This window comes from Martes martes, assembly GCF_963455335.1.
Source record: "Martes martes genome assembly, chromosome: 3".
Taxonomy (NCBI): Eukaryota; Metazoa; Chordata; class Mammalia; order Carnivora; family Mustelidae; genus Martes; species Martes martes.
The window spans coordinates 56,052,479-56,196,657 of record NC_137890.1 but is presented as its reverse complement, the minus strand read 5'-3'; the positions used below and the strand labels follow the sequence as shown (position 1 = coordinate 56,196,657).

General features: G+C 45.9%; 1 protein-coding gene across 1 annotated transcript; it reads left to right on the top strand.

Annotated features, from left to right (window-relative positions):
• Positions 1-67,384: 67,384 nt before the first annotated feature.
• On the top strand, positions 67,385-134,632 carry SIAH3 (siah E3 ubiquitin protein ligase family member 3; the record flags this gene model as incomplete). The annotated part of the gene is made up of 2 exons (XM_080798833.1): positions 67,385-67,628; positions 133,964-134,632. The coding sequence occupies exons 1-2, from the start codon at positions 67,494-67,496 to the stop codon at positions 134,630-134,632; spliced, it is 804 nt and encodes a 267-aa protein (XP_080654959.1). The 5' UTR covers positions 67,385-67,493.
• Between the last annotated feature and the right edge of the window lie 9,547 nt (positions 134,633-144,179).

Genomic DNA, 144,179 nt, shown 5'->3' with positions numbered 1-144,179 from the left:
GCTGCACAGCCGAGGGCTCTCCTGTTGAAGGTTCCACTCTGTACCAGCGATGTTTGCTGGGGTTCACCCAAGCCTGGTGTGTGGCCTCTCATCCCCCCTTACTTTGAGATGGCACTTTACAGTCTACTTTCCCATAGATTTCTTACTTCATCTGCTAAATCAGGAGCTGGCAAACTATTGCCAGGGGGCCAAATCCCGCTTACTGCCAGTTTTTCCTACTGGAACATACCCAAACCCATGCTTTCACGGTGTGTCTAGGGCCGCTTTTCCTCATAGTGGCGGCAGAGACCATTATGGTCCACATAGCCTAGAATATTTACTATCTGTCTCTTAACAAAAATTTTGCCAGCCTGCTCTAAACAACCCCAGGAGGTAAATGCAATTACTATCATTTCCTAATTTTAGGTTAAGAAAATAGATAAAACCAACTTGCTTAGAAAACCTAAATGGTTTCTTAAGGACACAGAACCCACTGGCAAATTCAAACCGAAAGCCAAAGTCATATTTAAGAGATGGGCGTACAGCAAAGGTTTGCACTAGGGAGGGATTCTCTTAAGATGCCTTCTGGGTCCAGGGACCTTGTCTTGGTGAAAAGAAAAGGAGAGGCAAGTTTCTGTTCTTTAAAACATGGTAGACAGTCAATACCTTCTTAGCCCATGGATCAAGAAAGCCAGACTTGAGCTTGAGGCTGCAGAGTCTGAAATGCCAGCCAAAAGGGCCTGGAATATTCAAAGTTGATATTTTGTTTACTTTTAGTATCCTATTTCAAACAGCAAACAAAACCCATACAACCCCTAGGTGTACAAGAAATAAATGTGAGAAAGGTTCGTGAGGGAAGGACGGCATGAGTTCTTCTGGTGTGGCCAGGGAAGCAAATTTCTGGGGGTGGCTTTTCTCACACGTGATTCTCTCCTTCCTCTGGCCCAGCCCCTCAGCACACGCAGAATTTAAATGGCATCCCTGCTCAAAGTCCACATTTCCCCACACTGTCTAGAACCGAGATGTGTCTCAAGGGCTGTTTTCGTGCTGATTCATGTTTATCACACAGAGACTTGGAGCCTTTTGTCTCCGAAAAGAATTTCTTTTCTAATGACATTTAATAACAGCCACACACCGTCTCCTTATAGCTCCCACCAGGATGGTCTCCTTGTCGCCAGTCATCCTGGTGAGTTTAGAATGGTCTGGGAATGGATGGCAAAGAGCCCACGGGAGACTTTGTTCTCAGTCTTGGACACCAGGGGCCTGCGGAGCTTTAAGCAGGTGGGCCCAACTTGTATAGACAGAGGGGCCCTTGCTGGGGAGCAAGTCCTAGTCTTGCAGCAAACAGATGAAGGAGGAGTACAAAAACAAACAAACAAACAAAAAAACAGAAAGCAAGGCCTGGGCTAATGAGCAAAGCTAACCAGGAAGGGAGAAGAGAAGAGGCTGCCCACAGGAGTCATCCCTCCTGGGCTAGGTGAATCTGCAAAAGACTCCTTCTGAATAGTGCAGTGTGCAGACTGTGCAACCATACATAGCAACCCTGAGAAGTACCACCTTGGCTCAAAAACTTCCAGAAATAGATTTTGGAAAGATAAGATTGAATCAAGCTTAATCCACATAAATATACATGTCTTTGTGTATAAGAAAGAAGCAGAATAAAAATAAAAGAAGCACCTCTGGGCTCTTTGTGCTGAGCTACATTATTAATGATCATGGCCTTGCCTGGGAGACAGCCATCTAATAGGGGTTTTAAGGAGTCATTTTGCACAAGCAGGTCAAAGGTGAAGAGCAGCAGAGGGGACGAATGGAGAGGCCGGTTTCTCCCCGGCGCCGGTGGTTCCTCTCCTCTCAACCAGAACCTGGAAACAGGGCTGTGTTTTCCCAGCCAGTCCCATTCTTTACCTCCACGTCAATATTTTCCAAAAATTTCTTTCTAATGCCCTTAAAAGCCAGCTGTTATTTGCTATAGCCAATTTCTTGCAGAATTTAAGGAATTGTACACAGGGCTTGCTGGGAGGCAGGAGGGCAATGATTCTTAAACTTGCTTGTGCTCCGAGTGCCCCAGAGGGCTGGGGAGCTCCCGGATGACTGGACCCCAACCCGAGTTTCAGATTCAGTAGTTCTGTGCATGGGGCCAAAAGAATTTGCATTTCTAATACATTCCCAGCCCTTGTTGATGCTGCCAGTCCTGGGACCACACCCTGAGAAGGAACTGGATGATAAACCAGAAAACTTAAAAGCAAGGGCTTTGGAGGCAGAGTGCCTGGGAGTGGGTCCTGGCCCTGTCCTTTACCACCTCTACCTCTGTGACCATGAGCAGATGACTTGAACTCTCTGGGCCTATTCCAGCAGTTATAAAATGGTGTCCTGACAGGGATTAAACTAGTCAGTCATACACACAGAGCCCAGCCCAGAGACTGCAGGAGAAGCCGTCGCCTACTTAGCCTCCTTTGAAAAGAGAAAAGGATAAGGAGGCAGCAGCACAATCAGGGGAGGGAAAGGGAAGGGAGGGGAGACAGGCAGACAGGCAGGGACAGGGACGCCTCTGCCCTGCCTCTCAGGGCAGGCACAACCCTCTCACCAAATGCCCACTGAGGGTCATGTTGCTGCCTTCCCCCCACCAAAGGGAACAGGAAGTAGAGGGAGGCGACCGCTAACGTGACTTCCTACCTGCAAGGCACTGCCCCATCTGCTGTCTCCTTTGGTCTTCCGCACACCCCTGTGAATTAGGTCTTACAGATACAGAGCCCCAGGGCCCAGAAAGGTCAAGGGACTCCCCTGCCAGCACGGTCAGGAAGCCAAGGCACCCACTGGGTCCAGACCAGCCGCACCATCAGGCACCTTATTTGCACAACTGGCCAACAGCTCAGCTAGCGCCTCTTCCCCTTTCTTCTTCTAGAGTCAAGAGTCAGGTCCATGTTTGCAGGCGCTTTCTGGGAAAGTGGCCCCGGCAGAAGGTGGCTGAGGGTGACCCCTCTCCATTGAAGAGGTCTGGGGACATCCCAACCCAGAAGCTTCTCCAGCATCCTGAAAAGGCCTAAGGGGGACCGCACAGGGTGGGCTCCTGTCCATGCACTTGGCCTCGAGTGGCAGGGCTCTGCTCACCGAGAGTTCGTGGAACAGGGTAGCGCGGCGAGCCCAGAAGCTCTCAGGCACATCCACAGGCCGCTGCTCAGAGGCTCAAGGTTGGTGTCAGGAGGGATGGGGGTGGAGGGGAGAGCTGTGGGGCTGGGGAGGCTGGAGAGACTGTCTCAGGTTCACCTTGTGTTATCCCCTGGCCACCACACGTTATGGAAGCCTGCCTCTAGTAAGGGGTGCTTGCGTGTGAGGGACAAGGTGGCAGAATCCAGAACCTTCTCACTCCAGGCCACCCTCACCAGTCTCCTTTCTTCCTGTCTTGCCAGTGCTTGGACTGATGACTACCCTCCATTTGACCTCCCTCCCGTGAACTGCTCCAAGACCCACTGCACAGTGGGCTGGAGGTCCTACAGGCTGGGCCCCTTCCTCCCGGGGACAATCTCATACCCTCCTCAATTTTCTTTGGTGCACCCAGTGTGGGTAAGACCATCAGAACACTGGGGAAGCCCTGTGGATGTGCCCACACCCATGGGGGCATCCTGCCTGTTCAGGCAAAGTGTCTTCTTGTTCCCGTTTTCCTTCTGATCTGATTTCAAACCAAGTAACATCATCAGAGGGACTTGCAATGCCCACAGCCCAAAGGCTGTCATCGTGAATCACTTTCTGCCCCACTCAACACGAAGTGTGATTCCAAGAAACATTGTAAATTGCAGATGGGTGACTAAATACCACACAAACATGTCACAAACCTCATAAACTCCATTAGAGTGATGGAAACAAGACTGAAAAATTAATATGTCATATACACACCTCTGGCTAGTCCGATTTTCTGGTTTAACCACATTTATGCTTTTTTATCAGCATGAGATAATCTCCAGCCACCACATGGTCCTTCTGGGACTGTAAAGGTCTTTGAAATGAACGTTTACCCTGCACAAATCCTCCACGTATCAGAAGAGCTGGAAGGTAATTCGTGATGGGATTTGAAAGGTGCTAAAAGGCACTCCCTGTCCCCAAACTTCGTCCTTGCCTGCAAGTCCCACCACCATCAGAGAAAGACCATTATCATATGATCTCACTGACACGCGAAATTTAAGAAACAAAACAGAGGATCCTAGGGGAAAAGAGGGATAACTAAAACAAGACAAAACCAGAGAGGGAGACAAACCAAAAGAGACCTAATCATAGCGGCTGCTGGAGGGGAGGGGGGCGGGGGGATGGGGTAACTGGGGGATGAGCATCAGGGAGGGCGTGTGAGGCCATGAGCACTGGGTGTTATATAAGACTGATGAATCACAAACCTGCACCTCTGAAACCATTAATATATGCTAATTAATTGAATTTAAATTGAAAAAACTGTTTAAAAATAAAGACACTTATTTGGGATAGGATATTGAATTTAAAAGGCATCTTCTAAAATAAATTCAATGACATCACTCAAAATAGGGAGCAAGCTGACCGACTAGCACACAGCCCTCCCTGTATCTCCCTTCTCATTCTTCCTTCTTAAATTTTGAGTGACCACCATGGATTACCTTGGACATTCTTAAATGAAGGGCCCAGATATGGGCTTCAGGGGTTCCATGACATGGGCTGCCCGTTTAGTGCATGTATTATGTGCACATAGATCTCTAGAGAGAAGCCTCTAACTCTCATTGTATTTCAAGGAGGTCTAGGACTCGCCAAAGGGTGAGTCTCGTTAAATTTACCGTATTAATGTGACCAATTTAGAAGGTGAACCCAGGGACTCCACAAAGAGACAAGGACCAGGTGACTTGGGAGGAAGAGGCTCTACACTGTTGCCTGGAGAAAGGGGCCAAGGTCACACGTGAACTTCTTTGATTACACCTAAGATGACCGTTTCTCACCCCTCACCCTCGCCTTCCCCCCCAACAACTATATATACTCTGCAGAGCAATATATAATTTATTAAACATACGACACAACCATGCTTGGTACTACATACTTTCTCTTATTTAATCCACACAGCATTTTGAGATCCATTCTATTATTGCTTCATTTTACAGACAGTAAAACTGAGGCTTGAGTAATTGGGTAATTTGCCAAGGTCTCCAGCAAACAAGCAAACTGCAAAACCAGGCTCAGGCTGCCTTATTCCAGAATCCATGCTTTTAACCATGATGTCAGTGGTTCTTAAATTTAAGTAGGCATCAAAATCACCTGGAGGGCTTGTGAGAACTCTGATTTCTGGACTCCACTGAACAGGTCTGGAGTAAGGCCCAAGAATTGCCATTTCCAACAAACCCCTCCATCCCTGCCATCATACGGCAAAGCCCTCTCCTTGCACAGGCTCTTTGCACAGACTTCTCCCAAAGCCCCTGGAGGGATCCTAAAAATGTACCCATAAGATCATATAATTTTGAAAAATTTACTTGTATTTTATTTTCTTAAGGTAGATCCTTAAAACTGTATTTGCTTTGGGCCCTCCCCCCGACCAAAGCCTGGATTTGCCCCAGACCCTGGGGTCTTCCTTCAGTTATATTTCTTTTATTTTTTATTTTTTTTAAAGATTTTATTTATTTATTTGACAGAGAGATCACAAGCAGGCAGAGAGGCAGGCAGAGAGAGAGGAGGAAGCAGGCTCCCTGCCGAGCAGAGAGCCCGATGCGGGGCTCGATCCCAGGACGCTGGGATCATGACCTGAGCCGAAGGCAGAGGCCCAACCCACTGAGCCACCCAGGCACCCCTATTTCTTTTATTTTTATCTCAGAACCTGGATCAAGTTACAGGCCACACTAGGAGCCACAGTTACCCCAACCGGCTAGGGTTTCATGAAGTTCCTCAGTCCGTAGGGATATGTCCACAGACACCATCTGAGGGTTTTAGATAAAGACAGATCTAACAAAACTTCATGCATTGAAGAGACTATCTCAGACTTCCACCAGGGTGTCTTGATGGCCAAGTTGGGATCTAAGGGATGTCACACACACCCCTGAGGGAAGGGAAGAAAGACAGGGAGGCCCCTTCTGATGCCTGGGCCAGCGGTAGTGAGGGCACCCCTCTCTTTAGTACAGGATAAGGCCAGAGGGAATGAATGTCCCTCACATCTGTTGCTTCAAATCTTATACCTGGAGAGAACTCAACACCACCTTGAAAGCCTGTGAGCGTAGTGTTGGGAAACAGGAAACAGACAAAGAAATAAAAGCTTGACCAGACCTTTCTATGGGGACTAGAAGATCCTGTAGGAGCTTGGGTTACTCCCTCCCCATTCCCACCACTTTGAGGCAGACTGGTGCTGTCCAATATAGAAACACACCTGGAGCCACAGATGTAAGGGTTTCATTTTCTAGCGGCCACATTAAAAGGGCCAGAGACAGGTAAAATGTCAACATATTTAATCTAATACAGTCAACATTTTATCACAACACATAATCAATATAAAAACTATTAATGAGCTCTTTCGTGTTCTTCTCTTCTCCATAGTAAGTTCTAGAAACCTGGTGCATCTTTATACTTACTGTGCATCTCAGTTCAGAGGCTGAATTTTCAACGGGGTCCTAACAATACCTTTGTGTTTAATGGAAAAATATTTTCTATTACTTCCATTTTTAAATTTATATGAAATTAAAACTTCAGATCCTCAGTTGATCTAACTCTATTCCAAGGGCTTGGCTAGCATTGGAAGTACAGCTCAAGGATAAAACAAACTGATCTAGGCCTCCTAGAATGAGCATATCTATGTCGCTAAGACAGTGGTAGTAAGAGTAGTTGTCTGGAGACATCCCAGGGAAGAGGAGGAGGGATTTAGAATTTGGAGAAAATCAAATTGGTGAGGATTCCTAGAAGAATTGCATCTCTCTACAAGAACTCATTTGTTAGTAATTACCATGTTGATATGTTGTATGATTGGTTGTTTAGAATGGGACTCCTCTAGTAAACTATAAGCTCTGTGAGGGCAGGAAACGGGTCTCATATTAAGTATTACAGCTCTTGAGTCCAGCACAGTGCCTGCTGTCATAGCTCTCAACATGTTGAAAGAGTAAGTGAGTAAATGACACCAAATCTTTGAAAGACACGTGGTATATATAGGGTTGCCTGTGCATAAACAAATCGGCCCCCAAAGAGTTATCATCATAGCAGGACTGGCAAAATCTACACACAGCCTATAGTTCAGCTAGAATCAGGGAACTACCAAGTTGGGCTGAATATCTCCATTTTGTAAATTAAGTAATTTGAGTTATTGGTACTAATGGTGACTTTATAAGTCCTAAATACCCACAGAACCTAATGGGTTTCCATTACCCACAACCCTGAGGCCACTCTCCTTCCCTCTCAGGCCCTGTTTTTTGGGTCTTTCGTCTCTTATTTCCTTCAGCTACAGGGAAATCATGGCTAAGCAGGTCAGATTTTTAGTGAACACTGGGGAAGGGCCACTTATCAATGGTAGGTTTTGCCCGCAATCTGGGGGGCAAAGGACAGAAACTGAACCTGACATCAAGGGGGATTCACTTCAGAAGGCAGGCCAGGGAACCCCGGACAAGAATAGAACTAGGGTCACACACAGCCAGAACCTGGTCGGCCATCTTGGCTTTTCTTTCTATCCACACAGTCTGGCTTCCTCTCCATTCTGAACCATGCATCAGTGAACTCCCTGCACCACCATAACCGAGCTTTTGGGCTTCAGTTTTCAACCACCAGAGATCCCTCCTAGAGGCTGGCACAACTTTCTTAGGTCCAAAGATTCCAGAATCCCTCAGTGGGGTCTCTTTGGTCCAGTTTGCCCAGGGGCCCTGCCCTGGATAAATCAATGTGGCCAGGCCTGGAAAAGGATACGCTAGTACAAAGGATGTTGAGGAGACTCTCCTCTTGCTCTAGATTTGTTGAGTCCAGCTCTAGGGAAAATACGAGGTATTCGTATGCCCACTTGGTCACCTCCAGAGCATATCCAAGGGACTGCCAAGCTGGCCAACCATCACTCCAGGAGGGCCCTTACCAGCCCATTTAACAAGGGAGAGAGAGAAGTAGTCATCTGAGTTTTAGTCCTTGAGTGGAGTGAGAGGATTCAGGGGATAAGAGGGGGGTGCTTTCTTACCCTCAAGCCAAGAGAGGAGGAGAAGCACTCTGTAGTAGTACACTGGCAAGGAGGGGAGCTTGGCAGGCCGGGCCAGCTTCGTGGGGCTGAGGGCCATGCAGTCACTTAGGAAGATTCTACACTTGGAGACAGGACAAGCTAGGCTATGAAAATGCCTGTGAGACTGGAAATTTCAAAGGGGGCTGGAATGATCTTTAAGATCTAAAGTGACCTGAAAGTTGTAAGATCTGGCCTAGATGCTCTAAAGGCATCTTCAATGCCGTTGGGGTGCAGTGAGCATTCCATAGGCCAGCTGGAGCAGGGCTTTCCATATACAGAGGGCTGAGTTGAGGTCATTGCCTTGACATTGCAGCACCATGGCATCCATGATGGGGGGGTCCTGGCAGACCCGCCAGACATGCCCACACTAGGAGAGGGTGTACTTCAGCCCCATGTCCCATACTTGGGTTCAGGGGGCACTCAGCCCAAGTTCCAGTGCCCTGCTGCCCTGGGGTCCTAGTTCCACAGGGGAAGTGTTCTAAGACCCATCTACCCTCCCCCTAATCACTCTCTAGCCTTATATTCTGCACATTGCAGTCTAAAAGTATCTTCCTCATTTCTCTGTTTATTCTCTGTCTTCTCCAAACAAATGTGAGGGCAGGTTCAGGTTATCCCTGCTTTTTTGAAAGTTTGCACTATATTATGCTTTTACAGAGGACTTATATTACTCCCTGTCTCCACTAACTGATATCCAAAAGATTCTCACTTTTGGGAGAAAAGGCACAAAGTAAGAATAACATTCAGCATTCGTTGTGCAGCAAGCCATTATAGAGGCAGCACACATCCTGAGCAGTAATAATGGCCCCCCCAAACTCCTTCTCCAGGAACTACACTCCAGCCGCCACAGTTTTGAACTATGTTTGTGAGTATATGTGCTTTATCCCAATTTATTGTGTACGTTCATTGGCAAGACATGTCCGAAGATTTCAGAAAAGCCTAAGAGGTTATTTTTTGGGTCTGGGAATACTTAAAATTTTTTCCATATAAATCAATGATAATTGTTTCTTTATGCCATTGGTTTACAAAAGATTTCATAGGAACACTATGCTTTTGGATAGCGGGGGAATCCTGTGCCTTTTCTGTCTTAATCACAGCAAACCCACAGTATCTACAATTGTGCGTGGCATGTTGTAAGCACTCAAGTATTTCCACTGAATGAATGAAACATAAATATCTTAATAAAATGTATGTATAACTGATATTTGCAAGAGAAATATTCTGAGACATTCATATTTCTCTCAAGTATATACTCTCTCTCAAAAAAGACATCCAGTTCAAAAAAAAAAAAAAAAAAGACAAAACCACACTGAGTTACTCCTCCTAAGTGACTGACTCCAGCTCGTCAGTTCTTACAAGAAGTCTAGAGCTCAAACGTTAATTCCACAGATGCGAGGTCTCTACTCTTTCCACAGACCTGAGATGGATAGGAAAGGACTAATATTCCATTAGGGAGTCAAGGTCTTTGTGATCACACTGATAATTTTCTTTCCATTAAGATGTTGAAGCATCGTGGCTGTTCTAAGGAGGACAGTAACACTTTCTTAAGTAATGGTCTTTCCCGGTATAAAAATGCTGTAGGTAATAAGACTGGGGGGAGGGGGTTGGGGGGGCTGGGAAGAGGAGAGGGGCTTGGCCTCTCACTCCATCTGTGTATGCAATTGGTGTTGCTGTTGCTGGTTCTGAAGTTTTCATAGGACTACCCCATGGATCACAGAATTTCCAGGAATGCTAGACGTTGTTTTATTATTTTTAGATCTACTGACTGGAAACTGAACAGAGTAAGGTGATAACTTGTCCTGAGCCTGAATCAGAGCCAGTTAGGGTGGGCAGGGAGGTGAGACCATGAGCCATATAACACAGACCACTAGGTTCAAGACAAATTTTCTGATTGTGGTTTGGTGCTTCCCTCCCCTTCCCTGTAGTTCCCATAGCCTATACATGACATACACTGCCTGGCCTTTCTCTGAGCTGCTTTTCTTCTACCAGACTCAGCTCTCTGCCTTTCCTGTGGTGACAGTGAGATTAAATGGGAAGAGGAAGGGGCAAGAGACCCAGCCCAGAGGAAGTCTGGGACTTCCAGGTGTGGCCTTATAGGAGTTCTACTTAGTTCTACTTAGTGCCACTAGGTCCCACCTATCATACCTCCTTCTTCACTCAGGTCTGTCCTCTCAACTCTTCTTCACCAAGCTGAATTCCCCCCACCTTCTCCTCCTAATGAATCTCTCTACCTGACCTATATCATTATCTTCCCTCTGAGATTCACTGACTTCTGTCAGGGCTCTAAGAACCGATATATCCATCTAAGAGGGGCCTAACTTCTTTGAGAACAGCTTCTGCCTCTAAGAAGCCTAAAGCCCTTCTTGTATTTAATAAAGACGATGGGTGAAGACTAGGGGATGGGGGCCCATGAGGAACAGCAGCAGAGGAGCTTCAGGAGGAGAGAAACAACCAGAGAAGATGGGTGATCAGAGCAATGGAGAGCTAAGGATGTTGGATGGAGAAGGAAAGATGAGACAGATGATGAAACTATGCAGAGACAGGGAAAGAGAGGAGAAGTCACCAAAAGGGAACTTTTGGATTCAAGAATTAAGAGATCACCAGAGAACTTGGAGAAAAGCAATTTCGGCATAGTGGCAAGGAAAGCTAGATTAAAGACACGAAGAAGTAAATGAAGGGCCGTACTCAATGTTGATAAGATGCCCTTTCACGCACTGCTCAAATATAAATTGATGTGATGGCGTAGTGAGGGCTTTAAAAGTTATTCTAGGCGTGGCATATAGACAAATTTTATTTCTAGGCATAGCATATAGACAAGATGTAAGCCTAAGAATTTTAACAGAACACTACTTATAATCATAAAGTGAAAGAAGAAATTATATTACATTTACAAAGTATAATCACCTAGGATTACAATATCAGGTTTAATCAAACTTCAGAATATAAAGTGCTATATTCAGTAGGAGTTAAATTTTATAAAATAAAAAATTGGGTTAGATCTATCCATCTATCCATTCATCCATCCACCTACTATTTTTGTATCTAGCCCCAAAAGACTAAAAAGGAAACCTGCTAGAACATTGGTAGTCAGTGGATATATCTGCACTGTGGGCTTATGGGTAATTTTCCTTTTCTTTTTTAATATTTTATGTATTTTCCAAATTTCTGTAGTAAGTATGAGTCATGCTTATAATCAGGGAAACAGAAAAGGTTGCTTTTAAAATAGAATGAGCCTGTGGTGAGGAAGTAGAACCAAGGATTAAAGATGGTCTTTTAAAAAGTTCAGAAGATGCGAGAGGGTTTTGGTTCAAGATAGTAACATGGGAATCTTCTGAATTCACCTCCTCCCAAGGACACACTGAATCTATAGCTACATATGGGACAATTTCCTCTGAAAGAAATCCAGAAACTAGGTGAGAGACTCCTACACATCAGGCAAATGAGGAAAATCCCTTGTCTCAAGGAAACGGGTAGGAGAGGCTGAGAAACAATCTCACCGTAAAGCCCATGCCCAACATGGTAACCAGCAACTAGGAAGGAACTCACAATTCCCAGCTTCTTCCTGAGGAGTAAAGAGTCTGGACACTGGAGCGCCTGGGTGGCTCAGTGGGTTAAAGCCTCTGCCTTCTGCTCAGGTCACGATCCCGGGGTCCTGGGATCAAGCCCCGCATCGTGCTCTCTGCTCAGTGGGGACCCTGCTTCCCGCCCTCTCTCTGCCTGTCTCTGTGCCTACTTCTGATCTCTGTCAAACTAATAAATAAAATCTTAAAAAAAAAAAAAGTCTGGACATCATATCTGGTGTGCAAACTTTTAAGACTCCCACCTAGACTCCCACCTAAGACTCTTTCTTATCCAGAAGACCCACTAGGCTATCGGGAACTAAGAGACAGCTCTGAAAGGGGTCACATGGGCTCCCACACATTCATCATTGCTAACCCCTCAGGGCCTAGTGGAAAGGCAGGAGACTGAAACAAATCCAGTCTTTCCATGAAAGAGATCTATTGGCTTATCTTAAAAGCTCTGGACTGAGAATAAGGCTACTACTTTAACACATAATTAAGGGATGACTACTACACTTTCCAGAGACTAGGGATGCTAGAAGGCACTATCTTTGGGTTCTCCCTCTGCCTGGCTCTGTGTTATTATCTTTGAGAAAGGAGTTTATGCACATGTCTGGCATTCTGGGTTTTGCAGCTACTACCCAAGGGACACTCTGATTGCCTGGCTCTGGTGGCTAATGAGGCTTATGTTCATGGGTCCCACAGGGTTAGAACAGAGAAACAGTACTTAACCAGTGATTCTCCCAGGACACAGCTCAGAGGCAGCAAACAAAAATACCCACCTCACACTCTTTCCTTGAAAGAGGTATATTTGTATACTTTACAAGCTGCTGCTTGAGGATCTAGCTTATAGACAGTCTGCATCAATGTGCTGAGTGAGATTCTTCCCTGTAGGACACTACCAGATCTTGGCATACCCTCAACTACTGGGTCCACTAAGAACAAAGAAGGTTGTTTAGTTATTCACAAAGATTTAAGAGACTACCAGGAGGTTGCCACACTATGGCTCGGGGGGAGGGGGACTCAAAACCACAAATGAAAGATGACAAATAACAGAGTCATCACCTAGTAATTGCTCTACTGGGTATATAATTCCAAGATGCAAAAATGCTAATTCAAAAGAATACACACACCCCTATGTTTATAGCAGCATTATTTACAATAGCCAAACATGGAAGCAGCCCAAATGTCCATCCATAGATGAATAAAGATGTGATACACACACACACACACACACACACACACACACACACACACACAAATATTATTCAGCCATAAAAAGGAAGGAAATCTTGCCATTTGCAGTGACGTGGATGGAACTAGACAGTATTATGCTAAGTGAAACCAGTCAGAGAAAAAGAAATACCATATTTCACTCATGTGGAATTTAAGAAACGAAATGAATCAAAACAAAAAGAGCAAAGGGAGGAAAAAAAGAGAGAGACAAACCAAGAAATATACCCTTAACTATAGAGAACAAACTGATGGTTACTAGAGGGAGGTGGTTGACAAATTGAGTAAAATAGGACATGGGGATGAAGGAGTGCACTTGTTGTGATGAGCACTGGATGATATATGGAATTTTTGAATCACTATATTGTACATCTGAAACTAATATTACCTAAAGAACAGGGGTAATGGAACAGCTATTGAACAACCAAAGACTGAGAGAACAGCAAAAGAACAGGAAGAAACAGACATAGTAACAAAGGGAACCCCCACCCCTGACTCTGAATGGCTGTGGGGAGGAAAAGATACTGGGAACAGATTCCTTTGTCCCTTTGCACAGAAAAAAATCCAGGTTTAAAAGAGTGACTAACATGTAAAAGAGAATGCTAGAAAACTCTGCCAAGTGGTGGAGGAGCCATGAGAAAGTGCTCCAGTTCCAAGTGACCAGAGAATGCCATGCTTTATGTTCCTACTCTGCCTTAAAAGACTAAACTGGAGCAGAGCCTAGACACCATAACAAGTGTGTCTGGTTGCTGCTGTTGAGCTTGTGACCCAGGATTAGCAAATCAGACCAGTCCCAGTCATGCTGGAAGACAGAGAAAAAGCCAGGATTTAAACAGGCTGAGGAACTGTGGGAATGCTCTCTCCTCCTCTACCCTAAAAGCTTAGGCTAGAACAAGGTCCTGCTCATAGTGAGTTTGTGACGTCAGTGAGCCCATAGCCCTTAAGTCCATACCAGCCTTTGTAGTGCTGGAGCTCAGAAAACAAGCCATGGGTTTTTTAGGTTTATTTGTTTTTTTGTTTAACTAAATTTTTAAATTATTTTATTTCAATCTTTTTTATTTTTCTAATTTGTCTTTTCTTCTTTTGCTTTAATGTTTGCTCTTTTGGGTTTTGATTTTTTTAGCTTTATTATTTTCATTATTTTTTTTTCCTATAAAAAGCCATGGTTTAAAAGAGTAACTAGCATGTATAGCCACAGCTCCAGCCAACCAGCAAAAGTCACCAAACACACACAGTCAACACAAAGGACACTAGGCACAGATCACTCCTTCAAGTGTAGAAGTAGCCATTCTACCTAATCCATAGAAATAAGCACAGAAAATCAAGCAAAATGGGGAGACAGAGAAATATGTTCCAAAAGAAAGAATAAGGGGAAAAAACTCAAAAAAACTAAACTAAGTGAAATAGAGATAAGTAATATACCCGATAAAGAAATTAAGTAATGATTGTAAAGATGCTCACTGGACTAGAGAAAAGGGTGGAAGATCTCAGTGAGACCTTCAATAAGGAGGCAGAAAATATTAAGAGCCAATCAGAATTAAAGAATGTAGTAACAAATAAAAAACACTAGAGGGAATAAACAGTAGATTAGAGGATGCAGAAAAGTTGTATCAATGATTTGGAAGACAGGAAAATGAAAAGCACACAAGCTGAACAGCAAAAAGAGAAAAAAAATTAAAAACCTGAGGATACATTAAGAGTTCTCTTAGACAACACCAAGTGACCAAACATTCTCATTCTAGGGGTTCCAAGAAGAAGAGAGAGAATGGTATAGAAAACTTATTTGCAGAAATAATAACTGAAAACTTCCCTAACCTAGGGAAGGAAATAGACATCCAGATCCAAGAATCACAGAGTTCCAAACAATAAAAATTGCAAGGAGAGCCACACCATGGCACATAATAATTAAAATGTCAAAGGTTTAAAATAAAGAAAATCTTCAAGACAGCAAGAGAGAAATAAAAAGTTACCTACAATGGAAGACCTATAGGCCATCAGCTTATTTTCAACAGAAACATCACAGGCAAGGAGGGAGTAGTGCTGAAAGGAAAAAAAGGAAAAGGAAAAAAAGGAAAGGAAAAAAAAATCTATAACCAAGAATTCTTTACCCAGCAAGGTAGATTAAAAGTAATATCAAGAGTTTCCTAGACAAACAAAAGATAAAGCAGTTTATCACTATTAAACCAGCCTTACAAGAACTATTAAAGGTACTTACTTAAGTAGAAAAGAAATGGCCATAAATAGCATAAAAATTATGAATAAAAAGATGTAAAATAGGACAACATACACACAAATATAGAGAAGGGAAGAAAAAGGGAAGAAAAGAGGGAAGTTTCTTTTCCTTTCTTCTTCTTTTTTTACGTGTAATTTTTACTGTGAGGGTTGTGGGAGGGTGGGCAAAATGGGTGGACAGGAAAGGGGGATATAGGCTTCCAGTTATGGAATGAATAAGTCATGGGAATGAAAGTCATGGCATAAGGAATACAGTCAATGATATTGTAATAACAGTGTAACAGGAGAGAGGAGTGAGGCAAAGCATAATTTATGAACTTGTCAAATCAGTAAGTTTTACACCTAAAACTAATGTAACATTGTGTGTCAATTATACTATAAGAAAAGCAGTGATAGCTTGAGAGACTTATGGGACAACATAAAGAGATAAATGGTCCCAGAAGGGGAAGTGAGCTTATTTGAAGAAATAATGGCTGAAAACTTTCTTTACAGGGAGAGGAAAACAGACATCCTGATCCAGGAATCCCAGAGAGTTCCAAACAAGATAAATCCAACAAACCCTTGAGACACATTATAATTAAGTTGCCAAAATTTAAAGAGGAAAGAATCTTAAAAACAACAAGAGAAAAACTATTTGTTGGATATAAAGAAACTACCATAAGACTATCAGATTTTTCAACAGAAACTTTGCAGACCAGAAATGAGTGGCATGATGTATTCAACGTTCTGAAAATAAAAGAATAGTCTACCCAGCAAAACTGTCCTTCAGAATTGGAGACCAAAAGTTTTCCAAAGAGGCAAAAGGTAAAGGAGCTAACACTGGACCAGCCTTACACAAAATGTTAAAAGGACTTAAAGGGACGTCTTTAAGCTCAAATGAATAGGTGATAATTAGCAACCAGAAAACATATAAAAGTATAAATATCATTGGTTTTAAATGATAATTAAAATTCTGAATTCTTAAATTCAGAATAACCTAGGTGGACAAGTCACTTATAAATTTAGTATGAAGGTTAAGACAAAAATAGTAAAAATGACTACAGTAATTTATTAATGGATACCCATGATAAAATGACATAAATTGTGACATCAAAGGCAAAGGGGGGGGGAATAAAAATGTTGAGCTTTAGAATGCATTCAAACTTAATTTATTATTAAGTTTAAATAGACCGTTATACCTCTAAGATGTTTTATATAAGCCTCATGGTAACCACAAAACAAAAATCTGTAGCAGATATATGAAAGAGAAAGAAATCTAAGCATACCACTACAGCAAATCATCAAATTACAAAGGAAGAAAATAGAGGAAAACAAAAGAATTACAAACAAGACAGAAAACAACAAAATGACGGTAGTAAGTCCTTACCTATCAATAATTACTTTAAATGTAAATAGACACAATTCTCCAATCGAAAGACAGCAAGTTGCTGAATGGATAAAAGAGGATCTAACTATATGCCATCTAGAGGAGACTCACCTCAGCTTTAAAGTACGTGCTGTCTACAAGAGACACACACAGACAAAAAGTGAAGGGATAGAAAAAGATATTTCAAGCAAATAGAAACCAAAAGAAAGCAGACACAGCCCTTCTTCCATCTGATAAAAGAGACATTTAGACAAAGAAAGTCATTATGTTAGGGTAAGGTGGTTAATCCAACAAGAGAATATAACATTTCTAAATATTTATGCAACCAACATAGAAGCACCTAAATAATAACAGACTGAAAGGAAGAAATGGACAGCGATGTAATAATAGAAGGGGACTTTAACACCCCACTTTCATCAATGGATAAATCATCCAGACAGAAAAAAATCAATGAGCAAGCTCTAGAATTAAACAACATGTTAGATGGATTTAATCGACATTTACAGATCTTTCTGTCCAAAGAGAGCAGAACACACATTCTTCTCAAGTACCTATGGAACATTCCTCAGGACAGATCATATATTAGGTCACAAAACAAGTCAATAAATTTAAGAAGGCTAGAATCACATCAAGCATCTTTTCCAGACACAATGGTATGAGTCTAGTAATCAATTACAAGAGAAGCTGGAATATTTGCAAATATATAGAGATTAAATAACATTACTAAACAACCAAAGGGTCAAAGAAAAAAAGAAAAAAATATCTTGAGACAAATGAAAATAGAAATACAATATTCCAAATCCTACGGGACGCAGAAAAAGCAATTCTTAAAGGGAAATAAACAGTGATAAAAGCCTACATTAAGAAACAAGAAGGGGAGCACCTGTGTGGCTCAGTAGGTTAAGCATCCAAGTCTTTCAGCTCAGGTCATGATCTTAGGGTCCTGGGCTCCCCACTCACCAAGGAGTCTGCTGGTCTCCCTTTCTCTTTGTCCCTCCTCCTGCTTGTACTTTTTCTCTGTCTTAAATGAATCTTAAAAGAAAGAAAGAAAGACAGACAGACAGACAGAAAGAAAGAAAGAAACAGGAATGATGTCAAATAAAAAAACCTAACTTTACACCTCTAGGAACTAGAAAAAGGAGAACAAGTCCAAATTTAGAAGAAGTAGGTAAAGAAAGATTAGAGTGGAAATAAAGGATATAGAGAGTAAGAAGGCAATAGAAAAGATCAGTGAGACTAAGGGCTGTCTTAAAAGATAAACAAATTAGTCAAAATTTTACCTCAGCTCAAAAAGAACAGAAGATGGACGACTCGAAATTAGAGATGTTACACCTGATACTACAGAAGTATCAGAAGAGACTACTATGAACAGTTATGCCAACAAACTAGATAATCTAGACGAAATGGGCAAATTCCTAGAAACTGTAACCTACCAGGACTGAATCATGAAGAATAGAAAATCTGAACAGAGCAATACTAGTAAGGAAATTGAAACAGAAAAACAAAAACAAAACAAAATACCCAACACCCACAAGTCCAGGAGCAGATGGCTTCACTGGTGAATTCTACCACACATATAAAGAAGAATTAATACAAACTCTTCGAGTTCTCCCAAAAAAATAGAGAATGAAACATTCAAACTCATTTATGAGGCCAGCATTAACCTGATACCAAAACCAGACAAAGACACTAACAAAACAAACAAACAAAAACAAAAACTCAAACTTCCCCCCAAACCAAAAATCATTACAGGTAAATATCCATGATGAACACAGATGCAAAAATTCTCACAGTATTAGCAAACTGAACTCAATATATTAAAAAGATCATATACTATGATTAATTGGGATTTATTCCAGGGTATAAGGATGGTTCAACATCTGTAAATCAATGTGATATATTAACAAAGCGAAGGATAAAAAGCATGTCTTGATAGATGCAGAAAAAGCATTGGCAAATTTAACATCCATTTAGGATAAAAAAAACTTTCAAGAAACTGTATAGAGGGAAAGTACTTCAACATAATAAATCCATATATAAGCCAGAGACAACATCGTACTCTATGGTAAAAAATTGAAAGCTTTTCCACCACGATCAGGAGGGAGATAATGATGCCCATTTGTGCCATGTTTATTCAACATAGTTTTGGAAGTCCAAACCAGAGCAATTAGGTGAGAAAAAATATAAAGACATCCAAATTTAAACAGAAGTGAAATTATCTCTATTTGTAAAGGACATGATATTATACATAGAAAACCTTAAAGATACCACCAAAAAAACTGTTAGAACAAATAAAGTTGCAGGGTACAAAATCAATATACAAAAATCTGTTGTACTTCTTTACACTGATAATGAATTCTCAGAGATATTAAGAAAATAATTCCATTTATAATTACATCAAAAAAGAATGAAATACATAATAAATTTAACAAAGGAGATGAAAATTTGTACCCTGAAAACTTTAAGACACCAATAAAAAAATTGAAGAGAACACAATTAAAAGATATTCTGTGCTCATGAATTTGAAGAACATTGTTATAATGTCCCTGCTCTCTAAGACTACCTACAGACTCAATGCAATCCTTATCAAAGTTCCAATGGCATTTTTTCACACAGAGTCAACAATCCTAAAATTCTTTGGAACCACAAATGACTCAACAGCTAAAGTAATCTTGAGGGAAAAAAAGAACAAAGTTGGAGGTGTTGTATTTCCTGATTTCAAAGTATATTACAACACTATGGTAGTCAAAACAATATGGTATTAGCATAAAAACAGACACATCCATCAATGGAAGAGAACAGAGAACCCAGAAATAAGCTCATATATATATATTTTTTTCCATTAATTTATTACAAAGGAGCCAAGATTATACAATAAGGAAAGGATTTTTTTCAATAAATGATTTTGGGGAAACTAAACAGCCACAACTCAAAATGAATTACAGACAAACAAACATAAATCCTGAAATTATAAAACTCCTACAATGAAAAATGGAGGTAAGCTCCTTGACATAAATCTTGGTGGTAATATTTCAGATTTCATACCAAAAGCAAAGGCAACAAAAGCAACAACAAATGAGTGGGCTATATCAAATTAACAAGCTTCTGTATAACAAAGAAAACTATGAATAAAATGAAAAACAGCCTACCAATGGAAGGAACTATTTGCAAATCCTATATCTGATACAGAGTTAATTTCAAAATATATAAGGAATTCCTAGAACTCAATAGCAAAACAAACAAAAAACCCCTGATTTTAAAATGGAGAGAGAACTGAATAGACATGTCTCCAAAGATATCCAAATGGCAAACAGGTACATGAAAATATGCTCAACATTACTCATCATCAGGAAATGCAAATCAAAGCCACGATGAGATATCACTTCACAGCTGTTAGTAAGAAGGAGTATTATCAAAACCACAAGTGTTAATAAGAATGTGGAGAAAAGGAATCCTTGCACACTTTTGGTGGGAATGTAAATTGGTGTAGCCAATATGGAAAACCGTATGGAAGTTCCTCCAAAAATTTATAAGATAGGACTACCATATTACTCAGCAATTCCACTTCTAGGTATTTATCTGAAGGAAGTGAAATCACTACCTCAAAAAGGTATCTGCACTCTCATGTTCATATCAACATTATTCACAACAGCCAAGACATGGAAACAACTTAAGTGTCCACTGATGGGTTGAATGGATAAAGAAAATGTGGTACATTTAGAGGATGAAATATTATTGGCCATAAAAAGGAAGGAAATACTGCCATTTGTGACAATGTAGATGGCCCTTGAAGGCTAAGTGAAATAAGTCAGACAAATAGTGTATGATATTACTTATATGTGGAATCTTAAAAGAGCCTGACCCATAGATGCAGGGAACAGATTGGTAGTTGCCAGAGGCAGAGGGTGGGGTGGTTGAAACATGTGAAGGTGGTCAAAAGGTACAAAGTTTCAGTTAAAAGATGAGTAAGTCCTGGGGATAAAATGTACAGCGTGGTGACTTTTGAATATATATATATATATCTTTTAAGATTTTATTTGGGGGGGGGGGTGGGAGGGGGAAAGAAGGAAAAGCAGACTCCCTTCTGAGCAGAGAGCTCATCTCGGGACTCGATCCCAGGACTCTTGAGATCATGACCTGAGCCGAAGGCAGACACCTAAACAAATGAGCCACCCAGGCACCCCTATATTTTTTTCAATTAAAAAAAAAAAAGTTCACTGGGTGTAGTGCATAAGTAATGAATTTTGGAACACTGAAAAAAAATTTTAAAAATTTCCAAAAAAAGTTCAGTTGAAGGGATGGGGAGGAAAAAAAATGGTAATTCAAAGGGTAGCAAGGTTAGGGAAGGATTGATTAAATTTTTTCTTAAGGCAAGGTACAACAGAGCATCCTTTTAGGCAAAGAAGAATACAATAGGGACGGCGAAACCAAAGACTCAAAGGGCAAGAGTAGTTAATGAGAATGACCATGGCTACAGGAGCAGATCAGTAGCTGGAGAAGAGACGATCTTAGAAGGATGAGGGACCCTCCACTCCTGAAATGTTCCGAAATCAAGAGGAAGGGAGGGGAGAGGAGCCCAGAGTAGTCTCAGTAAGGACTGTGTTTTTGTTTTTTTTTATTTATTTTTAAGATTTTATTTATTTGAGAGAGAGAGAAAAAAAAAAAACCATGAGCAGTGGGAGGGGCAGAGGGAGAAGTCCCGATGTGGGACTCGATCCCAGGACTCTCGGGCCATGACGGGAGCTGAAGGCAGCCACTTAACCAGCTGAGCCACCCAGGATCCCCAGGACCTGTTCTCCGGTGCAGAGCATGGGGTCCATGACTGATGTTAGGCTTGGCTTTAGTAGAACAAGAAGCACCTCACTTTGTCCTTGAGTCACACCTGAGATCAGGGTCCTTCTTACCTTATTAAAATACATTCCAGGAACCCAGAGCTCTGTGTTCCTGCTTTTCTCCCCTCCACAAAATGTTGCATAAGCCACCGACATATGGATGTAGTATGTTACTGCCTGTAGGCATATTGCATGTGGCAATATGCATCTTGGGGGAACACAGAGGAATGGCATTTCCTCCTGGAAGACACTGCAAACTCAGCTGGTCTAAAGCTGAGGCCATCACCACCTGCCCAAGCCAGCTCCCCTCACAAATTGCTATTCTTCTGTTAAAAGGCATTGATGACTGGACATGGGGCTGAAAACCAGAGCCATCTTTGACACCTTCCTCCTTAAGGGTCCTTTCAACTCTCCCTTGTGGTGTTTTCTGTGCCAATCTCAGTGATATCCTCACTTCCACTGTTGGCCTCAAGTCCTGATCACCTCTCAAAGAGATGATAAAATTACCTATCACTTGGTCTGTCTGCTTCTAACTTATTGCCGCTGTCCTCTCTCTGTAATGCCTTGCTCTCCTTGGCTTGGGGACCTTGGACAATGCCATTCTCTCCCAGTGAAATGCCCTGTCTTTTCTTGGCCAACTCCTAGTCATCTTCCAGATTCAGCTCTGACCCTCCCACCTTGGGTCCAGCCTCTTCCTGACCCCAAGTGGACTGTTGTTAACCATTGACTTCTCTATATAACCTTCAAAGCGGTGCGAGTACAGGAATGCAGTTCCACTTGTTATCCCTGCATCTAACCTGGTATCTGGCACTTAGTAAGCACTTGGTAACTGTCTGTTGAAGAGTGAGCTGAAGAAGTGGGTACTGTTCACAGTTTCATCTACTCAAATGACCAAGGGATGGCAAACAACATAGCACTAGGTCTACTCCAGGCATTACACCAAATACAGTATCCTAAGTGCTTTGGATATACAGTTTCAGTAAGTCTCAAATCAACGCAGGGAAGTAGAGGTTATTATTTCTCCACTGCAGAGGAGGAAGCAGGCTGAGAGGGAACGAGTTTATTCAAAGGCACCCAGTTTGCCCTACTGGCTCCAGAGTCCCTGTGGTCATGGTCTGTGTATCATTACATTCCATCTCCCTCCTCAATTAGACACTCTCATAATTGCAAAGCTTGAGGAGCTAGAAAGCTACTCCTTTGCACTGCTTAGGGCTTCTAACAAATAACTTACATCATTTGTGCATCTTTAAGTATCTATTTCTTAACTTTACATCAAGCTGCGAGGTCCCCAGAGGCAGGAACTATGTCTTATTCATCTTTGTACAACCTACGGTTCTTGGCAACTTGTAGGTATTTTGTAAATATTTACGGACTTGACTATCAATCAAATTATTTGTTGATTTATTAAGTGAAACTATGACGCTGAATTTTCTGGAGTCAGGGCAGGAAGTGGTTTTGAGCAGATGGCCCATTCCAGCACCCATCAAATTATACTAGATGGGTCATTTTTGAAACATGGGGCCAGCCCTGGGGATGCAGCTAAAACAAATTTAAATTCATGATGAATTCATTAAAATTCCCAGGGCAAGGTATCTTTCAGGAACACTAATGACATCCGCATTCAAGACTACATTAATTCCGTATGGTTTAAATGTTATTAAAATGAAGTGCAAACAAACATAATTGTGACAAGGCCCTGCTTCTGAAAAGGAATCCATTAAGAGACTAAATCACAGTGCTTAGCTATTCTTTAATACTACTTGATGCCTTCTATGTTGCATCATTTTTCTTTGCTAAGTTATCCAACATTCCACTTATGGAACACTTGTTTGAACAACACAGGGGACTTGGGGAATGCAACACACAAAAAAGTTGTGGTCTCTGTGCTGTAGGTTTTGGCTGTGCCAAGGGTGGTCTGAGAACCAGCATGTAGAGAGTTCAGCCCAACTACTCCAGGATTTACCAGCCTCAGCATCCATCTGGTGTGGCCAATCAGTCTGCTGGTACGAGGAACAGCCATTAGTTCCTCAGGTGGACGCATGCCCAGGATAACAGCCCAGAGAGTCACAGGTAAATTTAAGTTCTTGATAGGACTTCTCCAACAGCCCTTGTGATAAACATTCTCCCCTGCCTCCCGGGTCTTCCTCTTGGCTACCCTGAAGACAAAATTCCCAAAAAGCTTACCAAAATTCCACTCTTTTCATTTGCGTGGACTCATCTCCTCTTGCCCCAGGAAGCCCAAAGCACTCCACCCACCAATCCTAAAGGCATGTGCCCAAGCTCCTGCGACTCTCTCTGCCTGCACCCCGCCTTGACCTCCCCAGGGGTCCCCTCAAAGCATGCTGTGTACCTCCTCCCGGACCCGTGAGTAATAAACCTAGGTCAGTTTCCTTTGTGGTCTTCTGTTGAACTTCTGTTCACCATCCCACACCCCAGTGCTGTACTAAACAAATATTTACCTGACAAGGGCACAACACAGCAATAGCAGCAATACCTGGGAGCTCTTACTGGCCCTTACTGGGTTCTCTTACTGGCCCCCAGACCTCTGGAATCGGAAACCCTGGGTTAACGAGACCCTTAGGTGATTGGAAGGGGCACGAAGTTTGAGAAGCACAGTGGAAATCTAGGATTCAGCTGGTCATGTAGGTCTGTCAAAGGATATAATTTCTTAATAACGTAAAACCTTCTCAATAAGGTTTACATATATATAATATGTATATTTATTTTATATATAGGTCATTTTGTTGGGCACCTTAAAGTAATTGACGTATAATTGACATAATATTGTATAAAGCTGGAGGAAAAAAGGCCTAACCCAACTCTATTTACTTCTACAACCGAAATCCCCAAACCTACCACACTCAGAATCTCCATACCCTGACCTCTTTTTTCCCGCAGGACATTTATCACCTTCTAGTAGGTTCTATGACACGTTGATCATATATATAGTTCACTCTGCCTCCTGCTAGAATTGAAGTTCACAGGGGAAGGGAACTTGGTCTGCTTTGCTCACTGATCTGCCCCCAAGCATTACAGATTCGAACTCTGCAAGAGCAAGGAGAGTTTTGATGCTCTTCTAGCCCCCAGCTCAGCCAGAGGCTAAGTACAGAATTGATGTTTCTTAGTAATTGAGGAAGAAATGGCTGATGCTTCCAGGGCTCAAAGACCCTTTCTCTAGTGCAGGACTTCCAGCCTTTTTGTTCTAAGTCTGGGAAGAGTAACCTAGGGTCTACACACCTCATGTGCAGTGGGATCAGCTCATTCAAACTGGATTGCCTTTGAGATTAACAACAGGGTGGGTGGGAGACTTAATTCTGCGGATAGAACAGGTGTGCCTGAGGATAGTCTCAAGGAGCAAGGACCTTACTTTGGGGCCCACTTTGTTATCCTCTACAGTCCAGTTCCAGGAAGATGGACTAGAAAGTTGTCTCCATATAAGTTCTCAAATACACTCAGATATTAATAATTTGGGGCAAAATAGTGCCACATTTCCCACTGACATTCCCCTATGAGATAAAGTAGGTCAGCGAGGTTGTAAACTTGTATTTTTTGTCTATGGAATCCAATAATGCTGGGTTTTATTTGAAAGAGGGAAAATGTAAACACAAGTAATTTTTCCAAAACTGGCTTTTATGCAGAGAGCTCTGTGTATCCCAATGCTAAGAGAATACAGCAAGCACAAAAATGCAAAGGGGTTTGTGGTGGGAGGTGGGACCCCAGATTTCCCTTTTGCTTCCTGCCCAAACACAGCTTGGGCCTCAGTCTCAAAACAAAATCAAAATAAACAATTCTCCCCCCTCACCTTCCTTTCCTCACAACTCCCAAATATATAAACGTAGCTTTTCTTTTGAGGGAAGCACATTTGATTTTTGTCATGAATATTTAACAAACTGCTGTGAGGGAGATACCATATTATGTTCCCTTCAGTAAAACAAAAGGCGCACCAAGAATCCCGTCACTGGAACACACCATCTGCCTCAATAAAGGTATTACATAATGCTTTGTGTTGTTAAGGTACCCAGTCCTGGCTCTTAACAGAGTTCTAAGCTCTTGAGGGAGGGAATCAGGTCATAGATTTCTGCGTCAGTGTGGAATCATTTGGTTAAAAAAAAAAATCTAATCGAAATGAGGTCAAGTTAAAAAGTGTCTTATTGAGAGTTTATGGGACCACCTCACAGAATCCCGTATAGGAATTCTAGTCAGGCCTGAGTACGATGGGAAAGGTAGAAGGCATGAAGCCATCTTGCCATCCCTCAGGGCCAGTGGTCCCCTTCATCACTGGGTTTCTGTCTCCTTTCACAACACTGGCTTGCCATCCATGCCTGTGCCCCCAATACCCTAACCAATTCTTTCTTAGAGATCATGTTTTTCCAGGGAGAACACCACTGGCAGCTCAGGTGGGGCAGTTCTTCACTGAGCTAATGGTCCAGCATAACTAGAGTTTTAGCATGCCCTGCCCCTGCCCAGTGAATGCTAGTAATGTCTCCTTACAAATTCATTGTAACAACCAAAAATACCTCCATGCCTTTCCCAGCACCCCGAACTCTGTAATAGAGGTAAGCTTCCAACACAGGGTCTTAGCTCCTGTTGCCAGAAGAGAAATTGATTGATCATTCGGAGCCATTAAATCGGACCCGAGTCCGCTCTAGCCATGACTGCAAGTGCGAATTTGAGTCAAGCACAATCACAGGATACACCCAAGGCTTCCAAGACCTGCCTCTTCCATGGGAGCTAAGGGTGGGGATGGTCCCAGAGAGGGGATGACGCCTAAGGGACGAAGAGTCTGAACGGACTAAAGCACAGGACTAGTGGAAGGAATGCTCGGGGATCATTTCCTTTGCTCAGCGAGTCCCACTGCAATGTTCAATATCTCGCCATACTTTTGGAATTGATGCCCACAGGTCATCTAATTTCCCTTTCCTTCTCCTTTGAATGCCAACTTTACTCCAACTTTCTATTCTATTTCCACTAGCTCTCATCCCCATTCCACTAGATCTCCCCCCAGTGTTTAGGTCCATAAACATGGGATCCTAGTGGTCCTGGCTCCCCTTGCATACCAGACAACATAGCATTCACTTACGGAGACTTGGATGAACTATTCTGTTGTCCTAAGAACATAGGATAAAGCCCTAATTTAGCCCCCAAATTAACATAGTTTTAGCTTATGCATTTGCCTTGCACAGCTGTTCACCATTTGAAGAGGCCATCACAGTGCTCAAAAGATAATCAAAGGAGCTACTTAAGAATAACAGGCTGCCTTTCTAAAAAACCAATGCCCAAGCTGAACTCGGAATGCTAATGAGCTCAGGCAGGAACCCAACTGAGACCTCCTCGGCCAACCCACCCAGCTGGGATATTTGCATTTTATACAAACCATTTTATGATGCTATAAATTTCCCAATTTTACAGTTACAGGTCTTAATCATCACAAATATCATTTCTGCACGTATCTGTGGTAGATGGAATTAAAATTTCCACATGATCTGAAAATGCTAAATTGTTAATAGCTTCTCTAGGGCTTTGTGACTTGTTCTGACCTCTTTGATGGTTTCATCATTGTTTATGCATATAAAAAAATCACAATTTAGGCTCATGAGCCTAATATGAATCTCCAGGCATTTTTCAGTCCATTTTTGCTGCTTTTTTATATTCTTCAAGACAGAGAACGGAGGTTTGAAGGGCAGGGAGCGTATTGGTTGAGATTTAGAAATCCCTTTCTCATACCAAGTTATGTTATAAGCAATCAGAGTACAAAATAATGGAGACACCAGTTTTTAACCCCAGCATATATTATGAACACTATCACCTAATGCCACACTTTTAAGCATTTGTTTGTAACATGCATTCACAGTGGGTAATCCATTTTTGGTCTTCTCGTTCAGTATTTGGCTCTTGAATAAATCTGCTTTTCCACTTAGAACCTCTTTCCTAGAGACTGCTTTAACTGCACTCATTTGTGATTTTCAAACTGTTCTATCTACATTTGCCTACTTTTTAAGGTCACAAAGCTTTTTGGAACAGACTCAAATTTAACTCTAGATAAGCACCAGATTTAAAGATTATCTTTGAGCTGCTTAATAACTATTCGTGTGCATTACAGGCTATTCGATGGGAATTCTTCTGAGTTTTTCATTCTCTTGGGTTTTCTTCAACAGTTCTGTGTGTTTGGGGAACACAGAGAATATATTCACAAGACAATAAATTTAATAAGCTGTTTTCTATTTAACCATGAAATGAAAGCTTGTGCTTCCTTGAAAAACATCTTTTGCATGCATGGAGTCAAGGCGTGAAATCTTCATGTCGCTATCACCTGCCGGGGTTGGTCAAGGAATACTTGGTAGATTCTATGCGGGCGAGCTCAGGACCCAGACCTTCAGCCACCACGTGACCTTGAGGAGGCGGGGCTTGAAAAGCCATCAGTGTGTTAACTGAGGCTTATAAACCCCTTCTCACACCAGGTGGGTGTGGATGATGGAACAATGGGGCAAGGAAGAGCACGATACAGACTCCCATGGGAATAAATGGGAACTAACTGAAGAATCTGGACACATTTGTAAAGGGTCTGAGGAGTCTTGCCTGTGCATCCGACAAAGCCATCTTGTCCTTACAGTACTGGGCCTTCAGAGATGCTGAGTTTGTCTTTTTTTAAATTAATGGAAGAAGAAGAGGAGAAACTCTAGCTCATCTCGCAGGCTGCAGCCTCCCAACCATGCCCCTAGTTTATGCTTCTCAAATGGAAATGGAATTTTATTACATCCCCTCTGAAACTCTGAAGAGTTTCCCTACGGCTTTAAGGGAAAACCTGCAAAGGAGTTGGCAAGACCTCTCAAGCTAGCAGCATTTGGCCTCGGGCCACCCCTCTGGCCACATGTCAAAGCGCTTCCCACTGGTCCACTCCATTCCAGCTGCGTGAAACCATGTGGAGCTCCTGCAATGAGCCATTTTTCCTTCCAGGGTACATATTCATCCTACCCCCTCCAGCCTTGACCGGTCCCAGTAACCTCCTAGCAGACTCCTTTTCCACCCTTTGAGACCCAGTCCAAAAAAAATTTTTTTTTAATTATTAGAGACAGAGAGTGAGAGAGAGAGAGAGGGAGAGAACAAGCAGGGGGAGGGGCAGAGGCAGAAGGAGAAGCCAGCTCCCTGCTGAGCAGGAAGCCCCATGTGGGGCTTGATCGCAGGACCCCAGGATCATGTCCTGAGCCAAAGGCAGCCTCTTAACCAATTGAACCACCCCGGTCCCCGCTTTGAGGCCCAGTTTCAGCATCACCTCAGTCAGTCTTTCCCCGACCACCAACCCCCTCCCAGCAACTGAATTCTGAGACCCTTCCCTGCTGACACAGCCCCGTGTCCAGGCCTCTATTCCAGCCCTTACCATGTAGTGTGGCAACTATTTTTTTTTCCCCAACAGGCCAGTAGTTCTCTCCTTGATTATGTAAACATCAACTGGAAAGATTTCCACACCCACAACACCCATCGTTAGGCTGCATCCTTGAAGATTCTAATTTAGTAGCTGGGGAAGGCCCAGGAAATTTTTTTAAGGGTTCCAAGTGATTCTGATGTGCACTCCAGTTTGAGAATCACCATACTGAACTAGGAGTTCTGAGCAGGTCAGGACTGGGGACTGGGTCTTAATCATTTTTTTTTTTATTTGAGAGAGTGAGAGCATGCATGCCAGCAGGGGAAGAGGCAGAGGGAGAGAATCTCAAGCAGATGCCCCACTGAGCATGGAGCCCCATGCAGGACTCTATCCCAGGACCCGGAGATCATGACCTGAACTGGAACCAAGAGTCAGACACCCTCCATGTCTTGTTCATTTTTGACCTGTGGCAAAATGGCACTTAGACTTCCAGTCACTATGCAATGGCAAAAAGAAAAAAGAAGGGGGAGGAGGAGTAAAGCAGGGAGTGTTCTAGGATTATTAGAAGAATGCTACCCTCCGGGGGAAAGTATTGCAAGTTAATACAGGAGGTTTGTGAAAAAGAAACTTCCTGGTTTAATTATAAGGAGCAGATCTACTCCTCAAGAATTTAGGAGCCAGAAGATAGATCCATTGAGAAAGGCATGCTGGGGTCTGGTGTGTGGGCACAGCCAAACCATGGAAGCTATTCCTGGTCTTCTAAGCACCGCTCTAAACCAACCACAGAACACACATCAACCAGTTTCTAGAACTCGGCCTGCAGTCCCTCACTTCTCTCAGAATCTGGCATCTAGCTTAAGCATCTTCTACCTCTGTGACACACAAATTATTTCCAGGCCTTGGCAGGTGTTCCTACACTCAAGCCACTATCTTTGGCGACTGGGTTGCCCCCCACACCACTCTGCAGAATGCAGGGATCAGCCTCTGGGCTCCACGGACCGCCCCTGCCCTGCCCCCGTCCTAGTCCCCGTCCCCAGCCCCCCAGCCAGGGTGATTTGCTCTGCTGTCAGAGATCTGTACTTGGAGGGAATTGTGTAGAAGAGGATTAGACAGGCAAGAGGAGACTCTGGAGTGGAATGGGAGAGAAAGCTTTCCCCCTCTTGAGGAGTTTTCCAGCTGCAAGGAATGCCACCATTATTGCCTCACACCAGGATTAGAGCTAAGGGCCAGGCCCTTAGTGCCCCCCCGGGGCTGCCAGACTCGGGCAAAAGCAGAGCTTTCTCAACTTCCAGGACCACTCTGCCTCCTGGTTTTCATGATCACTGGAAAACAGACCCCAGGACTTCAGCAGCCAAGAGGCCCAGCATAGCAAGTCTGGTCGGAGCTGACTGGAATTGCTAACCACCGTGGGTTTTTTGTTTTTAAATACTCGTCCTGGTTAGGGAAGGAAAGCTCACTGTGCGGGGTGCAGCATTCCAAGCACAGGACGTGATAGGAGGAAGAGTTATGACTGCAGCAAGCACAGTGCAACTCCACTCTGGGGCTCTGCCAGCGTTCCCATAAAACCCTCCTTCTTCTTGAGTCTACACCACGCGCTCTTATGTGATCAATTTAAGAGGCTTTTATGGGATGCCAGAGCACGTTACTTAAAGCAGTCCCATTTATTTTGCTTTACTTTATGTTTTTATTACACAGAATTTGAATTAAACCCATTTGGCAACGTTTTCCCATGGGGGGAGGTGGGGTCCTTCTGGAGAGGAAAAGAAGTGTGTTGTTGAGGGAAGAACTCCCTTGGACCTCAGGGAAGTGAACAGAGGAAAGGGGCCTCCGGGAGGAAGGCACACCCTCCCCCCAACGTGGTGAGATCTGGGGAGTTCCTTAAGGGTCACCAGGGCTTCCCTCCCTCCTACAATCTGTGGTCATTTTTCTAAAGTTCTGCCCATGATTGTCCTGTTCAAAAACGTCCAAAGACGAGACTATCATCAGAATAAAGCCCAGATTCCACAGGGAGGACAGACCTTCCATGACGAACATTACAATCTGCCTCCACAATTTGATTCAGGATTTTTCCCTCTCCTCCCTCTTGCTCTCCAGCTAAACATGAGCTACTTCCTGTTGATGCCTCCTACTCAGTCAGTCTTCAAATCCTACCCGATGATCAGGGCCCAGACAAAATGTCATCTCAGCCTCCACATTTCATCTAATCCTTCTGGAAGGAAGTAGCTGCTTCCTGCTTGGAATGACTGTGGCATTTTATTCGTACTTCTGCAGGACAATGATCACTTTTTACCTGGGTTCCTACGGTGCTGCATTTTATTTTCCAAACTTGTAAATCTAGAGCAAGAGTTGCCTGAACGTTTTCTCTTTGAAGCATGCTCAGCCCCTCATACGACTTGAGCATCAGAGGGACCCAGTAAATATCTGTTCAATAGTTATGTAGATGCTGACTCCAAAAAGCAATTTTAGAATTAGGAGGCATTTGCCACTTAACTATAAATGGGCCACAAGTGCTTGTTTTAGAGGCTTCTACCAAGGTCGCATCTACTCACCTACCACCCCAAGAGCAGGCCTGGCAATGACAGAGATTGAGCCCGGCGTTCCACTGACCAGCCCAGAGCCACAGTCAGGCTGACTCGGCTCAACATCAGAGGGCCACCCTCGAGGACATCTTATACAAGAGGACTGATGAGCGGGATTGGGATCATTTGGTTGCAAGAAAGAGAATCTTGTTTGGCCAGAATTATTGAAACAGGGCTCACCTTGAGGAGTCACACAGAGCTGTAATTCGGCCAAGCTTTGGAAGACGCTCCTGGAGTCTGGATCTGGGGAAACTTCCCTTTGGCCCTCCACTCTGGTCAGGCCTGGCCACACCCCTCACATCTGCTTCTTCTGGCAGGACCACCAGCAGCCCCTCCATGCAGGCGAGGTCTCCCTGTATCCGCCTCCACTCCATGACCATCGAGCGGTAGCTCTTAAAACCAGTGGGTGGGGACGCCTGGGTGGCTCAGATGGTTAAGCCTCTGCCTTGGTCCTGGGTTATGACCCCAGGGTCCTGGGATGGAGCCCGTGTCATCGGTCTCCTTGCTCAGCAGGGAGCCTGCTTCTCCCTCTCCCTCTGCCTCCTGCTCCCCCTGCTTGTGTGCTCTGTGTCTGTCAAATAAATAAATAAATCTTAAAAAAAAAAAAAAACACAAAAACACAGTGGGTAAATGAATGTGCTACCTCTATTTTCCTTTAGTTTGAATTTCTGAACGAAGGAATTTGATCAGCCAGCCTGGAAGCCAGAGAACTACAGTCCTTAGGTCAGGCGCCTCCCTTGGGGTCCAGTAGGCAGAGGCCAGGGTGCAGGGGGCATACGTGCACACACAGGTGTGTGCACTAGACAATGATGGGCAGCAACCACTACACACCTGTGGAGTATCGCTGCCTGCTCTGCATGGGGTCCCTTCGGCCAGGGAGACCGGGAGGTGGGCTCTGCTCCCCACGGCAGCAGCAAGAGAAACACAGTCATCAAAAGATGGGGTGGCTAGTTCACCCAGGTGTCCAGGCTCTGATGCCCTGCATGAGGGCTGAGGGCAGAAATGAAATGACTGTAGGTGACCCCAGTTTTGCTTGAAGCTCAATACTGAAAACACACACAAAGGAGAAAGAAGGGAGAAAACAAAGTACTTTAAGCCCCTAATTAGCAGCTGAAGTCCGAGGACAGTCTTCTGAACTGAGTGATACACTCAACACCTTATTAAAACCTTCGAGTTCATTTGGTCCTGGGTATTTTCGACTCATAGTCTGCCCCGGGTCCTCATTTTTAAGACATTTGAGATCTGTTGAGATTTGGCTTTGGCTATTTTAAAAGAAAAAAAAATCGTCATAAGCCATTGCCTGATTAATGCCTAAGACACAGCAGTTTCTGATGTTCATTGCAAGTTTTGCTTCTAGAAGTGGCTAATGCTGGTTCCGTTCTTAACAAGCTCCCTGTGCTCACGTCTCTCGCGACTTTATAATCACAGATGGAGAGCCGTGATTAGCTGCTCAATCTGGTGACCACAAGCACGAGTTATTTCCCTTGGCAGGTTCAGGCAATTGCCCTCCTGTATCTCTGAGGAAAAAAAGAGTCTGCTAAGATCTGATTGCGGGGCACTAATGATCTTGGGGGAGGGGGGCACGGCCCCTCCCCTGTGCTCCAGGACCTTCCTTCTCTTTCTCCCTTCAGGAATGCTCCGGCTGAGAGGACAAATCCAATCATGATCATAAGAGCCCACGTCCACTGAATGCTTAATATGTCCCAGGCACCCTTGTAAGCACTCTCATAATTACCCCGTTGAATCCTCACGACAGCGCTTCAAGGAGGGCACCGTGCATATCTCTAATTTAGAGGTCTGTTCTGTTTTCAGAGGGGGCTTCTGGAGCAGAAAGCAGGTGAGTAGCCTGTTCAAAGTCCCAGCCCTGGCAGGAGGATGCCACCCACGCAGGCCGACCCCAGAGCAACTCCAGGTCCCCAGAAGCTCCTCCACTTAAGGTCTGTGCTCCTCCCCGTCTGGGCTGGGAATGGAGTCGGGAGAGGGAGGTTGGGGGGGTACAGAAAAGTAAAGGCAGGGCACGCACCACACGCAGCAGACTTGGAAAAACTGACAAGATTTGTGACATGAAGCAAGTTACCCTCTCTGTGCCTCATTTTCCTTGTGTGCAAAAGGAGAAGAGAAACAAGACCTACTTACTTCGTAAGGCTGTTGGCAGGATTAACTCACACCTGGAACAGATGTTGCCATTCACGGAAGTTTCAAATATTGCCATGACGTTATCGTGTTCTCGTTCCTCATCCTGGTGCCATCTATGGCCCATCCCGGGACGGCCGTGCGTCCTGGGGCAGTGACAGTAGTAGGAAGCAGTCTACACCATTGGGTTCCAAAGAGATGCCCGGAAGGGATGCTTTCTATGGGCACAACTTCTGGATCTACAACCAGGTGATGGGACAGGTTGGGCAGGGAATATTAGTTTATTTAATCTGCGCCACAGCTGCCGAGATAATCGATGCTCGTATCCGCCTATAACAAGTGGGAAAAGGGAGACACGGTGAGATTCATCAACTCGCCCAAACTGGGTAAGTGGACGAGCCGGCATTCCAACCCGGGTGCTGAACCAGTCGCTACCCATCTCAGCTCCCTGGATGGCAGGGCAGGGTGGGGAGCATGGGAATATATCCTAAGGGATCTGCATTTAATCAAAGGGCCCTCTGTCTTTTTTGGTTTGGTTTGGTTTGGTTTTCCAACAAGCAAATCTGCTGCCTCCTGCTCCTGAAACTGGCCCGTCCTCAGGGTCCTCGGTCCTCCACGGTGAAGACCAGCCCAGCTGCTCTGTGGACGCACCTCCTGCTCGGGGTGGGGGGGTCCTTTTCTCCTTTCTCCTTCCCCATCATCACCCCCACACCACACACAGGACACAAAATGACAGGGAAAGAAAAATACCTTTTGTGTGCTGGAAGATTAGATTCAGGCATTAATCCCATGTTGGCACCAAGACAACAGAAATACGGGATGATTACAGGATATTTTTGTCAATGGATTTTAATTTCACCTTACTTGTCATTTACGATCTCGGGAAGACTTTTACAATCTCCTCCTCTGTCCCGTGGGTGGGTATCTTGAGATCTCTCTCCTGTCCCTCTTATTATTTTTACTTTCATCCTCCTTGAAAAAAACATCTTTTCCACTCTGTCATTTCTTGGGGCTTGCACAAAACCCATAGCCCCAGTTAGAACCTCAGCGGCATTGAAATTGACACCTGCGTTGCAAGTCTCACCTGCTACCTGCCAGGCATTTCTCATCTCCTCACAGCCCAGGCTGGGAAGACCTCCTCGTTCTTTTCTTTTCCCAAATCTGCTGACTGAACTCTGCTTCCTTTTGAGGTCCAGTCATAATCTGAGTGCAGGGCAACGGCTCAGCTGAGAGGAGTTCCAACATTTGCTGCCTTTTTGTCAGACAGCTGAGGTGATTTTCCAGCAAAAACCTGACCAGTTATTTCCATCTCCTGAAAAAGAATTAAGGGGAGCCTGGCTGGCTCGGTGGGTTAAAGCCTCTGCCTTCGGCTTGGGTCGTGATCTCAGGGTCCTGGGATCGAGCCCCACATGGGGCTCTCTGCTCAGCGGGGAGCCTGCTTCCCTTCCTCTCTTTCTGCCTGCCTCTCTCCTTACTTGTGATCTCTGTCTGTCAAATAGATAAATTAAAAAACAAAAAACAAAACTGAATTAGTTTAAAAAAAAAAAAAGAATTAAACTCCATCAAATTCACATTGTTTTTGTTCTTCCAGGAGAAAGATCCCTAGGGGTATTGCCCTGGGTATTTCAAACTGAGGAGAATTCCATTTCATAAATAACTCTCTCAAAGATAGGAGACCCTCAGCCAATCAAATTTGGGGGCTTCACCCATGGCCCGAGACCATGGCGTCCTTTGCACTTTTCCTGTCTTGAGGGAGGAAAAGCAGAGGCCTCCTAGCCCAGAATCTTTGGGGAATTCATTGTTTAACATGGAGAGCACCTCCTCTGTCCCAGGCAGTGTGCTAGGCACAGGGAGAGAAAACAGACACTCCTATGGCTCTAGGAAAGAAAGAAATTCTACTTCCTTTTCCATCTTCGAAGTCCAGAACCCATGGAGAGACACATTCGCACGTGAGACAGATGGAGATGAAAACATTCGCTTTATTATTGGTAAAAGCAGATGGAGGAACCGGTGTGGATCTGCAGCCTTCTATTATCTTCCACACCTGTCCAACCCCCTGCCGCAGAGCCAGACTCTTGCAGGCTTCCCGAAGGGGTGGAGCGTGCCCCAGGAGCTCACTGCCAGGCCCCGAGCAGGCAGGCTCCTCCCCAGGTCTGAGACACGGAAGAGAAAGGAAGGGGACAGCCCAGCAGACCAGGCACGTTACGAAGCACCCTGGGTTCCACACACTGCAAAGAAGGAACGAATGAGGATGGCAGTGGGTCAGGAAGGTTGTGCCCCTCCGCCTAGAAGCATGGGACAGGGGACTAGAGATGTCCCTTAACACACACACTGCCTCCGCTCATGGACAGGACACCCCTGCGACAGGGAGACCAGAAAGGAATTCTAGAACAATCAGATAATTGCTTTACGGAGCAGGTGGTCTCTGGGCTCAGGCCAGGATGAGCGGGGCCCTTGCCAGCTGGACAAAGTTGCAGAAGGACGAGGATGGGCCAGGGCTTGGGGCCCGACATAAAGAGGGTGAGCGCAAGGCTGGGGGACATGGAGGAAGCCACCAAGGTGGACGTTGTCCCTCTGGCCCTCTGAGGACCAGCTTCCTCCACATCCATCTCGTTTGCAGTCAAGGAATAAGGAAGTGAGCATAGGAGCCTGGAGGCAGACGCTCCAGGGGGCAAAGACTGGTGCCTGTCGCACGTGGGCGCACAGCAAATATTTGTTCTTCAGACTTCTGTCTTATCCCTCTGCACGCCTGGAATAGACCACGCTGCCTTTATGCCTCTTGCTCAAACTGCAGAGACCCCACTCCAAGTCACCTTCTCACTTCCCTGAGCCTCTGCAATGATCCTTCCAGAAGTTATGTTTGCACAAGCCTGATGCTCTCAGAAGCACGGTTCTCTGTAAATACAGAGTTTTATTATTAGAAGATGATGAATTTTTAAAATGCCAGTTCTGGCCTTTTCACCGTGACAGAGTGTAACTCAAGTCTGCATACACTTTGCTCCTTCTTTGAAGAAACCTCACAGGTCTCTGCTCCATGCTGAGGACATGACTTTGTGTACCTATCCAGGCTATGACGCCCAGGGGAATCAGGGACATCTTGTGAGTGATGGAGCCCGCCCAGCCACCCAAACCGTGGGAATACCTGGGATATTCGTTTTCCTTTTTTAAGGAAAAGCAGAAAACTCTATATTTTATGTAACATTTCCTGAATGTTAGTGACCTCAAACTCAAAAATTAAAAAAGAACACTGTGAGGCCCTAACACAACACATCTGAGGGCCGGGTTTCCTCCCCTCCTCAACCCCTTACCTCCACCCCCCCTCCCCATCCCATACCTCCCACCCTCCTTGCCAGCTGGTTTCTGATCTACGCAACTTTGTCCTAGTGCGCAGTTCAGTCATTGGACCCCATGGCCAGAAGGTCTCAAGGAAGTGAGCCTTGGTCACCAGGGGAGGGCAAGGTCTGTGCTGTGCATATTTTAAACGACTAGTTCTTAATATTTTCAGCTTTCTGCTAATGTTCCCTTTAATGTTTTCAGTTGGAGGCCTTGTCCTAATTCAGGTTTAGGCTCTGTAGCACTGATTCTTAGCCAGACAGGAAGGCTGTGGGGTGAAGTCCACTCAAAGAGCCTGTGCAGGGCCCCAGGTCTTGGGTCGAATCCTGCCTCCATCGCTTCTTGACTTTGTGATTTAGGCAAATCTCTTCATCTTTCTGGGCCTTGTCGGCAAAAGAGGGATGGTTACGATGCCTGTTTCAAAGGACAACTATGAGGAATACCGACAAGGAAAGCACCGAGCCCCCTCTTGGGCAGAGTGAACCCCCCGGCTGGAGGATCTCCTTCTCCTCAACACCTCAGGCCCCTAACAGATCACCCCAGGGCGTGGAAAGCCAGGCAGACAACTTCTGGAGACAGAAAAGTAAGAGACCAGAATCAGCCCGCAGTTGGAGCACAGCCCTCATTCTCAGCAGGTTGCTGATCTAACCCGGACACAACGTGCCAGGTGCCTAACTGGCCTCTTCTACTGATGGAATCAAATACAAAGACAAAGTTTGAGGCATGGCGTCCTCATAACCATGGGGCCCTGGGTGGGTATAAAGTGATTCCTTCTCCTGGATGGAGATTCTTTCCTTTCCACCTCCTGGGCTTGCACCAGAGAGTTCGACGGGACCCTCTCCCAGGGCACACACTGTTCTACCTCACTCCACAGTTGTCTGTGGGCATTAGAATGTAAGCTGGCTGGACGGCAGGCAGAGTCTTCATCTCATTCATCCTTGTAACTCCTTCCTCCTCAGTCAGCTTGCCTGGCTGCCAAGTGGTTGTGCTAAAAACAAAAACAAAAACAAAAAAAACCTCCAAACAATTCTATTAATTAAGGATGGGGCCATGGAGCATTAGCACCAAAGGAACTAAATTCTCTGCCAGTCCACTCTAGTTCTTGTCCATTGGTGGCTTCCTCATCCTTCTCCACTTTAAAGCTCTTGTTGATATAAATTATTGCCTCTACCATAAGATTATTGTCTGTCCCCCTCATTACATGATAGATTCTTTGGATGCCCATAAAACTTTTTTAAAAAGATTTCAGTTATTTATTTGAGAGAGAGAGAGAATGGCAGGGAGAGGCAGTGGAAGAGGCAGAGAGAGAGAATCTCAAGTAGACTCCCCACTGAATGTGGAGCCCAATGCAGGACTCTGTCGCAGGACCCTGAGATCGTGACCTGAGTCAAAACAGAGTCGGCCACTTAACCGAAGGAGCCACCCAGGCATCCCTTGGGTGCCCATAAAGCTTGAGACATGAAACTCTGGAAATAATGGACTGTGAGGAGTAGGAACTGGTTCTTTTTTTTAAAAACTTCTTTACTGAGGCAAAATTCACATAACGTAAAATTAACCATTTTAAAGTACACATTTCAAGGCTGTTAGCACAGTCACATTGTTATGCAACCTGACCTGCCTCTAGTTCCAAAGCGTTTTCATCATCCCGGAGTAAATCCTATACCCATTCAGCGGTCACTTCCTGTAGCCCTCCCCCAGCCCCTGGCAACCACCTATCTGGGTTTGGTCTTCATAGATTTACCTGGATATTTCATGTAAATGGTATCATATTATATATGGCCCTTTGCATCCGGCTTCTCTCATTTAGCATAAATGTTTTTAAGGTTCAACTGCATTGTTATATGTATCACTACTTCATTCCTTTTTACAGTCAAGTAATATTCTATCGTATATGCCATCTCTTATTTATCCATTTCCTGTTGAAGGGCATTTTAGTTGTTTCCGCCTTTGGGGATGATGAATAACGTTGCTCTAAACATTTGCGAGGAACTGGGTCTTTTCCAACACTGTACTCTCAGTGCAATAAGCTTGCCGTAAATATTTGTGGCTGGATGTTCAAAAACTGGTCGTGAAAAAAAAAATATGCCAGTGTCATAGAGGTATGTTTCCTTATAAGCTTAAAGGGTCCTGCTACCTCATCTCCAGCTCCAAAGAAAACTGCTCACAGTGTTCAGGACTTGGCAGATGTTGTGGGTACTGACCATGGGGATAATCATCGCAATAATAACAAAGAAGAATGATGTAACACTGGGCTTCACAGAATCATAGATGATGGCAAGATTCTTTTGGTCACTTCTTTTATTTACTATCTTTAAAAAAAAAAAGACTTATTTATTTATGGAGGGGGAGGGGCAGAGGGAGAGAATCCCAAGTCGACTCCGCACTGAGCGGAGTCTGAGGAGGGCTCCATCTCACGACCCTGAGATCATGACCTGAGCTGAAACCAAGAGTCAGCTGCTTAACCGACTGTGTAACCCAAGATTGGGTCATTTAAAGATAGGCTGCCTGTGTTGTAGATGTTCCTCAGCTCCTGCAGAAGTCCAGAGAAAGGAAACAAAAGGTCTGAGATAGGAAAAGACCTTCGCATTTGCCCCACAGCTGCACCAAGAGCCCAGAGAGAGGAGCTGGAACATGGTGGGATGTGAGCCCACTGGAGTCAGGCCTCTGGAAGTGATTGGTGGTGGGCACTGGGCTAGCTGGGGGCTGACAATAAGATGACCTTCAAAGAGAAGAAGCTGTGGACGGAACCCCAACAGGCCCTGGGACAAGAGCAGCGTAGCTGTGAACCAAAGAACAGTCACCACGGGGAGAAAAGCGTGGCATGCGTTGGTCTTTTCAGTGGAACCTGAACAAATGGTCAGTAACTATTCTCAAGGTATCTGTGGGAATATAAAGTGTGTCCTGGTTTATGTCACATTTCAAGGTGCAATGAATTGCGCAGTTCTGTTTTTAGCCTGCCCTTTTCCAGTGGGGAGAGCTTGAAACAACCAATGATCCCACATTCATGTATTCACTCATCAAACATTTATGGGCCAACAATGATGTGTGAGGCACTGTGCTCCGTAGTACGGGATGACTAAGAGGAGCTCCAAGCGTAGGGAGGCAGGCAGTTTATTCTCAAAGACTGAATCAGAATTTACCAGATGGACATGAGTTGAGGAGAGGCAGGCGCAGGACTAAAAGTCAAACTTCGAGGAGGTGGGAAGATAGGACATACACACAAAGTTTTTTGAAGTTCAGATAATACAGTGATTAATTTTAAAACCTTTGAGATAATCTGTAATTGGACAATATTTGAAGAAAGTGGTTTTGGAGTAAGATATCTTTCTTACTTATAATTTATTATATACTAGTTATCTGCCAATGTTCAAAAAATAATCGAAGTGATTTATAGTAAGAATTCTCTGTTCTCGGTATAAGAGAAGGCTCCATGACCTGATGTTATAGCAAGGCTGCTGACAGTCAACCTATGGCCCTCACCATCCCTGCACTCAGCCGTTTCTGACTGCCACGTCTACGGCTCTGCCAGAGGGCTCTTAGCCCATGAAAGAAGACAGGGGATAAATCCCTCAACTTCCCCAGGTGGGACAACTCTGAGATGCATTTGACACTGTCTCCTGGAGAACCCCCAAAGAGGACTGAGCCCCAACTGCCCACAAGAGCATCTTGCTCATCAATGCACTCCATTGGCTTCCTTCCCTTCTCTTTCTCACTTCTCCACTGACTCACTAGTACTTCCTGGGGTCCCCTCAAAAATACACCATTTGCATTCAAATCTTTGTCTCAGGGTCTGGTTCAGGAGGAACTCAGCTGTTGTGGATTGAACAGTGTCTCCCAAAAAGATAGGTTGAAGTTCCGATCTCTGCTCCCCCATCTGTGCACGAGATCTGATTTGGAAATGGGATCTTTGCAAACAAAACCAAATTAGGATGAAATCACCCTGGATGAAGGTAGGCCCTAATGACTGGCATAAGAGGAGGAGAAGGGACACAGACACACACGGGGAGAAGGTCATAGAGATGGGAGTGAGGCATCTGTGTGCCCAGGAAGGCCAAAGATTGCCAGCAGCCATCCGAAGCTACAAGAACACATACATGCAAAGGATTCTGAGAATTTCCCCAAGGAACCAATTCTACCAATACCCAGAGTTTGGGCTTCTGGCCTCAACAACTATGAGAAAATCAATTCCTATTCCTTTAATACATCCAGTTTGGGGTCTTTTGTTATCATTTCCCTAGGAAACTAATACACCAATCTATGACAAAAGTGAATGCTTCATTCTTCTGGATTTTCTCAATCTGGGGCTCTTTGGTTATTTGCTTCATAGTCCCTTATAGCAGGAGTCCCCCCTTGTTCCTGCATGGGGGGTCAGACTGTGATATCAGGAGGGATCAGGCAGATAGAAAGGGAGATAGTGGTGAATGGACACTTCTGGGGTCCTCCTGGGTGATTACAGCCATGAAAATAACAATGTGACCATATTTTACAAACAGAAAGGACTGGAAGTGGCTGATGTTTCTATAATATTTGTAGATCTCTTCTATGCACTCACATGCCTCAACTTCATAAAATCCATCTATGAAAAGCCCACAGCAAATATCATTCTCAACGAGGAAAAGCTGAGAGCCTTTCCCTTGAGATCAGGAACACGACAAGGATGCTCACTCTCGCCACTCTTATTCAACATAGTAATAGAAGTCCTACCAACAGCAATCAGACAACAAAAAGAAATAAAAGGTATTCAAATTGGCAAAAAAGAAGTCAAACTCTCTCTCTTCGCAGATGACATGATACTCTATGTGGAAAACCCAAAAGTCTCCACGCCTAAATTACTAGAGCTCATACAGCAGTTCAATAATGCGGCAGGATACAAAATCAATGCATGATTCCATATTTCAAATATTTTGGCTGTGTGTATTTCTATTTCATCTCAAGAAGGAAGGGAGGAAGGGAAGGAGGGAGGGAGGGAAGAAAGAGAAAGAAAGGAAGGAAGAAAGACAGTCATTGAGCTCTGTTGAAAATTATCTTAATCTTTTATCCAAACCCAATTCCAGTTTTCAAACCTTCAAATGTTTCTATCTTCTTTTTTCTCCCTTTATTGAGCTGGCTACCTCTTCTCTAACTTGCATGTCAGTGTTTTTCTATAAGAAATGCATCTCCTTTTAAGTGTTTGACCTCGAGTCTGGAAGATGAAGGAAGGACAGAGGAAAAGCAGCACAGCCTGACGGAGACATTGCAGGAGGAGGGCGGTGCGGGGGAGAAGTAGGGGAAGTGCGCGTCCTATGTTTTGGTAGCACTGACTTTTCCTCCCGGACTCCCCTCCTCCCCTAGACCAGAGTCATCGGCCAGGGACCCAAAGCAAAACGCTGCGTGGGCCTGTGGCTGAAAGTGGCCACACCAGTTTGGAAGTCTCTTTTTAAAGATCTGATCCTGTCGTCCTGGAGGCAAGGGTTGCCATGGTAACTCTCTGGGGGCATTTTCAACTAGACAGAGACATTCCAACAGGCAGAGACGGGTGGTTAAGACAATCCATCTTGACATAGAGTTGGCGTTTTAATTCGAGGCTGAGTCGGAAACTCCGCCTGCAGCTTTGAGTGACCCTTGGAGCAGGAGAACGCAAGTGATCAAAGTCATCCGTAACGTTGATAACGAGACTCCCAAAGTGGGGAGAGCACGGTCCCCGATCCCTTTTTGGGGGCCCTCTCCCTAAGAAAGCATCTCGGTGGGCTATACCATCTGTAAGTGCTGAAAAGAGCAGGTGTTGCTTCCACTTGGACCGGGAGATGGGCACCGCCTGTCTTTTACTCTCCGACTCACTCACCCTCGCCATCTCCCTCCCAGAATCTTCCTGCCTTTGCATGTTCTCTCTCTTTCTGCAGTGATATGCCATATCGGATTTTGGATTCATTTGACGGCGGGGTTCAGTCCTAGCCGTGTGACCTTGTTTCTTCACCTTTTTGGGGCCACAGTTTCCTCACCGGTGGCATGAAACCAGCCCAGTGGAGGAGGCTTGCAAATAGTAAAGGAAAGGCCATCTGTAAATGGCACGCAAAAGGCGCACAGAGCTACCCAGCAAACGTTGGTTCCTTCTCCTCTTATAACTTATAACTTTTCTTTTCTCTTGTAGTCTTTGTGTAAAGAAGAGTGACTATAAATTAGAGAAGAAATCTGTCCCTCTACTTCTGTGGGCGCTCCGCTAAAGTAAACAAGCTTGCTGGTAATGACTATCCAGTTGGAGGGCAAACTCTCACAGGAGAAAGGCATGACATCCCAGGAGAGTTGGAAAGGGACAAGCAGAAATACCATGGAACAAAATCTTGCTCTGACCACTTCTAGTGAGTCGGGACCACGAAGGGTGCAGGTAGGAGGAAGCACAAGTGTCCCCAGTAGCATGACAAAGTGAAATGTCCCGGATGTCACTGGACAGCTCACTTAAAAATGTGGAAGATTGAGGTGCCTGGGTGGCTCAGTGGGTTAAAGCCTCTGCCTTTGGCTCAGGTCATGATCCCAGGGTCCTGGGATTGAGCCCCGTATCAGGCTCTCTCCTCGGCAGGGAACCTGGTTCCCCACTCCTCTCTCTGCCTGCCTCTCTGCCTACTTGTGATCTGTCTGTCAAATAAATTTTTAAAAATTAAAAAAAAAAAAGAAAAATGTGGAAGATGGGAAATTTCATGTCATGCATGTCTTATCACAATTTTAAAAAGATGTGTCACAAGTGATTGCCTGGAGGTTTCATTCCAGATTTTTCTTATAGTCATGCAATTAACTCATTAACTCATTTAGATTTCTTCATTAATGACAACAGTGGCATCCTTCATACAGGTGAACTCACAAAGGAAAAAAGGCACCGTAAACTTGGAAAAGCCAGTGAGAGAATGAAAAGTTGTTAAATCCCCCAAATCACAAACCTCTTCTCAGATCCCTTTGAACTAGGATCTTAGGCACACACAATCCCGGTTCATCTTTAGGCTACCTTTAAAACGTGGTTTTTGGTTTTCTTTCTGAATGTGTCCTTAGTTCACCCCCGAAGATAAATTAACCTGCATGAAATTGCAAAGTTATTCAGCAACTGCTTCTCTGATGTCAGGGCTGGAAAACATCAGAGGGCTTCTGGCTTCTCTTGCTACCCAGGCACCGAGTCCCGGGGAACACAGCCTCCTTCCCAAAGAAGGCAGCTGCTCACCCGCCTGAGGGGCTCTGCTGAGGCACTGGTAAAATTTCTGTAGTAAAGGTGGCTCGAAGGCTGGTTGTATTAAATTACCGCTTAAAATGGCAGGTGCAGTAAATTATTTAATGAATCTTCTGCTACAGCATGTGGGCCTTTGTTTTCTTCAAATTAAAAATGAAGAAAAAAAAAAAAAAAAGCAATTTCAGTGACTCTGCTCAACGCTTTTCAAGCCTGTGGAGTTTCATTACCACCTCTATCCCCAGAAAAAAAAAGCACGTCACTCACAGATCCAGGAGCTGAAAGGGGGACGAGCTTTCCAGAGGAGTTCTGGCTCAAGCATGGGGACAGGCTCCGGCAGTCGCGAAAAGGTTTTTGCTGGTTCTGGGAGTGAATGAGGCCAGACATTTGAGGCCACTCATCGGCACAGAAAGGGACAGTAAGAACCGACCAGGAAGAGCCTGTTCCTGCCCCCTGGCTCACAGGCTCCCTGGAACGGGGAAGGGAAGAGCATTTCTGGAGATCCTGAACATGACGAGCTCTCTGCACCTTTCTCTGAGACTTCACATTGACTTTGCACAGTAGGTACAACTAGGCCTCTGGTGCAGGTGGAAAATGGCTCAGAGTGAGGATACAACTTACCGAAGTGAATCCAGATGGTAACATTTGGGACTGGAGGACTCGAGAGCTCTCCCTCCTTCCATCAAACCACAAGCCCCATTCTGTAACCTGGGGAGGAGGTGGTTTTCAGTTCAGGGGAACTGTATGAGGTAGAAAGCAGCAATGCAGTGCATTGCTGCTAAAATGAAATAAAACGAAACAGCAAGAACCCCCTCAAGGCCAAGTGCTTACTGCTTGTGTTGAGTAATTAATGGGGAGCCTTTGAGGGTGTGTGAGGAAGGGAGTGCCCATGCCAGATCTTGAGTCTGGAGGGGCAGATTCAAACGGAAGGATTTCAGAAGAATGTCAATGGTGTGGCAGTGAGTTAGCTTCTGGGTTTAGATTTCCTCTGTTTTCTGAGCAGTTAGACTTTCTCCTTTCAGCACATATCTCTTCGTAGGAGGAGGCAGCATGGACAGCTGGTCACTAGCTCTGCCAAGCTTTGCCGCCCTGTAGCTGTGTGATTTGGGGCAAATTACTTACCTTCTCTGAGTTTACTTTCCTCTTCTATAAAATGGGGGAAATAATATGCACCTCCTAGGGTTATTGTGAAAGATATGGGAGGAAAAATCCATTTAACACATGGCAGAGTGTTGCATATTTCTAAGTGACGGGAACTATTATGACCATGAGGAAAGGACAGTAGTCGTTGCTCTTTCAGTACACCGTGGTGAGCAGGTCTGACCAGAATCAAAAATGTGAAGTAAGTGAAATTAACCTCTGGTCTCCCTCCATCCCTCCCCTCCATATCCCCAAGCTCCAAAAACTCATTTGGCGTCAAAATGTGACCTGAAGTCAAGGTAGCGTAGTAACAGACTTCATGTTAGTGTGAAATGCATTCATTCTGCTGCTGGGACTTCGTGTGTTTGATGACGGGGGCCTAGGCTATGGTGCACAGGTGTTTGGTTGGCCACTAGTCTAGAAGTTGCTGTGAAGGTATTTTAAGGATGAAATTAATCCCTGTAATCAGCTACCCTTTATTTTTATTTATTTGAATTTTTCATTTTAAGTAAACTCCATACCACATGTGGGGCTTGAACTCACAACCAGAGATCAAGAGTCACATGCTCTACTGACTGAACCAGACAGGTGCTCCTCAGCTGACTTGAAATGAAGATTACTCTCAATAATATGAGTGGGCTGCCATTAAAAAAAAAAAAATCTCAGCCCAGGGGGCCTAAACAACAGAAATTTATTTCTCACGGTTCTGGAGGTTGGAAACCCAAGATCAAGGTGCCCATAGCTTTGATTCCTCCTGAAGCCCCTCACCTTGATTCATAGATGCCTCCTGCTTCCTGTGGCCACGGGAGGCCATGTGTATTCCCACCCCCCTACCCACCATGTTACTTCCTTTTCCGATAAGGACACCAGTCCTGTTGGATTAGGGCCCCAACTTTGTGATCTCATTTAACCTGAATTATGTCTTTAGAGACCCTATTTCCAAATACAGTTAGGCCTTAAACATATGCATTTGGGGAGGACACAATTCAGTCCAGATCAGCCCCATGCAATCCACCAAAAGTCGTAAGAGCAAATATTGAGGATTCTTGAAGAAGATGGAATTGTTGCCTCAAAACTATAACATAGAAATTCTGCCTGAGTTTCCAGCCTCCTGTTACAAATTTTGGACTCACCAGCCCCCCACAATCACAGAAACCAATTCCTTAAATCACATCCATATCTATCTAGCTATCTCATACGTATTTGGTATAGAACATAAAATATATACTAAGGGGCAGGGCCATGCACACCTGCCTTCTGGCCCCCCTCAGGCTCTCCAGACTGCGCTGTCGAGCAGCTGAAGGCCCAGTACCTAAGGACTCGGGGTGGAGTGCTCTGGGACTAGAAAGAATGTGGGGGAATGTTGGTTCTCCAGAGAAGCTCACTGAATATAAGTCCTTAATCGGCAGGGACGGGTCCTTTGAAAGTGAGTTCCATTTGAGTCCATGGAAACTCTGTCCTGTTATTTCCCTAGATAACACATTTTCTCAGTCTTCGATGATCAGTCCTTCCCGCCACCTTCTCTTGCCCACTGGACTTACAAATGATCTCAGTTGTAACTCTGAGCTACTAATTAAGTCTGTGGAACACAGTGAGTTTCCTGCTTCCAGCAGTGCTATAGAAATCGAGGCTTTTGCTGGTGACTAATCTGTCTGAATATATTTATTATTGCGTGAAATGTTAAAGCTTTGAGAACATTCTAAAAACATCCTAAGAATACCTTGATAATGAAACATCTCCCCCGTGATGGGCCTTTTCATGGTCAGGAGAATGTCTCATACCAAAAGAAAGCCTCCGTCTGTGTTAGGCACATCAAAACAAGCCCTCAAAACCAGAATGCACGAATGTGCTTCCATATTTGCATCTGTGGGGACTGGCTGGGTTGCCCCATAGCAGCAATCTCCTGCATTTCCTGAGGGTGCCCAGTAAATGTCTGGTGACTTAACAAAGATCGTCCTCTCTCCCCCCTCCCTTCCATGCTGGATTTTGTTTTGAATGAAGGGGAATCATTCCTTGCCTACAGGGAACCCCCTTAGGTCTTGCGAGAAAAGCGTGACGACCTGTTTAGGGTAGCGTCCAAAAGAACCCCCACTGGGATGACCACTCAAGCACTGAATTTGCCAATGGAAGAGCCAGTCCTGCTCTACTCTGGCAATCTGTGGCCAAGGTGGGAAAAGATTTCTTCTGTGCAAACATCTCTCTCTGGCAGCAGTTCAAGGGGCTGAAATTTCACCATTAGGAGCAGTATGGGGTGGGGGGCTGACATTCACCTCTCCGTGCGTGGGAGCGGACACGCAAAAACGTTCAGAGGGGAATCGTTGATCCAGTCCTCGCAGGGAGAGGGCACTGCATAAAGAGCAGAGGTGGTGAGCAACTCCAGGAGCTGGGAAATGGGAGGAGAGGTCTAAGCACAGGGCAGGGGAGGCGGGGTGTGAGGGTCCGAGCATCCGGAGGACGGGCGTGAGCTGGTGCCCGAATGAGAGAAAATGGGCACTCTCTGGAAGACATGAGGTCCCCTGATTAATGGTGCCCCTCCCCCAGTGAAGCCAGTGCAGCCCTGGGCCAAGTCCATGGGCCAGTGAGGCAAGGAAGCGCAGCCTGGAGAGGGAGAGGCCTTGGGAAGAGGCCTAAGGTGGGGAAAGTGGTCAGGCTTTGGAGACCGACCAGCCTAGGTTCAAATTCCAGTTCCAGCACAGCCCTTGCTACACACGTGTTCTCTGCTGTCTTTGAACCTCAGTCCTTCTCTAAGTGGGATTTACCACATCTCACAAGGCTGATGACTTAAGAGAAAGAGGGGCAGCTGGGTGGCTCTGCCGGTCAAGCATCTGCCTTCGACTCAGGTCATGGTCTCAGGGTCCTGGGATCGAGTCCTGGGATAGAGTCCCGCATTGGGCTCCCAGCTCACTGGGGAGCCTGTTTCTCCCTCTGCCTGTGCTCCTCCCCCTGCCTGTGCTCTCTTGCTTTCTCTCTCTCTCTAATAAATAAATAAAATCTTAAAAAAAAAAAGATTAGGAGAGAGTACCTCTAACATGGTAAAGTGCTGTGCTCTAGGCATGGCAGGTGACGAGTGCTCAGTGATGTGAGTGTCCTTTTATCCTTTCCCCTGCCCCAATTTCCTCCAGGCTCACCTACACACACACACACACACACAGAGAAAGAGAGAGAGAGAGAGAGATCAATAGAAAATTCTTAGTCTTATAAAAGGACCATTCTTACCTTAGGGTCTTGAGACATGTTTTCCAACTTTGTGGGTCACGGTCCACAGTCAGAGATAGATCTGAACAGAACCACATGTGGGCTGGTGGGGGAGGGGAGGACGGGCAGAAACACGGACCTCCACCCCATCCCATGGAACACGCAGCAATCACAAACCCAAAAGCCCTCTCCCATGTGCCAGCGAGACGCCTCCACAGATGTGCCAATGAAATGAAGGAGAAGTTTCATAGCAGCACTGTTTGTAAACATCCAATCTGGAACCATCCCCACGGCCACCGGCCACCGGCCCGGGCTGGTGCACACATTGTGATGGAATCACAGGAAGAAATGCACACACCAGCAGGACAAAATCTCAGGAACACAGCCTTGAAGGGAAGAAGCAAATCCCCAGAGAACTGTTAGGAAGAGCTCAGAGGCAGACTACGCTACGCTCTATTTTTCCTGATGGGTACGTAGAGGGTAAAATTCTAACCAAAGTCAGGGGATGATTATTGTACAAGTCAGGATAGCCGCTGCATCTAGGGGGAGGGGAGGATGAGTGAAGAGGGTCAGACAGCAGGTTTCTAAGGTCTCAGCTCTGCCCTAGCTCCCAACCATAGTGGTGGAAATTCGGAGGTTTTCTTAGTCTTTAAAATAGAAATGGTATACATGTTGCTAGGAGTTTAACAGTATTTACAATTAAAATAAAGGTTAAAAAATAAACAGAAACACATTTATGCCCCACACCAGTACACACATTTACATATCTGTGTGTGTGTTTATATAAAATGAAAATTTCACAAAGAAACCAACCTTTATTACATGAGCTGTACCCCTGTATGTCTCTTCCAGTCTATTTGGTTCAAATCCATTTTTTAATGCAGTTGTAACCTACTAAACTGATTTCAGAAGCCCCTAGCGGATCACGACCCATAATTTAAGAACACTGCCTCAGACGGATGATAAATACCACATTCCCCCTTGCCTAGATGAGCAGAGCTATTTGAAATATTTGGCAAAGCCTAGTGTGGCAAAGACAGAGCTTGTTCTCAGAAGGGATTTACTGCTTTTGATCAGGCATTTGCATGTCAATGGCAGAGCTCTTCCTCTGGGAACCCTGTCTGGTAAGTGATTGCCGGTTATGGTGGAGGAATGGGGCACCCTTGTCATCTGATTCAAACAGTCCAGGAAGAAGACCGCTGAATGCAACAGTTTGGGGGTTGCGTCTCTGGAGCGCAATAACAGTGTTTCCAGGAGACGAACCAAAGTATATCATCAGGAAATATACAAGGGAAGCTACTTACTGATGCAGCAGAGAGTGAGAATTGCTGCAGGAGCATCTAAAGGACAGGAACGCTGAGATGAAAATGGAGCATAACAGGGCATCCCATGGAAGACCATTCTGTCCTGTCGCGGTTGGCAAATTATGTGGAGGGAGCAGCTTGCGGATGAGAGAGCAGCTCGCTGGCCAGATCACAGAGCAGCAGTAGGAACAATCAATAGACAACCAGTGAACACTCCTTTAGTGTCCAAATTACTCAGAATGTTCCTCTCCAGTGCTACAGTGTTAGCACTGCTTTTAAGATTCAGCATGACCCGAGGCAGAGGCAACTCCCACAACTCAGGTCCATGTGAATCATGCATTTGCTCTAAGAGACCACACACCCGCTCTTCGAGACTCCTGAAAGGGATCCGGCCTCTGGCTTTCTTGCAGACTCCTAAGTTCAGCAGATGGTGACTCTTTCACAGGCTCTAGAACCCAGACTGGAGTGGGAGCCAATGGGATGCTGTCTCCGAGGCTCCCAGCCCGTCTAGCAAAACTTCATATGGCTATTTCTGATACCTCTACCATGAGCTAGTCTCAGGTCCTTCTCCAGGGAGTGACCAGAGTTGGTTAGACTCTGGGTGCACATAAGTTCTCTGGGACATTCTGTTCCAGCCTTGAAAAGGCAAATGGTGCTACTATGGGGGAAGTCAGAGTTAACTGATGCCCTGTCCCTGCCCTGAATCAAAGAAGGCAGAGCAGGCAGGCTGGGAAATAGGCTCAGAACTTTTGACGTCAGCTGCCAAGAGGCAAGGGAACCATCTGGGCTCCAGAAGGTCTATGTCATGGTGATGTCAGGGTGGTCGGAGTCCTGCTAATCACAGGGGCGGTTTGCAGGAAGACAAGAATGAGAGAAATGAGAAAGGAGAAATGACCGAACTCTGATGCTCCTCTCTTTTCTTGACAATCGTTGAAAATTTATAGCCAGAACAATAAATCTTAAGTTCCTAGATCCTTTTCATCCCAGTGCTTCTCTTCCTAAATAGGAGGGAGAGATGTTCTGCAACGTTATCGGCACTCTATGAACCTCGTATCCTCTTATGTGCGGAGAAGACCATCCCTGGGTGCAGCTGGCCCACAGGTACTCAAAGCCTCCCTTTGGCATCAGGGTATATGGCAAGGCAGGAAATCAGGAACCTTCCATCATTTTAAAGAGTCCATGAGGCGGGTCTGCTGAGATGACTTGAAAGGTGTCTCCTTCATCCCCAGAAAACTTTTTTTTCATCCCCGGAAATCTATTAATGCTTCTTGGTTTGCGTTGTGGATAGAAGGTTGCAATGTTGCAGGGGTGTGTGTGTGTGTGTGTGTGTGTGTGTGTGTGTGTCTACATCCATTTGTGTGCACATGTGTCCACAAACTGGAGACAGAATAAGCTTCTACAAAAGACCAGAAAGGAATGGAAACACAGTCCGTTAAGCAAATGTTGACACAATCAGGAGCCAGGTACCACTGCGGGTTTTAGATCACGGGGCTCTCTCTCCCTAACAGCAGGGGCTCTTGGTCAGTAATGCCTGTTTCTAACCTACTTTATATCAAAGACTTACATATACATTTTAGGTAGCTCCTCAAAGGAAAATCAAGGTTTGAGAAGCTTTCTGAAACAAAGACAATGATTCACAGGAAGTTCAGTTCTTGATGATACCAGAAATTAAGCTATGGTAGATTTTTCCTATCCTACTTGTAAATGCGTCCAGAGGGTAATTAGCCATGAGGACATCCAATAACTCTAATAATTGAATAATAAATAAGCATCGAGTCAGCACAGACCGTGTGTGAGGGAGCGAGGCCAACAGGCTGAGCAGCACCTCGCCGAGCGGCACTGAGGCAGGCTGATCCCGATCGAAGAGAAAATATTAGCACAACCCTCTGTAGATTTCCTGACCTTGGCACTGGTCCAGGACAACACAGCTGCACACAAACTCTTAAAGGCGCACCTAGCACACGCCCCTGACCTCCTTGCCACTCTAAATGAGCCTGCTGAGCGTGTGACGGTTTTATCGGGGGCTGAAGACAGCTGCTGGCAGGTGCGGGCCAATTGCCTGGAGTACTTAGACCATCACAAAATTGGATGGATTCTGACTTCAGCATCAATCAGCTTCTTCCCTGGGTTTAAAAAAAAAAAAAAGTGCGTGTGTGAGTCTATGTGTGTGTGTGTGTGTGTGTGTGTGTGTGTGTGTGTGTGGCAGGGGAGTGGAATTAGGGTACTGAGTTAGAAGAATTAACATAATGGAAGGAAATGAGGAGCTACACGGAGTGCACGAATTCACTGCCATATATAACTCATTCCTAGAAAATTGTTTTTTCCTTTATGATTCCTGGCAGTGATTTGGGGCACGTCTTAGGCTCCATTTAAACCCGAAGTAAGTAAGGGAGAGTGGAGCTCCTTCAGTTAAAGAGAGATCTACAGGCAGCCCCAGAGTTGGGAAGGCATGGCTGGTACGTGTGTGTACTGGAACGCGTCATTCACACGTGTCAGGGGAGCTCAAGGAGGGGACACTACCTAATTACAGGGCCAGTCTCCCTCTCCCAGGAGCTTCCATCAGGGGCACCATGGCCCCTTTAATAGAAACACCTGGAGCTTGCCTGTGCCCACGCTCCTTTGGAGCCTACGAGAGGGAAAGAGGCACAGGGTCAGCAAATTGTTGTACATTCTATTAATGCTGCTAGCATGTCCTTCAAAGTAGTGACAAAGCACCAGGCGATCATCAGAAATGGAAGATGTCGTCTCTGTTTCAGTCCACAATGTAAAACTAAACCAGGAAAACGGTTCTTTGGACAGGCATATATTGACCTAACACTTTCCTGTATTCATTTTACACACTTAGCATAGTACTCTGTACACAGGGCTTTTGGTAAAGGTTGTGGCTGATGATTGGAGGAGGAGGAAGAGAAGGGGGAAGGGGAGGCGGAGATAACGATGATGTCTTGGAATGGCTTGATGCAATCTTCTGTAAAAGGGATGATTACATTATCTATGTTGTGTCTTGTCATCTATGAAAAAACACCTTACTGGTCAGTCCCAAAATTCCATGAGTACTGTGCCTCTCAGTGTTGTGCAAGTAAAACTGGGCTGATTTTATGAACCCATTCAACAGGTTTTAGATTAGACTAAGCCTGTTTCACCATTAGACAGCTTGTTAACAGCGGAGGGAGCATGGTGGGCAGAGAGAAACTGACTAGGCAGAGCCCCTAGTGGAGAACAGGTCCTTGAATAACAAGTCCGCTGGCTTCATTGTTAAATTCACCTTTTCTACTGAGAGGTGAAGAGTAAGAAAGAATCAAAACAGTGACATCAGGGATAGAAGAGCCCACTCCTTCCTTGAGAAGGGAGAATCATACACCCTTAAACCATCAGGAGATTGGAAATCAGCTCCCCCCCGCCCCGCCAAGAGGTACAACTTCTTGTTCTCTCTGCCGGTGGAAATGAGCAAGTTTTGAGTGTCTATGGTTTATTCATCCCTTCATTCATTTGTTCATTCAACGGATTTTTTTTTTTTTTACTGAATCTGCTAGGTACTGTACATGATCGATGCCAAGCCAACCAAGAAACCATCAGGGCCTTCAAGGAGCCTGCAACCTAGAAGAGTCTAAGAAGTATCCGTATGTTACTATAGCACAAGGCTGGGTGAGGAGAATGTCTTGAGAGAGATGCAGTGAGGGCTAGTAGGTGGTAGAGATATGGCAAGAGGACAGTCTACCATCTCCATCGTTGCAGGAGAGTGGAGACAGGAGAGGGGCCCATCAGAAGAGATCGGGCACATTCAGGGTAGTATGGCCATAGACGAGAGTGGCCCATCAGTAAGCAGAATCCTGTCTGCCATGGCAGGTATAAGGGCAGTATGTTGGCTTTCCCTACCTACAACCCCCCTGTCCCCTCATCTGGACTCACTATTTGTACCCTCTTAAAGAAACAAGAGTGACTTTGGGTCTTTGGCTTTGTGTTTCAGGATCTAGAAGCGTGAGACTACTCCAAGTGCTCTTAACATTTGTGCAGTGGAGGAGACAAAAATCTCTGATCACAGGCCAAAAGCCCAAAGGAAGGACAGGGTAACCCGACTCCATGCTGATATTTCTGCATTGTCCAACCTGCACAGTGTTTTCTAGGTTACCTACACTACGGGCACTCAGGGCGAAATGTCCCGGTGTTATCAAGAAATAGCAGCATTTCAAGCCCTGTCATTACACACACTAAAAATATCAGATCTCATGATCTGCCAAAAGGAAGAAAAATATCAACCTTCCTTACAGGAATACACACCCACTTGTCAAGGTTTCTCAGTGTTACCTTTGTTTATCTTCCTCACTTCAGGTTTTTACATTAACCCCAGAATCTTCTTGATGAATTCATGTCAGCAAACCTCAAAGAATTACAGTCTTTATAATAATATGGGGACCAGGGTCTCTTTATGGGCACCAGATACATGGCTCTTCACCTTGGAATGGCTCATGATCTGGACTCTTCAGAAAGAGTTGTCTGGGGGCGCCTGGGTGGCTCAGTGGGTTAAGCCTCTGCCTTCAGCTCAGGTCACGATCTCAGGGTCCTGGGATCGAGCCCTGCATCAGGCTCCCTGCTCAGCAGGGAGCCCACTTCCCCCTCTCTCTGCCTGCCCCTCTGCCTACTTGTGATCTCCGTCTGTCAAATAAATAAATAAAATCTTAAAAAAAAAAAAAAAAGAAAGAAAGAAAGAGCTGTCCGGTGTTAGTGTCTGCTAAGAGTTTCTTTTTTACGGAAGAAAGGAAATCAATCTGCGGGGTTACCATCAACACTGATGTCAAAATGCCAGTTGGAAGTTGAGAAATAACAGAAAAACTGCCAAGAACAATTTTCCTTCCCAGATGTCCTGATGGTTCTCAAGAATACACAGAACTCCCCCTTCCAATCAAAAGCGTGGGCCGGCCGCAGAGAGGTAAATAATCTGAGGAAGACATTTTCCCCCTTATTTTTTCAGGTATACAAGTAATCACATGTTCAGTGTAGAAAAAAATAGAAAACACAGATACATAGAAAGAAATAAAAACAGTCAACCAAATTCCTACTGCCCAGTGAAAATCACTGTAAATATTCTGGTGTATATTTATCACTATGGATTGAATGTTTGTGTCCCTCTGACCCCCACCCAAACTCACCTGTTGAAATCCTGACCTCCAGTGTGATGAGGAGGTAGGGCCTTTGGGAAATGATAAGGCCATGAGGCTGGAACCCTTATGAATGGGATGAGTGCCCTTGCAAAAGAGACCCCGGAGAGCTCTCTCCTCCCTTCCTCCCTATGAGGACGGACGGCAAAGACTGCCATCCAGAAGTGGAGAGTGGATCCTTAGTAGATACTGAGTGTACTCTTGCCTTGATCTTGGACTTCCCAGGTTTCAGAACCAGGAGAAATACATATATCTTGTTTATAAGTCACTTTTTCTATGGAATTCTATATAGCAACCCAAACTATTAAGACAACCACCAAAACTTGTTCATTTCAAAACGTTGTGTGTGTGTGTTTATTTTTTAACAGAATTAATCCTATATTTAATATTAGTGACCTACTTGTCTCTTAATAGGTCATGAATATCTTCAGATGGTTACGCGCATGCGCACACACACATCGTTTTATTATCTTTAACGGTTCAGTAACTCTATTCTCAAGATGAACTGTAATTCAGTCCTGTATAGTATTGGACATTTAGGTTACTGGCAAATTTTGCTCTCAAAAGACCATGATGAGTATCTCTCATTGTACATTTTGCATACTTATCTGTTACTTTCTTAGTATAAACTCATTAGAGTAGAATTGCTAGGTACCCTTACTGAAAATACGTTACTATGTATTTTCAAATGGTACTCCAAGATACTGCACTGACTTACACTTTTAGCCACAGTGTCTAAGAGAGCCTCTTCCCCTAGACCCATGAAAGGCACCTCTGAAAATCCTGTGTGCCCTCTTTGCCCTTGGACTCCCACCCCGGACACACTCCTTTTCCGACAGCAGCTGACAGAAAGGGCTCTGTACCACACGTGTGCGCCAGACAAAGAAAGACGGGCAGGAAGCCATGAACTGGAGGGATAATGGAGAGGCGCTGTCAAGACATAGTGAAACTTTGCTCTCGAGAAAGAAAGAAAGAAAAGAAAAGAGCGAGGTGTCAGCCTTAGAGTTAATGTGGTTCAGTTCTTTCCTTCCTTTCTATTTTAAAAGAAACAATGCTTTCTGTTTAGATGGCACGGCTCTTCTGAAAAGGTTAGATTACCCCAGCAAGGTTCTAGCTTCCAACCCTTGTTCCAGATTCGAGGACAGTTAACATCTGTGTGCTTTTTCATAGATGATCATAGCAAATCCTCCCCGCTACTGCATGACTTAGGTCAGGTACCATCATCCCCTTCGCTGGGGTTTAGGACTGTCGAAACTCTGGTCCCTCAGGATCCCCTGGCTCCCTAAATATTCTTCTCTTTCACTTAACATGTAAGACATTGGAATAAATACATATGAGCCCCAGGATGTGCAGTAAAAATTGCCTTTTTTACAGGATTCCTGCTATCAACTTTTGTCACACTTTGACCTTCTCCTAATGGAGGGGACGGCCCAAATAAACACTGAGATCTGGTCCCAGCTCTCTGGCAGATGCCATGACATTGACTGCATTAATGGGACCCTGTTCATTGTATGAATGACTCTCTGGGTCATGGTTACTCATTTCTGAGGAGATACCAAAGTTTGGACAGTGCTCTAAGGGCCCTGTGGTGGCTGATTTTTCTGTCAACTTGGCTAGACCATGATACTCAGCTATTTTGAAAGTGGTTTTGTTTTTTGTTTTTTTTTCCAATGAGTTAACATTTAGTATCAGCAGAGCTGAAGGGAAGCAAATTACTCTCCGTAAGGGAGGCAGGCATCATCTAATCATTTGAAGGGCTTCATTGGAAAAAACTGACCTCCCCCGAAGATGAGGAAATTCTGCTTCCAGACTGCCTTTGGACTTGAACTGCAGCATCAAATCTTCCCCGTACCCGCACAGGCTGCTCGTCTGCCCTGCAGATTCTGAACTTACCAGTCTCCAAAACTGTGTGAGCCAATTGCTTCAAATAAACTCACTCCAGTTCTCTCTCATAGACAGATAGACCGACATATTGATGATATAGATATAGTTACAGACCCCCGTTGGTTCTCTTTCTTTGGATAATCTTAATAGAGGCCCATCATGAACTTGGGACAGAGCTTTCTGGTCAGGGTTTTTCCCTTATCTACTGTCACTTCCAAATCCAAGAAGCAAGCATAGGTGAACTCCATACCTTCCCACTTTTCTAAGACAAGTTGAAATGACAAGGATAAGAATAGTAATGTCCTAGGTGCTGTGCCAAATTCACAGCCCAATCCTAAGAGGTTGGCCTATGAGTCCACGTTGGCAGAAGAGGAAGCTGAGGCCTGCAGAGGGGAGGCTGAGCTACAAGCTGCTAACCTTGTAAATGTGACCCCCGCTAAGGAGTCTGAGCAGCTCCAGGTGGCAGGCCTGGGTCCTGATCCAGGTTCACCTGACTTGCCTGACTTCCAAGTTTAGGCTTTGACCTATCTAAGCCACGTTGCCTTGTTACATAAGTGGTTTGGTATTTGAAAAAAGGTTCAGTCCCCAATGGCCATGAGCAGGACTCTAAATTCAATTCTCTTTAGTTCTGAGCATATGAAAAACCACCCAAAGACTGTTCCAGGTTCTGAACACGCAATATGTGGTTCAGGCAGGAGAGAGAGCCTTTGCCCGAGCCGTGGGTCAGAGCTGTCAGTTTCTCCACCTGGAGAAGGACTGAGATGCTCAACGTCTCCCACTGACTGTTTCTGAACCTCCGTCTTCATGACCAGCTCTGATCTCACTTGAAGGCTCATTATATGCAGAGTCGGGCTCCTGACTCAGCTCTTCCCCTGGCTCCCAGTGTCCCTATGGGGGCCACCTTCTGGCAAGGTAGCCTGTTGGCTGCACAACCCGTTGGCTGAAAATATCTCTAGCACATTCCCCAGACCTGCTGTTCTCTCTCTGCTCACTGCCACACTCTCCTTCCTTCATCCTCTTCCTTTGCAGCTAAAATGAACTAGAGTCAGGAGCCAAGGGGAGGAAAAGATGGGGAGGAAGACCAATGCCGCTCCTTTCCTCTCTTCTTCCCTCTCAAGTCCAGACACAGTAAAAATATAATAAGCATCTTTCAGCTTCCTGAATAGATGCTACAGTAACTGTCACAAGAAAACGTCAATGTGTTTTCACACTCAAGGGGATAGAGCTGTAAGAAAGCCCTGTCTGCCGCTGTTTGGAGTCATGGAAGGCAAGATGACAATATGACAACAGACACTGGACTGCTGTTTGAGTCTAGGCAGATTATAATATGGAAAACACCATTTGCCTTTCACTGGTGACGTTTCACGTGTTATGAAAGTATGTTCACCCTGAAAACACTCAATATTTTATAGCATTCTTTCCTCTTTTCCTAGGAAGGATTTACAGAATCATTCTGCTTCTTCATGTCTACGGTTTTCCCCCTCCCCCACCGTCCGCCACGACAGAAGCAGCTGCTGTTGCCTTGGCAACATTACAGAATAAACTTGTTGCTTTTGGACCATCTGTACCCAACCTGAGCTCTGCTGAAGCAGTTTGTTTCCTTTTCCTGTTTGTCATCCGCCAAAAGTCAGGCTTCATGTTTAGATGCTGACCTTCCTGAGCAGTTCTGTGAGAGCTGACTGAACTTCTCAGATGTTCTAGGAGAACTAGCTCAAAGTTAAAAGGATGATTCATTCCTTTGGATTCAGGTCTTTCCATAGGACCCTTGGTAGAATATATGCCTGCAACCAGGGACACAGGACCCACCAACACATTACAATCCAATGGGATCAGTGCACGTTCTTGTAAACAGAATCTCATTGGACAGAATCACAGGACCACCATGGAAAAAAACAAGTGCTTCATAATGATATGTACTTTTTCCTGACTATAGACATATTTTCACTAATTCATCTATTTGTCCTCTTCCAAAAAAGCGATAACGTAGTGATTGTAAAATAGTATTTGGATCTTAAACCAGATTGGGCAAATACCGAACAAGAGTGAAATATTACCGATAATCCTGCTGCCCACAGACACTGTTACTATTTTTTACATTTTTTTTCTTTTGTACTGTATGTTCCTTTAAAAATAATAATAGATTTATTTTATAAATACAATTTTATATCCTGATTTTCCTAACTCAATATACATTGGGCATTTTCATACATTATAAAAATTAATTGAAACCTGATTTCTCTCTCTCTCTCTCCTCTCTCTCTCTCTGACTTTGCAATATACTTATTATTTGTTAAAGAACCCAGTCATTTTTCCTACAACATGGATATTGCCAATTAGATCCCCATGATGTCATTTATCCTGTTCCTCTGTCCCCCGTATTTCCTAATAATTGGTAGCAAAGTCTAGAAGTTCGGTCAGATGCACATTTGTTACTTGGCCAGAATGCTCTGCGGGCAGTGCTGTAGACCTCCCAGGTGACACCCAGGACCTGGCTGTCTTTCTGTGATGTGAGCAGAGATACTCACTGCCCAGATCCATTACGTCATTAGGAATTTCAAAAAAGTATATTCTCATTTTACCATTATTTCTTCATTTGTGAACTAGAGTACTTCTAAGGTATCATTCATAGAAGAAAGGCAGGAAAAAGGTCTAATTTATTCCTTTTATGCACTGGTTATCAAAATAATGAATTAAGTGCCAAGCATAATCCAAAAGGAATGTATTAGTTTTTCTAGCATCATTACGAATGCGTGGATTTAAACATATTTGTTGTGATTAAATCCTTTACAGTTATTATTCTTAATCATGCTTCAATTGTCCCATCTTTAGCCAGCAGGGGCCTCTTCGCATTGTTTTCTGAATCCTTAGGAAGACCCTAGCATTTTTTTTTTCATTGCATCCTTACTTTCTGGTGTGGTAAGATGTTCCAGGCTCATCTTAAACATTCTCTGCTCCAGATCTGGAATTAGACATTTCTTCAAAAAGATCTAGTTGTTGTTGTTGTTGTTGTTGTTTTTAAAGATTATTTATTTATTTATTTATTTGACAGAGATCACAAGTAAGCAGAGAGGCAGGCAGAGAGACAGGAAGGGAAGCAGGCTCCCTGCTGAGCAGAGAGCCTGATGTGGGGCTCAATCCCAGGACCCTGGGATCACGACCTGAGCTGAAGGCAGAGGCTTTAACCCACTGAGCCACCCAGGTGCCCAAGATCTAGTTTGTTTTTAAATGGGAAAATTTATATGGAAGCTGTGATCTGGGTTTTAAGGTACTCATTTTTCAAAGCCTCTTCTGTGGACAGAATTAAGAAACTTTGCTTTTGCTCTCCTTTTGCTCCTCCTCTTCCTCCTTTCCTCTGCCTGCTCCTTAACATAAAATATACCATTGCAATTATTGGCATTTGAATTCAAGACTACAGTATTTTTTTTACCTCATCAATCTTTTTTTTTTTTAAGATTTTATTTATTTATTTGACAGAGAGAAATCACAAGTAGACAGAGAGGCAGGCAGAGAGAGAGAGAGGAGGAAGCAGGCTCCCTGCCAAGCAGAGAGCCTGATGTGGGACTCGAGCCCAGGACCCTGAGATCCTGACCTGAGCTGAAGGCAGAGGCTTAACTCACTGAGCCACCCAGGCACCCAACCTCATCAATCTTAAACCCATGGCTCCTGTCTCTTACCCCATCAACACCAACATAATTACTCATTTGCTTTGTCAATAATACACACACTTCAAATTACCCCAAACTTAATGGTGCAAAGCCACCAAACACATTGAGTGATGTCATAGTGTCTACGAAGTGGCAAATCAGAAGCAGCTTGGCTGCATGGTTCCTGAGTCAGAGTCTCTCATGAGATTGCAGACAAAATGTTAGCCAGGGCTGCCATCATCTGAAGGCATGACTGGGTCTGGGAGATCTGTTTCCAAGGGGACCTACATAAATGGCTACCAAAAGACTGGACATTGGCAGAAGACTTGGTTGCTCTCAGAGGGCTATTGGAGGGTCCTCATAACATGATTTCTAGCTTCCCCCAAAGTGAGTATTCAAGATGGCAATGCCTTTGATGATCTAGCCTCAAAAATCACATACTGTCTTGTCTATCACATTCTGTTATTACAAGTGAATCACCATGTCTGCTCATACTCAAGGGGAAGACAATTAATCTCCATGCATTGAAAGGACAGTGTCAAAGAACGTGCTGGCATATTTCTTTCTACTCTCTGGCTTAATGATTTGCATTGTAAATGAAAAATACATGTACCTTTCCAAAGATGCCCCAAAATTCATTCTTGTACAGCATGAGCTTGAATCCAGGATCTTGTTAACAAATCAGGTCTTGGTGTGGAGATGTCTCAGGATTCCTGGAGTAGAGCTCCTTGAGTGTGGTTTCTCAAAACCTAAAGACCTAGGATCTAAAAAGAAAAGTTATTTGCTACCTTATCATACATACTTACACTTAACATACAATACATACAACATACACTAGCGGGACAGGCATAGGATAACTACTTGGGACCACCCTCCCAACACACAAACACATTTTATTTATTTTTAAGGTTTTCTCTTTTTTTAAAAAGATTTTATTTATTTATTTGAGAGAGAGAAAGAGACTAGGGGAGGGGCAGAGGAGAGGGATATGCAGGCTCCCTGCTTGGGAGCCTGATGCTGGGCTCAATCCCAGGACCTTGGGACCATAACCTGAGCCAAAGGCAGACCCTTAACCAATTGAGCCACCAAGGGACCCTATTCTTTCACTTTTAAAGCATAAATAACAAACACAACCCCCGTAAGATAAGCACTTGCATGTTAGGCACAAAATTCTTCACTTTTTTTTAATCTATTAATACCACCTGAATTCACTCCATAACAGTATTTGGAGATAACTATCATTTCCTTTTAAGGCTAATGGCCACCATTATATAGAGAAATATATTTTATGCAACCAGTCCCCTACAGAGGGATAATGTGGAAGTTTCTAGACTTTTAGTATTATAAATAGTGTTGCAATGAATAGCCTTATGCATATGTCTTTCTAAATTTTTTCCAGAAACTTATTTTTATAGCTATAATTTATTCCATGTTTTGAATAGATGTATCTTAAAATATTTAAGGATACTTCTATTGTGGACACATAGGTTTTCTCTATTGATTCCACTGGTATAAGCAGTACAATAATGAATATCCTTGGAGTGAAGTCATTGTCGACATTTCTGCTTATAGCACAAGAACAGACTCACACAAATTTAGTTAGTAGGTCAAAGTTTATGAATCTCTTCAGGCATTGATACACACTGTCAAATTGTTTTCAAGGAAAGGGCACAACAAGTTTACCCTCTCTGTGTTGGTAAGTCCCAGTATCTGTCAGTGGAGAAGTCTAGGTTTCAAGTCCTACCTTTACCATTTACTGGTTGAATAACCCTGGACAAGTTCATTTTCCTGAGTCATGGCTTCCTTGTCTGGAAATAAAGAAAATAATGTTTATCTCATGGGTTTTCCATGAAGAGCAAAATACGACATAAGATTATGAATACACTTGCATACATAAGCTGAGTTTTTAGCATAATGCCCGACATACTCCAAGCATGTATATGTTTGTTACTATTGGTCTTATCGCCAGTAGATAAGAATCTCACAGAAGATTCATCAACACTGCGTAGTATTGTTTAAAAATAAAAAGTGCCAATTTGATAAGCAAATGATGCTATCTTGTTTTAATTGATGTTTCTTAGAATTCTACTTCAAGTAAACATTTTTCATTTATTAACATTTTTATTTCTGGGGTGCCTGGGTGGCCCAGTCAGTTAAGCATCTGGGTCTTGGTTTTGGCTCAGTCATGATCTCAGGGTTGTGGGATCAAGCCCTGTGTTGGGCTCCACACACAGTGTGGCATCTACCTGAGATTTTCTCCCCCTCCCTCTCCCTCCCCACCTGCTCCTCTCCCCCTTCACACCCTCTCCATCTAAAATAAATAAATGAAATCACTAAAAAAATTATTTCTTCTCATGTGTAATCTGTTTATATCCTTCGTTTTTTTCCCCATAGAATTTTCGTTCTTTAAAATGCATATACAACAGTTCTTTATCAGGAGCACAACTCTTTTCTTGTCATAATTCCTACAAATTTATCCCCCAACATGTTAGGTGTTTGTTTGTTTTTAATTTCAGTTGTTAGACATTATTTGACAGAATTTAACATTTTATGTAATCAAGTATTTCCCCTTTTCCTTCAACAGACTTTTTAAATCTTAATGAAGGACTTCACTATTTCAAAACGCAATTATGTCCTCATCTACATATTACTTTAGTGTTATTTGGGGCATGTATCTTTGCCTTGATGGTTAAGTTCATAGCCTAAAGAATTTTCACAAAATAGATGTTTCCATGGTATTAGTTTGCTAGGACTACTACAAGAAGTACCATAAACTGGGTGGCTTAAACAACAGAAATCTACTGTGTCCCAGTTCTGGAAATAAGACATCTGAGATTAAGATGTTAGCAGGACTGGTTTCCTTCTGGAGGCTATGAGGGAGAATCTGTCCCACACCTTTCCCCTAACTTCTCGTGATTTGCTGGTCATACTGTGTGTTTTCACTTACAGATGTATTCCGCCAATCTTTGCCTTCATGTTCACGGGGGATTCTTCCTGTGTGTATGTCTCTGGATCCAATGCTCCCTTTTTATAAGAACACTAGTTGTATTGGATTAGAACTTGCACTAATGACCTAATTTTTTTTTTTAATTTTACTTATTTATTTGACAGACAGAGATCACAAGTAGGCAGAGAGGCAGGCAGGGAGAGAGGAGGAAGCAGGCTCCCTGCTGAGCAGAGATCCCCATGTGGGGCTCGATCCCAGGACCCTGAGACCATGACCTGAGCCGAAGGCAGAGGCTTTAACCCACTGAGCCACCCAGGCGCCCCAGTAATGACCTAATTTTAACTCGACTACCTCTGGAATGACCCTATTTCCAACTAAGGTCACATTCTGAGGTCCTGGCAATTAGAGCTTCAGCATATCGGTTTTTAGGGAAACAATTTCAACCCACAACATTCACAAAATTAGAACTTAGCTTTCCAAAACCAACCTTGTGTCTACTTCAGCCATAACCCTTTGGCAAGATTACCACTTCCCCCAGTCTCCCACATCATAGATTACCTTGTCTATGTTCTTGAATTTCATATAAATAGAATCACACATCATGTATTCTTTCACACCTGGCTTCTCAACCTCAGAATTACATCTGTGTGATCCACCCATGTTACTGCATTGTTGCATGCAGCAAATAATTCATATTTTCATTTGTATGTAGTATTTAGCAAACAGAGAACAATAAGGTAGTTTACACATTTTTTATTGTTGATACTTAAGTTGTGTCCAGTTTGTAACCACTGTGGATATAGCTGCAATGCTGCAGTGAAAATTTCCTGGTGAGCACATGCTCACACTGCTGTTGGGCACATGGAGTGGACTTCCTGGGTCATAGATAGGGTATGGACATGTTTACCTTCAGCAGATATTCCCAAACAGTTTTCCAAAGTGGTCTGCACAGTGAACAAAATTTTTGGTTATTCCACTATTTTACCAACACTTTGGGTTGACTTGAACGAAATATTTTTGATGAAAAGATGATGATGATGATGATGATGACGACAACAACGATGATAGGAACTTCTCATTAAAGTTCATATGAAAACCAAGCACTGGGCTGGTCACTTTGCCTATATCATCTCATGTCATCTTTAAGGTACTTTTTAAGAGCACTATTAGCTTCATTTTAGAGACAAAACTAAGCATCAGTGAAATAAAATACTTCGTAACAGTAAGTAGCAATACAGGGTTTGAATTACAATTTGTCTGGTAACCAACCTCAGCAACTCTCTAGTCCAGATAAAATGTAAATCGTCCCTCCAGAGGTGAAGGGGAAGCCCTGAGCATCACAGTTAGCACAAGGGCGTTGGTATGATGACTGCAGAAGGGCAGCTTAGTGGGACCCAGCTGTATATCTCTATTTGAAGGCTGGCTTATGTCACCCTATTTTGGAAACATGAAGTATAAGCATCTGCTGTTAGGGTTAATTCCAAACATTTCTCAATGGGTGATTATTTTGAGGACTGATTCTGAAGACAGATGATGTGTTTAATATTCTAAAATAGAGGGACGTAAACCAGTGTTTGGGTAGAGAGTTAGAGCAAGGGCTCAAGTCTGGGACCACAGAAGAGCAACCACAAGAGCAGGTCAATGGCATTGTCCTTACTTCTGATGTCAACACGCACTCCTCGGTCCCTCAGCCCTCACTCCCAGGCCCAGTCTCCAGGCCACACGAGCAATACCTACACTTGAGAACATAGCAGGAGCCAAGTCCACTGTTTTCATGCCTGTGTGCCCCTCGAGGGTTACATGAATATCCATGGGGAAAAATATTTCATGGAGCAGGAAGAAAAAACATGCTGCCAAATAATTACCCTTCCACCAGAGATAAGAGGTAGACTCAAGTATTGAGAAGCTGCTTTAAATCAGGCACTGTGCCAGGCGCTTCCGGATACATCATCTTAGACTTCACAACGACCTTGAGAGACAAATATCTCTAACCCCCAGGTGACCTGTGTGGGAACCAAGCCTCAGTGAGGTTAAGAAACCTTCTGAGGTATTACAGTGAGAGAAACAAACAACATAATAGTTCCATTCTAACAGAGGATGTAGAAAAGGGAAATCTGGGCTTTTCCAAATTGTACATTGTGTCCTTAAGGAGTCTATGGGAGCATAGGCTTACATTTATTTATTTATTTATTAATAAAGATTTTATTTATTTATTTGACAGACAAAGATCACAAGTAGGCAAAGAGGCAGGCAGGGGGGCAGGGTGGACAGGCTCCCCGCTGAGCAGAGAGCCCATGTGGGGCTCCATCCCAGGACCACGAGATCATGACCTGAGTCAAAGGTAGAGGCTTAACCCACTGAGCCACCCAGACACCCCTATTTATTTATTTATTTATTTATTTTTTAAGTGAGGCAATGGAAGAACACTGAATGCTTTCCCGCTGAACTGCTGAAAGCTTGTTCTGGAAAATGAAAACTTCAGAAAGCAAATTCAGGTATCATGGTCCAGCAACCCTTATTTATGAACCATGTAATGAGAGGTTCTAGGGACTCATCTCCTGTAACATTGTATCACATTATATGAGTTTTTAATCAGTTCAAATGTTGTTACCTTCTAGTTTTGTGTCACTGCAATTATTTTCAGAAAGTACAAAGTTTCCATTAATTAAAATGGAAGTACCAATTAGATGCAAACATTGGTTTGGTTTTAAGTTCAAGTTAAAACTAACGCCCGCCTTTGTCTTGGTTTTAGTAAACCTATGCATTTTTCTGCCCTATATTTTAATCTGTTGCTGTTTTAATTGTCTGACCAGGTCATAGATATGGGTGTCCTAGGTGTGTAATGTATGCAAAGTAGGTATACTTTGCATACATTACAACCCAAGCATTGAGAGTCATTCAGGATGGGACAATGGGCTCATAGTCTAGGTGCGACCCACACACACATAAGGCTGATCCACCTCACCCAGGTGATGGGTGACCTCTCAATAGAGAAACAGCTAAAGACAAGGGGAGACACAACACACTCAACTCTCCTGTGTTCATGGTGAAGACTGACTAAGCCATCAGAACTAGTTCCCCCGATACCCTGGGACACTTTGTGTGCTGCTCAGGAGCCTTTCTTCCAGAACCAGTGAGTGGGCTTAGTGCCCCCGCCAGCCCCATTCTGGAGGGAGGGCAGTCAGGAGACTGGAATGCCCCCTGCCTGCTGGAGCCCAGAAATGTGCTGCTGGCATTCATGGAGACAAGCAAATGATGTGGTGTGTGTGCTCCTAATCCCTATTCTAATGTCTCCAACAATCTAGTGGTTAATTAGCAATTTGCTGCCCACCAATATGCAAATGAATGACAAGCAAAGGCCCTCCACATCTGTAATTATTTTGCTGATTTACAAGCCACTTTCCTCTCTGTGTAGGTTTTTCTGTATGTGTGCATTCATGCATCAGGGATTTCATTATTTTTAGAAGCATACTCTGCGTTTCTATGCTTTAATATTTTCCAGCTTCAGTAATTACCGCATATATATATGTATCCCCCCTCCCACTATCATCTCCAAATGCTTTTATTTGTTAGGGATTCTTTCCTTTGATAAAGATTGGAAAGTAAGATTTATCAAGGAGCTGAAATCCAAATTGCAGAGAGCACAAGATTGAAAGATGCACATTTCTATGCTGCCAAATCCTTATCTGGAATCGGGAGTCTTGCAATATTTGATTTTCTCCCAACCAGCTCTGGTGAGCCGAGCCACGATCTGCGTTATCCATCTGCCTACTTTGGAGCAGGGTGTTTTACTATTTGGCGGTTTAAATGCTTTACGTTTTTGCCAGCGCATTAAGAAAGGCTCTCATGTTAAATTAAGTCAATTAATAAATGGAGACACATTAAGCAATCAATTTTGTCAGCCTATCTCCCCAGCATTATGTATGGTTGGCTGTAATCACAAGATAAATGCAATGAGCTGATCTATGGTAATGTTCAATAATACATTCTCCGCCAGGCTCAATTCATCAGGGAGTTTCGGTAGGGGAGGCATTTGTTATTGGCTGTCTCTGCACCTCAAGGATAACATTTCTGTCCTTTTGATTGGCCGCCTCACTGCTGCAAGGTTCTAACCGTCTTATTTTGATGATGAATATGAAGGCACGCTAAGCCGGGCTGGAGCGGAGTGTCTCAGAGGCTGCGCTCCTTCCAGAGCCCAAGGACTTACAGCTTCTTCTGCTGCCTCCCTGTGCCAACAACCACCCCCCACCAAAAGTTGTGATGCTTTTCTTTACCCAGTGCTTTGGGGCTGTGTTAGATCTCATTCACCTCCGCTTTCAGCACTACAAGGCTAAACGGGTTTTCTCTGCTGCTGGGCAACTTGTCTGCGTTGTAAACCCCACGCACAACCTAAAGGTGAGTTGCTGTCTATCCTTTTATATTTGCGCAGCTCGGGTTCCAGTCGTTTCTCCGTCGTCGGGGACTCCCACGTGAGCCTGGAGCTCCCAGCAAAGGCTCCCTGGCTAGGGCTCGGACACACCGGGTACCCGGTGGGGTAGCCCCGCTCATTCTGGCTTTCTAGGTGTCTTGTGCTCCCGGCGACAGCGTGTTGTTTCCCGACTTGCCAGGAACAACTGGAGGGATGGTCTGGCCTCTTCTCCCTCCCCAGCACCCCCGCCCCCGCCGCCATCAGCCTAGGAGTGGGGTCAGGGTCACAAGTGAAGGTGGTGGAGGGAGTAGGGGGCGTCCTCTCCTTGCTCCCAAATATTCATAGCCAAGTGTTCAGGAGACAGGATTTGAAAAGTTACCCAAATTGCAGACTGTCCCATGTGTTTGGAAAAGCAGGCGAGCACATGGATTTTGGAAGCCCCTTCTGGCGACCTCTGAAGTAGCTATGGGGGGCGGGGCAGGAACCCCCAAGCAGGGAACTGGGGACTGGGTGAGAGGGCTCTTTCTGCGAAATGTTTATCGTGCTCAGCCTTGGTGTGACTGTGTGTGTGTGTCTGTGTGTGTGTGTGTGTGTGAGAGAGAGAGAGCTGGGAAGATCGGAAGGAGTTTGCCTCGGGGAGCTGGCTGCGCCCCTTGCTCCAGGGACAGGAGGGGGCAGGATTTGCTTCAGTTGTGTAATAATGAAACCGGCTGGGAGCTGCTGCCGTCTGAATCACCGCAGGCCGCCGGCTGCTGCCGGTCTGGCGCCGCTGCCTCTGCATTTGTGCCTCCAGGCCAATGCCCTTTCGCCAAATAGCCCAAATCAGAGATCTGGAGAGACGGCCCCCCATCACAGCCAGGTCAGATAGGGAGACGAATGAAGAGCTGTTGGCTTGGGGCGGTGGGGGAGAGAGGAAGACGGTGCCGGGGTGGGGGTGACGCGGATGAACTCCCCAAAGAGGAAACTCTGAGCCCACCTTGGCTCTGTTTGAAATTAAACGATGGCCCCAATGGGAGTTGCTTTCCTGTCCTCCCCGCTGCATGCAGGGCTGAGTGACAGGGAGGAGCTCGGGTCTGCAGCAGGAGCCACAGAACGGTCTCTGTGAGGACAGATCTGTCATTCTGACCCTGCTCTCGGGTAGGGAAGGTGTTGCTTGTTGCTCATCCCTTTATAAACTCCTACAAAGCAACAGACTCTCCTCAACCAGAGCCCCGCAGTTCAGCCCTGATGGGTGCCCATTCCCTCCCCGCACCCCAATTCCTGGAAGTCCCTAGGAGGGACAGCTGCTTGGAGGCCTTAGAGGTGGCCAGTCCTGGGTGGAGGGGTGAGGAGCTGCCTTGGGACTGGGGCAGTGCCCAGATCCAGGAACTGGCCCTCTGAGATACCCCATCTGTGACTAGCACCAGTCAGTCTGTGACTCGGCTCTGGGGCTCATGCTCTCTCCTTCCTATGCTCGCTCGCGCTCTCTCTCTCTCTCTTTCCCCTTCCCCTCAATCCACTGTCTCTTTTTGCCTTCGTGGCTTAGTTTTATAAATGAGAATTCACTGCCAGTCACCCTTAGCAAAGCAAGTGTATGGCGTACATACTAAAATATGATTCTGAATTCCATTTTATGGCCACTTTTGAGACCGCATTCAAACTCCCATTATTTTGTCACTTTACATTAGTTACTTCCCTGTGGCAAGAAATTTTGTTTACTTCTATTTTGCATTTTAACACCCTTAAAAATTGTTTATGAAACTTAGCCTTTTCCAAGTTTGAATTTATGTGTTTCGTTGACTGTGGCTGATGATGGAGGAGAGGGGTGCTGAGATCTTGGGGTGCGGTGGGGTGAGGTGAAGTGCATCTGTGAATATCCTGGGGATATCCAGGGATGTCTGCCTGGATATTGGTAAGTTGTCCTGTTCCCTGAATCCCAGGAGTTCAGAGTCGGCTCTGACCAGCTGTATACCCTTGAAAGATTCAATCTCTCTGAGTCTTCCCTGACTCACCTTTAAAATGGACATAGGAATGAATAACTCCATGGCTCTGGCTCATGGCTAAAAAGGATTATTAGAGGTGAACGTGCTTTACAACACACTCTTCCAGAAAAAAAAAAAAATCATGTTGGGATGCCTGGGTGGTGAGGTCAGTTAAGTGACTGCCTTCAGCCCAGGTCATGATCCTGGAGTCCTGGAATCGAGTCCCACATCAGGCTCCCTGCTCAGCCGGAAGCCTGCTTCTCTCTCTGCCTGCTGCTCCCCCTGCTTGTGCTCTCTCTCTCAAATAAATAAATAAAATCTTTTTAAAAAATTATGTTATTGTGCATAACTTGTGGGGTTCCATGAGGAACTTTAGAAGTAGCCACTTAAAGCCTTGAGCCCACTTAGAAACCATATAAGCAGCAACATAAAAATAGGTGACATATGCTTTGGGAGGCTATTTCCGTGGCTCACTTTTTCAAATACATACTCATTTGGCTCTTGATTTCCCGTAAAAAACCACTTAGAGGCTTTGCTCAGACAAGCATCAGCAAGGTAAACAAAGCAAGGTGAGAGTGGCTAATGCTGCCAGGGGTCTGATTCCCGTGCATCCTGCCAGGCACAGAGAGCTCTGCAACCCAGAGCACCTTGATGGTGTCTCCATAAGCACGTTGTGTGTTTCCAGGGTCCAGGAGGCCCATCAGGTAAGTCCTACCTGCTTTGTAAACCTGGGCAATGACAACCATTTGCAGAGATTTTCGAGCAACAATTCTATAGGTGCGTGGCTGGCCCTATCACTTACGTTAAAAGGCAAATAAAACCTCAAAGGAAAAGGGCTCCTTCTAAGCATTAATTTCCATAGACAGACCACAGAATTATGCCTTGGATATAATAAGCTGTGATCTACATGGGGGAAAAATTCTTTTTCCGAAGAAAAAAACGGTTGTGGCGATGTTAGCCCTGAATAGCTATTGATCTGTGGTGCCTCCCTACACTTGGTATGACGGGCTGGTACACGAAATGGTGACCAAGGACAGAGACGGCAACCTTGCTTTCAATTTTTTAGGTTGTGCGCAGCTGCAGTGAGGGCTGGGAAGCCTGTGTTGTTCTTTGTGGAAGCATATTCGCACTTTGTCCCTTCCCAGGCTTTTCCCGAGAATGCTAACTGTATTCAAGGACCGGAGGCAAGTGCTGAGTTATAATCAAAATTCACTTACTGAGCAGAGAAAATCGTGTATTTGCCGTGCTTCTATAGGTCACCTTCATTCTCAATCTTATTATGGCGATTACTCAGTAACCTGGGATTCCTTCAAGCAAGCTGATGCCTTTCCTTCTAAGTGGAAAGCAGAAGCCTTCCTTGGAAGGCAAACACTCTGGTTCGAGCCATTATACGCCTTAAGCCCACCCCTAATTAAAAGGGCCATTTAGAGCAGCTGGACTGGAACACGAGGGATCGGAACTCCGGGGACCTCTGCTTTAAGCAAGGGGCAGGCAGAGGGAGAATGAGTAGCACAGCCCTCTCCATGGAGTGCAAATGACACTCTGTGTTGCCCTGTGTCTCTTTCTGTCTCTACCGGTATGGATGGCTCCTTGTATAGATAGGATTCCAAATGATGCCCCCCATTTCTCCTTCCCACTTCATGAAAGGTGACTACTGAGAAGCCAGTGTCCCTGGCTTGCTGCCCTCTGCTTCATTCACAGAGGTTACAGAAATGTGGCTAGCAGGCTGCAGGCTGGCACTGGGGAGGGCTCCAGCTCCTGGTCCTGATTCAGCATTCCTTTCTCCGTCGTGTTTTCTGCTTATTTCCAAACCAAGAAAGACTTTCTCTCCTGGCTCCTCTCCTATCTGCACTAGTCACTTCTATAATGCCCTGTCCGGGCAGCTCACCCTTCTCCTGACCCATCTCTAGGATGTCCTTCAAGGGGTGGGATGGCCGGTCCCCACACCCAGGCCTTTCCAGGGAAGGGTCTGTAGCAGTAGCCAGAGCCCCTCAAGGGTCAGTCCTTAGCGCTTCCCGAGCAGACTGTACCCGTGCTGAGGCTCGCTGGACGACTTCCACCTCTTAACCACAGCACTTGATAAACAGGTTTCTGAAAGCCTAGCAAAAAGCATTCTGGCAAACTTCTGAAGGCCCCTGCCAGTACCAAAGTCATTGCTAAGATCCCCCAGTGCCCTTCCCAGCAGCTAGAACAAAGGGTATAACTGCCCCACTTGTCCTGGAAGGCTACTCACACCTCCGTCCTGCTGGTCCTAGACCTCTTCTTTTTTCTTTTCTTTTTTAAGGCTTATTTGAGAGAAAGAGTACACTGCACGTGTGCAGGGAGGCAGGGAGTAAGCAGAACAGGAGGGAGAGGGAAGGGGGAAGAATCTCAAGCAGACTTTCCACTGGGTGCAGAGCCTGTCCTGGGGCTCGATCCCACCACCCTGAGATCATTAGCCAAAACCAAAAGTCTGATGCCCAACCAGCTGAGCCACTTGCCCGCCCCCCCGCCCCCCGACCCAGACCTCTTCTTTATTGTACTTGTTAACCTTGGGCTTACAGACAGAAACACGCAGATACACACACACCCACACATAGGCACGCATGAGATGGGAGGGGCCTGTGGGACAACAATGGCTTTCATTTCAGTGCCTGCCTGACACTAAAGCTAAAATCCGGGCATTTTAGTACCATTACTTGAAGCATACACATGTGTTTCATTCTAAGACCAGCTCAGCCAGTGTGGATGAATGTGTGTTGAGTGACCGGTGAAGGGGAACGGGGGCTCTGCATGGGGGAGGAGGGGGATCACCCCAGGAGGGAACTGAGGAGAAGAGCTGTGTGGCAAAGCCCAACATCGCCTCTGCTGTTGGTGGGATCATCTTGGGAAATCCTGTTCTCGCCCTGGGGCTTCCACTAACTCTGCTCGACACGCACGAGGCAGGCAGGCTGAATGAGAGCTAAAGACCTGAACATTGTTTTTAGAGATTTAGAGGGTGGCCTTTGGAGTGTTCAGCCTCAATACCCGTTTTAAAGCTATTTAACGTTTCCGACAAGATCGTTTCATAGCTAGTGTGTGGCTTACTCAGCCCTTGTTGACATAACCCACCTCTGAGGATCCCACTGCTGTCACCTGGAAATGTCACCATCTTCCTTCTGCTGCCCTGTCTTGAGTCTCTTCGCAGTTCATTAGCACCTTGGAGGGGCCGGGAAAGGACGGAGGGGGGCTGAAACCGGTGGTGGTGGTGGTGGTGGTGGTGGTTGCTCCCTGGGCTTCCTTCTGAAAGCTTCCCCGTGCAGCCTCTTCCAGTCCTCGGGTTCCTGTGACTAGTGTAGGACGCCCTACTCCGCAGGCACGGAGCAGTTATGTAGCTTTTCTGGTTAATGATGATTGCAAATGAGGCTCCCGAGTCCCATAACTAACAACCCCGAGCCCCGGGCAGTCATTTGGCTAGCTGGGAGCTAGTGATGGAGTTGCAGGAAGGCTGAAGCTGGCGCGGAGGGGAGGGGAGGCGATTACCTCTGTACTCCATTTATCCAGCAGCCCCAAAGCAAATTCTATGAAACTCCCTTAACCACACAGCCCCTCAGGGTACAGAAACTATGGCGGAAAGGAGGGAACAGGTTCTGAAAGTGTTTCTTGAAATCCACAAAGAGGTCAGAGCTATTTGGATCACTACCGCGGGGTAAGGCAGAGTATTTTTCTAGCAATTAACAATAGGGGAAAAAGAATAAAATAAAATAACTGCCTGTGAAGGGATTTTACCCTTCACAAAGTCATTCTGACCCCAACAGCTCTGTTTCTCACAGGCGAAACAGGTCTGTTTCGACGCTACGTGTCACCTGGAAGGGATTGATCTGGAGGACAGAGACCTGTCCTCCCACAGGGGCCTGGGGCTCGGGGAATGAGGGGGAGCATGTCAGAGCTGGGAGGTCATACCTTCTTATTGTATAGTCTAGGAAACTGAGGCCAGAGAGAGGGAGCGATGAATATTTTTTTCCGAGGGCTGCTGTAAGAAACTGGCACACTTCTGGGCAGCTTACAGCAATAGAAGCAAACACCCTCACAGCTCAGGAGGCCAGAAGTCCAAAATCAAGGTGTCAGCAGGGTGGTGCTCCCTCAAAGGCTCTCCAGGGAGGAATCTGCTCTTTGCCTCATCCAGCTTCTGGGGGCTCCATGTGTTCCTTGGCTTGCGGTCACATCACCCCAATCTCTGCCTCTGTGGTCCCATGGCCTCCTTCTGGTCCCTGTGCATCCTCTCCTCTGTGTGGCTATCCTACAAAGTGACATGGGACTGCATTCAAGGCCTATCTGGTCAATCCAGGATAAGATTCTCCTCCCAAGATCTTTAATTTAAACCTACCTTTGATCACATCATACTCACTCGTTTGTTCTATAAAATAATAGTCACAGGTTCCAGGCATCAGGATGTGAACATATCAGCTTGTAGGCCACCCTTCAACCCACTACGGGACTTTTGCAGAGTCAACCCACTGAGCGACAGAAATGGAACCATGAGCTGGGTCTCCTAATGCCAGGCCAACATCCCCTACGCTGTCACAGGCTGCCTTCAAATCAATCCAAACTAAACATCCCTTGCTTGGGTGCATGCCGTCGGAGCAGAAAATTGCAGCGACCCCCTTCCTGTGCCCCATCAGCCCCGGGCCAGCAGTCTGACCTTGGGATTGTACCACATACCCTACCATCTCCCCTTCACCAAGCCCACATTTCTGTAGCAAATTGAAACCTCTGCACCCTCCTCCCCAATTCCCTGACCCCCACCCCCTGCCATAAATCTCTTTCCTTTTTTTTTTTTGAATTATTCAAAAAATAATAGAATTAACAGGAACGTATGCACATTGTACTTTTTAAAATCAAAGGAGAAGGAGATACACAGTCAAAAGCATAGACCTTTAAATCTGGCAGATCAATACGGATAGAAGAAGTGGGTGCAGGGAAAAAACAAAAAACAAAAAACATGGTCTTTGGGGCAGCCAGACCTGAATTCAAATCCAGACTGTGCCACTTGTAGATGTGTGTGACTTTGAACAAATGATTTAGGCTCCCAGATGCTCCATTTGCTCATGTTTAAAAGGGAGAAAATAATATCCCCCTGCGATGGCAGCGTAAGGCTGAAATGAGCTCACGTGAGGCGAGTGTCTGCCGGAGAGAGTCTGTAAACAGCAGTGGTTATTGTCAACATGGTCATTACGAGGAAAGCAACTGCTTGGAAGCTGTTGGCAACTCCCCACCGCCCGACCTGGCTGTCTTTCTCTGCCCTCCCTCCCTCCCTCTCTGCAAGCCTCCTGCTCGCTGTTTCTTGATATTTGTGAATTGCCCTTGGCCTTGAAGAGAATTTTGAAGAGAACAATTATTGTTCGTGCCTTCTATAAAAGTAAGATCTGTCCCTACTGCATAGCTTCAGATAGAGCCCTTGAAATAGAGCACGGCTTGGGTTCTGAGCCCATCCGTCCCACCGGAGAGGGGCTGGGTCTCGGGAGGACAGAGGCGCCTGCGTCGGGTCGGGCCGGAAGAGCTGGGTCCCCTGTCATTCACAGAGCCAGGAGCCGTGCAGAGCAGTCCCCATCTCCACCCATCCTGAAACTTGCCCCTCATGACTTATGCATGACTTCATTAGTGGCAGCTGAGTAGGCCCACGGGTAAGTGGCTCTGTGAGGGGCATCTGATCTGGAAGGTGGGGATCGGAGCGGAGTGACACCACGGAGAGATTCAGCGGGGTGGGGAGATGGCGGTGGGCAGAAACCACACGTGCCCGGGGAGATGGGACCTTTTCTCTTCGCACTTCAGTCCATCCTGCCTTGAGAAGCAGCTTGCCTCTGTGCGGGGCAGGGATGAAGGGAGAACGGTCCTCCGTCAAGGTTGCAGCCTTGGGAGGGAGGGCAAGAGAGATGCTCTCCCCTTTTGAGCCAAGGAAGAATTCCTGGATCCCACTGTCGTAGGGGAGTTTTTAACAGTACTGAGCTCGGCCATTGACCCGGGTCCCCTGCACTCCAGCCTGAGTTTCCACCCACGCATACACACTCACACAGTCAATGGCGAGTCTGAGGGTGCCAACCTCTTTGGACCCTGCGTGGCGTCCGAAGAGCGGGGCAAGATGACAGGATGCAAAGGCCAGTGGATGGGGAAACGAGACCCCCAGCATGGTGGAAGAAAGAATAAGACGGAGGTGAACGAGACCCTTCTGCCCTATCCAGTCTGTGACTGGCCACTCCAGTCTCAGGAGAGAGGCAAAGGGAGAAAGCAGTGTTGGGAAAGAAGAGAGTGCTATTCTAGCTGAGGCCTTCAACTCTGATTTTTGGAGTCAGATGGATCTGGGGTCGCGTCCAATGAGGCTGCTTTCCTTGAGCGATCGCTCTGACCTCCTCTAGCCTGCATTTCCTCACTTGTAAAATGACTGCTTTGAGGACAAAGTCATGTGATGGGCATCAGGTGTTGAGCACAGCCCCTAGCACATAATAAATACTCCACCTAGGGGGGGCCACCATTACTGTGAAGCTGGTTCCCGTACTGATGTTATTTGGTGCGCAAGGGCTGACAGAGCTTCTTTTGCCCAACGTGTATGCGTGACCAAACTTTTCCTACTCCAACTGGACAGAGGGAAGGGGCAGCACTGAGATGACCTGTGTTGAGTGACTAAGATTTCAAAGCACAGTCTGTTCAGAGAAAGAGAGCTAGAGCGACACCCAAGTTCCAGGTCCTGGTCTGAAAAACAAGGAGCAGAGGAATGAAGTGACTTGCCCAAGGTCACAGCTGATGAGGGGCACAGTCAGCTGCTCTGTGACACCACACTGCTTGGGGGTGAGGACGCTGGTTAAGGACACTGCCTCTCTAATACGACTCGGTGGCAATGCTGGACATCTTCCCAGGGGGTCCTTGTCCCCAGGCATGTGCCAGGATGGAAACCAGCCAGGCAGGGGTGGGGCATCAAAAGGTAAATATTCCTTGGGTCTCTCGTACTGGCACAAGTACACAGCGAGCGCAAGGATGAGGCTCCAAATGAAGTCACCAAAGCCATGAAGCCCTAGCCCAAGACTTTCAAATAGCAGATGGATCAAGTTCTACTATAAAAAAGCTACATTTTCATCTTACCCATGAGCCCCAGGTGAAAACACGCTTGGAAAACAGATCTGAAACCAGCCTAATGTTTTTAGCCTTAGAACAAGGTCCTTGTGGATCATTTAGAATTGTGGTCTAACTGGAAATGTCAGTTTTACTTGCAAGATGCTGTATCTCTTAATAATTCCTCTGTCCTTTAATGTATTTTTAATCAGGAATTTCTGATTAGGAGGGAGCTGTGCGCTGCAGGGCTGTCTCCAGCCAAGGCACCGAGAACTCCAGCCAGGAGAGAGTGGCCTGTGGAAGGGGCAAGGCTGGGCTCCCCAGGATGAGACTGGAGAATGTCCTCTAGTGGAGGAGAGAGGCCATTGCGGACCCCATTTGAAGGGAAAGATGGGCTTCACTTGGCACCAGGAAGGCCCACATAGAACCATATAGAGATCAATGACAGATTTTGTAATACTGGCCAGCAAGTCTAACCACCTGTCCCACTTGGCAGCCAGACATCAAGGCCCCCAAGATCTAACTCCTACAACCTCACCAAAGATGTGCCGGGAAGCCTGATGCCACCTAGAACCTCAGGGATCCTTTCTATAAATCAGGGGTATATTGTGACTTACAGTAAGCTAAGCCAGCTACACATCCCGAAACCTTTAGACAATCATTTTCTGCTATTGCAAGTATGCACACAATCACAATAATGACATTAAGAGCCCCAAAAGGGCCGCCATTCACTGAAGGCAGGCTATGTCCAGGACCAGTGTTAAATCCTGTGCATTTAATTCGCACCAGGAAGTGCTGTGTTATTACTGTTCTCCATTATACAGAACACCGAAGCGGAAAAAGGTGTAAGAGCTTGCTCATGGCGGCGGAGCCTTCTTAAATTAAAATGTTGTACTTTTAAGCATTTCTTGCTAAGTCACCTGTTAGTACCCTCTTCTCACAACGAACAACAGAGCCCGCTTGCTTGGCCAGAGGACTAGTATTAGGTACATTATATATAATTTAAAAACACGGAAGTGGGATCCTGACTTACTCACCCCTGTGTATGTTCATCAAGTCCACACGTAGATGCTTCAGCTCCTGGAGCCTGGACTGGAGGACAGTCCTGGGAGGCATTCTCCAGGCTTCTCTATGCTGCCAGGTGGAACCAAGCCCCTGCAGCCTACAGCAGTGACTTGACTCCCTCCTCCAGCTTCCTGGAATTGCCTTCCACATAAACTACTACACCCAAGTCCTTATCTCAGGCTCTAGTTTTGGAGAACCCAAGTTAAGACTAGTTATGTGTGTGTGTGCTTCTATTATTATTATTATTATTAGCTAATGTTTACTGAGCACTTATAAACTGCCAACTGCTGTGCTAAGTGATTTCCCAGAATTGCCTTTTTTAACATCCCCAGAACAATGCCATCAGCTTATCCCCAGTTTGCACAGGAGGAAGCTGAGGCACAGAGAGATTAAGTAACTCGTCCAAGCAGTCAAGTTTAGCTGGTGCTTTTAACCTCTGTCTTTTTTTTTTTTTTAAGATTTTATTTATTTATTTGACAGAGAGATCACAAGTAGGCCGGGAGGCGGGCAGAGGGAGAGGGAGAAGTAGGTTCCCTGCTGAGCAGACAGCCCGATGCAGGACCCTGAGATCATGACCTGAGCCGAAGGCAGAGGCTTAACCCACTGAGCCACCCAGGCGCCCCAATTTTAACCTCTGTCTTAAGCTGTCTCTCCCTCTTGATGAAACACTTGTTTGTCCTGGAATTTCCACAAAGAGCACAGTCTTCCAAATTCAGGCTCAATAAAAATGATGATTTGCGTTAAATACTTCAGGGAAAACTTTGCAACAACTTTATCTACATGCCCAACTCCAAATTATTCTGCATAAAATAAATTTGTCCTCTATGACCATTTTTTTTTTTTAAATGGGTCCACAGCAAAGGAAACCGGCAACAAAATGAAAAGGCAACCTCCTGAAGGGGAGAAAATATTTGCAAATCATGTATCTGATGAGGGTGAATATCCAAAATGTATAAAGAACTCAACTCAATAGCAAAAATAACAAAAAAAAAAATTTAAAGATGGGCAGAGGATCTAAACACAGTTTTCCAAAGAAGACATAGAGATGGCCAACAGACTCACGAATAAGTGTTCAACATCACTCATTATCAGAGAAATGCAAACCAAAACCACAGTGAGGTATCACCTCACACCTGTTACACCAGCTATTATATTAAAAAACAACAACAACAAACAAATAGTAACAAGTATTGGCGAGGATATGGAGACAAATGAATCTTTGTGCGCTACTGGTGGGAATGTACGTTGGTACGGCCACTATGGAAAAGAGTGTGGAAGTTTCTCAAAAAATTAAAAGTAGATCTGCTACCTGATCTAGCTATTACACTCCTGGGTATTTATCCAAAGGAAATGAAAACGCTGATTCAAAAAGCTATATGGACCGCTCTGTTCATTGCAGCATTATTTACAGTAGCCAAGATAAGGAAACAACCTAAGTGTCCATCAGTGGACGAGCGGATAAGGAAAATATGATATCTATCTATACCTCTATATCTGTCTCTCTGTGTGTATACACACACACACACACACACACACACACACACACATCTATAGATATCTATATCTATAGATACATATCACACAATGAACTACTATTCAGTCATAAAAAAGAAGGAAATCTTACCATTTGCAAAAACATGGATGAACCCTGAGGGTATTATGCTAAATGAAATAAATCAGACAGAGAGAGACAGATACTGTATGATACGACTTATATGTGGAATCTAAAAAAACAAAACAAAATGAAATAAAGCAAAACTCACAAAGAACAGACTGGTGGTTACCAGAGGGAAGGGGTTTGGGGGGTGGGTGAAAAGGGGAAAGGGGGTCAATTGTACCGTGACAGATGCACCTCCACTCATTGTGCCAGTCACACTACAGTGTATACAAAAATCGAATTACTATGTTGCACACGCGAGTATAACATTATATACAGGTTTACCTCAATATATGTAAAATAGACAAATGGTTACATGTTGTAACAGGCAGACAGATGCCTGAAACTAGCACTGACCCCCAAATCTGGGGCATGTGATTATCTTGTCCATACCTCCCTTGCTTCTCAATGACAGTGGGAACTGGTTGACCACATCACAAAAGCAAATTGCTCTCTAAACATGGGGATAACATTCAACACGCCACTTTTTCTCCAAGAAGAAAAAGAAACAAAGGAAATTTTCTTTTACACAAAAGTGAAAATGTCCTTTAAGAGAGCCTCTTACTACGTCACACTCATTCTTTAAGAAGATCCGCAGGCTTTTGAAATTTCCTGTATCATTGGCCGCTATATTTATTACTATCTTTTTTTTCCAGAACCAAAGAGAAAGGAAATTTTGATGACCAATTTCTATCTAATCTAAACTCAGCCTCCATCTTGATTCCTGGTAAACTTTTCCCCGAATTCCTAGCGAACACTGTCTCTTTCCAAAACTGCTGTGAGACAAACTGAGGGAGGGAGGCATCAGTCTGAGAGGTGAGCTTATCAGAGAGAAATGGAAAAATGTGTGATGTTTGTGAGCTTTGCTTCCAGGGTGGAAGCTGGAGAAATGCAGAGGAATGTGTATACTGACTTTGGAGAGCAGAAGGAAAACACTCAGCCAGGCGCTGCCAAGCAGAAATCACCAGAGTGAACCCCAGTCCCCTCTTCCAGCAGCCTGACATCTGGGGAGAGGCCCGGAGGGCTGCCATGGGGCTCGCAGGGGACCTGGATGTGGAAGGAATGACGGGAATTGTGAGGAAAATGCTCCCACCATGAGTGAAGTGCCATGGCACCCCATCCCCTATGACCCCTGCCCGTCCCCGCACCCCCCTTGGGGATGGGATGGCAGAGAGCCGGGCGCGTACTGGCACCTCAGGACCCCTTGTCACCTGCCATGCCTGGCCCGGCCTCCCCACAAACAGGCAGGCTGATGAGCACAATAAGAACCAGGCTCATTGAAGCCAAAGTGATACATCTGTTTATGGTAATTAAATAAATGCCAGTTGGACCCTTCTCGGCGTGCTTACTGAAGCAAGTGCCAGATACACGCGGCTCTCCAAGAATCCGAGAGAAATTAGAGGCGAGAAGGCGAGCTCCCAGGCACTTCCACCCACTTCTTGAAAATACTTGGCTGAGGAGCTTTTCTCAGAACCAAGAGGCTGAGCTTTTCTCTGCAGTCTGGCTCAGTTCCCGCTGGGTCTTGAGCAAGTCATTTAACCTTGGCTTCTCCATCTGTCAGGTGAGAAGGTGACACTTGCTCTGTGCCTCCGTGCAAGGTGACCTTGGTGTGCAGAGATGGGTCTCTATCGTTGACCCTAACTCCAGGCTGCCTCTTTTCTGAAAAGGTTTGAGGCAATTTACACCAAAAGGCACAGTGGCAAGGGAAGTCAAATGGTGAATGTAAGTGGGTCCATTGTAGGAGCCTAACCCTTTTACAGTGAGTGACAGCAATTCGGTAGCAAAGGGAAATTCCATGGACGTATTTTAAACACCCCTCAATGTACTGGAAAGATCATGGCCTCTGGACTCAGACATGGTTTCAGATTTAGCTCCAAAGTTCCTGTGTGACCCTTGGCAAGTGCCTTAACCACTCTGAGCTTCATTTTCCTTGTCTATAAGAAGGCATGCAGTGTGAAGCAAACAAAGGACTAGATGTGGCAAATAAATGGAAATGCATCTAGACCAGTGCCAAGCACATAGTAGTGTCCTCATAAACACTGGCTTCTTTTTCCTGCCTGTTTCCTTTCCTTCCTTCTTCTCTTCCTTCCTTTCCTCCCTTCCTTTCTGCCTGTCTTTCTCCTTCCTTGTTTTTTCTTTTCATTTGTCTTTCCTTGTTAAGTAAGAAAGTCTCCAGGAAACGCTTCTGCCATAATTTGATTAGTGGGTTAAAAGGACCTCTCTGGGGATGAGAAAGACCTTGGGATTATGAGAGGAAGAAATCCTTGTCCTGCAGGGAAGGGAAAATTTTAAAGATGGGGAATGACGCAATTAACTTCTCCAACGTCACCAGGTGAGTCTTTAAATGTTCTGCGTCTTATTTTGTCCTCTGGATGAGGAATTGGTAAGATGGGTCCCCTCATACACCTCAGCTCTCTCAAAGGGATCTAGAGGATCTAGATCTAGAGGATTCTAGAAGGAACACCGGGAGAATGTGCGTTCCACACGACACCAGAAATACCAGGGACGGACTGGGCTGCTGTTACGGAGGCCAGGGCACAACTCCAGACATATGGGATGGCTGGGCAGTCCAGTGGGCACTAGAAGCCTCCATTCCCCCTGCCTGAAGCACGCGTTAGGACTGCAGGTGCCTGCACCATTCCCACAAACCAATTAGAAAGGAGAGGTGACAAATGCAATTCTTTCTGACTCTCTGAGGTCACCTGGGCACGTCCAGGCAGGCAGGCTGAGATGTCTGCAAAGAGACAGCGAGCAAGAATTCCCGACAGCTGGCTGGCATCAGCGGCGCGTGGCAACAGGAAAGAGCCCATGCTACCTGCTCGGTGAATCCCTCCCTGCCAACCTCTTTCCCCAGACCTGCCTCATCTACCTCACAGATCCCGCGCTGGTTTTAACTGCAGCCCTCGGACTCGTTCACTCTATGCGGTCGTCTGCATATCCATGTCCCTATCAGACCATGAACCCCCTGAAGGCACCATGTCCTCAGCCTAAGCGTAAATGAATGACACATAGTAGGCGCTTAATAAATGTAGGTCTAATTAATAAACAGAAGGCTCGGGACTGTAAGAACAAGACAAGAAAGCTGGAAAACAGAGAGGGTTATCAAGACAGAGGCTCCAAAGATGGAGCCCTTGTCGGGAAGCCTGCTCTAAGCTATGAACTCAGTATGAAGAGGGCGGTCATGTTATACAGCTAGAGCTGGACAAACAGTGAGACTTGGTCCCAACCCCCGCCAGATCCTCCCTGCCTGAGGATAGGGTGGATTTTCTGAGCTGGACTGGATCTGTGCTCATGGCTGAGGTCAGTGATATAGGAAAATGTAGTGTGATGCTAAGTGATGGACTCTGGAGCCACACTGCCTGGGTTCAACCACTGCCTCAGCAGCCATCGGCCCTGTGACTTCGGACTTGTAACTTCGCTTATCTTATGCCTCAGTTTTCCCACCTGTAACATGGCAATGACATTAGTACGTACAAGACTAAGTGAGCTGATGTGGTAAAGAGCTTGACACGGTGCTTGGCACGTGGTGAACGCCATATAGGTGTTATCTCCTAGTATTGACGCTGATGGTGGTGTCATCATTACCAGAAGCAAAGAGGGCACACAGCCCATCCCTAGGTCCTGCCGGTGATGCCACAAATGGAGAGAGGAAGCCGGCGGGTTCTGGCGTCCAACCACCGCGTTACAGCTGCTCCAACTTTAACTGGTTAGGAGTTGACCATCTGAAGATTAGTTCTCTACATGCTGTTGGCAAATGTTTTAGATTCCACTTTTGGAGAGCTGGGGCTAGTCATGACCCCGGGGGTGCCGCGGGTTGACTTTGAAAAGAACGGGAGTTTGAGATTTGTTTGTGGGTACATTCAAATGAATCAGGGGGCTTTGCGGTTTAGAGGATGGTTTAATAAACTTACTGTCCTTATAGGCTATCTTATGGGCTCCCGGACCTAAAGGGGACAAAAGAACATTAAAAATCCCTTCGATTGTTAATCAAAAGGAAAGTTCTTCTTTGTTCTAAACATATCCTTATAAAGCACTTACTATGTGCCAGGCACACTGTTCTAATTATAAATATTAACTCAGCCTTCAAAACAACCCTGTGAGATAGAGCTCTCTATAGACGAGGAATGAGGCACAGAGAGGGTAAGCAATGTGCTCACAGCCACACAGCCGTTAAGGGTGAAGCCAGGCTTATGGACTCAGGAATCTGGTCCCAGAACTGCTCCTGTGTCTCCTGCCAAGCCACTTCTCAGGAAGTCCTAAGTTTGGGGAAATGCATAAAAGGGAAGCTGGCCTTGCCCAGTCCGGGGTGAGGTGAGCAGCCCATTAGTCCTACCTCCCAATCAGAGCAGCCCTATCTTTCCTGCTGGAAGGAGAAATCCCACAGACTCCATCAGATTCACACATTCCTGCTGACCCTGGGGCTCGGCTTCGGAAGGAAGGTTTTGTGCCCCACAGACACTGAGCTGAGAACCAAGGAGAGAGCCCCTATAAGGACAAGGACACTGTCTAGCAAACACAGGCCCTGAGCTCCCAGCTAGCCCTACCCTGGGGCCTGAGACCCCCTCCGCTGCTTCTTCCTCTTGGAAGCCTATCTTCTTAGTCCCCCTCGGAGAACAGGTAGGGCTTGGTGCCTGGGGGACTTCCTCCCTCTTCTCCAAGCAAAGGGGAGGAAGCCCAGGGAGTCTGCTGATGTCAGTAAACAGGGCGGTGTGGTTGTGGGCCTTCACAATTGGACAGCCTTTTCTTTCCCCTGATAGAGATAAATGTTGATAACTCAATGATGATGAAAACATTGTAAAGTGCCAAGCACAGCATGTTTAGTTACAAAAGCCAGGAATAATTGCTTCAGCCTTGCTGCTAAGAAAACCAGTTGTTGAGTCCAGGATAATTCTAGTAAGAAATTGGCATTCGGGGATTAATTGTTTAGAATGTAATGACTGCTACAACCCAAACTAATGGGAACAGAAGGCAGTTTCCAATGTGAATTTCGGGAATGAAATAGGCTCTGCTAGGCTGGCTGGTGCAGAAAAAAAGAGAATGGAGGGGCTTTTTTTTTTTTTTTTTTTTTTTTGACCTCAGTTCTGATTGGGCGAAAAATAAGAAAGCATTTTGCAAGAACAGCTTCTGAGAGGACTAGCCAGAAGTCTGTGCAAACGCCTCAGGAAAACCCGACTGATTATTAAAAACCTGGCTGAGTTCTTCCTCAGGGCCCAGAGCAGGTGTGGGGGCAGCAAGGCAGGGGTGAGTCATGACTGTGCTGCGGAAAGGTGAGCAGGCACTGGTCACAGAGTCAGACCGTCCCTGACACTTCCGCTCTGTCCTTCAGCGGGTCACCTCTCCTCTCTGAATCAGTCCCCCTGCAAACAGTCCTCATCCTGTCAACCTCGGTGGCTTATGGTGAGGCTCCGATGAGAGAGAGCACAGTGCTCTTTAAACCACAATGTGGCCGGAGAGCAGTATTTGGATAAATGACCCCCTTCCTCATCCTTTTATGAGTGTACTTAGCCCTGCCTTGTTCTAAAAAGGACTCAAGGCAACTTGCCTGTGTTTTTTGAATTTCTTGCAGAGCTGTGAGTACCATGTAAGACAACTGTCAAAGCAAGCACTAGTTCGGTACCAGAAAAGACCAGAAAAGACCAAAGTAGACCCAGGATGGTTGGCGGGGTCCACTGGACAAGAGCCTGAGGGCTCCTGAGGGAGTAGAACCCTTGCCAGGTCTTCAGAAGGGGTACAGATAATAGGTGAGGGGGAAGAGAAGACGGAGTAGTCCCTTCATTCACGTGTCTATTTATCGGGCTCCCACTATGAAGATATATTTATTTGTTGGGAGGCTGTTATGGGAAGCAGCCCTATGATAGAGAGATTAAAAGGACCCTCACAAGACCTACTTAACGGATACTTCATGGGACAGGCCCCAAATTCTTCCCCAGTTTCCCAATTCTTTTTTTTTTTTTTTTAAGATTTTATTTGTTTATTTGATAGAGATCACAAGTAGGCAGAAAGGCAGGCAGGGAGAGAAGGGAGGAAGCAGGCTCCCTGCTGAGCAAAGAGCCTGATGCGGGGCTCGATCCCAGGACCCTGAGATCATGACCCGAGCCAAAGGCAGAGGCTTAACCCACTGAGCCACCCAGGTGCCCCCCAGTTTCCCAATTTTTATGTGGTTTCCTCCCATCCCCACCTCTGGCTTCTAGCTGATGTTGGTAATAGAGATGCTGAACAGTGTTCCCCTGAAGTATTTCAACTGGAATGCACCCTCGACAAAGTTCCACCACAGGTAAGGACTCCCCAGATCGCCTGCCAGACTTGAGGTCAGAGAAGGTTCTGAGGGACGATTTAGATGTGATGCTCTTAGGATAAAAGCAAAGTCACTGGAAAGTCACAAGTGCTGGCCAAGGATTCGAGGAACTGGAAACCTCATATGCTCTCAGTGAGAGTATGAAATGGGGCAGCTCCTTTAAAAAACAAGAGGTGCCTGGATGAAGGTTCCTCAAAACATTTAACATAGAATTACCATGTGACCCCGCAATTCTACTTTGGAATATATACCACAAAGAATTGGAAACGGGCTCGAACATGTATTGGTACACCAACATTCAGAGCAGCATTCTTTGCGATAGCCAAAAGGTAGAAACCACTCAAGAGTCCATCAGTAGAAGAATGGATAAGCAAACTATGGTCTACACATACAATGGAATATTAAGCAGCTATAAAAAGGAATAAAATTCTTTCACACATCCACAACATGGACGAACCTTGAAAATATGATGCTAAGTGAAATAATAAATATCATTGTTATATTGATAATATTATATGATTCCACTTACATGAAATACCTCAAATAGGCAAGTTTATAGAGATAAAAGGTAGATTCAAAGTTACCAGGGGCTGAGGGGAAGGGGCAGTGGGGAATTATTCTTGCCTAATGGTCACAATTTCTGTTTGGGGTGATAAAAAAGTTCTGGAAAGAGACAGTGGTGGTGGTCACACAACGTTATGAGTGCAATTAATGCCATGGAATTGTATAGTTAGAAAGAGTAAAACTGATGAAGGAAGGAAGGAAGGAAGGAAGGCAGGAAGGAAGGAAGGCAGGAAGGAAGGAAGGAAGGAAGGAAGGAAGGAAGGAAGGGCAAAGTTCCTGAACAGAGCCGGGCACGGCAGGCTCCTTGCTTGCCTCGGTGGCTTCCCTCCAAGCCTCTCTCCCCCTACCCGTCCAGGCACCTGAGGCTGGTTCAGCCTCAGTGCTCACCTTGCTCCCTGCCACCCCTGGGCCTTTGGGATGCTCCTCCACCCACCCAGAGCAAGCCCTTCCAGACCACTCAGGGTGGGCGGTTCCTCGGTTCTGTACTCTCAGAGACCCGTGCTCTGTCTTCAAAGTACGAGCTCCAGGGATGGAATATTTAAATGATGTCTGGTGCTCCCATGAGACATCAATGCTGTGATCACAGGTACAGTGTCTGTAGAGTCTCTCTATTGTAGTGCTCCTGCCCACAGTAAGCCCTCAGTAAATAAATATACTCTGGATAAAAAAACACATGAACAAATGAGCTACTGTGTCCTTTCTCCCCATCTCCCCTCCATCATCTCTATCTGTTATTCATTATCCATCGCACTTAACATCTGTTGAAATAATGTGAAGTATTTATTTCTTTACGTATCTACGGTGCCCTTGCCTTTTCATCAGGATGCAAATCCCTTGAGAATAGGGTCTTTTTTCTGCCCTGACCCCCAGAAGTACCCCCGAAATCCAACAATGCCTGGCATGTAGGGCTTAGTAGGCATCTGTTGAATCAATGAATAAGCAGACCTTCATTAATTCCCACCTGGATTATCTTCTACTCAATTTCATTGTCTCCATTCGTGTGACAGAGTCACATGTCTACAAATGTCAGTGTGTCCTTATCTCACTTCTGCTCTAAGTCTCCACTGCTCCCCCAGGGCCTGGAGGCAAGGTCCATGCTCCCAGTAGAGCGCACGATGGTCTCTCCCCACACTACTCAGGTCACCCCTGAAACCCTTCCATGCTCTCTATGTAGACCATTCTTAACTCAGGCTGTTCTCTCTCCCTGCTTCTTTGGTTAGTACCTTCTTACTCTTCAAGACTGCTCAGAGGTCGTCTCCTTCCAGAAGTCTTTCCTTGAACACGTGTGTTTCTATCATGACACGAAACTCTTAACTGCTGGGCTCTCCCACTAGACTTGAGGTCCTGGAGAGCTGGGAGCAAGTTCCATCCATCTCCTCACAGGGCTCATCGCCTGACAAGCACTCATTGAAGAGGGCTTTAACCACTCTTCAGAGTGACTCTGAAAACCAAGAGGATTGTCTCTTGGCTAAGACGAGTGATCTCTGTTCTGTGGAATCACCCTTGGACTGGACAAGAGGGCATCCTAAACCCACACTCTGTGGGTCTTACCTGGCCCTCCTCAGGTTGTGGCCCACCATGTGAGGGGAGGAATCTGTAGCCCCAAGTGAATGTTCCTACCTGGACCTCACACCTTCCCTTCCAGGCCTTTCTCTGGGTATCCAGAGCTTGTCTTCTGTCGATCTAGCCCCCCAAGCATACACCATGCCACCGGCGTGCATGCCCCTAGGCCTGGAAGGTGGTCAAGGCTTCCTTTCTATGAGTACTGTGGCAGAATCTAGATGAACAGGCCAGGGTGGCCACTTACGTTCATCAGGTGTGGGACAGAGCCAGAGACCAGAAGAAAAGGGAGGTGGGCTGCCCATGGCTGACTCTCTCTCCATTTCCATGTTCCGGAACTCCGAGGAATTTGAGTCCTCTAAATTTACGGCTGACTATCTGATGCGCTGTGAAGATGTTTATTCATTAAGATAGGAAGAAAGGACGTATTTTATTTAACAGTCTCGTGGCTTGGTATATAACTCTGAAACATCTAGACGAATGGTCTGTGAGCCTCTATTATTATTAGTCCTCAGTTGCGCTAATGTTGAGGGTGGGGCTGCACCTGAGGCAGGAGGAAGCATGTCCTCACCACGAGGAGAAGGAAGGCATCCTCACCATGAGATATGGTTCTCATGTCCTAAACAAAAAGCCTCTAAAAACACAAGGAAATTGCTACACCCATAGGTTTTCTTTTCAACAAGCTAGATTCAGCGGCATGCTCTAGTTTCCCTTAAGAAATTCCCTTAGGATTGAATTTGGTTGCCTTAGAATGCCTGACAGTGAAGGGAAAATCTTCACTTTATAAACCTTTACATAGGGGCGACTGGGTGGCTCAGTGGGTTAAGCCTCTGGTTAAGCCCAGGCTTTGGCATCGGGCTCTCTGCTCAGTGGGGAGCCTGCTTTCCTTTCTCTCTCTGCCTGCCTCTCTACCTACTTGTGATCTCTCTCTCTCTCTAATAAATAAATAAAATCTTACAAAAACAAAATTTACCTCTCTAAAAAAAAACCTTTACATATGTCTGTGCATACATATATACATACATGTGCACGTGTGTACACTCACACATATGTATGATCTATCCGCCGACCTGAGAGAAAGAAGCACCTCTTGGTCTTCTCTGAAGAAAAAATGCAGGAAGGGCTATAAGCACGATTGATCTGCCTCAAACTATTGACGGAGACAGGAGTCAGAAGAGGGGTCACTTGGAGGTGGGAGCGGGGCAGGGGAACTGACTGAGAAGGGGGCTCGAGAGACGCTCCCAGGATACCGGCAGCGTTCTGTGTCTTGATCTGAGCGGCGGAGACTGGGTCACACACACTGAAAATCCACCAAGCTGCACACCTGAGATTAATGCACTTTACACACCAGCAGTTTCTGGAGTCAGTCACCTTGGGCTGGCCAGCTCAATGCCCTTGAGTGAGTTACTTATCCTCTTAAACTTCAATTGACTTAATCCACAGTGGGTAAGATCAGCGCGTCTACCTCGAGGCTCCTCGGGAGAGGTAGAAGGAGTCCGTGCTCGGTCAGTGGTGGTCCTTTATTCGGTCAGCTGTGTGAACGACTACCGAATTAGCTATGGGAGCTGCTGCTTACTAAAATGCTTGAAACTTTGAGACCTATGGATTTTTTAAGGTAGCTTTTCTTAGAAAAACAACAAGAAGATGAGTTAGCTCTATCCAAAACTCTCTTCCCTTCTAAGTAGTCTGTCAATACCACTCATTCTCACAGACTGATTTCTTTTAAACCACACTTGGTCTAGGTGTCGAGGTTTCTGCCTGGTAAGCAGGTTTCTGCTTCACCATCAGGCATGACGATGTGACAGAATTCAATCCTGAGGGGAACTAGAGCACTCTGCTGCTGCGGAGACAGGCTTATTGAAAAAGACCTTTATTGCTCTCACGGGGGACTTCACCTTGGCCCCGAAAGAGCCTTGGTCCTGGCTACCTCTGATTCCTATGGTAATGCCCGGCTCTTATCTCATTCCACACTGGAAGCTCAGCGTGGGTGGAGAGGAGATTTTGACTGTTTTTTTTTATTATGTAAGCTGGAATGGCCATTTTCAAGTCTCCAAAACACTGAATACGCCTTCCTTATTATATCGCTGTTAAATTATGCTGTTCTCTAAATCAACCTCAAAACGAGAAGTAGGCTTTGACAGACTTCTAGGAGCCTCAAGAATAGTATTCATATGTTCATCAGACCTTTCTGGGCACCTGCGAAGGACCAGAGACCGTCCCAGGCATGTGGGAGGAAATAAAGAGGCTCTTGGCCCTCAAAGAGCTTGACTAGTCCTCCTCTAGACAAGGCGTTGGGACTGTGAACTTCAGCCGTGCAGCTGGACATGTGGTCAACGTCATCATTATGAGTCAGGCAGAAATATGTACTCGAGAGAAGGAAGCTGCATAGGGCGCTTTGGCTGGCCGGGCTCTGTGGGGCTGCTTTGCTCATGATGTCTTATTCGGGCCTCAGAGTCTGACAACCCTGCAAAGCGGTTTTGCAGGCTCAGAGGAGCTCAAAGGCTCAGAGGAGCCAAGCCATGGCCCAATGTCACAAATTTCCTAAGTGGAGGACTGGTTAACTAATTTGTAGGGTTGGGTGCAATGTGAAAATACAAGGCCTTGGTTAAAAAATCAAGAATTTCCCGATAGTGACAGTGGCGCGTTAAATCAAGCCTGGGGCCCTTCTAGCTGGGGACCCAATGCAGCTGTGCACAAAGGATGCTCATGAAACCTACCGTGAGTAGGGGAGCTGCAAAGACTTATGGGAGCACAGAGGAAGGAGGGAGGGACTAATCTTCCTGTTCCTTCCCATGCAATGGAAAGCCTTCTCGATAGAGGCAGCAGTGAGCTGGGCGCAGCATGTTACTTTGGTTTCATAGAGACGGACATGAGGCTGCACTGGTGACCCTTTTTAACCAGAGCCTGATGAGGCCAGGAGCTCAGGTGTCTCCTGAAACCTCTGGGGCTGAAGCGTCTGTCCCAGGAGCAAGCTGCCTGTGTGAAGGTAGGGAGGAATCCAGTTCCTCGCTTTGTTCTCTGCTGTCTGGAACTTTCTCAGTCCCTCTATGAACTCTGTGGCCTCTGGACGAGCTCCAGGCCTGGACTGGCCCTGTCTGCATAGTTCCCCATCGGTAAGGAATAAGATCCATTGCAAATAATGGAAGGATCTAGCACCAGTGGCTTGAACAAATAGAGGTTTACTCTTCACACAGAACAAAGACTCAGACCAGAGAGCTTCTAGCATTAGCTCAGGTGCTCCAAATACCAACACTGGCCTCTCTCTGATCTTCTTGCTCTTTCCCTGGGGGTGTCAACAGTGTAGTTACAAGATGCTCACTGTGGCTCTGGCCATCTTGACTGTATTCAAGAACAATACAAGGGGAAAGGATGACACTGTGCCCAAAAGGGAAAACAAAAGCTTTCTCAGAGCCCCCACCTCTCCAAAGGATGCCCCTTCCATTTCACCAACCAGAACGGGGTCACATGGCCACCCAGAACTGCCAATAGGGGTTGGGAAAACAGAGAACAGAGTGACTGGCTCAGATAGGCCATGAATGAAACCGAAGTACTATTAGCCATGGGTGGGGAAGGGGGGAAGAACTGGGATTGAGAAGGCACTGTTGGTTAATCTGTGGACTGACCTTGTACCCCGAGCTCATCCCAGTCCACTTGTATGTCTCCCAGAAATAGTTCTAGGGATCCTGAGGTCACGACAGGCCTGAGGGTGCCTATGACCCCAGGAGTGTGGGAAGCTGGCAGCCCATGGTCTACAGTCCCATGGTACTTCCTCTCTTCCCATTGGGGCACCTACAAATCACATAGAGGGCAAACATCCTTCTGAGTGTGCCTTCCTCTCCTGTGGGATTATAGACACAAAGGGGGCAAATCCATGTCCAGTTTGAAGAAATGTGCTTAAGGATGCCAACAGTGTTAGGAGTTGTGATGGTGCTACAGTTCATGAATCTGTAGTAAAGGTGACAACACAGGCCCGAGGGGGGTGAGAGGAGAAAGAGTAGAGTGGCTGTAGTAACATAGCTTGGAGAGTCTAGGAGGGCTTGCCCAGAAGGCAACTGATCCATCCATCCTACCCACCTACCCACCCACCCATCTACCCACCCACCCACCCATCCATCCATCCATCCATCCTCCTCTTCATTCACTCAAATATTTATTTATTTAGCACCTACTATAGGCTAAGCACTGGCCTAGGCACTGGGGATGCAATTGCAAATGAGATAAACAGGTCCCCGATCTCATGGGGTTGATCTCAGTCTAGTCCGGGGAGGAAGACAAAAACCCAAAATAAAGTATTTAACATTACAGAGACTTAAAACAAGCTTCTGTGGACTGGGTCATCTAGGAAAGCCTTCTCAAAAAAAAAAAAAAAGTGACAATCGCCTTGAATCTGAAGGAAAAGAATGTTCCTAGGATGAACCCTGCAAGGCTCAAGGGAAAACACTTTCTGGGCAGAGGTTAAGGAGAAACAGGAGAAACCAAGAAACAAAGCCTGCAGGGCTAGGGTACTGAGGGCCAGAGGGAGGAAGGCAGGGGCCCCTGAGAGCTGAGGTTCCTGGGCTTCATCGATGAGTGCATGAGCCTCTGGAAGAAGAACAATTCTTAGAGCATGAATCCAGGTAGCAAGGAGGGAGGAAGAAAGGCCATCCTGCAGCCAAAGAGAGATAATGACAAAGGCCCAGAGGCTGTGTGTGGCTGCCGCAGGTGTGACATGGCAAAGGAGAAGGTCCCTGCCCTCAACCCTCCGGAGCTCCCCCGTGGGGGAGTGAGCTGGAGAGATACCTTCAGTGTGTTGGCAGCCGGGACCACCTTGGGGAAGTGTTGGATGGGAGACCCGTGAGAGGTGTCACAATATCCAGAAATTACCAGGGCCTGCACTGCGGAGGGGGCTAGGTGGTGGAAAACACAGAGATGACCAGGCTTCCATCTTTGGTCGCTCTGCAGGGCCCCCATCCGGCAGGGCCTTACCCATGGCAGGTGCATACTCATGTCTGCAGAAGGAACAACAGACAAAGCAATTGGGAAGCCGGGGAGAGCAGAGGCAGCGACAGAAAGGGCTGCCTTCTCTGTCACCTCCCGCTCACCAAGACGGTTCATGACAGATCCAGGCTTTCTGACTCCTGCTTGGGTGACAAGGGGTTTCCCTTGCCATGTGTTGTCGTGAGAAGTGTAGGGGGAAGGAAACTCTGGTGTGGAGGCCGTAGTAGTCCCTTCCCTGCCTTCCTTCTAGCCTCTCCATTCCCGTTTATTAGTGTGATGCTCCTGGAGTCGAGATAATGATTTAAAAGCTCTAATTTTGTTACATTCTGAAGCCTGTCTGCCATCAAGCCTGATTGTAATGAGATCTGGGAAGGAGCTGGGCTCTTAGCTGGGGTCAATTCATCTCTGGGAGAAAGTGCTACCATCAAAACGCCCAGGAATTATTAGCACTTAGAGGACAGCTGAAGAGGCCTATTAACCTGAGATGCGGGGGAGGCCTGAAGAGTGAGGTGCAATTATATTTCTTCTTTATTTCCCCCGGCTTCATATTTAAGGGTGAAGAAAAGATGGGTGAGTAAGAGCTCGTGAAAATCAATAAATATTTATTAGGCGCCTATCATGGTGTCATAGTGCCTTACGTCTGTACAATGTGCCAGCATTCACCAGCATGAACACGGTAACTCTCTCCCTCACTTCTCAGACCAGCCCTGACCCAGTACAGGTCAACCTGTTTTTCTATGTTTGTTTCTTTTTCTTTCTTTCTTTCTTTTTTATTTATTTGAGAGAGACAGAGAGGGATAGAGAGCGCAAGTAGGCCAAGCATCAGGCAGAGGGAGAGGGAGAAGCAGGCTCCCCACAGAGCAGGGAGCCCAATGCAGGACTCGATCCCATGACCCCGGGATCATGACCTGAGCCGAAGGCAGACGCTTAACGAACTGAGTCACCCAGGTGCCCCTCTATGTTTGTTTCTTAATGAAGGAGGAATTCAAGGCACAGAAAAAATACATTCCTATCTCTAGTCAGTTGACTTAAGTCTGGGTCTTCCAATCCCATCACAGAACTTTCTTTAGGTGCCAGGTTGTGTGTGGCATGGTCGGGCGGAGCCGAGTGGGTCTCAACTCTGCCTGCATGAGAAGCTCATTTGGGAAGCTTTAAAAAAAGCCAAAAATGCTGAGCCTGGGTCCCTCTCCCAGAGAGTCTGCTTTGATTGGATGAGGGCAGGCCCAGACCCTCTGAGTTTTCAGAGTATGGGAGAGTGCTGTGTGCCCATCTCAGGCTCACAACAACCAATGCTGGGATCTGGCAGGTCTTTGCAGGCTTACCACGACTGCAAGATGCCCGCAGCCATAACCATCAGGAAACTGAGAAACTAAAGGATTATCACTTACAGGGCCTGGAAATTACTTCAGGCGGGCGCAGTGACCACATAGCAGGTCCCGTGTAGAGGGAGGGAGGGAGGAGCCAGGACAGTGAGTGAGAGAGAGATACCCGCCAGGCCAATGGCTTAGGTTCTGCTTTCGAGATTGAGGACCTCACTCTTTATTGATGATTTTAAAACATAAAAGCAGGAATTGAAAGCAAGGGAAGAGAAAAAACAAGTGGCCCAAATGGTCAGTCATCAACATCAACCAAGATTTCTAAAATGAAGAGGCCTCAGAGGGGGAGGCGGCCTGGCTCTTTACCTGGCTCTTTTGGGGGGGGGGGGGTCTAGGGGGGAGGGTATCTGAAACAGGCATCTTTGAAGTAGATGCTTAGGCCCTCAAAGCTTAAGTCAGGTTCTTACGTTACAAAATACAAAAACAAAACAAAATAAAACAAAAACTGTCAAAATTTACACCACAGAAAAAGGAGGAGGAATATGGTAAGACACTGCTGGGCCGGGGGGGGGGGGGGGGTTTGCTGGGGTGACTCTGTGTTTAATCATCCAACAGATTATTGACAAAATGACCAGTGCCAGGCCTCACCGCCTTCAGTCCTACTCATAACCTTTTGACCCAGGGGACACTTATTGACACTTTTAGGGAACTTAATACGGCCCTAGGGAGACAAGCAAAGGGTTTGGAACCAAGAAGAACTGACTTCAAAACCAAGTTCTGTCAGTTGCCATTTGTGTGATTTTTGAACAAGTCACTTAAACCCCTTTTCTGCCTGGTCCGTAAAACAGGATGTAAAAATTTGCCATAAGTTAGGTTGTGTAAAGATCAAATGGAAGAAAGTCTATCTTTGAATTTTGCAAGCTCTGCTCTGTGGACCCATAAAACATCATCCCAGTGATGCAATGGGGAAGGATACTGAAGCTCAAAGCCAGCAAGCTATTTGCCCAAGGTCAGGCCTTTGGTGGGACAGACCCTCCTTCAGATGGGATTCACCCCACTCACTGCACTGTAGGGTGTGTAACAGGATGAAGGCACCAGATGGACAATTTCACAGCTACTTGCTTGCCCAGGAGGCATTCACATCTTTTGGCCTCTGCCTAAAAAGGAAGGTAGGACAATTTCTGGGTGGAGAGAGGCTGGAAAGGCTTTCTGTTGTTTTTGGAATACTGTAGTTTCGAGACCGAAATGTTTCCGGGGCTTGGGAAATCACAGAATAGACCAGGCTCTCGAGAGCTGAGAGTTTACATTCCGATAATTGAAGAATTTTAAAGCTGGAAGGCATATCAATTGTAGCTTTCACAGAAAAAAGAGAGAGAGAGAGAGAGAAAAAATTGGAGAAACTCCAGAGGTAGAATGAGATTTAAGGTTTCTAAAGTAGTGCCTATAAAAAGACTTGCCAGGGAATCTAGGGCAGACTCGCCTCACCCAACAGCAGCCCTAAGCATCGGCTGAAACGGTGGACAAGGGCTTTAAAAAAAAGTTGGAAGCAGCAGTTCTCAGCTCTGGCTGCATATTAGCATCACCAAGGGAGCTTGGACAAGACCCTAGGAGCGGGACCCCAACCCAGACCAATGAAGTCGGTGCTCTGGGGGGAAGGCCGGCAGTAAAATCTCCTGGGCCAATTCATTCAGGCAGTTGGAGCTAAGAACCTGCGGTTGGGAGCATCATGTAAATATGAGTTACAGCTCTGTTATTATGCAAGTGGATCCAGGACTATCACGGAATAAGGTTCCCACCTTCTGCTGAGGATCAAATAAGGACTAAGAGCTTTAATCGATAGCAGAAGGGACCAGCCTAAGGAGCTGACATCCAGAGGAGTATTAAGAGAATTCCTAGTGCTCGCCTCTCTCCAGGGTGACCCAAGTGCAGACTGCCACGGAGAGCCATGATCTCTAGTCTTCATCTGTTCTTTAATAAAGGAAATAAATAGAACTGCACACAGGTAATAGTTAAGGCTGGGGCTGGAGATGATGGGGGCAGGAGGTGGAGTGTGGGAACATGACAGCTTTAAAACCAGCTCTGACTTTAAAATCTCTTCTAGAGTGAGGTTGAGTGTCTATCTTCCAGGCCTGCCGCATACCCGACTCACACTATAAATACCTGTCACCTGTGCTGCAGATTCTGACTCTTTTAAAAGTATGATTTTTCTGTGCATTAAAAATACATGTTCGTTTTCAAAATTTGAAATGAAAACCCTGAAAACTTTAAATCACCCATAATCTCACTGTCCAGGGGCAGTCATTATTAATATTAATGCTATTTTTGCCTTTTGTCCCAGTTCTCATATGGGTCTTTGGTAATGAAAAGTGAAGCCCACTTTCTGATAGCACTGAACCCTCTTGAGTGATAATCCAGAGCCAAAGCTTCCAGCAAAAAAGATTCCAATTCAAATGCAGTTTATTTGACTACGAGGTAATTCCTTTTAGCGCAGTGTTTTCACACGATCCAATATGCTGCTTGCTACACTTTTTAAAAAATCATGAATTATTTCGGGAAATATATTCACCTCTAAGAAAGTTATCTTGGAGCCAAAGAACAAGTCCCCAGATCACATCCTGAAAGACTGCATTCTGCCTGCTCATTGCCCCAAGTCGTGAGAGTGGGCTAGTTACAGGTCTGAGGCCCCAGTGTCCTCAGAGAGGGCCGCCGCTCATCGGACTGGTAGCTCTGGGAGCCGGACTTCTCTGAGACGCCCTGGGTCCCACTAGTCACTTACAGCAGGGAACACACGCCCCAAGAGCCAAGGCCTGTAGTCTGAGCCAGGAACACGCAGGGATGATGAATTCCCTGTAACCGCTGCTGAGGGCCCCATAAATCACTCCTGGCTGGTCCCCAGGCCCTCAACCCCACTTCCTGGAGGGTGGTACAGAAAGACAAGGGAAATCCCTTCGGTGCAGGAGAAAGAACCTTGAGGTATCTCACTGGTGAATGGGGGCTCTCTCTGCCCCACCCTCATGGATCAGCAAACCAATAACCAAGAACAGATATTTGCTCCCGGCCATCACTAGGTGGTGAGACAGGAGGGCCACAGAGTCATCTAAATAACAATTGCTCATATGTTATGGTTAATGAGGATGACAGTTAAATTTGCACTCTGCAGTCTAATTATTCTTATGGTACCAACCATTTTTTGGCGGCCTACTATGTATATACTAGGTCCTGGGGCAATAGGGTGTGGGCCCCCAAGAAACTGACCTTTTAGATGGAGAGACAAGAAACCATTTCAATGTGACCCACTGTGCTTGGGCTAACCTGCGCTTGCTTCCTGGGGCTGCCATTACAAAGTGCAACAAAGTGGGCAGCTTGAGCCTCAGAAATCTGTTGTCACACAGTTCTGGAGGCTAGACGTCCCAGATCAAAATGGCTACAGGGTTGGTTTCCCCTCAGGGCTGAGAGGGAATCTGTCCCGTGCCTCTCTCCTAGTTTCTGGGGGCTCGGGAGTTCCTTGGCTTGTTAATGGAGCTCTCCCTGTGTCTTCACATCATCTTTCTTCCGTAATAGGTCTGTCCCTGGGTCCAAAATTCCCCTTTTTATAAGGACAGCAGTCCTACTGGACTAGGGCGCCCCTTCATGACCTCACTTAGCTTGATCACCTGCTAGGAGCCTGTTTCCAAATAAGGTCCCCTTCCCAGGTACTGGGAGTTAGGATTTCAATATCTTTTTCAGGGACACAATTCAATCCATGATGGCGCCCGTCCATATTTACAAAGGAGAGAGGCGACCACAGAGGTGGGGCAGCAGAGCTGGTGGGAGAGTTCCGGGAGGAGAGGAGGAAGGCCCGGAGGGAGGGGTCAGTCTCCTGGAAAACTAGACCCTCTGCCCCCACAAACGGAGCCTCTTGACCACTCTTTGGCTTTGGGGGCGTCCCATGCTGGCCTGATCTATCCATCCTCAGGAGGAGGCGGTGCCTGGCGCAGGCACTGCGGATTCTTTGCCCCGTGTACCGGCACAGCCAAGCAGGTCAGAGGGGCAGGCTCAAGGGCTCCGCTGACTGAACCAAAGGCCTATTTTACCCCTAAACACAAAACAGCTAATTGTGTGGCTCCCTAGTAAATCGCTTTCTTCTGAATACCAACTTCTGGGAAAGTCTCTTTTCTAATTTTCTTCAGTCCTCCCCTCCAAAGTCTGACTTCCTCTTCGCTTTTTTTTTTTTTAAATTTAGAATTGCTGATTTCTTATAGAGGCCCTTGGTGATCTGATTCTTCCTCAATGACCCTTGCTCCTTGCAAACACCCGCAATCCAGCCATGCCTGATGCTGGATGGCCCTCGGATGCACCCACATCCTCCTGCCTCTGTGAACTGGGGCCCACTGCCCTTCCTTTCTTCCTCACATGCTCTTCCCATCTTGTATCTGCTAGAAATCAAGTTCCTCAGCAAATAATAACAAAACAGTGGCTCACGTGGGATTTACTGTGCTGCTACATGAAAGCAGGCTGGAGGCAGACAAGCAGGCCTATGGGGGTTGGTGACCACACAGGCCATTAGGGCCCTGGGCTCTTGGCCTGTCTACACTGGCCTCTCTTGCTTCCTTTCTCCGTGTTACGAATGGTCAACAGCTGTCCCTGGCCATCTGGGCCATCACATCCTCCTGGCCATAAGGAGGAGAAGGGACAAGGGTTAAGGGCACACTCACTGAGGCTGCTTTCCCTTCAGGAGCTTTCCAGAAAGTCCAACCAATAGCCTCCACATACATTTCTATGGCCACCCCCATCTATATGGCAGGCAGGAAAAATGTACTACCTGGCCAAGCCCATTATGACCCCCAATAAAACTCAGTCCCACTTCTGGGGGAAGACAGGGACATTGGATGCTGAGTGGTCACTGGCAGTTTCTGTTCTGCTAGCACCAGTCTTCAGGTTTGACTCAAGGGGCACCTCCTCCAAGAAGCCCTCCACACCTTGCACAGGCTCAGATATGTGCCCTTCTCTTTGATCTCTCAGTGCCCTCTTCATGACTCTGGTTCAGCAGTTAGTTAGTACCTTGTAAAGGTAGGGCTTCTTGTCCATCTCTCCTCAGCAAATGAGCACCTAGGGGACAAAGACTGCTTTATTCATCCCTGTGTCCCCAGCCTTCCAGCACCTAACAGGGCTAAGAGTAAAGTTCCTTTGCATGAATTACTATTTCATTGTGGTAGACTAATAGTGGACCCCAGAGATGTCCACGTCCTAATCTCCAGATTCTGTGAATATTGCCTTATATGGCAAAGTCTCTGCCCATGTGATTGAGTTAAGGTTCTTAAGATGGAGAGGTTGTCCTGCATTACCTGGCCCGAACTGCAATGGCATGTATCTTCGTAAGACAGAGGCAGGGAGAGATGTGGCGCAGGTGCACAGAGGAGAAGTCATATGAAGGCGAAGTGGGGAGAGACTTGAGCATGCTGGCTTCGAAGACCGAACCTGAGAGACACAGGTGGCCCCCAGAAGCCGGGACAGGCGAGGAAGGATTCTCCCCCAGAGCCTCTGGACAGACATACGCCCTCCTGACACCTGGATTTCAGCCCAGTGCTTCAAATCTCAGATTTCTGACCTCCAGAACGGTGAAAGAATATCAAGTTTATGGTGGTTTAAATTTGTCACAGCAGCCCTAGGAAAATACTACATTAATTTACAACTTAGAGCATCATCACTTAACACAACTATATATATAAACACAACAAATACATGGATATGTGTATATACATCTTAGTTTGGGCTCTCCAGGAGCAAACTCTGAGACAAGGACATGAACATAGGTGGCTTATCTGGCAGGTAAACTGAGGAAATGCCAGTAGGGGAGTGAGACCATAAGACACAAATAGAAGACAGCCACATGAGATGCATGTGTGAGCTCGCTACCACCGAGGGCACCTGGGACACAGTTGCTCTGGGGACCCATTGGGAGATGTGGGACACACCTCAGAGTTCTCCCCTTGAGAAGGAGGAATCTGGGTATTTTCCCCCAATTTCTGGTCATCATGTGGCAATGGCTGCCCCTTGGGGCCAAGTCGCAGACACTTGCAGGATGAGGCATTGGCATGTTAGGGACAGGTGGGTGGCCTGGGGCTTCGGGGGTGGGTAACAAACAGGCTGTCCTCCCCACACATGTGCAGGAGGTGGCCACCGGGCACAGCGTGTGACCACAGGGTCTCGGGGCTCAGGCAGACCTCAATTCACAGTCTCATCTGTAAAATGGGAATAGCAATGCTGCCCGACTCGTGAAATACTTGGGAGGAGTGAAAAACACATATAAATATAAAACTATGTATAAAATATGAATATATACGATATTTATTAAAGCGCTTACAGTGATCCAGATGCTATCCTAAGTATCTTACACAAATGACTTATTTAATCCTCAGTAACACTAACAGGCTTGTGGTCTTCTTATTCCTATTTGCCTATGAGGAAATTGAGGCACCAGCTAGCAAGTCGCAGAGAGGGGATTTGGTTGTTCTAGTGCAAATTCCTAATCATGATGTAGGATCGCCTGCTTTCAATGAAATAATATTACCTGATTTGGGGTAATAACTACCTGGTTGGTAATAAGCTCTCAAAATAGTATTATTACTGCACGTTGCTGTCATTATTGTTTATGGCTGCGACCCAGAGGCACGTGTGGTGACCACGAGTGGAGACCCTGAGGGCTCTCTTCCAGCCACCTTGGATTGTTTGAGCCCCCTGCTGAACGCACGTGACATCAGAGCAGTCTTTCACGGCCTTGGAGGCCAGGCAGGTAAAGGTGATCGGAGCGCCCCCTTGAGGCCCTGCCTGGAGCAAAGGTCGTGCGGCCCTGAAGTGCTGCTGTCGTGAGGGCTGTGTTGATACTGACACTCAGATGAATGTTAGCTCTCCCGGCTTTTAGAACTCAAGGTTCTAATGCCTAATGAGACTTGTAAAGATAGATGCATCTGCAGAGTTTTCCAGTCCCCAGGTCAGTGGGAATAAGAGGCTAGAGATGCGTCTCTTCTCCAGCTGGGGCAGTAACGGGTGGCACCGGCTCAAGTCGGCTGCGCCATGTTTATTCAGTCTAGCCCTCAGCATCCTGATGCCAAGAGGCCTGCAGAAGCCTGGCCTCCAGTCTGACGGACTGCAGGGCACCAGTCCCCGTGGGTTTGTGAAAGGAGGGTAGGGCCCCCAGCAGTGGGGCAGTGTCGCCGCACAGAACAGAAACACACATGGGATGGAGCGCCAGCTTGGGCTCCTTCCGATCTCAACCCAGGTCTAGCAGAGCGGGGAAGCAGAAGGACCGCCTCAGCTTCCTAAGAACCCGGGCAGGATGGTTCTGTGAGCTGAGCTGCCCCCTCAGTTTTCTTATCTCTAGAGTGGGACTGATGATAATTCCTAACACATGGCTTTGCTGTGAGATGATGCATGTAACGTGCTTAATGTGACTCTTGGTTTTTGGAAAATGTTGTGTAAATAGTGTCTGTTGTCATTTTTATTATAAGCATCTCCCATATGGCCATGTCACCGTAGCAGTCTCTGTGGGCCATGTGACAAATGCAGAAAAGACGTCTAGGAAGTTAATCAACTTGTCTAAGCTCTGGAGTCTCACTACAGACTGGGGCAAGAACGGAATTCTGGGGTGTTTCTTCTACATCCTTTGAGATCATAGTGTGAATACCTGCAATCAGTGGGAAGAGCCGGAAAGGCTAGTCTTTCCTGGTGGGTAAGATGGAATGCCTACAAATGAATCAGGCAACCTAAAGGTGCCAGGGCTTGACCAGTGGCTTAGTCAGAGTTCTCTGGAGAACAGAACCAATAGTATCTATTTACCGAGAGAGAGAGAGAGAGAGATTTATTATAAGCAATTGGCTCATGTGACTGTGAGACCTGTCAAGTCCAAAGTCTGCAAGGCAGGTGGAAGGCTGAGACCCCGGAAAGAGTTGATGCTGTAGTTGGAATATGAAGACAGTCTGCAGGCAGAATTCCCTCCTCTTCATGGGGAGGTCAGTCTGTTTTCATTTAAGGCCTTCAACTGACTGGATGAGGCCCCACCCAGGTTATCAAGTGTAATCTGCTCTACTCAAGGTCTACTGATTCAAATGTTAATCTTACAGCAGAGGCACCTGGGTGGCTCAGTCAGTTAAGCATCAGACTCTTGATTTCAACTCGGGTCATGATCTCAGGATTGTGAGATCGAGCCCCGTGTCCAGCTGCACAATGAGCAGGGAGCCTGCTTAAGATTCTCTCTCTCCCCCCCAAACTCTCAAAGAAATAAATAAATAAATGTTCATCTTAACTGTCCCACCCCCAAAAATACTTTCTTCCCAGCAATATCTGGACTAGTGTTTGACCAAATATCTGAGTACTTGGGACTAGCCGAGTTGACACCTACAATCAACAATCAATATCCAAAAAGATGAAATCCCTCAATGTGACCGCTCCCCAGCAAGCACACACTTCTGCTTGATCTTTATGAACAAATAAACATAAAATTTCCTCCAGTTGTCTAGAGCAATCTGAGCAGTCTGGTGCTGTGGGGCGAGCGGAGATCTGGGTAGGTGAGAGAGAAGGAAGCCCGCAGACTAAAGCACTACCTTTGTATGTGCTTTTCCCCACACCAGCAAGTCTGCTCCCCTGTTTCTTCCTGCTTGCCCACTTCCTGCTCCTTCTCTTCCCAGAGGTCATTTCCTCCAGTAAGCCTTCCCCATGCCCCGAGGGGATGTTGGTTTTCCTGTTAAATATCCTCTGGCCCCCAGCACTTCCTCCAAGCCAGGGCACCTCCGCTATGTACATCATTGCTTAACAACTTGTCAGTTTCTCCCTCTGAATTCTTTCTATTGTTGTTTTCAGAGAGAGTGGGTGAGCCAGTAAGTGTGCACCCATGCACCGTGCATTTGCAGAGAGGGAAGAGGGAAAGGGAGAGAGAATCTTAAGAATCTTAAGCAGGCTTCATACTCAGCACAGAGCCCAACGCCGGGCTCGATCTCACAACCTGAGCCAAAATCAAGTCAGACACTTAACCCCCTGAGCCACCCAGGGGCCCTACTCCAACTGAATTCTCAGTGTCTTGGGGACTATGCTCCTAAAACACTGCTTGCATGGATGGATGTGTGCTATGGACTGCATGGTTGTACCCAACCCCTGAAACTTACACACTGAAACCTAACCTCCAGTGGGGTGAAATAAGGAGGTGTAATCTTTGGGAGGTAATTACATTTCGATGAGCCTGTCAGGGTAGTACCCCCATGATGGGATTCGTGTCCTCACAAGAAGCGGGAATCTAGTGCCCCCTCTGCCGTGTGAGTAGATAAAACAAGAAGATGGCCATCTGCAAACCAGGAGGAGGGCTCTCGCCAGACACCAGTCCTGCTGTACCTTGATCTTGGATCTTGATCTCCAGCCTGTGAGAAGGGACCTTGGACTCTCCCAGAACTGTGAGAAACAAATTGTTTAAGCCGCCAGTTTCCTGCATTCTGTCACAGCGGCCTGAACTAACCAAGAGAGAAAAACAAATGGGAGAAGGAATGACTTGTCAGGCTGAGTAGAAAGGCTTGTTGTTACAGAGATGGCTGGAGGGGTCTCGGAAGCAAGACGGCGGGAATGATGTTCTCCGTGCCTTTGTCTATTTGGACTTTGATGACAAAGTACCACAGATTGGGCATGTCATAAGCAGCAGGAATATATTACTCCTAGTTCTGGAGGCTGGAGGCCAAGTCAGGGTGCCAGTGTGATCGGATGTGTCCCGACAAGGCAGAAGGGGCCGGGGAGCTCCTCAGAGCCTCTTGAATAGGCAATAATCCCACACCCAATGGTTCCACTCTCACGATTTAAACACCTCCCAAACACTCCACCTCCTAATATCATCATGCCGGACATTGCGATTTCAACATATGAATTGGGAGGGAATGAAAACATGCAGACAGTGCTCGCTTCGGCAGCACATATACGAAAACATGCAGACAAAAACATCTGGATTCCCTGGCCCCGGGTCTGGGGCTTTTTTCTTGCTCACTACACCATGGGACCCCACACTCGACCTCTCCCCTCCTCAGCTGCACGACAGTATCACCATGTGGAGCTGAGGCCGGCAGTGTGCCAGGACCTGGTCCCAGGGCGGGCTCACGGGCTCCATCTGGGACCAGCCCATCAGCTTGAGCGTGGATGGTGCCCATACAAGGGTCAGGGCTCTTCTCACTTCCCAGCAGCCCCCGTGGGAACCTAGAAGGCATGAGGGGGTCTCCGCTCATAAGCTTGCTTCTGCTCCTGAGAACAGACAGTAGCCTCACCTTTCCAGCCTAGGAGAGGCTCAGCACCTTCATTTGCTGCCTGCGCTTCAGCCTGTGAAGACACCCCAGACTTGCTCTAATTGTGTTCACACCCTGTGTGTTTGTGTGTCACTTGCAAAGGCTTTTGTGTCACTTGAGCCTCAGAAAATCCTAGGGCATGCCTGCTTTCTAGTCCTGGGGCCTCAGGCCGTGTTCTTAGCACTCAGCTGCCTCACCAGGTTGCTCTTTGGTGCAGGTGTGTGTGTATGTGTATATGTATATGTATGTGTGTCTGTGTGTGTGTGTGTGTGTGTGTGTTTGTGTTTGTGTATACACACCCATGTGTGTCACAAAGAAGCATGACATTAAGGAAGGCGTACCCTGGGCCCCTAGTGATTCTGTGTCATGATAACGATCATTATAATCATTATAGTGTTAGCCACCCGCTGCTCCAGAGCGCCTGTCAGGATTAATGGAACGCTTAGTAAAGTGCCACGAGCCCTGGGGGAGAGCTCTTTAGCAGGCACTGGGAACTTCTTTCAGATGGGGAAGAAAATATCAACTAGGAATGGAGCTCCGTCCTGCCCACTGCCCCACCATGCACTAGCGGTGGGGCCTTAGGCCAGTTAGACCCTCTCTGACTCTGTTTCGTCATCCATAAAATGGGCGCACAGGGCTTGTCTGTCCTTTCTCTGGGGATCGGGGAGGATAAAAACATCAAGTGAGTGAACAGACTATGAAAACTAGCATTATCAACTCTCGGGCCAAGTTTCTGCATCAGCCAGCTTGGGGATCCACTGACAGCTCTTTCTCAGAAATCCCTATGTTTGTTCAAAGGTGACGTACTTTCTTTCCACCTCCATGGGTGCTGGGAGGTGCCCTTTGGATGAGTGGCTTTGGCCAAAAAGGAGCACATGGGGATAGTCTAGCTCTATTCACTGATATGTCCTCAGTCCCCATGCCCGGGTGATGTTTCCCCTTCAGTCGGTAGCTAAGGACCCTGAAAACCCATGGGGTACCTTTCCACAGGGTTCCAGCGTGGCGTAGTGCTCAGGCCCTGAAGACTCTCCCAGCAGGACCAGGCTACACCTTCTCTGGTTTCCCAGAGGCAGAACTGCCTTCCCTTTGGAAGACTTTCTCCACAGCGGCTTCTGAGCCCTAGGTCAGTAGAGGTTGATACATGTGAGGAGGAGACATGAAACCCCAAAGCAGCCAGCTCCCAGAGAGGATGGGCTTGGGAACTCCTGGAAAGAAAAACTGGAGCAGGAGACAAGAAAAGCAGTCATCTCCGGTCCCACACCAGAGCCTCACAACCCTGAGATCCAGAAGTGGTCTCCTGACACACAAAGAAAACATCAGCCATAAGGTTTCATGTAGAGGACATGAAAGGTACTTTTCCAGAATATCTATTTTTCCTATCAACAAAGCCTGGTTGCCAGTTTTTAAAATCTAGTTAGGCTGAAAACATTCATTTCCCTTAAGAAATGTCCATTTCTGGGCGCCTGGGTGGCTCAGTTGGTTAAGTAACTGCCTTTGGCTCAGGTCATGATCCTGGAGTTCTGGAATCGAGTCCTACATCAGGCTCCCTGCTCAGCAAGGAGTCTGCTTCTCCCTCCGATGCTCCCCCTTCTCATGCTCTCTCTCTCTCTCTCTCTCATTCACTCTCTCTCAAATAAGTAAAATCTTAAAAAAAAAAAATTAAAAAGACTAAAAAAAAGAGAGAAAGAAATGTCCACTGCTGCCGCCGTGGCCAGAGTACCAGCTGCTAGCGTCCTTCATCCCCTCCCACTGGTCCTGCTTCACTAGTTTCAGAGAATCATCATCATCACTATCATGGCACTGAGCAGTCACTACTCTGTACCAGACAATGTACTAAGGTATATGACTCTCCCTTTTAATTCTTGAAATTACCCTATGACAGAAATTCTATCATTGTACTAATTTTACAGATGAAGCTCAGAGAGGTTGAGTAACTTTCCCCAGATGGCACAGCATATGAACAGCTGCCCTGGGACTCAAACCCAGGTCCCCAAAACTTATGCTGTTAGCTTCTTCCCTACTTTACTTCTCTTAGGCAGAAAAGAAGAGTTCCTTGACCGTGTTCTCATGGAAGCCAACCAGAAGGATACGGGCATGCAAGCTGTGTATTGTCTTTCTTTCTGACTCTGTGCCTGATTTCTGGAAACTCTGTCCCAGGCCCTTTTAGGTCCCGAATGTGTGGACTCTCGTTTTAACTAAAAGTTCCATGGAGACAATGGACCAGTGGTGCCAGAGGAAATTTGTTGCCTCTTGTCTCCAGAGCTGCCTGCAACCGAGTCAGTAGATAACTCACAAACAAATTTTAGCAGGAGAATTTGTTCCAAGGTATCATTCTCACAGAGTATCAATTTTAGACTCCCAACAGTGGCAGAGTATAGCAACATAGTATTTCTCTAAGGGGGTTGCCTCTGACTTCAAACTTAGGACTGTTGAAATCAACCAGCTCCAGGCACCTGCCCAGCTAAAATTCCAGTCCTTAGTTGGCCGGTGTCTGAGCATTTTTCTATTTCCAGAGGGTGATTTGCTCTGATTCCAGGACACATCAATACCCCACGTCTAAGCCACTAAACACCAGCTGCTGGTAGCAGCGTTTGAAAAATGCCTCCCAGATTTTAAGTATCCAGAGTGGTTTGTGGCAGCACTACATCAGCTCGATAACGCACACAAGAGTCGAGATATATGTGAGCTTCTGGTGCAAAACCATTCCTCACCCAGGCGCCGTGCGAAGGCTCACTCCGGCGCCAAGCAGTTCATCCATCCATTCAGCCGACTAGCCATTATGGAGCAACCCTGATGCACATGAGACAGAACTGGGCCTGCTTGCCCCCCACCTTCACCGGGAGGTGCAGGCAGGGCTGAGCAGGTAGAGGACCCTGGCATCTCCTAGGGGAAGGCACAGGGCTCCGTTTCCTGGGAAGGTCCAGAACAGAACACTGGCCGCTGTGGGCTAAGCTGAAGGCTGCTCTGCTCCCCTGGCCACAGCCCCTGCCCTGGCTTAGGAGCTTTGGGTGCCCTGGGTCCGGAAGAGCTCAAGGAGGGAACCAGGGGCAGCTCTGAGCTTGCACTGTGGATAGAAGTTCTAAATAGAAGGGTTTGAGGTTTTGTTTATGCTCTGCTTCCTCTCCTTCCTGCTCTCTCCCTGTGGCCCAGCACGTTTTTTAAAAATAACATTTTTCTAATTACAAAACCAGTACATATAGGGGCGCCTGTGTTGCTCAGTGGGTTAAGCGTCGAATTTTTGGTTTCAGCTCAGGTCATGCACGCTCAGCAAGGAGTCAGCTTGGGATTCTGTCCCTCTTCCCCTCCCACTCAAGCTCATGTGTGGGCACATTCTCTCCCTCTCTCTCTCTCTCAAATAAATAAACAAATAAATCTTAAAAGAAAAAAAAAACAGTACATATAGAAAACCACTAATAAAACACTGCCTGTACTCCCACCCAGAGATAGCCACAATTAATATTTAGTAATTTGGGGCACCCGGGTGGCTCAGTTCATTCAGCCTTTGGGTCGGGTCATGAGCCCAGGATTCTGGGTTCCCCGCTCAGAGGAGAGCCTGCTTCTCTCTCTCTCTGCCCTTCCCGGCACTTGGTGTGCACTCTCTCTCAAATAAATAAAATCTTAAAAAAAAAAAAAATTCTGGTATTTGTACTTTCAGCACCAGTTTTAATGCAATATATTTGATTGTATTTTTCTATAAGAAGAGGATTAAATAGTGATATGCCTATACAGTCTTACCTGGTTTGTTAAAAATAACATATCATAAACACTTTACAAGGTCAGAATGAAGGTAGGACCTTCTGGGGTAAGCACTTTGGGCTCTTTTTAGCCCTATATTTCCTGATTTGAGTCTCTGCCAGGCCAGGGGAACATGCGCTGAATCACTGACACTCCAAGCTGAGTGTCCCCTTGCAGTCAGGAAGCCGCTGACCCTGCCCGCGGTCCGGAGCCACGCCCAGCCATCTGTACGCGAAGCCCAGCTCTCCACCTCCAGTGGGCACACACCATTCACCGGGAGTGTTTGTCACCACGTCCAGAGATACTCATTTCCCAGATCTACACACGCAAAAAACATATCCAGTACTTGCAGTGATTTCCAAACCACAGTCTGAATTTCCAGCGTAGCTTAAGCGTGGAATGAAAATGATGGAGTCCATTTAAAGGTCCTGGTTCCGTGGAGCCCCCAACACGCCCATTCCCCCACCTTAACTCCTAGCAGCTCAGCCAATTACCTTAAGGCAACAACTGCTGAAAGGTCAAAGGTCATACAGGGCCTCCTCTGGATTTATGTCCACTTCAGGACTCATTGACCCTCATCGACTTCTTTTATGAGTCAGGACCAGGAAGGAACCATCAATATTGTTACAACTGGGTTGGACGCCCACTCATTTCCCACCGAAGCCAGAAACAGGGCACTCTGGCTTCCGATGAGAAATGGGTATAAATCTTAAACATTGATAATTTGAAGTGTGCATTAACTGTAACTGAATTTAATACGTATTTTAGGTTCCCGTTCCATCAAGAGTGGGAAGTTTATCTTAGCCAACTTCAAGATTTCCCGCTTTTGCCCAGAGTTGTGTCTAAGTTTGGAGGGCCCAATGAAGCGATATTCTGGTAGATGTTTGACAATTAGCTTTGGGGGCGGGGGGCGGGAGTGGCAAGGAGGTACGCTTACATAGACATATATAGGTGTATTTTAGATTTTACTGACATAAAGGATGTGTGATACAATTTTAAAATAATAATAAAGACTATACTTTCAGGGATCATTTCTACAGTTTGTTCAAATAATAATAAAATATGCAACATCGGGACGCCTGGGTGGCTCAGTTGGTTAAGCAGCTGCCTTCGGCTCGGGTCATGATCCCAAGGTCCTGGGATCGAGTCCCACATCGGGCTCCTTGCTCGGCGGGGAGCCTGCTTCTCCGTCTGCCTCTGCCGACCACTCTCTGCCTGTGCTCGCTCGCTCTCTCTCTCTAACAAATAAATAAATTAAAAAAAAAAATGCAACATCTTTCATTTTGAATTCCACACAGTCCCACAGAATGCTTTCGCTGGTTTTGCTGAATTCTTATACCCCTAGGCAACCTATAGTTGTAATTCGGCCATTATTTAACAAAATCAGATTATAACAACACATCACTGATGAATGTGTGTGATTTCCATATGAATGTTGGTTGATACTTTCTTTTATGTTAACAAGATACAAATGAAACAACAAAGGTAAATGTCAGAATATCACTCACTCATCAATGATGTGAATAACATCTTGGCTGAACAGGGTAATAACTGTCAAATACTAAAAGAATATTCCATCAGTACTTTGTGCTATCTAACTCAAAGTAACAGCTACCCACACGACACCCTTTTTTTTTTAAAAGATTTTATTTATTTGAGAGGGGAGAGAGAGAGCGCACACGAGAGAGCTCGAGGAGAGGGCAGGGAGAGGGAGAAGCAGGCACCCCGCTGAGCAGGTAGCCCACCCTGGGGCCCAATCCCAGGACCCCAGGGGAGGGCAGATGCTTAACCCATCAAGCTACCCAGAAGCCCCCACACAACACACTTTTAATTTGCCTTATTAGCATTTTTTCCATTGCTTTTTCAGTCTACTCTAGACAGTCAAAAAAAAACCAAGAAATTAAGCCCTGATTCCCAGCATTTGTCAATTTCCATGGTGTAAATGCTCTCCCCATAGCTAATACTGTCAAGCTACCAACATGACATTGCTCTTGAAGTTGGGAGGAGATGCTTACCATTATTTAGTACTCCCACCATACAAATACAGATTTATAGATATGTAAATAACCTCAAGAATATATATAAAAGTAAAATAATTAGGAAGTGATGAGTTTGGGGTATTTATCACCTCTGTTCTTAATATAATTTATCTAATTGTCAATTTACATAATTTTAACAAAGGCTTTATTCAACAATCAGGTCACAAAATTCCTGAAACTTTCATAATTAGTTCTTGTGAGCTGATACACACGGGTCCTATGCACTGTCAAATGGTTGGACCTGGTGGGCATTCTTTCTAGCTATTGTCATCTCTCCATAATGACATCTACTAAGAATTCTCGCTGCCATCTGGCCTCTGGTCATTGCTCTAAGCAGGTCACGGCTATGTTCTGACTTCTCTACACACACTGTCTTCTCCAAGTCCATAAGCTCCCTCTCAGTTCACTTCTATGGATAAATGGAGATGCAGATTTTAAAACTTATTAGGATGGCTGGAGAATCTTCTAATGAGATGCAATGCTTTCTGATCCACTAAAAGTACTAAATAGACCCATACCTATTTAAATTTACTTTTAGACTCTGTGCTGTTCCATTGGTCTGCTTGCCTTTTCACGAGGCAGAATCGTACTGTTTTAAATTCTGTAACCCATTCTGTGTTTTATAAGTTGGTCGACTAGTCTCTTTAACTACTACTCACTTTTCAGTAATATCCTAACTATACTTGCATGGGTTTTTTTTTTTAATATAAACTTTTTAAATCAACTTGCTTGGTTGTGTTTTTTAACCTATGGGCATATTTGTGATGATCTTGTTAAATTTATGGCACGTCAACATATTTATAATATTGAACCATCTTATTCATGAATAGATTATACTTTTTACTTATTCAATTCTTTGTGTTCTTTGGTAAAATTTTAAACTTTTTTTTTCTTATAGCTTGTGAATATTTCCAGTAAAATTTATTCCTAGGCATTGTTTTTAATGTGTATAACTAGTTTGTGTTTGAATATAATTATTAACTTATATTTATTAAACCTAGGCTTTACTGAGTTCTTTAATATTTATAATAATTTTCCAGTTATGCCTCTTCTTTTCCAAATCTTTCACCTCTTATTTCTTTCTCCTATCAAATTGCATTGGCTACTTCCTATGGAATCTTAAATAATAACAGTACAATGAGCATTCTTAATTTGTTCTTGATTTTGGTGATGCTTCCAAAGTTTACCCATTATAAATAATGCCTGCCTACTTGTTCAGAAAGTTTCTATCTTGTTCTATTGTTAGTAAGTCTTATTGAAAGATAATTCATATACCTTCTAATGTATATAATTCAGTTGGTTTTTGTACCTTCACAGAGTTGCACAAAATTTTGCCACTAGGTAATTTTAGAAAATTCTCATCACCCCCAAAAGAAACACATACTCATCCAAAACCAATCCCATTCCCTCCTCCCCCCAGCCCCTGGCAGCCAGAATCTACTTTATAGGACTTTGCCTGTTCTGGATATTTCATAAATATGGAATCACACAAGTTGTGTCTTTTGGGAATGAAATCTTTCACTTAGGATAATGTTTTCAAGGTTTATCTATGTTGTAATGTGTATTAATACTTCATTCCTTTTGTTGCCAAGCAATATTCCCTGAGTGGAGATATCTATCTATATCTATCTATCTATCTATATAGATAGATAGATAGATATAGATAGATAGATAGATAGATATTTCATTTATTCATTTGTCATTTGATAGGCATTTGCTTTTTGCCAGGTTTTGGCTATTATAAGTAATACTGCTATAAGCGTTTTTATAAAATTTTTTGTGTGAACATCAGTTTTTACTTCTCTTGGGTATGTACTTGAAGCAGATTATATGGCAACTCTATGTTTGAACCTTCTGAGGACCTGCTGGAATGTTATCCAGAGCCATTATACCATTTTATATCTCCACCAGCAGCGCAGCATATGAGGGTTCCAATTTCTCCAGATTCTCACCAACACTTGTTATCAGTCTTTTTTTTTTATTTTAGCCATCCGGGGCGGGGGGTTCTTACTGGGGTTTTAAATTGCATTTCCCTAAGAACTAGTGATACAGAGCATTTTTTATGGGCTTATTGGCCATTTACATATCTTCTTTTGAGAAATACTTTCTCAAATCCTTGTCCATTTTTATTTTTTTTAAGTTTTCATTTAAATTCTGCTTAGTTAATATTCTGGGTAATACTAGTTTCAGGTGTACAATATAGTGATTCAACACTCCTCCTTTAATCCATTTTTAAATTGGGTTATTTGTCTTTTTGTTGATGAGTTGTACAAGTTCTTTATATATTCTGGATATAAGTCCCTTACCAGATGGATATTTTCTCTCACTTTTCACTTTATCAAATGTTTTTCGACATCAAGGAAGATCTTTTTGATCTATTTAAATGGTGAGTCTTATTAATAGCTTTCTAAATACTGAAACATTCTTAGATTTCTGATATGAACCCTTTCTAGCCAAGGGATATAAATCTTTCCATATGTTGCTGCTGTACTACATTTGCTACCATTTTGTTTAGAATTTTACAATGATATTCATAAGTTAGATTAATCTATAGCTTTCTTTTTTCATTAAATTTTATTATTTCATTTAAATAGATCATTTATTTGGTAAAGAACCCCTCTGAAACCATCTGGTCTGGTGGTTGCATCTTGGAAGAGCTATGGGAGAGGAGCGCCAACTGTCTCTTGCTTCTTAGCAAATGATGTGTTTAGATTTTCTATCTTTCCTGAGAGTACTTTTGTTCATTCATTTTTTTTAGAGAAAGTATACATATATTCATATAGACTGAAGCAAAATTCGATTTTATAATTTCTACAAATTTCCTCTCTGTGCTGATTCTCATCTCATATTTTCACATTGTCCTTTAATAATGGCTCAAGTTGTTCTTTGGGATGGCCCTGTGCTGAATGCAGAACTTAAAGTACCCGGGTGCTTTCATGAGTTTCACCAGGGCCTCTGATCTCTGATTTAGAATATTGCATTATCCCTCAGCATCTCCCTCCCCCCCGCTCCCCATGCCATTGCAAGACATGAACTGTGGCTCCTAGTAACAGCAAACGTGGCTTCCCTGGCTAGTGTGTGAATACATTTGTTGAGAATTATCATAATGATCTAGAAGCTTTCTCCCTGTTCTTTTTGCCCGGGGGCTACACTCCAAGGTCCAAAAGAAGGATTAATTCAATAGCTCTTTCCCTGCCTCACCCTACCTAACCCTAGGACCCTGCCATCATCAGTTCAGGACCCAATGGCTAGAAAAAACTATACTCCTGTCACCCTGACACTTTATTGAATTTTCTTACTCTTTGTACTAATTTTCTGGTGGATATCCTGTGGATATCCCAGTCCCTAGACAAAGCATTTTCCCCTCCTGCTACCTGTATCTCCCAGAGTCAGCATGGACAGGCGCCATCTCTACCAACACTCAGCCTCACTGCCCCTTAATGTTTCCATCTACTGGCCAAGACCAATGCCTGGAATGTAGGGAACACCCACAGCAAATGTTATCAACTGGGGGGCTGGGTGACCTTACTTATATTCAGGATTACCTGAAATACTAGATATGAAAATGCTTTTTAAAATGCTAGTGATATTTATATGGAACCAGAAAAGACCTCGAATAGTGAAAGGAATATTGAAAAAGAAAGCCAAAGTCGGTGGCATCACAATTCCAGACTTCAAGCTCTATTACAAAGCTGTCATCATCAAGACAGTATGGTACTGGCACAAAAACAGACATATAGATCAGTGGAACAGAATAGAGAGCCCAGAAATAGACCCTCAACTCTATGGTCAACTAATTTTCGACAAAGCAGGGAGGAATGTCCAATGGAAAAAAGACAGCCTCTTCAACAAATGGTGCTGGGAAAATTGGACAGCCACATGCAGAAAAATGAAATTGGACTATTTCCTTACACCACACACGAAAATAGACTCAAAATGGATGAAGGACCTCAATGTGAGAAAGGAATCCATCAAAATCCTTGAGGAGAACGCAGGCAGCAACCTCTTTGACCTCAACCGCAGCAACTTCTTCCTAGGAACATCGCCAAAGGCAACAGAAGCAAGGGCAAAAATGAACTCTTGGGATTTCATCAAGATCAAAAGCTTTTGCACAGCAAAGGAAACAGTTAACAAAACCAAAAGACAACTGACAGAATGGGAGAAGATATTTGCAAACAACATATCAGGTAAAGGGCTAGTATCCAAACTCTATAAAGAGCTTAGCAAACTCAACACCCAAAGAACAAATAATCCAGTCAAGAAATGGGCAGAGGACATGAACAGACATTTCTGCAAAGAAGACATCCAGATGGCCAACAGACACATGAAAAAATGCTCCACATCACTCGGCATCAGGGAAATACAAATCAAAACCACAATGAGATACCACCTCACACCAGTCAGAATGGCTAAAATTAACAAGTCAAGAAATGACAGATGCTGGCGAGGATGCGGAGAGAGGGGAACCCTCCTACACTGTTGGTGGGAATGTAAGCTGGTGCAACCACTCTGGAAAACAGTGTGGAGGTTCCTCAAAACACTGAAAATAGAGCTACCCTATGACCCAGCAATTGCACTACTGGGTATATATCTGAAAGACACAAACGTGGTGTTCCGAAGGGGCACGTGCACCCGAATGTTTATAGCAGCAATGTCCACAATAGCCAAACTGCAGAAAGAACCTAGATGTCCATCAACAGATGAATAGATAAAGAAAATGTAGTATATATACACAATGGAATACTATGCAGCCATCAAAAGAAATGAAATCCTGCCATTTGCGACAACGTGGATGGAACTAGAGGGTATTATGCTGAGCGAAATAAGTCAATCGGAGAAAGACAACTATCATATGATCTCCCTGATATGAGGAAGTGGAGATGCAAGATGGGGGGGTTGGGGGGAGGTAGGAAAAGAAAAAATGAAAAGATGGGATTGGGAGGGAGACAAACCATAAAAGACTCAATCTCAAAAAACAGACTGAGTGTTGCTGGGGGGAGGGGGGACGGGAGAGGGTAGTGGGGATATGGACATTGGGGAGGGTATGTGCTATGATGAGTGCTGTGAAATGTGTAAACCTGGCGATTCACAGACCTGTACCCCTGGGGATAAAAATACACTATATGTTTATTAAAATAAATTTTAAAAAATTAATAAAATTAAATTTTAAAAAACCCAAAAAACAAAAAACAAAAAAAAATGCTAGTGATGGTTCAAGGCAATAGTTCTTGACTGGAAAGATGGTGGAAGAATGAATAATGTAACATGTTATTAAATATCTGTGGAGCCCCTGCTGTGTGAAAGGCTCTATACACACCCATGTAACAATGACGACAATTTGTCATAATTTTTAGTCACTCGTATTAGGAAGCATTCAACAGAGCCTTTGTGTCATGGTCATAGATCCAGGATATGGAACGGATCAGAAGTGTTGTGAAGCCCTCTCCCACCACTCCTGTCCCCTGCACCCGGTCTTGTTTTCAAAGCTCTCAGTAATCAGGGTGCCCTGTTCCCACCCAGCCTCAGTTCTTGGTCCTGGGCTGAGGCCTCACCAGTCAGTTAAGCCCAGCTCCTGTCTGCTCAAGCGGTTCCCCATCCTCCAGCAGTGCTCTCCCCTCATCCTTCCACCACCCAGTCCTCATCTATTGTTTCTGGCCCATTTCTAGAGTCTCTGCCTGCACAAGCCTTTTCCTACAGCTCAAGCCATTCGATACTGAAGAGAGCACAGCCTGCTTCACTCCATGAACTTTCACACTGCAGAAACATATGGCTTCACATATGGCAGGCACTGGTGAGCTCCCTGATGGCCAAAACAGCAATGTCAATGGCCACGTCCCCTCAAAACATCACACAGCATCCAGTATATTCTAATGGCTCCACAGGCATATGCTAATTGTTAGAGACTCTGAGAGAAAATGGCTCTGAACCTACAATCAAAAGTGGACACAGCAGAATCTGCCCTTATCATGGGATAGGGGGATAGTCATGGGAGTGGGGCCCTCTCCCTCTGTCTGCCATGAACATGGCGCCAGGAGAGGTCACCCACAAAGACAATGTTTGATCTCATTACCAATTCAGTCCCTGTGGAAACCCTCACCAGGGCCCTTAATTTCTTGTGTTAAAACAACAAACGAGGTGACCCCAGCACAATCTCTAATAGGTAGCATGGGTCAACAATTATTCATTTGTACTAGTGCTTTTCGCATGACGGGCTGAGATGAAAATTTGTCCTCTTCCTGGCAAGAGCTATAAATTAGTTTTATGCTACTGTTAAACCCAGAGGCAAAAAAGGGGAAGGGATTGGGAGTGGGGGAGGGGCAGCAAATAAGGCCTGACCACTTCCAGCAACGAAGCTACTTCTTAGACTGTGTAGACAAGGGGGAGGGGAGGGGATAGCCGAAGATGATGAAATTGGGCCAGTGAAAAACACTGATGCAGAGTCTCTGACACAAGACAATGAACTCTTCAAGGATCTGAACTGAATCTTATTTTTCTTTTTATCCCAATATCTGGCAGATTTGCTGAATGAATAAACTAGTAAATGAGGGGACATATGCAGCAAATGGGTCTCTCTTAGCCAGATCCAAACAAAACTAGTTATGTCACATCCCTACTAGTTTGTGAGTTCTCTAGGGCCAAATGGAGCCACTTAAAATGGTGGTGTTTATCAACATTTTTTACATGTATTGTTCCATAAGACATTAAGTGGGGAAAAAAAACAGCTTATAAGAATTTGCAGGTAGTGTTTAGTTATTGATGTTTAAAAGGCCTTGAAAAAAGGTCACACCAAAATGTTAATACATTTGTCAGGACGGTGGCATTCTGAGTTTTCTACTCTCTTCTTCATACTATGCAGAATTTTCTAAAATTTGTGTGATGAGAATACTTGCCCTTCTAATCAGAAAAAAAAAAAAAGTTTTGTGTGCGTGTGTTATTTTTTAAATCTACCATCCTCCCTTAGTTATCTGCTACAAAAAGAGAACAGCGGTGTAGATCATCTAGAAGATGGAAAAATCACCCATGCTTGACTTTGAATCTGTTACATACATTTTTCCCTCAGAAGATTAATCTTCCTAATTATGCTTTGCTCTTTACTTAATATTAGGATTAGTTCTAAGTCCCTGAGCTCCCTTGCCAACTAATGAGCTGAACTATATGGCCGGAAAAGTCAGCTTGGAATGAAAAGAAATATGAGCTGCAGATAATCCACAGGCACTTAAGTAAATGTTGGCTGCAGACTCAGAGAGGGGTGGGATGCTCTGGGGGGCTCAGCTCCCATGGTCAAAAGCCAGACTCCTGAGGCTCAAAACCCAGTTCTGCTACTATGAACCTTAAGGTCTTAGGAAAGCCCCTTAGCCTTTCTGTGCTCTCGTTTCTTGTTTCTTCATTTGCAAACTGCTAGTGATGACAGTCTCCACCTCCCAGAGCCCAGAGGAGGATTAAATGAGAGGAGGCATGTAATGCATTTAGCATGGGCCCTCAGCAGGTGTCAGCTAGATCAACTGTGTGTTGGGGCACAGCCTGCCATGATTTGTGTCCATATAGTACCTCCTTCCAAATGAATTTCGCTGTTTATAACACATTTTAACATATTCCTTGTATCCTCTAGGAAGGGAGGCAGATTTCATCATTCTCATTTTACAGTTATAAAAACGAAGGCCTGGAAAAGTGAAAAGAGTTGCTCTTGGTTTTGTAAGGAGTGGAAGGACTGAGATCACATCTCAACTCTGCAAGCTGGCTTTGCCCTGCCCTGCCATTGTCCATAATCTATGCCTCTCCTCCCTTTCTTAGCCAACACACGGAGATGTAGGTTTCATCAAGACATGGGAAGATGAGCCAGGCAAGTACTGTTAAGTGCTTGGCCAAGATCAAATGCAATGCAAATGCCCAAGTCTAGTGATGGGGAGAAATTGAAGAGACTTCCGTTCATTCTGGCTCCTGGACATGAGGCTGGTACGTTAGAAGGGCTAGGATTGAGGACTTGTCATTTCTGTGTTTTATGGAGGAAGGCTTCAGTGCCATTAAAAATTTACCTTCCTTCTGAAATACTCTCCAATATTGGAAGAATTTTTTGGCAGTGGTGGAGTGGGGGAAAGCATGGGGAGGAAGATAACATCCTTCCAAACTCCCCTTCCTTTACAGGTAGTTCATACAGAAATCAATCACTTTCCAGACCCTTAAAGTCCATCCCAGCTCCTCCGTCGCCTCCCATCCAACACTTCCTTCTTTTCTCTCTTACCTTCCCTTCCCTCTCCTCCCATTAGGTTCAGCATTAAGAGAAGAGAAAGTGAAAAAAGACGGGGCAACTTGCATTCAACCCTCTGCACGAAACTGGGCAAGATGCCGCCCTGACCATTCTCCTAGAAACCCCTTCCTGACCTCTGACTGCCTCTGCCACTCTCACCAGAAAACCCCGCTTTGTGACAATAGGGACCATGTTTGCTTCGTCCGCCAGTTTGTGCCCCGCACCTAGTAATTGCTCAACATACATTTGTTAAATGAATGAACAAGTGGACAAATGAATGAATGAATTCACTATGTAATAGCAGAACAGTGTGGAAATCATTGGAATGCTGTTGAGGAGAGTGCTGTTTGTTTATGCGGTACTACTTAAAACGGAGAGGAGGGGGCGCCTGGGGGGCTCAGTGGGTTTGGCTCAGGTTGTGATCTCAGGGTCCTGGGATTGAGCCCTGTATTAGGCTCTGTGCTTGGCAGGGAGTCTGCCCCCGCCCAACACACACACTCCCACTTGCATGTCCAGGCTCTCTCTCTCTCTTTGAAATACATAAATAAATCTTAAAAAAAAAAAAAAAAACCACCAAGAGAAGGAAGCTGCTTCTAACTTCTGAACATGAAAACCCAATTAAACTAAATAGTAGGAAATTGCAGGCAGTCATAAAAATGAAGAATTTATTAATTAAAGCTAAGCTCTCTGAAAGAGTGAGTTTAAATACTTTGAAAAAAATTCAGAAGCTAAAGCAACTTGCCATTCTGTGCTTTAAAAAATCCCCTCAGAGTTATGCTTCCCTCCTGCCCCTCCTGTGAAGTCAAGTTTATGTTCCAAGCTCTGTCTGGCCACGGGGGCTCTGAGGACTGACAAATTACGGGGTGTCTTGTGGATCAGGCAGCCCTACTGCCTGTGTTACAGAGGTACTTTGGAACCTGCAAGGACCGGGTGTTGTTAAAGAACCAGAAAGTGAAGAGGAATGTCTGAGATCTCTAAGAATCCTCTATCTGATTGCAAAAGGGCTGTCGGGCAGGCTGTAAGTAGGTGGGAGGAGGACAAGCCAGTATAGCTCCTCCTCCTCCTCCAAGTGCAGTCGTGACCCCGCGGCTCCAATCCCCTAGAGGCTGATGAGAAATGCAGAGCCTCAGCCCCAGCCCAGACCCGCTGACCCTGAGTCCGCACTTGCCCCAGATGTCCGGGGCACTCATGGGCACACTGCCGCATTTGTGGCACTCCTGGCTGACCCACTTTCTGTCCAGCAGTAAGAGGAGTTTTGCGGCTTATGATATACTACAGGGGACATTATGGGATTTACGCAAGTACAAGGCACAAAACCAGGTGCTTTGGATTATTCTGAGCTTTACATATGCCTTTCCTTCTAAACATTCCCCAGGGCATGGGGAAAAGCAGACAGACAGGAGGCAAGCCGAGCCCCTGGGGTGATCCTAAAAGCCAAGCAGCAGGCGTGGTAGGTGCACCCTGCAGCAATCCTGGCCTGCAGATGGGGACCCAATCTGCTTCCCCTTGGGCCGCCTGGAGGGCCTAGAACACCAGTAGAAAGTGAGCACCCTTCGCTGGGACATGGGGGATATGTGAACAAAACGGGGCCAACACTGAAAGGTAGCCATGGTGAATTCTGGAAGGAAATACACTTATGGGAACAATTTCAATTGCCTTGAAGTACATTGGGCTAATTATCTTAGCGGACACTAATAAACGCTGTTCCTTAGAGACACACGGTGACTGTAATAACTCAAAGATGAATATTGGATGAATGAGTTATTAGGGACTGGCCAGACCGCTAACCTCCCAAGCCCAGGGGGGCAGCTCTTCTCCCTTCTGCCTTCCTAGGCCTTCCCCCGAAGCCCAAGATTTTTTATTAAATATGTGCCCAGCTACTGGGAGAGCTTTAGAGTCAATAAAACACCTGCCCCTACTTCGCTTATGGGGATTTACTTGGAGCCAGCCACTTCCCATGGTGGTACTGGTCCTCAGTCCTCGACTGGGGTGAGGGGGCCCCACTGCAGAGAGGGAGGGAGCTTTTATTCAGCCAGGCACTCAGCCCAAAGTGACGGTCAGCCTCCTTTAACCCACTGACATGCACTGGTATTAGTTTCAGTCCTCAGCCGCTAATCTCATCTCAGAGAGTGACTGCCACCCCTAGAACCAATGGGCTGGCTACCCCATTCCCCGCATGACCGGGAATTCCCTCCCTCTACTGCCTTTCCACCTGGTTCCAGGCCCCGCATCTCCCTGGGAGTGCCAGCCCACAGGGCTCTTATGTACCCAAAGTTTGTCCCTGCTGTGACTCGCCTCCCCAAACTCCAGTCCCCTAGGTATTAGTGTCACAGGCAACCAGATCTTTGCACAATGTGCCCATTTAACAGTGACCTAGAGACAATGGCCACATATGCCACTCCCCTTCTTTCCTTTGTTCATATAGAGCTGGCAGGATACATAGAGCATAGCAATATCTCGATGGACTTCTGTGTGTGTGTGTGTGTGTGTGTGTGTGTGTGTGTGCGCACACGCGCGCACACCTAGATCAAGAGTTAAAATATGTCCAGCCCCCAAAGTTTCCCTCATGTCCGTTCCCAGTCAATATGCCTCCCCCAACAAAGTCTCTGTCAGCATAGATCAGTTTCACAAGTTTTTGAACTTCATAGAAATAGAATTAGTAAGTGTATATTCCTTTGTGTCTAGCTTTTCTTTATTCAACACATTTTTGAAGTTGAGCCGCATTGCTGTGTGTAGGAGGGTTCATCTCTTGTTACAGCTGTGTAGCATTGCATTGTGGGAATTTACCACAATGTATCCATTTAAAGGACATTTCAGTGGTTTTTGGATTTGGAGCTATTATGAATTGATCCTTCTATAAATATTCATGTGTACGTTTTTTCCTCACATAACACTCATTTCTGTCAAGTGTTGAATATCGCCATTAAGGATCTGAGGTTTTATTCTACTTGTAGGCTCGCAAAGTAGCCCACCCCAGTTTCACAGATGCTGGTGGAAGACACAAGACTCTTGGGTCAGAGATGCAGGGCAGTTTCTTAGCCCCAGCAACACAACCGCTAGGGTATTTGCCTTTTGGCTCAAGTTCCTTGAAACCCAATTCCCACAGGGTAGTGTAGAGAGGGTGGATGATGTCTGCACACACAGTAGGTTGCATTACAAAAGCTTAGAGACCCAAATCTCTTCTGATGTACAGTAAGCATGCCTGCCCTTCACTCCAAAGGAAGATACGGTGTCTGTGTCCCAAGGCTATAAGCAAACCGTCCTTTGCTCCAGAGAAACTCTCTCTCTATTCAAAGCTGTTCATTACAAAAACATCCTTGAAAACATGGTCTGGAATAAAGGACATTTGAGGGCCATGCTTGCAAGATATGCAAAAAAGTGCAAGAGATCAATGAAGATTTGCTTCCCAACAACTGTATGCCCAGGAGTGGAACTGCTGAGTCAAAGGGGCTGGAGAATATGTACCTTCCACAGATAACTGCCAAAAAAAATATTTCCCAAAGTGATTGTATCAATGTGCACTCCGAATAGCAGTGTATGAGAGTTTCAATCGTTCCACCTCCTTGCCAACACTTGGTGTTGCTGATCTGTTTCATTTAAGTCATCCTGATGTGACCATACCTCCTGTTTTTTGTTTTTTTTTTTTTTTCTGCTTCCACAAAGCAGGGCTGCAAACAAGTTATTGACAATGATGGTTCAAATCATCACAAGAACCACTGCTGTGGGCAGTGTAGATCAGAGGCTCTGGGGAAGCAGACAGACATACACGGCAAACTTCTCTCAGGAAACATGCTTTAAAGGTATAGAAAGTATGAGGTAGTTCCTAAGCAGGGTGGCTGGTCTCAAGGGAGGGCACTACTTATGCAATGCTCTCCAGGCCGGCCACCTCAAAGAGGAAAAAGGGGTGTGCAGGTGGGGAACGTGGGAGGGCCATTGACCAGACCTGCTCAGAGGATTGCCTAAACTTTCTAGCCACACCATGCTGGCCAAAATATTGGGGAAGGATGCTGAAAATGAAGATGATGATGAAGGTGATAGTCATCACTTACTGAGTACTAACTACATTCTGAGCCCTAAGCTAGGCTCTTTACCTATATTAAACTACTCCGTACATTGCAACCACTCTCTGTTGGCCAGGGATGAGATTGAACCAGTCCATAAAAGCCTTTTGCTAGCAAAAACATTGGTCTTGAGTGAGACTTGTCAGGGAGCTCTAAGGGAGATTTGGAAAGGCTTTGGTGTTTTTATGATTTCATCTAATTCCAGTATGAGCCTAGAAATTATACTGGGTGAATTGCCTTAGCCTACTTCTCAATCGACTAGCTGGTCAACAAGAAAGACAGTAGTAGTGAACACAACAATAATGGTAATCACATCTTCTTACTCTGGGCTAGGTACCACATGACGTGCTTTATATCTCATTCAGTCCTCGCTTCCACCCTATGATATAAAGTAATTCCCACTTTATAAAGAAACTAAAGCTTCGAGAGGTTAATTAATGAATCCACAGTCTCATAGTTTTTAGCAGCAAAGCCAGGATTCATTTCCAAGCTTGTGTGACTTCAAATAGGTTTTCTGTCTACTCTGTAGCCCTCTCTTTCCCTCTACTCTTCATCAAATGACATGGTTTCTATTTTAAGGATAAGCTTATAGGAAGGCTTAATTTGCTAAAGAAAATTATTTGGGAATTTAGCCTGCTGTTGAAAGATGGTCTTTCATGTGAAATGACCTCATCCTCTGCTCTAGATTTGGGGCTTTCTGGTGTTAGCTTCTAGATGTGAGTTGATAACCATCCTGGATGGACTAGAGGCCACATCCGTGCCTGTGTGCAGACACGGTGTTTGCTGACAGTGAAGCCATCCCCAGTCTTAATCATCCAGGAAAGAGGCAAGTGCTCAGGCAGGAAACCAGGATCCTAACAGGGGGTCCAAGGGGTTTCTCTCATAGCCTGGCCATGAAGGAGGAGGACAGTGTGTGAGCATGAATTCACCAGTGTGAAAAACTTGGAGACTGGGAGCCAGCACGGACAGACTGGAAAGTCCTAGAGGACAGGCCTAATATTATATACAGTAAGCGAGGCCTGACCCTAAGCACTGGTCCGCTTTGAAAGTCTAGTCAGAGTGAATTCAGGAATGCTTCTACTACATTTGACTCTGAATCAGCAAATAAAGAGTTCAAAGATACAGCCAGGATCAGAGACACCCACGAATGAACACCTCTCGACATTGCCTCCCCGGGTCCCTAAAGATACTAGAAATTCCACAGTCCCAGCAGCCACAGGCTAGGTACCAAAGGCTACTCTAGGGGTGGGGGATGGGGAAGGTATAGAGCTCCGGCAAGGGAGGGCGGAATTTGTAGTTCCTGGTCATGATGTCTTAAAAAAACAAAAAACATGGATGGCATATGGCCTTGGAGCAGTCTGGCCGTCAGAATGTCTCAGCCAGGACGCGCCTCTGCCCCCTCACAGCTTCGAAGCCTCCATTTGTAAATGTAGCCAATTGTGACCACCCGCGCGCTCTCCACGGTGATGGTGAGGACTCCTCTCAGGGCTCCTAGCGCACATGAGCACCTCCGCCACCCCAACCTGCGCTTGTCCATGCCGCCAGAAGTGGTGCTCCCAGCAGGCTAGGCACACCCCCTCACGTCCCTCCCTCAGTCTTAGAGTCATCCAGTGGACATGCTCATGGCACCGGGGCTCCAATTCATTTATTTTTCACCTTTAAACTGCTCACACGAGCACCAGGTTTCACTCACCAGTTACAGATAGAAAAATCTGACAACACAAAAAGTTGCTTTTAAGAAAAAATTCTTCCATCTACAAGACTCGTAACACTCATTAGCAGGCTCAAAATCTCGCAGATGAAAGACAGAGTTCAAGAATCAATGAAGACTGGAGTAGCACTCCTCTGACTCTGTTTTTGGACCGCAGTCCCGCCCCTAACATTTGCAGAGTTCAAGGCAAAAGTGCAAACGGAGGTCCACATCCTGACAAGTCCAGATACTTACAAGCAAAAATCAAGGTAAGAGACTCTTCAAATATGTTCCACCCTCCCACTGTAATAATTGTGCCTTCATAGCGATCTGCGTGGCCACAGTCCCCAGCCAATGACCTGTCTCACTTTCTTCCTGATGAGGCTTAATCCTGCACTGTGAGAGGTCTCAGGCAAAGGCATGGGAGTCCCCACTGGCCACACATCCAAGGTCTGTGTATATCCCCCCAAAATAATCACCCATTGGCCACATCTCATGTTTAATGGTCCACCTTCTGGATGTTGGATCCCAGGAATAACTTAGCTGTAGGAAGCTGACCTAGAGCTATTGGGTAGAGAATTCCAGGATCCCAGATATCTGGAGTGTGGGTTACAAGGCCCAATTCAGAGGCTCTGGCTAGGCACAACCCATTAGTGTCTCATCTCATGAGGAGGGGTACAGCTGGAGGAGGGCCAATAAGCTTTGGCTGGACTGAAGTTACTTCCTGGTGACTGCAAGCAGAAAATAACTAATAAGGAAGTATGGGTGCATTCAGCCTTTTGTTAGGTCAGCAGTCCCACCGAGGCATGGGAGGGGAAAGTGGGTCTAGATCTGTCTAGCAGATAGGCAGATTTCCTGGGTTGATCCAGCAGACTGTCCCTCCAAACAACTTGTAAAAAGCAATCTGCTGTCGATAAAAGGAATGCCTGAAGCTCAGAGTAATCTTCATAAAGAGTAAATGCAAATAAAGTACCTCTCTGACATGAAAAGTATGTTCAACGCTTTCATTTTACTTCCTATGATGGCAGCTAAGCACACCTCATTGCCCTCCCCTAGCCAGAGCCCAGCACACTCTATGTCCCATTGCTGTCGGGTTCTGGGCAAGGAGCCCCCAGGAGACCTTTCTGACATGCCCACAGCTGTGGATGCACATGGACACGCACACCAACACTCACCCCAGGCATTTCTGTAGGACCTGAGAATAAAAAGTAGAGGACAGGGGCACCTGGGTGGCTCAGTGGGTTAAAGCCTCTGCCTTCGGCTCAGGTCATGGTCCCAGGGTCCTGGGATCGAGCCCCACATTGGGCTCTCTGCTCGGCAGGGAGTCTGCTTCCCTTCCTCTCTCTCTGCCTACTTGTGATCTCTCTGTCAAATAAATAAATAAAATCTTAAAAAAAAAAAAAAAGTAGAGGACAAAGCCTCCAGTAGAAAACAAACAGCTTTCCTATGGATAGGGCCCAGAACAGGGTTCCATTTATAAGTCATGCATGCATTTATTCACTCCAGCAACAAGGATTTATTGAGAGTCTACTAGATGCCACACATGGCAAAGTGCCAGATTTGCCCATTGCTGGGCTGGGTGTGGGGGAAACTAAATACAGAGCCTTGCCCTCAATGGCTTGCAACTGAGTTGAAGAGAGAAGGCCATGAGCTACTGATTTTCAGTGTGAGCTTCAAGAAGTCTTCACTGCTGCTTGAATTCACGGGCAGGGAGAATGATGGCATCCATCTCACAGAGGCTGATGGGTCTCCCACAGACAGCACCTGTTGGGACTGTGGCTGACCCATGTAAAGGATATAAAGGACAAGGACCAGCATGATCCTCATATGTGAAGCTATCACTAAGGCACCGATGGGCATGACAAATATGTAGCCAGACCTGTTGCATGTCAGGTGCCGCGTTAGCAGCGAGGACCTGTGAACAGTAAGTCCCCACCCTGAAGGCTCTCAAAAGGCGGGAAACTGTCTTGCTAAATTAGCAAATAGCTAAATTGCTAAATTTAGCTATTTTAGCTAAATTAGCTAAATTGCTAAATTAGCAACAACATGTGTTGGAGAGGATGTGGAGAAAGGGGAACCCTCTTACACTGTTGGTGGGAATGCAAGTTGGTGCAGCCACTTTGGAGAACAGTGTGGAGATTCCTCAAGAAATTAAAAATAGAGCTTCCCTATGACCCTACAATTGCACTACTGGGTATTTACCCCAAAGATACAGATGTAGTGAAAAGAAGGGCCATCTGTACCCCAATGTTTATAGCAGCAATGGCCATGGTCGCCAAACTGTGGAAAGAACCAAGACGCCCTTCAATGGATGAATGGATAAGGAAGATGTGGTCCATATACACTATGGAGTATTATGCCTCCATCAGAAAGGACGAATACCCAACTTTTGTAGCAACATGGACAGGACTGGAAGAGATTATGCTGAGTGAAATAAGTCAAGCAGAGAGAGTCAAGTATCATATGGTTTCACTTATTTGTGAAGCATAACAAATAACATGGAGGACAAGGGGAGATGGAGAGGAGAAGGGAGTTGAGGGAAATTGGAAGGGGAGGTGAACCATGAGAGACTATGGACTCTGAAAAACAATCTGAGGGTTTTGAAGGGGCAGAGGGTGGGAGGTTGGGGGAACCAGGTGGTGGGTACTGGGGAGGGCGCATATTGCATGGAGCACTGGGTGTGGTGCAAAAACAATGAATACTGTTATGCTGAAAAGAAATTTAAAAATAAATAAATAAACACTAACAAATAAAAGAAAAAAAAAAAAGGCAGGAAACTATTCAGCTGCAAATCACTGAACCCTGGGCAGCCAAAGGCCGGGATCTAGGAACTAAAGAAGGTCCCTGAGAGCTCAAGGACTGAGTCATATCTTTTGTGTTCAAAATGTCACCCGCATAGCCCTTCCCAGCCCCTCACAGAGTGATACTGTACTGTATTTATACGATGACCAGGTTGGTCAAGAGGTTTTTGAAGTCATAGCAATGGTATCTGTGTAGACACCCATATGGACACCTCTCATTGCTCTCTGCCCTTGGACCTTGGTTTTAAACAGTTTTGTCCACCAAAATTGTCACGTTCGTCTTTTCTAACTGGTGAATGTCATACATATCCCAAGACCTGAGGCTTTTGTGCACTTGATAACCGATATCTCCTTGCTCAACTTAAACATAATGTTGATCATCAGTCAAGAAACTGCGGGGCGCCTGGGTGGCCCAGTGGGTTAAAGCCTCTGCCTGCGGCTCAGGTCATGATCCCGGAGTCCTGGGATCGAGCCCCGCATCCTGGGATCGAGCCCCGCATCGGGCTCTCTGCTCGGCAGGAAGCCTGCTTCCCGATCTCTCTGCCTGCCTCTCTGCCTACTTGTGATCTCTCTCTCTGTCAAATAAATAAATAAAATATTTAAAAAAAAAGAAAGAGAGAAAGAAAGAAAGAAAGAAAGAAACTGCATATGCAGCAGTATAACAGAGACAAGTAATTAGAATCTCTTAGAGACAGTCCTTGAGGCTTGGCAGCCAAATACAGGATTATTTAGGGAATAAGCTTCCAGGCCCATCCCTAAAGTAAAGAATCCCTCTGAAGCATTTAAACCCATCTTCATGGCTTGAAAACCACAAATTTTATCAAGGCGAGTCCATTTCTAGCATTTATTATTCTGATTAACTCACTACTAATTTTGCCAATGAAAACCTCTGCGAAATGTTAATTAGCAGCATCTGGTGTAGATCAGAAATATGGATACTAATTGAGGCAGTTGGAGTCATTATCTCTGGAGTGTGGCCTTCCTGATAAAATGCTGGATGATCCCCTCAAAGTGTGAATTCCTGATTAGGGAATTGACAGCCCCTAGAGTGCAGGTTAAAAAAGGTGTACATTCATATCACATTCCCTCCTCTAAAGTACTTTAGAGAAGATTACAGACATTATCATGCTGTCCCTAGGAATATCCCATCCATCTGTGGACCAAGTCTAACTAAGTCTGGGGGAAACGGAGCATGACACACATTTGCTAATGAAGATGTCCCCACCCAGGTGACAAAAGCCCCACCGTTGTTTTCTATCTCAGCTGAACTTTCTTTTTTTTTTTAACCGTTTGGAAGGCATTCCAGAGTCCTCCTCTGTTTTGTGGGCACGTGTACCGTCAGTCTAGGTTTTGAGGAAAAGACGTGAAGAGCCAGGGCGTCCCAGGAAAATGGAATAGGCAACACTCAGCCTTCCACCTTGACCGTCCTTCCCAGAAACGATGAACATTTGTAGCCACTACAGAGTGGGGACCTGGGAGTAGTTATAATCATTCCCTCATCTTAGCAGACCTGATTCTGGACTCGGTTTGGGTCTTGCTCTTATCCCCAGACTCTGATACCTGCCCGGAAATGTTACGCCCTCCCCCATCAGCTCTTCCCGTGTGTGAAATGCACCTCTAGGGATAACCTCACTGCCTTTGCCCCTTCACTAAGCACCAGTGACCCCCGTTAAGGCATTCTCACAAATGAGGGCACGAGCAAACACAGAGCAAACGCCTGTCATTTGAAACTGGCTACAAACCCTCCTTCCACTGAAACGCCATAGCAAGGCTTGCTGCTCAGAGAGAGCAGAGGCTAGGGAAAGGGCCACTCGATTTTCCAGGGGCAGCTTTCCTCTTTGGAGGCCAGGATTTGGAGAGATAGCCATTACCAGCCATGGAAGTGTGGCTGATCAAATTAAGGCAGGCGTTTTTTAAATTCAATTACACCCTCAGTGGAAATGGTCTCACTAATGCTTGGGGAAAGAATTATACCCAGTCCATAAAGCCTAACACTTCTAAACCCAATTTTGTACATTATTCTAAAGGTTAATTCAAGATCTCTCTTCCAAACGGGAAGTTAAATACAGCCAATGGGAGGAAGGCGTCCGCTGACTGATGGAGGAGTTTATCAGTCAGTAAGAGTTCATTAGTTTTAATTAGTGTAATCACTAATGTTGCATTAACAGTTTAGTGAAGAAAAGTAATTACTCACACATCCACTGTATTAGATGGGAAGATTAGAATTCATTTTCCAAAAACGATTAGCATTTTGCCAATTAAAAGAATCCTTTTCTCCCTGCCAGGAGCCCTGTGACCTCAGTCACCCAAGGATCATTTCAATGAAACATATTTTACATCAGAAAATGGAGCAGGACGAAGTGAAGAATTAAGGCAGTGTTTATTCTCAGAGGCTTCTTAGGGCACAGCAAGTGCCCGGGCTCGCTGAGTTTATAATGTCGTGCTCTATTTGCACAGTCATTCACTTCAGTCGCTTTGGATGACGTCCCGGGCTTTGTCTCCCTGCAGCAATTAAAAAATGAAAACAGGCTAGTGGAAGATGAGGCCAAAAGGAAGCAACAGAGAGTCCATGTGGAACGGCCATTGCTAAGGTCCTCTGGTTGGACAAGTGTAGGGATTTGCCACCGGCCACATCCTGAGCGCACAGGAGACCTCTGAGGCATGAAGCTGTGTCTCCCGGGCTCCCCTAATGCCTTCCCCTGAGCACTGGTGCCATCTTGGTTTCTCAACCGCTTGCCAGCTCTCGGGCCACCTCTGCTCCATCTCTACCAGCCCCCACCTCCCCAGCCACTTGGGACTTGTCATCTCTGCTGTTTGCCTCATCAGCAAACCTTTGACCTATTTTGTTAGGGCATACACTCCACACCTTGCCCCCACCGTAAATGTCATTTCTCCCTGACGGGAACAGCTACCTCCCCTATTTAGTACTCAGAGCTCCACCCCCACCCCCACCCCCTGCAGCTTTGCATTCCATATTACACAAACTCAGAGTGAGCTACCAAGGCAGGAACACAGGTCTTACTCCGTCAGGAATTCTCAGCCCCTTGTGCTTATTAGAGGCTGCGTACATTTTTATCAAATGCCTAAATGAATTGTAGGAATGCAACCATCTCCCCCCTCTATCAGCCTCATCAAATTTCAGCCCAGGAGGCCCAGCCTGGTCAGATCAGCAAATACCACAGAGGAGGGAACAGAGATATTCGAGTACAGGTGGGCATTCCCTCTTCACCTGTGCGTCTCACCCAGCACCCTTTCCAAAGGGAGCTGTTCCTTGTTGAGTGCATCTCTGGGCTCCCTTCTGGTAGGTCTCTGATAGGCTTTGGCCAATGGGAGGTGCTGGCAGGAGTTTGGAGGGAGGGAAAAAAGGGACACCAGGGTCTTTCTTCCCTACCCTCTCCCTACTCTGAGTTCATGTGTCTGATATTAGCTGTACAGAGCAGGATACAGGAAATGGAAAATGGATGGGGAGAAGGGCTTATGGAGAATAATGAGCTCAGAGATCCATTTCTGAGAGGAATTTCCGGATGGTCTGTTGTCATGGGTCAGTGTTGTGACAGGAGACCCCAGGGCAAGCTGATGCTGGGGTCTCTGAGCCCTTATGTTGGCCAGTGCTCAGCCCAGAGTGGTCCCCAAGTGCAAGGATCAGCGGACCAGGGCAGACAGAGACAGGCACGGACCAAGACAGAAGGCCACCCGAGTAATCGCCCCAAACCACATCCAAATGGAAATGCCATCTTGATGTAATCCTTGATGTCCTTATTAAAGCTGTGTCACAGGCATTATTTCATTTGATCCCCAAACCACCCTTGGAGAGAAATATTTTGTTGATAGGGAAACTGACTTAATCAGGCCTGCTGGACAAGTAAACAGCCAAAGAGACTGAAGTCGGCTGACATCCAGCCTGTGATCTTTCCAGTCTGTGATCTGTGTCACCTTTGACTGATACGGGCTGTATTCCTGGCTGCTCCCCTTATGAGCGCTGTGACTTTGGGCAAGTGATTTAACCTCTGTGTTTTTTCATTGGCAAGACAAATGTGATTGTTGTAAAGACAAAGTGAGAAAAAGGAGCTTCTTAGAGGCTGGAAGAGGGGACAGAGCTTGGGGCTTTCCATGAGAGGCTGAGACCAGGCCACCTTGAGCCTAGCTGCCAGGCCTGAGTCTGCTAGAAGGATCTGGGCAGGGGCTGGCCCCTGGCTGACAGAGTATGTCAGCCCTGGGCTTTGTACAACCCCAAGGGATGGGAGGAACTTCTCCTCCCCCGCAGATTAAATGGTACATGCCACCAGCAGGCAGGTAGGAACTAAGCCAGATTTAATTTTATTTTTTTTAAAGGGAATTAAAAAAAAATTAAATGAAATAATTATTTTAAAAAACACCAATTTTTTGTTGCCTAATTCTTAGTTGTGGCTATATCCTAGTTAGTTCCCTTCCTATATTTAACCCTAAAGGTAAGTCAGATTCATCACTAGCAGGATTCTAGAACACAGCCTCGTTCTCCGTGGCCCTGGTAGGTGCACAGGATGGGTGACAGCAGGCTGCCCATTAGCTTCTGTCCAGAAACTGGGAGAGAACTCCTGAAAGGGCCCCAGGAGCTCCCAGTCCAGGTTTGCTGCATTCCCTGGGGCAGAGCACGGAAGCAGAGCTGGAGCTGACCACTCTAGAAGCAGAGCTAGCTTGACCCCCACCTACCTCCAGATCACCTGGGCCCCACGGGGACCAGCCTGGTGCACCATGTGGGTGTGTGACTGCCATGGACGGGGGGAGCCCCTGATGCCCTACAGAAAGAGAAGCTAGCCAGGCCTCCACCATTAGCCATCCCTGGAGCCCAGGCAGCTATAAACCCCGGGCAGACCTTCACCCTCACCCTCTACATGCTGGAGAGGGAAGGAAATGAGGGGAGGAGGCAAGGACCCAAAGGGACCTGTCGTCCTTCTGAAAAGTGCGTGGAGCACTAGAGCAGAACCGGGGCTGGAGGCAGGGACAAACACAGGGAGGGGAAGTGGGAACAGAGCTGCTGTGTGCCGAGTCAGGAGGTGTGCAAATGGACGCCAGTCTTTCATTTATGAGCCCTGGGACCTTGGGACTGTTACTACGGGAACCTGTTCCTTCAGCTGAAATCTATGAATCATAGTCCTCGCGTCACAGGGAGAACCCTTACGAAAATCACAGTTAATGATATGCACCCTAATGTCTGTGCCGCCCCACAGCCAGAAACGTGGTTTGTTTTGCTCACAGCTGTATCCCTAGCACCCTCTGGTCTGGCCATGGAAGGTATTCCATAAATGTCTACTGATGCCCAATCAGAAGGAGCCCTCTCAGCTCCTCATGTTCATGAGGGCATTCGTGGACACACCGCCATGAGGAGCAGAAGGTCGGGAGAGTCTGAGGGTGGAGGGCTCCTTGCGTTGAGCCCCCAGGAAGCTGCTCTGGGGCGGTGAGCTTGAAACAGGGCAGAATGTGGCAGTGAGGTGAAGTCCCAGGGATCAGAGTAAGGCTCCCTCCCTGGGAACGGCAGCCCTGCTGCACCTAGTCAGTTCTGCACCCCACCTCAGGGCCTGGGAGAAGGGCACCCAAGACAGCACAGCCCCTGGCCGCATGGGAAGGACAAACGGGCACTTACCGAAATTTTGTTCTAAAAATAATAACAATGATGGGGCGCCTGGATGGCTCAGTGGGTTAAAGCCTCTGCCTTCAGCTCAGGTCATGATCCCAGGGTCCTGGGATCGAGCCCCACATTGGGGTCCCTGCTCAGGGGGGAGCCTGCTTCCTCCTTGACCTCTGCCTCCTTTTCTGCCTACTTGTGATCTCTGTCTGTCAAATAAATAAATAAAATCTTTTTTAAAAAATAAAAAATAAAAATAATAACAATGACAAGAAAGGGAGGCAGAAATTCCCCTGACCTCCAATGCCTGTGCAAAAATATTAACAGTATCAAAAACGAAAAAAAACACCAACTTTTTTTTTGCTTTTGTTGTTGTTGTTGTTCTTTATGACTAGTGACCATCATAATGTATGTTGAGGGGGACATTGCCTATTTGTTTCCAAATCTTGTTAAAGAATCAGCAAGACATAAATATTGTATTTTCTTGGACTGAATATTCAGAATCGCAGCCACCCAAGGCATCTACCTCAATTTTTTAGGGTTTTTTTTTCTTAATGTACTATTATATTTGGACAATCTCTTTTTTTTCAGGAGGAATCTTCTATAGGAGCTTCTATTTTTTTTTTAATCGGAAAAAAAAATCTAGATTCTATACCAAAATGAAATATCATGGAGAAGACTTAACAATGTCTCAGCATCTAAATCTGGAAAAACACTCAAAACAATTAATTGCGTCTCATAAAAGCATTTGTCAAATCAATAATCACAAGTGTTGGCAAGGACGTAGAGAAACTGGAGTCCTCTTACATGGCTGACAAGAACATGAAATGGTGCCGTCGCTTTGGAAACCAGTCTGGCAGTCCCCTCCTTTTTTAAGAAATAAAGCTTTCCCTGGGCACCTGGGGGGCTCGGTTGGCTAAGCGTCAGACTCTTGATCTTGACTCAGGTCATGATCTCAGGGTTGTGAGACTGAGCCCCGGGTCAGCCTCCACATTCAGCACGGAGGGTGCTTGAGATTCACTCTTTCCCTCTCCCTTTGCCCCTCCCCTTTCTATGGAAGGAAGGAAGGGTGGGGAGGAAGGAAGGGTGGTAAGGAAGGAAGGAAGGAAGGAAGGAAGGAAGGAAGGAAGGGAGGGGGGAGGAAGGAAAGAAAGAAGGAAAGGAGGAGGAGGGAGGGAGGGAGGAAGGGGGGAGGAAGGGAGATGGGGGAGTGGGGATGAAGGGAGGAAGGAAGAGGGGAGGAAGGAAGGAAGGGAGGGAGGGAGGGTGAGAGGGAGGGAAAGCAAACAAGCTCTCTCTACCTGCACTGGGACGTCTGCTTTTAACCCCTGACATACCTGGGGAGCCACGGCAGGGCCAAGAGACTGGCCTAAGCCACTAACCCTCTGCTCTCTCTCCCACAGTATGTGTCCAGCCGCCGTGCCATCGCTCAGAGCGCACCAGAGCAAGGCAGCTTCCCCCCCCACCACCTCACCCACCACCACCGCCATCACCGTCCCCACCATCACCTCCGCCACCATGCTCGCCCACACCACCTCCACCACCAGGAGGCAGGGCTGCACGCTGCCCAGGTGACGCCCTGCATATGCCCCCTGTTCTCCTGCCAGTGGGAAGGCCACCTGGAGGTGGTGGTGCCCCATCTACGGCAGATGCACAGGGTTGACATCCTCCAGGGAGCAGAGATCGTCTTCCTGGCCACGGACATGCACCTGCCCGCACCAGCCGACTGGATCATCATGCACTCCTGCCTGGGCCACCACTTTCTGCTGGTGCTTAGGAAGCAGGAGAGGCACGCAGGGCACCCCCAGTTCTTTGCCACCATGATGCTGATTGGGACCCCCACCCAGGCCGACTGCTTCACCTATCGCCTGGAGCTCAACAGAAACCATCGGCGTCTGAAATGGGAGGCCACCCCCCGGTCTGTTCTCGAGTGTGTGGACTCAGTGATCACTGACGGGGACTGCCTCGTCCTCAACACCTCACTGGCCCAGCTCTTCACTGACAACGGCAGCCTGGCCATCGGGATCGCCATCACGGCTGCGGAGGTCTGCCCGTCAGAAGCCGAGACGTGAAGCCGGAGGCCACTGGACGTTCGGGCCCAGCCACCTGCCCCCAGACGCTCTACCTGTGTCCCTGGGAATCTCCGAAGGCCGGGACCCCAGGCTTCTTTTTATTCTTCTCCCTCCTTCCCTCCTTTCTTTTTTTGTCTCAGGTACTTTGTGGTATTTAGTATTTGTCCGCCGTGGGCGTTAGAGTAGGTAAACAGCCTGTGATTCACGATCTTGGTGCGAGACTCGTCCTGATTTGTCAGTATAGCTTCACAGAGCATTCGTAACCTGATGTGTCCAGAATGGTGAGTTCCCGCACCCCCAGTGCCCTTCTCCACTGCTTCCCACATAAGCAAAAGCCACTGAGACCGTGAAGCGGACTGTTGGGGTTGAGGGGAGGTTTAGCGTCTGAATCCTCTCTTCCTTTTCTCTTCGTCTATTTCCGACCGAGCTACCTCTAAGATGTGAGGACAGCAGGTTGGGGAAGGCGACCTGGCCCACTCAGAGTTATGTTTCAGACCAGCCAGACACAACTCTGACACCTTCCCAGGAACCTTAGGGTCAGAGCTAAGCTGCCTGGATGTGAGGAGACAGGGTCCCCTCTGAAGGCCAGGGCACCGGGCTGCCAGGGACATCCCATCATGAGGCTGCCAGGGGCTGTCCTTCCTTGCGCTGGGGTCAGAGCCCTCGTGTTTATGGTGCTCTCCTGAAAACCTCTTTGCCCTCTGTTAAGCAAGTAGGAGAAAAGAACAGGCAAGATGCAGGGGAAGAGAAGCAGCTGAGAAAAAAGATAAATTAATCTCCCACCTCTGGGAGGGCGTTCTCTCCTCGGAGAGTTTTATTATCAAATTGTAAAATCCATCAATCCTTTCACTGGGGTGGAACTCTTCTGTAACGTGCGAAGAAATCCACTTTACTCTTGATACCCCGTAAAGCAGAATCGTAACTCGGCATCAGACCCAAGGAATTGGGAGGGTGAGCCAGGACCTTTGACCTCTGGAGGTCAGAGGTGACTCATACACCTGGGGCAGGGGAGAGGAGGTCCTCTTTCTTTTTCTTACGGCACACAAACATAGTCACTGGTCAGCTATTGCCAGCTCCCTGTTGCAGTGCGAATGGAAAGGTGACAGAAATCCATCTTGCCTCTACATAGACTGCTTCCTCACGTTTGCTTGTCAGAACAATTCAACACCTTCTTGTAGAAGTTTCTCTCATGTATTTGAAGAGAGTAAGCATGTTTAAAGGGACTTTGTCTCTTCTGTTCAAAGGTGAACATCATTCAGCCTTCCCGGTATACTCTCTTCTCCTTCCTAATGTTTGTGTTCTTTCTTTGGCTATACTTTGGTCGCTGAAGAGCATGGCACCAAACCCCACACAACACTCAGCAGAACTGAGTGAGTCTCTGCCACGCAGATGTGGCTCTCTGGCCCGTTCCCTCACCCCAGCTATCTCGGCTGTGTCTGGGCAGCCCTCCAAGTGAGTACTTAGTTTCAGGCAACTTGCCCTGGTTCGCCATCAGCAGTCTTTTCCCCACTAAAAATAATTGCTCCCGAAACACAACACCCTTCCCCCCCATATTAGATCATCCTCCAGTCACCTCTGCTGTCAATCCACACCCCAAGCACCAGGAAGGTGGTGCCAGTCAGTAGAAGATTCCCTAAAGCAGTCCCTTCTAGTCACACAGCAATCGCTGAGACCAAATCGTGAGGCCAAACTTTGGTCAGGTTAGAGCCCCAAGGGGGCCTATAAACATCGTATCACTGACTGAGGCAAACATCAGGTCACGGTCCCAAGGAAAGGGTTGGAATCTGCTCACTCTGTCAGAACATCCTAGCAGGGCACCAGCTCTGCCCTTGAACCACACAGGCGCCCAGGAACAAGCTGAGGCTGGTTGGCCAGCACAGGAGAGGCGGGCTCACTTGGTTCCTTCCTTTATCCACAGGCCCTTCCCCAAAACCTCAGATCTCCTTGCCTGTAAGTTATACTTCAAGAAGGCACAGTTCCTCCCCTGGTTCCTGATACTCAGCTACTCTGAAACATTTCTGTAGCATCACAGGTGCCCCAGACAAACCAACAGACAAAACCTCAACGAGAATATAATTACAGTCCACAGGACCTTAGAATTCCTGCAGACATCACCTCTGCCTTCTTCTTGTGCTGTTACCTGAGCCAAACTGGTAATAACTTCAGGTTATTATTGCACAGAAGACTGGATTATGAATGGGGGACCCCAGACAGGAACTTGTATTTTGGGCACTTAGGAATGTTTAGAATAAAGGGTAGGAATGTTTCCTTTTCATCCATCTATGGTGCTCCCCAGAAGGCCTTCCTCTCCATAGCCACACGTGAGGAATTAAAGAAAAAAGAGCAAACCAAAAAACAATGATGAGAGAAGAGAAAACAGCACCAACAGTGTGTTGTAGTGAGCTTTACCGCTACAAACTGCTCCCACATTCCAGTCTCGGGTTAAGTAAATCCTTGGCGGCATCCTCAATTTACTGGAAAAAAATAGAGATTCAGAGACATGAAATGACTTTCCCAAGGTCACACACCAAGTGGTTAGGGCCATGATTAGAACCTGGCCAAATGACTACAAATTCGGTGTTCTTGAAAAAGGAAGACTGACCCCAAATATTCAGCAGTGTTCCCTCCCACCTCCTCAGTGGACTGATGGTCCCAAGGGTCAACCCGGTCTTTGTTCTGGGATACCTGAGGGATCAGGGAGAGAGAGAGACTGGAGCACATTTGCTCTTAAAGGCAGCTCAGCTGGAAGAACTGGTCAACCTAGAAGCAGAGGGTGGGGTGGTGGGAGCGGGAACTGGCTGTGGAGTCTTCCGTGCCCTTGGGCTCCAGGATCCTCATTCTTAGATTTCCCAGAGTCTGGAGTCTGTTGGTGAAGAGCTCTGGGATCTCATGACCTCATTCACACCCAGGTGCTGACTTAATGACTCACCCTCTGAGGGGTATCTGGATTTTAAAAGTAGGCCTAGGACGAGAGCCCCACTTAGAGCAAAAGAGGAGTCACCAGTGCTTAAACTCCAGGCATCTGTGAGAATGATTCTTTTCAGGAGGTGTTGAGAGTCCTCCTTGGAGGCCGTGTCTACATAAACAGTCGTTGCTGAGATGGAGGTCGGCCCGTACAAAGAAGGTTGTCTTGAACAGTCTTGGCATGAACCTGCATCTGAAATAGATCCCATCACTCCCCGTGACTACTTTGGACATTTTAGAAATGGGCCAGGTTAATAATAGTAACAGTACTCATGGCTCCCATTTATTGAAAGTTTAATGTGTGACACAGTAGGTTGAATGCTTTGAATATATTATTCTCATCTCATCCCCATAACAACCTTATGAAACAGGTACTTTTTATAGTACCAGTGAGAAATTTGAGCTGAGAGAGTTTGGACCTTGTTTAAGGTCACACTGCCAGCAAAGAGTAGAGCTGGGTCTGGAACCCACATGTCTAACCCCGCAGTCCCAGGCTCCTGACCGATACCACCTTGCACTATTTCTATGAATTCGTGGACCCTGAATGGCATTGAGGCCTCTTGGGGCTAACTGTGTCCTTTTGTTTCTCCTGTTTCCCCACTCTTCTCCCAGCCCAAGACAGGCTGTTGGGCTAGAGCTGGTTTGTATACCAGTTGTCAAACATTTTAGGAATTCTACAAGCTGACTAAGCATAGCCATCACTAAAAATTAAGTTATATAAATGTACAATTAGTTATAATGAAAACAAAGGTAACAACTACTCAGAACTCCTCACTTCCTAATTGTCTCACTACTCTCTTATTTTCTGTGCTCTTGAGATTACTTACATTTACCATAACCATACGGCAAACATACCACACAGTGATGCCCCACGGACTCCATATTGGATGACATCACAGCAAAAGCTTAAAACTGGCTGTGGTGGTAGTGTTTACACCCCCTGGAAATAGGCAAACGTGATAAGCCAGGGCTTTTCCTCTTTGGAGAACTAGCTGTTAAATGTTTACCGACACATCTCTTTTACACATAGAGTGTGGGGGACAGAGGACTTTGGGAGGAGAAGTAAAATTCTGTTGGCCACATTGACAGGGACACAGATTACGGCCAAGACAGTGGAACAGCAAATTACGGGGAAATCACAGTCTGTTCTGTAGAAAGGAGTCTGGGGCCTCTAGGCAGCTTCAAGGGCATTCCTTGCCCTACCCCGGACCCAGCTCGGTTGCTGGTAATGCAGAAGTTCTATCTGATGACTTTCATGCAAAAGTCACAGCTCCACAAAACCAACCTATCGGCCATCCCAGTCCAGAAAGTAAAATCAAGTTCTACAGGAGTCGGTGATACTGTTACTTGTTCTTACAGGTCAACTTTCTTATCTCTACATGTAGATCAAAACCCCATTTAAAGAAATATTTCACTTTGGAAAGAAGAAAAGAAAAAGAAAGAAATATTTAACTTGGAAATTAGTGATTGGAAGTATCCCACATCTGAGAACGGCACCATGAGCAGTGGTGTCAAGCATCACAGAAAATGTGTTACCACTGAAGTAGGACCCTTACACTGCACAAAGCTGAGGGACAGAAAAGGTAATGAGTCAAGGGACATCATGTAAAGAACAGAGCCCAGTACCTCATTTTCCTACTCTGGCTCCTTCACTCCACTGCAACCCAACAAAGGATCCTGTTCACAATCTATAGCTGACTCTCACCAATACTCTTTCTAAATGAAGGGCACAGTTCCCACTAGGGTAAAAGTCACAGGAAACTCTGGGCTGTGTTTGGAAGTAGGCAGAATCTCAAGGCCAACAGCAAAATCAGTTACTCTGACCCCAGTGGTTTCACTGTGAGGGATGGAAGGAGTGAGGCTTGCTGAAGCTTCCACTTAGATCTAATTTCTGGTGGGAGGAGAAGGGACTGTGGACTGGAGATCACAAAACTACGCTCTGATTGAAAGTTTAGCTACAAATGACATTGAAAATAGCATCTCCCAGTAGATTGTTAGACCTTCAAATTATTTGTTCTGGAAATTTCCTTCAAGAACTAGTGAGTTCTCTGTTGGGCTAAGCTGGGGAATGGCCACCCAAGAAAAACCTCGCCGAAAAGAGATCCAAGAGATCTGTTGTAGATAAGCATTGATCCTTTTCCCCCAAATCAGGCTATCACGTGGGTTACCTACATGAGTTAGAGTTTGTCTTTTCCAGTATTGTATGAAAATATTTTACCTTGAGTACTGTAAACACCCCCCCTTTTTTTTAACCTTTTTTTAGGGTATTGACATAAGAAAGAGAAAGGAAATTGAGAATCATTTTACTTACCCTGAATTGATGTATATATACTTTTCTAGGCTTTCTTATGATGTTAAAGACAGCAAGAAGCAAACGTAGAACGCTACTTTACCTCTATTCTGTTTCCCATGAAGAGTGTCATTAAAGTGCAATTGATATTGTTTTCCTGAACTCTTTGGAGTTGTTTTTTGGTGGTGATAGTGGTCTTTTTGTTTTTTTGTTTTTTGGTTTTTTTGTCTCCCTACAGGCTACTGTACAACATGCAGGAACAGAAATGAAATGCTACAAGGGAAAGCAATTATCAGAAATTCGCCAGCTGCCATATTTGACTTATGTTTCATTATCTTCCTCCCCTTTTCGTTTTTGCCTCTATTTTAAAGACATAATTGGATGTAAGGAAGAGAGTGCTATAGAGGTGAAAAAAAAAGCTTTGGCAACTCTAGCTCAGCGCATGGTTCAGCCCCAGGGGGACCAAAGCCGCTCTCACTGGATTGCAGAGAAAGGGAGAGGCGTTTGCTCCCCTTCCCTTCTCTTCCTTCCTGGACCTCTTATCTCGGCTCTCCCCTCCTTCTGCCTGACAACAGTGTCCCTGAAATTTACTTCTGGGCCTATCAGATCAGTTGTCAAGGGAGCCTTCATGGTTTAATTCTTTAATTTCAGGCCACTGTTAGTTACTCACAAGATCGGGATTGAGCAAGAGTACTAATCCTATTGCCTGTCAATTCACGTTAACCTCTATCTTCTTCCCTACCTCCTTATTCCCAGAACCTGTTTCCCGCTCTCACAAAGCCTTACAGACATGGCCTTGAACTGAGCTGAGTGATCACACTGACCACATGGCTGGCATGAATATTCATGAGCCAGGTGACTTCTCAGGCCATGGCCTCTCTTGGGAGGATTCTGCATCCCGTGCTGTTCCAGATAGCTGCCCCTTTCCTCCAAAGACCTTCACAGCCATGCACGAAGGTTGATCAGTGCTAGAAGGAGACTCCACTGAAAGGAGGGAGAAGCGGATCTGCCTGAGATTTGACCAGAGAGGGAAGCCCTGCCCTGGCCCCACTCTGGGATTTGGGGTTTTCATTCCCAGACTTTAGCGTGCTTAAGAAATATCAGAGCTTAATTTTGGGGCCCCAGAGCCAAAGATCTCTGATTAAAGAGGTCCAGAGTGAGACCCAGGATTCTGATTTTTAACACTCTCTTCTCTGGAATTTTGCTAAGGGTCTGGCTGACCATTAAATTCTCAGATCCAGAGCTGAGCTCACTGGTGACAAAAACACAGAAAACCAAGGAGCCGATAAAGATTCCCAAAGAAAAGAGCTGGTCCTTCCATAAGAGTGAGGAAGGCAAGAAAAGAGGTGACGGGGAAGTGGCCAACATTTCATTCTGATGAAGAAGCAGTAACCACTTAAATAGAGATCAGAAAGGATCTAAGAAGGGAATTCAGTAGGGGTTCCCTATAAGCAAATAGTAGAAGGGACTATTCTTGCATCATTCAGGGATGGACACGGAGGGCTATGGGGACCGGCATGGAGGGCCGTGGGGACCAAGGAGCAGGAGAAGTGTCTATGTGGGCAGGATGCCAGAGCTCATCAGCCACGACCTGTGACCCAGGGCTAGCTGAGGGAGGCCAGCCCAGGACAATTTCCAGTACACCCAGCGACAATCCCCGCAGCCTGGCGCCCACGAGAAAGGACTGTGTAAATCTTCCCAGGAGCACAGAAGGGGCTCATCTCTAAGTCCTTGCCAAGTTGGAATGATAATTCATATTTAAATCTCTGCCCCCAGCGCTGACAGGGAGTTACCAAGCAAATCCCCAGGGAGGCATTTATTTATCCTGCAAATCTCGCCAGGATGCCTGAGCAGGGTCACCGTCTCAAGGCCCTCCTTGGGGAATGTAGAATTATCAGCACACTTTCTGAGGCAGCTCAGACCTAAGCTCCATGTAAGTCCTGCCTACAGGGTGAGAGGAAAGGAAATCACTGAACTGCTTTCTTATTAGCCTGGAGGAAGACAAGATATCCTCTGCATCCCCTCTGCAAGAGGGCCAATGGAAAACACATCTATTAAGGATCCAAACCGGGGGCATGGATTACCAACCATGTGGGAGGCAACTACCTCTTCCATTCTCTCCTCCTCCTGGGCTCCGGGTCCACTTTCTTTAATACACAGGAGATAGACATTTTTTGATTTTTTACACTGGACCTAACAGACAATTCTAAGAATTACAGATATTTAAAAAAAAAAAAAAAAAAAAGAACAGGGGCGCCTGTGTGGCTCAGTTGGTAAAGCGTCTGCCTTTGGCTCAGGTCATGATCCCAGGGTCCTGGGATCGAGTCCCACATCAGGATCCCTGCTCACTGTGGAGCCTCCTTCTCCCTCTGCCTGCCACTCCCCCTGCTTGTGATCTTCCTCTAAAAAATCAATAAATAAAATCTTTAAAAATAATGAAACAATCAAACAGGAAATCAAGCACCCCGAAAACATCAAAATGCTTCTAGATACTTCAAAAGGCAAACTCAGCTTGCCACCTCATGGTCCTGCTTTCAGCAAACAATGACAGAAGGTCTAGACTGCTGGGCAAAACTCAAGGAAATTCTCCTCAAAGGCTCGAGCTTTCCCTAAACACCCAGCTTTGCTTCTATAGACAAGGAGAATTAGAAAAACCCTTATCATGGGGCAGGTTTAGAGTAGGAGTCACGCCTGGAGGAGGAGGCTCAGTTGCAGAACAGGCTCCAGTGGGGAGACAGCCGAGAACAGGGCTGTGTAACAAAGCAGAGGACACCCAGTTAAATTTGAATTTCAGATAAACAACAGCAACAAAAAAATTTAGTATATCTTTTGCAATACCTACAATACATAATATACATACTTATACTAAAAAAGTATTCATTGTTTATCTGAAATGTGAATTTAACTGGGTGTCCTGTATTTTTATTGCTAAATCTGGCAAACCTAGGAGGGAAAGAGTCCATAAAGGACCTTCATTTTACTGAGAGTACAGGTTACTATCCAGAGCAGGCCCTCAGGGAGGGAGGGTTCCCCCCGCCTTACAACTTTGCCCCTAATCTGGGGAGCCAAGGATGTGGACAGCTCTCTCCGGCCGCAGGGCCGGCAAGCTGTGCTTCTAAGACCCTGCTGCCGCATCCACGGCGGGTTTGCTCTCTAGGGGCACACTGGTGGAGGGAAACTGGAATCTGCTTCTTAACAAGACCAGCTGGATTCAGATCTCCGAGTCTCAGAGACCCCCGAGCAGAGGGAAGCCATGGCAATTTAGAAATAGTTTCCAGTCTTTGTGCCCCACTAAGAAGAGTGTTTCAGGACACAATGTAGAGGTATCTTTAACTTGAACAACAAAATCCTGTTGAATGCCTACTGTATGCAGGGCTTGCTGGAGGATACCAAGGGAAGAGAAGATGTGGGCCTTGTCCCTGAGGAACTTCTCAGTGCACTTGAAGCAACACCGAATGCACTTAGGCTTGCATCAAACAATGGTGCAGCGGTCCTGCAGCTCCCAGGCAGCGGGGCAGGAAGAGCGGTGGGGCTGGTGTGCAGCCCTCCACAGATTCGGCCGTAAGGAGGCGATGAGCCCAAATGGGCTTAGACAATTTATTATTTGCAGCAATAAGAACATTTTGGTCCAGGTTCCTTGAGCCCTAATTCTAACAGAATGGTATGGTGAGGGTCAGGTGTTGCCTGCAAAGTGGGGGGCACATTATAGGAGAGAAACCCTGAGATCAGGAGACTCTAATCTTATACGGGGTTGCCAGCAAACCTGCCTGTTCTCCCTTCTGGAGAGAGAGATTATTGTTATTAGCCTGGAATGTAAGCAAATCGTTCTGAGAAGGGAATGTCTCCCTCTTCACTATCCAGGAATGTAAATAAATTTGCTCTAGGAGGAGTTAGTGCCTCCAAGCTTCTATTGAAATTCCTAAAAAGAGTTCTGGAGCAAATTGGCTGTTCATGCCTCAACTTGTAAAAACATGAGATATTCATGAACAGTTGTTTGCCAACAGCAACACAGAGCCTTAAATAATGAAGAGTCAATCAGATGATTAAAACTTTACAATGTGGTTTGAGAAGGAGCTTGACGGCAACTATATGATTAAAAATGCTTCAGGAAGTGGTGTTTGGGGGGTGGCTGGGAAGCTCAGTTGTTAGACGGCTGCCTTTGGCTTGGGTCATGATCCCAGAGGCCTGGAATTGAGCCCCACATCGGGCTCCCTGCTCAGCAGAAAGCCTGCTTCTTCCTCTCCTACTCCCCCTGCTTGTGTTCCCTCTCTCACTGTGTCTCTCTCTGTCAAG